This window comes from Pollicipes pollicipes, unplaced genomic scaffold (genome assembly GCF_011947565.3).
Source record: "Pollicipes pollicipes isolate AB1234 unplaced genomic scaffold, Ppol_2.1 Scaffold_3087;HRSCAF=3621_pilon_pilon_pilon, whole genome shotgun sequence".
In the NCBI taxonomy this organism is placed as follows: Eukaryota; Metazoa; Arthropoda; class Thecostraca; order Pollicipedomorpha; family Pollicipedidae; genus Pollicipes; species Pollicipes pollicipes.
In genome coordinates this window covers 30,249,899-30,390,847 of record NW_023596225.1, presented here as the reverse complement: position 1 = coordinate 30,390,847, position 140,949 = coordinate 30,249,899, and the positions used below count along the sequence as shown (strand labels likewise).

General features: G+C 57.4%; 4 protein-coding genes across 4 annotated transcripts in view; 2 read left to right on the top strand and 2 right to left on the bottom strand.

Moving 5' to 3' along the window:
• The window catches only part of LOC119090030 (fat-like cadherin-related tumor suppressor homolog), a gene marked incomplete at its 3' end in the record, with an annotated part of 36,556 nt that extends 4,211 nt beyond the window's left edge, over positions 1-32,345 (top strand). Inside the window, exons 4-33 of the mRNA XM_037212826.1 lie at positions 4,414-4,610; positions 8,273-8,491; positions 9,252-9,504; positions 9,633-9,888; positions 10,858-11,179; positions 12,360-12,593; positions 13,039-13,210; positions 14,242-14,463; positions 14,706-14,942; positions 15,748-15,945; positions 17,594-17,782; positions 20,200-20,327; positions 20,553-20,730; positions 21,279-21,487; positions 21,853-21,997; positions 22,327-22,497; positions 22,697-22,850; positions 23,241-23,410; positions 23,818-24,000; positions 24,173-24,390; positions 25,102-25,252; positions 25,584-25,757; positions 26,078-26,317; positions 26,718-26,921; positions 27,209-27,397; positions 27,877-28,091; positions 28,588-28,725; positions 30,419-30,562; positions 31,314-31,565; positions 31,881-32,345. Of these exons, the coding sequence (XP_037068721.1) occupies positions 4,414-4,610; positions 8,273-8,491; positions 9,252-9,504; positions 9,633-9,888; positions 10,858-11,179; positions 12,360-12,593; positions 13,039-13,210; positions 14,242-14,463; positions 14,706-14,942; positions 15,748-15,945; positions 17,594-17,782; positions 20,200-20,327; positions 20,553-20,730; positions 21,279-21,487; positions 21,853-21,997; positions 22,327-22,497; positions 22,697-22,850; positions 23,241-23,410; positions 23,818-24,000; positions 24,173-24,390; positions 25,102-25,252; positions 25,584-25,757; positions 26,078-26,317; positions 26,718-26,921; positions 27,209-27,397; positions 27,877-28,091; positions 28,588-28,725; positions 30,419-30,562; positions 31,314-31,565; positions 31,881-32,345 (6,227 nt within the window). The remainder of the gene's footprint in view (positions 1-4,413; positions 4,611-8,272; positions 8,492-9,251; positions 9,505-9,632; positions 9,889-10,857; positions 11,180-12,359; positions 12,594-13,038; positions 13,211-14,241; positions 14,464-14,705; positions 14,943-15,747; positions 15,946-17,593; positions 17,783-20,199; positions 20,328-20,552; positions 20,731-21,278; positions 21,488-21,852; positions 21,998-22,326; positions 22,498-22,696; positions 22,851-23,240; positions 23,411-23,817; positions 24,001-24,172; positions 24,391-25,101; positions 25,253-25,583; positions 25,758-26,077; positions 26,318-26,717; positions 26,922-27,208; positions 27,398-27,876; positions 28,092-28,587; positions 28,726-30,418; positions 30,563-31,313; positions 31,566-31,880) is intronic.
• Positions 32,346-34,358: 2,013 nt separating this feature from the next.
• Positions 34,359-40,459, top strand: LOC119114757 (fat-like cadherin-related tumor suppressor homolog). Its single transcript, XM_037238786.1, has 7 exons — positions 34,359-35,059; positions 35,347-35,514; positions 35,853-36,000; positions 36,242-36,349; positions 36,644-36,793; positions 38,476-38,782; positions 38,988-40,459. Exons 1-7 carry the CDS (start codon positions 35,024-35,026, stop codon positions 39,127-39,129), a joined length of 1,059 nt encoding a protein of 352 aa, XP_037094681.1. The 5' UTR covers positions 34,359-35,023; the 3' UTR covers positions 39,130-40,459.
• A 14,643-nt stretch (positions 40,460-55,102) lies between these two features.
• Positions 55,103-88,054, bottom strand: LOC119090028 (fat-like cadherin-related tumor suppressor homolog). Its single transcript, XM_037212825.1, has 39 exons — positions 88,049-88,054; positions 87,010-87,262; positions 86,626-86,881; positions 85,195-85,516; positions 83,783-84,016; positions 82,820-82,991; positions 80,055-80,276; positions 79,578-79,814; positions 78,457-78,654; positions 76,307-76,495; positions 73,309-73,436; positions 72,906-73,083; positions 72,148-72,356; positions 71,665-71,809; positions 71,263-71,433; positions 70,811-70,964; positions 70,152-70,321; positions 69,690-69,872; positions 69,300-69,517; positions 68,664-68,814; positions 68,159-68,332; positions 67,599-67,838; positions 67,056-67,259; positions 66,607-66,795; positions 65,599-65,813; positions 64,964-65,101; positions 64,498-64,641; positions 63,812-64,063; positions 62,990-63,494; positions 62,123-62,354; positions 61,319-61,439; positions 60,972-61,092; positions 60,127-60,758; positions 59,614-59,841; positions 59,308-59,455; positions 58,954-59,061; positions 58,077-58,226; positions 55,618-55,924; positions 55,103-55,413 (listed from the first exon to the last, which is right to left on the bottom strand). The coding sequence occupies exons 1-39, from the start codon at positions 88,052-88,054 to the stop codon at positions 55,272-55,274; spliced, it is 8,046 nt and encodes a 2,681-aa protein (XP_037068720.1). The 3' UTR covers positions 55,103-55,271.
• An 8-nt stretch (positions 88,055-88,062) lies between these two features.
• LOC119089379 (fat-like cadherin-related tumor suppressor homolog) lies at positions 88,063-136,971 on the bottom strand. Its single transcript, XM_037212048.1, has 13 exons — positions 133,534-136,971; positions 129,152-129,255; positions 127,780-127,981; positions 126,393-126,454; positions 118,710-118,874; positions 111,563-111,718; positions 102,321-102,522; positions 100,252-100,388; positions 97,724-97,965; positions 95,512-95,756; positions 90,022-90,218; positions 88,674-88,892; positions 88,063-88,153 (listed from the first exon to the last, which is right to left on the bottom strand). The coding sequence occupies exons 1-13, from the start codon at positions 136,877-136,879 to the stop codon at positions 88,115-88,117; spliced, it is 5,316 nt and encodes a 1,771-aa protein (XP_037067943.1). The 5' UTR covers positions 136,880-136,971; the 3' UTR covers positions 88,063-88,114.
• Between the last annotated feature and the right edge of the window lie 3,978 nt (positions 136,972-140,949).

The window sequence follows — 140,949 nt, the reverse complement described above, 5'->3', positions numbered from 1 at the left end:
CGAAGACCCGGCGCTCACCGTCCAGCTGCGCAACAGCCGATGGACGGCCGCCTCTTCCGCCGCGTCACTTGGCGCGCGCCGGCCTCGCGCTCCGGGACCATTTTCGACACACCTAACAGCCTGCGGCGCCAGCGATGGCGTCATGTGTTGGCTTTGCGAGTGCCACTTACCCGGCGCGACCGGCCACGGTTGACATTTTGTCACGAGGACACTAATCCGATCAGGGTCGCGCGGCGTGCTATTGGAAAATGGAGCGTTGGAAAGTTAGCGCCCGCCTCTGCTAACACATTGGCGCGCTGAACGATGGACCGATTCAATTACCCAATTGTGTGGCAGTGCCTGAAAATGAGAGTCTGGCGACATTTGAGGCATTGCAGTTTTCGGTTCGGCTTGCTTTAACTTGCCGCGGCTCAGTACGTGGTCAGGGAGACCAGTTCGGATGAACACAAACAGGCACGCGGCCTATTGGCATCGGTCTAGTCGGAGTCCTCTTTCACGCTTATGTGACTCACTAGAATGTTGCTGGCATGGAAACTTCCTTGAGTTAGAAATGTTTTGTCTTCGGTCACGGATACGCGACTAAAATTAGTAAGTGCAAAAGCGATCAGCTGGCGAAACTACTGTGGAACAGCAATCGAGTGGGCTCTCTCGAACACCTTCGATTTCTGGCGTTTCGGTCAGCACCAGGTCGGGGATTGGCGAGCTCGGGGAACAGCATGTATAGTCCACAGTTGTTGGCTCGGCGCGAACGGATGGACCGGACTCTTAAGTCATCATACTCATATCATTTTCTCAAAAAGGGTCATTTGCAGTGGGCCGTGAAGTGGCCCGGGTGCGTCACGCCAGAATGGCTGATCCCGTCGTTTTGGTTGTACTTGCAGTCCCCATGTGTGGCAGAGTGTAGCGACAGGGCCAGACCACTGGCGGAGAAGTGGACATTGGTATTCAGCCTGCCTCTTTTGCTGCTGCAGCGAGAACCGTTTTAGATGCAGTACAAGGATGCGTGCAAACCTCCGAATCCGGAAGTCTTTGGACCACTTCTGGCATTCCTGGCACATGGAGCACGTCGGCTTTTCCTCTCAGTCAAGCCCTCCTCCTTGGGGAAAAGGTCAAACAAAATCCTGTGATCGCACCGGACCCGCTATGGCGATAAGTCAGGTCAGGTCAGATCTCAGGTCCCAGAACGGGTCGAACGTTGTGGACACGTGGCCACAGGCTGTGCGCGGCAGCGTGGACCTGAGCGGTCTGATGGACAGGCCAATGGACTTGAAATTTTCCAGGAACGCGGAACGCTCCCAGGCCTCCAGTTTGGCTGGCACTGAGGGTGTCATTAATGGCGGTGGTTATGGGTTTGGGTTGGTTGCTGATGCAGTTAACGTCCTTATGCAAGTGCTCCAGCAGGTATTTGAGGAATGCCTGTTGCCAATAGCGTATGAATCGCGCCGCGAGCTTCTGGAACTGTGCCTTCAATGAGGAGGTGGTCAGCGCCCGGTCAGCCTCATCTGAGCTCTTCCACAGAGTTTGCGTCAGTGTGGCAAGTTCCTTTATGAATGCGCTCTCCATGGCGGTGATGGTTATGTTAACGTTTCTCGAGTACTCGTCCCGCAGGATGGAGTGACGCGGGATGGACACGCAGCACATGGAGACTAGTCTGGCTGAAGCTGCGCTCGCGGTTGGGGTGCTCTCCGCTTTGTAGGACGGCGAGAGCAAACCATTGCGGACACCGCCAACCGGACAGGTCCGGCGAAGTGGTAAACCAAGGAGCATCGAGGGCTGGACTGGACTAGTGAATCCGTGATGGGTGGAACACGGTGTTGGTGTTGGCTGATGGGAGAAGCTCGTAGGACTGTCTGTTTAGATGTACTGGCGGAAGTGGGCGCCGAACTGTTAAGGTATGCATGGGCGTGTTGCCCTAGTGGGAATGAGCGGTAGGATCACCGCGTGAGACTACGATCACATGAACTGGTGAGGCTGGTTGGCGGGATCAACCACTGGGATTGGACAGCGAGATGAACCCGTGAGACTTGGTGCTGGTATGAAATGGTTGGCGTAGGTGGGAGGTGCTAGCGTGGTAAGCACCGTCACCATCATCACCACCGTCATACGTACAGCTCATGCATGAGTGGTATAGCTCTTGGTTCTTTCGCATCCGGAGTTTTGATCACAAACGCATGATTAACCGGAGAACAGTGAACACTCGCGCGCACGCACACGCGTATGCGCACATTGACATCTACGCACGCACACCCACACGCGTGCACGCACACCCACGCATGCACACCCACACGGGCACATTTTCCTTGCACCTGATCTCTGACGGGTAGCGTACCCGTCCAATCCAATCCGAAAGTATTAACGCGTTCGTCTACCCTAATCTCTTCCGTATAAACCCGTGGCGTATCCGCGCGATAGGTGGTACTTCAGGGAAGCAGACATGATAGCCCGCCAGTGTGGCGGGCTGGCGTCTACCGGCGCCGTGCAAGGGGGCCGCTGGCTCTTCTGCTCTGCCTGGGCCGAAGGCGTTATCTCGGGAACCTCTTCTGTCAGTCGCCGGTAGCAAGGTTTGAGGCAGTCCATGGGTGCTGGAAGCATGGCACGTGCCTGAATGCCGATCACGGAATGGGACCGGTACTGCTGCCTTCCAGCTTGTCTCAGGAAGGGGCTGGTACTGCTGCCTTCCAGCCGATCTCGGGATGGGGCCGGTACTGCTGTCTGCCAGCCGATCCCGAGATGGGGCCGGTACTGCTGCCTTCCAGCCGATCTCGAGATGGGACCGTTACTGCTGCCTTCCCAACGATCACGAGGTGGGGCTGGTACTGTTGTCTTCCGGCTGATCTCGAGATGGGGCCGGTACTGTTGTCTCCGGCCGATCTCGAGATGGGGCCGGTACTGTTGTCTTCCGGCCGATCTCGAGATGGGGCCGGTACTGTTGTCTTCCGGCCGATCTCGAGATGGGGCCGTTACTGCTGCCTTCCCAACGATCACGAGGTGGGGCTGGTACTGTTGTCTTCCGGCCGATCTCGAGATGGGGCCGGTACTGTTGCCTTCCGGCCGATCTCGAGATGGGGCCGGTACTGTTGTCTTCCGCCCGATCTCGAGATGGGGTCGGTACTGTTGTCTTCCGGCCGATCTCGAGATGGGGCCGGTACTGTTGTCTTCCGGCCGATCTCGAGATGGGGCCCGTACTGTTGTCTTCCGACCGATCTCGAGATGGGGCCGGTACTGTTGTCTTCCGGCCGATCTCGAGATGGGGCCGGTACTGCTGTCTTCCAGCGGATCTCGAGATGGGGCTGGTACTGCTGTCTTCCAGCGGATCTCGAGATGGGGCCGGTACTGCTGTCTTCCGGCCGATCAAGAATTGGGGCTGATACTGCTGCGTTCCAGCCGCAGCGCTCGTCGGAAGCTTTATATTGATAGTTCATTAGTGAATTATTTTTGGCATAAGCGAAGGTTAGAGGAAAGACAACGGACAAATGTTCCAATGTTGACGCCAGTGCTATCGCTCATACCTTTTACGCTTTCCTCACATTTTCCTCGCATCTTTGCCAAGTAACGTACGTTGTCAACAGCCAAGAAGTGCAGCAGTTCAGTGAACCACCCCATTTCATTATTTTTCTGATTTACCTCACTTAGTGGGTGTGGTTGTCAACAGCATGTTACTGCAGAGGTGAAACCAACTTTGTTTCTCTTCATTGCGGAAATTTGGCTCGCTGTTTCTTTGGTTTATTGGCGCTCGTAAATTTTCCGCCGCCTGCGAAATTTAGCTTGCTGCCGCCTCGGTGCTGTTTTAATGCGATGCATCAATCCTGTCGTTCTCTTGTTTTTAACGGCGTCGCGTTCAGCCACCCGCCCCCAATGTGCATCAGTAAAGTGGATCTGTCGAACAAATACCGCGGCTCATCAATTCCCATCACGGCCGATGCTCATCTACAGAGCTGTGATGAAGATGAAGCGGTCCTGTTGATAGTTCATTAGAGGCAGATAATTGACCTGTGGAACTCTGACATTGCTGTAGTTCAAGGCTGCAGTGAAAGCGTCTTACTCGTTTGGCCAACAGGCGTTTACTATGATTGGTTCCAATACGTTTGCTCAACGGTAACAAAAGAAAAGAAAAACAACAATACAACTTGATTGCATACCGGAGCAATTAAGCGATCTTTTGTAGCTGTTCTCCGTGTTTTCACTGTCGGTCTTGCGGTTCGGCTTAGAGACATCGTCCTACAATGCCGCCAGCCTTGCCTGTCCCTGCTTATGTAAGCTCCATACTTAACCCATCTCAGTTTCTGCGCGTACATTATGCGTGTGTTATCCTATCGCCGTGCCAGGTTGTGCATCCCTGCCCGCCTCCGCCCTGGTCTCCGTGTGGAATGGTGCACTCCGCTAACACCTGACGTCTACGTCTATCGCCGCCAGGTAACGTGGACAACGCGTTCGCGGTGGACCCGGTGCTAGGCACCATCTCGGTGGCCACCGGGCTGGACCAGCGGCGCGCCAGCGAGTACATCCTAACGGTGCGCGCCAGCGACGCCGGCCGGCCGCCGCTGCACGGCGACGTCCACGTCAACGTGCTCGTCACGCTGCCCGACAACGCGCCGCCCCGCTTCGAGAAGGTCAGTGCGCATCGCCCCGCTTCGAGCAGGTCAGCGCTCACCGCCCCGCTTCGAGGGGGCCATGCGTACCACCCCGCTTCGAGAAGGTCAGTGCGCATCGCTCCGCTTCGAGGTCAGTGCGCACCGCCCCGCTTCGAGAAGGCCAGTGCGCACCGCCCCACTTCGAGAAGGTCAGTGCGCACCGACCCGCTTCGAGAAGGTCTGTGCGCACCGCCCCGCTTCGAGAAGGTCAGTGCGCACCGCCCCGCTTCGAGCAGGTCAGTGCGCACCGCCCCGCTTCGAGAAGCAGTGCGCACCGCCCGGCTTCGAGGTCTGTGCGCACCGCATGGCACTACGGCGGACAGCAGTTAAGGGTAGACCGCGGTTTTGTGGTCGGTGAGATGTCATGCTTGAGGAGGTATTTTGAGTTTGCCCTAGCTTTAGTAGCCGGTAATTGATTAATGTTACATGTCATCAGAGCTGGCAAAGGCTGATGATTGTGCATTTTATCAGATTTCGTGACCGAGTTAACTAAGGATTTCATTACAGCTGTGATAACTTGTGGTCGTTTTTGTGATTAGTTGCTGATAAATTCCCTCGAATTCGATCTAGGCTGTAGGCTTACCACAGATTGGAATTTTCACTTGTATGGCAAAGGTCTGCAAAAAAATCGTTTAGGTACAGCAATATGAAGGCTTACAAAATACTAGAGTTAAAAATCGCACGGTCAAGGTCTGCAAACCTTTTCTTAAGATGCTGTTTATTTCAGTGAAGTGATGTGTCACCGAACAAATTATGCATGAGTTCGTTTTGCCTAATTACATACGCTATGGAATGCTATCTCGATTTCTAGTTGACACAAATGCTACCGCAAACATCCTTTTGTTGAACGTTCTGGCGTTCTCAACCAGCTAGCTCCTAGCGAGCTCCGCACTTTTCTCGGGGTGATTAACGGTTTCTCGCTGGCCGAATGTGAAACGAACAATGAACGTCGTCACCGGGCATGAGAAGCCTTTTACGAGCCAAGTGCGGCCGACGGTCAGGCCGATTGTTAATCGATGCTCAAATTGCCGCATTACTGGCCTCTCAAGGTCTGTCAGGAGCTGCGAGCTGCGCCGCGCCCATCCCCGCCAGTCGGCCCCCTCTCACCCGGGGTGACTCCGCGCGGCTGTCGACGGCGGTGAGAGGCGCCTCGGCCCATCCCCGCCAGTCGGCCCCTCTCACCCGGGGTGACTCCACGCGGCTGTCGACGGCGGTGAGAGGCGCCGCGGCCCATCCCCGCGAGTCGTCCCCTCTCACCCGGGGGTGACTCCGTGTGGCTGTCGGCGGCGATGAGAGGTGCCGTGGCCCATCCCCGCCTGTCGGCCCCCTCTCACCCGGGGTGACTCCGCGCGGCTGTCGACGGCGGTGAGAGGCGCCTCGGCCCATCCCCGCCAGTCGGCCCCTCTCACCCGGGGTGACTCCACGCGGCTGTCGACGGCGGTGAGAGGCGCCGCGGCCCATCCCCGCGAGTCGTCCCCTCTCACCCGGGGGTGACTCCGTGTGGCTGTCGGCGGCGATAAGAGGTGCCGTGGCCCATCCCCGCCTGTCGGCCCCCTCTCACCCGGGGTGACTCTGCGCGGTCGTCGGTGGCGGTGAGAGGCGCCGTGCCCATCCCCGCTAGTCGGCCCCCTCTCACCCGGGGTGACTCTGCGCGGTCGTCGGTGGCGGTGAGAGGCGCCGCACCCATCCCCGCCAGTCGGCCCCTCTCACCCGGGGCTGACTCCGCGCGGCTGTCGGCGGCGGTGAGAGGCGCCGCACCCATCCCCGCCAGTCGGCCCCTCTCACCCGGGGTGACTCCGCGCGGCTGTCGGCGGCGGTGAGAGGTGCCGCGGCCCATCCCTACCAGTCGGCCCCTCTCACCCGGGGTGACTCTGCGCGGTCGTCGGTGGCGGTGAGAGGCGCCGCGCCTATCCCCGCCAGTCGGCCCCCTCTCACCCGGGGTGACTCTGCGCGGTCGTCGGTGGCTGTGGGAGGCGCCGCGCCCATCCCCGCTAGTCGGACCCCTCTCACCCGGGGCTGCTTTTGCGCGGTCGCGGTGGCGGCAAGGGACGAGTGTGGATCAGGAACAGTGTTTTTTTTATCGTATTCCGTCGCGAGGACCAAGTGAGAGCCAGCGCGTGCAGTGTACTCTTTGGCAGCGCAAGTGGTCCCTTGGAGAGTTGCAGTGTTCTTCCCCTGTTGGGCTCAAACAACGGGCTCACGTGGTACTGGACCGCGCTTCGAGTGGAAGGATATGCTTTCAGCTTTTTCCATGGAAATCTGTCACTTTGAGAACGGATAAAGGCATGATATGTTGCGCTGAATAGACTAATCATCTGGCTGTCGGTCATACTAATCGAAATCGGCTTGTCCGTGGCCGTGACCGAACCAGCCGTCGTGTGCGATTTCACCTGACGGATATTTCAGCATTCGCGAGGCCATACCAAAATGCGTAAGGGGAGTCTATCTTAGCAAGACTCTTGAAATAGTCGGCGATGGGCAGAGACCAGAGCTTGCTTGCAAGTAGCTACTCCAGAGTTGCTATCGTTATTTCTTTACGGCCCGCGTCGCTTGCGGCGGAGAATATTCACCACCGTACAGATGCCGCAGCTGTTGCTCAGACGCGCGCGGCGGAGCTTGTGCATATTTGGGAACTATTTGACTGTGATGTGAATATGGGAGCGACGGAAGCTCAACTGGTTTGAGCTTTCAGTCCAACCCTATCCACTGCGAATGATCAACATGGAGTAATGCAGCGAAGAAATGCAGAACAATTTCGACGTGAAACGTTAAAGAGTAACGCGCTGCTCCCGAGCATGTCCTCTTTTCGTTATTGGCTGGCTCCCTGGGAACAACCCCTATAAACTTCGATAAACTTAAATGAATGGTGGTACGCTGTTGACCTGTCGTCACTGAACATGGCTAATTTCTGACGTGTTAAATTATGTAAGGAATATTCTGACCAGATGGCTTTTGAATCCACTGGTATTCCCGGTGAAAAATACAATGGAAACCGTACGCACGCGCATAGTATGGACGCCGCGGACGGCTTCCGAAGTCAGTTTTAAAACCACGTCCGCAGTCTGCCGCCTGCTGCGCCGAGTTGGCCGTCGGGAGACAGAGCGCCGTAATCGCAGCGAGCTGAATGGCCCGCGATCTGTTCGTCTTCTGCGGCTGACATTTTTATCCGCCGGTGCCGGGCGACGGGCCTTCTGACGGGCCAGGAAGTTATCAGAAACTTCGTTTGTAAATCTAATCTTCAAGGGGGAAGTTTTTCAGCTCGAAGACTTCCCTGTTTCCGTTCGCAAGATCAATAGGCCATCTGATGCCGCATTGGCAGAGGCTGTTTTCAGCTATGGGGAACAATGCGTCGGCGTCCACGGCGCTGACTATAGGATGAAAGGAGCTCTGGCCAAGGAGAGTGGGATGAAAGGATGGCGAGGATGGAAAAAGATCCTCCAGACGAAATCCCCTGCAGGCTACATTGGACGTCATCTGCAGAGCTCATTGGCTTTGTGTGCACGGCTCAGATAGCTGCGTCGGCCACTAGCGTATCTGAAATGCCTTCTCACGTCATGGACCGTAGCCGGCCGAGTGCGGTGCTGAGGTGGAGGACTGCAGAACTCCGGGCGCTGACGTGTTGTCCGTGTCCACCGCTGCAGGCAGAGTACGGCGCTGAGGTGGAGGAGGACAGGCCTCCGGGCTCCCACGTGCTGGACGTGGTGGCCCACTGCCGGACTTCAGTGACCTACCGTCTGGTGGGAGGCAATGAGGACGGCTCGTTCCTGCTGAACCCTGGCGCCGGGGTGCTCACCGTCAGCGAGAGACTCGACTACGAGCGCCGCACCTGGTACAACCTGTCCATACAAGCCGTCAGCATGGTGAGAGTTTGCGTGACTACGAGCGCTGCACCTGGTACAACCTGTCCGTACAGGCCGTCAGCATGGTGAGAACTTCGTTGGCGGTTTTGGAATTCCAAGTCCCAACGCTCGTTGGCGCTCAGTTCACTGGACGGATAAGCGGGCGGAACTTACCAGACGTGCCAATGATGCTGTCAAGTGCGTGGGTTAGCTTTGGTGACCGACACCATACATTGATATCCTGACGACTTTTAAATGGCATTTGCTGCCCCATTTGTAGGAACATGATCTCCACACTGTCTCAAGTTGTGCTATTTCCACAAGCGGGTGAAGAACCCTAATCGTGTGCCGTTACGCAGTGGCCTCCAACGCACATCTCACTTGTGACCATCTCCTCTGTCGGATGAGGTGGCCCACACGAGCGGCATTATAACCAGAGGTCTGATCCCGTCTGACCTGTGTGCCGTCCCCTCCAGGTGGGCGAGGTGGCCCACATGAACGTCATCATACACTGACCTCTAACTGACCCCGGCTGACCTGTGTACCGTCCCCTCCACACGAGCGTCATTATACCCTGACCCCTACTGACCCCGGCTGACCTGTGTGCCGTTCCCTCCAGGTTGGTGAGGTGGCCCACGCGAACGTCATCATGCCCTGACCTCTAACTGACCCCGGCTGACCTGTGTGCCGTCCCCTCCAGGTGGGCGAGGTGGCCCACACGAGCGTCATCATACCCTGATCTCTAACTGACCCTGGCTGACCTGTGTGCCGTCCCCTCCAGGTGGGCGAGGTGGCCCACACGAGCGTCATCGTGCACGTGCTGGACGTGAACGACAACCGTCCGCGGCTGGCGCGGCCACGTTACGCCGGCCGGGTGCGCGAGTCGGCGCCGGTCGGCTCGGCCGTGCTGGCCGACGACGGCCGGCCGCTGGTGGTGGCCGCTGTGGACCTGGACGACAACAGCAACGGCCGGCTGCTGTTCAGCATCGTGGAGACGGCCGCGCGCCAGTTCCTGCAGATCGACCCCGACTCCGGTGAGAGTGGCCGGAGTGTGCCGGCGGCGCGGGGCAACTGAACACTGTCGCGGCTCATGTGCTGGTTTGGAGTCTGTGTCCGGCCTCGGGCTGTACCGGCTCCGTCCGCTAACGCGTGTGCTGCACAGGTGCTCTGAGGACGGCCGGCGCGCTGGACCACGAGAGCCGGTCCCAGCTGGAGTTCACGGTGGATGTCTGGGACCGCGGTCAGCCTCGTCTGCAGGCGGCCAGGCCGGCCCGCGTCACCGTCGCCGTGCTCGACGTCAACGATGAGCCGCCCCGCTTCGCGCACGCGCAGTACAACTTCACCGTGCTGACGCCCAGCTACGACGGCGTGGAGGTCGGCACCGTGCAGGCCTCCGACCCGGACACGCAGAACATCAGGTAACAATGCAGGCCTCCGATCCGGATATGCAGAACATCAGGTAACAGTGCAGGCCTCCGACCTGGACACGCCGCAGAACACTAGGTAACAGTGCAGGCCTCCGACCCGAACACGCAGAACATCAGGTAACAGTGCAGGCCTCCGACTCGGACACGCAGAGCATCAGGTAACAGCGCAGGCCTCCGACCTGGACACGCCGCAGAACACTAGGTAACAGGGCAGGCCTCCGACCCGGACATGCAGAGCATCAGGAAACAGTGCAGGCCTCCGACCCGGACACGCAGAGCATCAGGTAACAGTGCAGGCCTCCGACCCGGACATGCAGAGCATCAGGGAACAGTGCAGGTCTCCGACCCGGACACGCAGAGCATCAGGTAACAGTGCATGCCTCCAACAGTGCAGCCTCCTACCTGGACGCGCAGAACACCAGGTAGCAGTGCAGGCCTCCGACCCAGACACGCAGAACATGAGGTATCCGTGCAGGCCTCCAACCCAGACACGTAGAACACCAGGTAATTCATGCGATGATGCTTGGGTCTTACCGCGAAGAACGTTTGCATTGTACACGACCAGTCACCATCTTTGTGTTTTCATTGTTCAAACAGCGGAGCACGCTTTGGTTTCGGCAACGCGCTGTTTGTATACGGGGCGTGATGCTGAGCAACGAATCACAGCCTCCAAAGGTTGCTTGGCAGACTTTCTGTGCTCTCTGACCCCGCCCCGCCTCCAGCTATTCGCTTACCCTCCTCCCGCCCCAGTTACTTGCTGATCCTCTGCCCCGTTCCCAGCTCTTCGCTGGCCCTTCTCCCCGTTCCCAGCTACTCACTGACCCTCCGCCCCGTTCGCAGCTACTCGCTGACCCTCTGTCCTGTCCCCAGCTACTCGCTGACCCTCTGCCCCGTCCCCAGCTACTCGCTGACTCCTTGCCCTGTCACCAGCTGCTCACTGACCCTCTGCCCCGTCCCCAGCTACTCGCTGACGGGCGCCGACGCGGCGCTGTTCTCGCTGGCCGCCGACACGGGCTCGCTGCGCCTGCTGCGCGGTGAGACGGTGCCGCCGCTGGCCAACGTGACCGTGCACGCGTCGGACGGGCCGCACCGCGCCGCCGCCCTGGTGCTGGTGCGCAGCCGCCAGGTGGCCAGTCGTGGCCTGGTGTTCTCCAGCGACCAGTTCTACGGCACCGTGCGCGAGAACACGACTCGCGTCGACATCGTGGCCTCGCTGTCCGTGCGGGGCAACCAGCTGATGGAGCACCTCGCCTTCCGCATCCTCAACCCCTCCGAGTACTTCGTGAGTGATGGCGCGAGGTGGTGGTCGTCCGAGCATTTGGTATCACCGACGGCTTTTAGTGGGTGTTGTGTCCAGTGTGTATGTCCAGGGTGGACGGTGCTGGTCCGTATATCTCGCTGAGAGGCAATAATTCCTGATTTTGCGACACATTGTCAAAATGTGGCTTCTAACATGGACTCCGTAGGCTTATGCGGTGCGACGTAGTAGTGCTTGTAAATGCTACTGACGTTTGTGGGTCCTGAAAGGTGCTATTTGGAATCGCGATTTTCTGCTCATCTGAGCATAGAGCCGACAAGCACTGATCAGTCGCTAGTTCCAAGGCACCGAATTCCTTGTTTATAAGATGCTGGCTCTCTAGCGTCGGCTCTGAACGTTATATGACGCCTATTGTTGGGGGCGTTTCAACGGCCGACACCTGGGGTAAATGATCCAAGGGGCGTCGTTTTAAACGTCGCTGATGCCGCAAAAAAGCTTTTGAAGCCCCCGGTGTGACGTATGTATGGTGTTGGGGCAGAGCTAACTTGCATATCGGAGCAGATCACTCGCCAAGGTTTTACATTTATGTGAAGCATTGCGACGCTGTTCTGCACCGCCACCACACCAGGTTCATGGACTACTCACTGCACTGTTATGACCGCACCGTTCAGAGGCTTGCCCTGAGCATGACTTGGTTCGGAAGTGTGCGTTGACGTTTTATTAACGTTACGATCCCATTCATCCCATTAGCTTGTGCGGCCTCAGTTTTGCGCTTTGGTTGATAACGGCTTTACAGCCAACTACTGCAGAATATTAACCAGTTGAATCCTCGAACTCTGAATATGTTTTCGTAGTCGTGACGCGGGATCTGACTGACTCGCCATAGTTACCACTGGCTTTGGCGGGAAAATCCCCCGCGAATTGTACTGGCGGGTTCCATGGCTTCAAGGCCGAATTGCCCACCGTTCTGGGAGGAGCGTTTCTGAAAGGTCGAAGCGCTCCGTGGTCAGTCCATTCTGTGCCATCTGCTGTTCCAATAACGGTGGCTTTCATCTGGTCTGACAGCATATTAACGAGTCAGCCCCGCCTATACAGTTGTATGGACAGCCTTTGAGTCAGTCCATCCCACCGTGCAACAAGACGGCGGGCGCTGTTCGGAACTGTCTCTCTGTGAGTGATCCTCTTGTGACGGTGTCCCCCACAGAGCATCAGCGAGACGGCTGGCGTGGTGCGCACCACGGGTGTGGCGCTGGACCGGGAGCAGCAGGAGCAGCACGTGCTGGCCGTAGAGGTGCGCAGCGACAGGGACGGCCGGGTGGCGCACACACTGCTGCACGTGACCGTCATGGACGACAACGACAACCGGCCCGTGTTCGTCAACCAGCCGTATCACGCCGTCGTGCCCGTCGAGGCCACCGTCGGAGCTCCAGTCACCAAGGTGAGAACACTGAGCAGGGGCTGGCTGGTTGCTACTGGTCGGAGCTCCAGTCACCAAGGTGAGAACACTGAGCAGGGGCTGACTGGTGAGAACACTGAGCAGGGGCTGACTGGTGAGAACACTGAGCAGGGGCGGACTGGTCATTTCCACTCGAAGATCATTTTGGAGACGTCTGGCTACCGTGAAGGGTTTGTCCCATGCAAAGCACTTCCAATAGGCTACGATTCGCACTAGTGATGGACGTAAAGCCGTCTTAATCATGACATAATATCGTGTTTTGTGACAGGACGTTAGAAAGAACGTTGGTGATGCGACATGATATAGTCTGGCATAACATCATAATGTGAGAGGCCATGCCACGACGCGTAATGCCGTGATATGACGCGGCATTTGGCGCGTCACTCCCCGCCGTCATGCGCCACTCTGTGACGCGCCGGGGTCGCAGGTGACGGCGATCGACGCTGACCTGGGCGACAACGGCCGGGTGCACTATGACCTGCTGCGGGGCAACGGTGACCTGTTCGCGGTGGACCTGCTGAGCGGGGCTGTGACGCTGCGCCGCTCGCCGCGCGGCCTCGACACCGCCTTCAGGCTGGTCGTCACTGCCTACGACGGAGGTAGGCAGGTCACCAACGTGTGCGACAGTTCCGCTGTGCTGTTTGGAATGTGGCAATGTAAAGTGTGCTTTTCCCCGCTGAAAATGCGTTTATTTTGCCTGCATGTTTTTAGGGATATGCCATTGCTGGGATCGTCGTTTTCATTCATTTTTAAGTCCATTTTCTTACCACACAACGCAGCCACCACTCGAATGTTAGTGTTGTGGCGTCGATAGCAGCCTTGCAACAACAGCATGTGATCACATATTGCTTCACCATTAGGCTGTCTGAATGCCAAACACGTCTAGCTTTGACAAAAAAAGAATATCCATCAACCTGACGGAACTTTCTGAACGCCCTTCTGGAACTGTCTCTGGCTGGAGGAGTGGTTGAATATTTCGAGGTTAGATAAACTGGAACTTGAAAGCACAACACTATTAATGAGGTCCTTCTGCCTTTCTTGCCTCGCAGAAATTGAGTTGCAAGTCTGCTTGAGCTTTCTTCTTTACTCACATTTGCTCAATGCCGAAATTCATGCTCACATGACAGGGCTCAATGCGCTGTCGCTCTGTAGAGCTTAGCACACCACTTGATGGTGAGACAAGTCTCAGATTTGCAATAGCATTCTCATTAACGGATTATCAATGACAATCAGCATATGGCCTGTTTGTGTTGTGGTTTTTTGTGTTGTTCTAACTCGTTAGGAACCCATCTTCTATCTGTTCTTTTTTACGTGAACATTTTCAGTGCCCTTAGCCTGGGCAATTGAATCGCTGCGAACGGTTGAGTGGTGGTTCGACTTTTTATATGTACCGATGGTGACAATGCCCGAGTTTCTATAACCGACGCCCCTCCCGTGTCCACCGTCTCCGTGTCGGAAGTGCAGCTGGTGACACCGCGTGCCCTCTCCATCACAGATGTCCGTCTCTGTGACAGGCCCCCTTCTCCCCTCTCCTCGGAGGTACCGCTGGTGACGCTGTCCGTCTCTGCGACAGGATCTCCTCCCTTCTCCTCGGAGGTACCGTTGGTGACGCTGTCCGTCTCTATGACAGGCTCGCCTCCCCTCTCCTCGGAGGCGGAGGTATTGGTGACAACCGTGGACGGCAGTCAGCCCCGCTTCTCCCAGCCGCACTACTGGGCCCGCGTGGCCGAGTCGGCCGAGCGGCGCACGCCCGTGCTGACGCTGGAGGCGGACGCCCCGTCCGCCTCCAGCCTGGTGTTCCAGCTCACAGAGCCGGCCGTCGACTCCATGTTCGCCGTAGACTTCACCACCGGTGTGTATCGGGCAGGCACATGACATGGCCACCTGAAAAGGCCGGCACACACCGGCTGGTGCCTTTTGAAGTACTTTGGGTTAGTTGAGGTGTTTTGACAGAGCGTTTGTCGTAGTTCTGAAACTGTCGAGCCCATCAGGAGGATACGCGTCACCAGTGTCTGGAAAGTCACCACCCGGGGAAGTTGGCCAGACCCGTCGTGGGCAAACTGCAAGAGTATCGACTCATGCGCGATGTCCCAGGCGTTCTGTACGTGGCTGGTGAGCTGGACTACGAGACCCGGCCGCGCTACGAGCTGATGGTGTCGGCCACGGACCGGGTCACGGGGTCAGTGACCTCTGTGCCGGTCACGGTGAACGTCACGGACGTCAACGACAACGCGCCTCAGTTCGAGCGGTCGGTTTACAACGTGACGGCCAGCGAGGCGGCCCACCCCGGCCTGAAGCTGCTGCACGTGAAGGTCACGGACCGGGACCAGGGTGAGGACCACCGACGAAGGAAGTGGTCACGGTCCGGAACGAGGGTAGGAAACACCAACCGAGGGAATGGATCACGGACCGGGACCAGCGTAAGGACCACCGACCAAGGGAAGGGATCACGGAACGGGACCAGCGTAAGGACCACCGACCGGGGGAAGGGATCACGGACCGGGACCAGCGTAAGGACCACCGACCAAGGGAAGGGATTACAGACCGGAACCATGGTGAGGATCAACAACCAACGGAAGGGATCACGGACCGGAACCATGGTGAGGATCACCGACCAAGGGAAGGGATAATAAACGGGCACCAGGCTGGGGACCACAGACTTAGGGAGATCTCAGACCGGTATCAGTGTTGGGAACACGGTTTTCTTTGCTGACTCCTGATTGTCAGTTGAGGCCAAGCAGGCGCCATGTTGTGCCCGCAGATAATTTGAGTCCCGGCCGAACAGACAAAAGTAATCAGAGCTCCGGCTTCTAGTCCCAGGGGTTGTTTCCAGGCGTCTGGGCTGTGGCCCAGTTCTGAACAGATCCATCAGCGAGGGACGCGTCAAGCACCTGTCGGAAACTTGAAGAATGGAGTTCGTAATTGGAGTGAAATTATCGCTGTAATAATAAAAGAGTAATTTCAGCGTGGATTTTTGAGTTCATTCTTTCGTAGCTATGTAAGACACGCGTTATATGCAGTGTTAAGCCTGCGCTTGTTACAATTTAGTTAAGTAAGCCTAGACTGAGATGGCCTAAGAATCAAACGCATCGCGTGTGCTTGCCTGATGGTAACCGCGCCTGCGTTTGTCGTCCAGAGGACGACCAGCCGCTAAGCTTCCGTGTCCAGGAGGCGGACGGCTCGGAGAGCTTCCTGTTCCACATGACGTCCGACGGCTCCCTGGCCGTCACCAGCTACCTGGACTTCGAGCAGCGGCCGCTGCACCAGCTGGTGATGACCGTCTCCGACGACGGCTCGCCGCCGCTCACCGGCACCGCGCTGCTCACCGTCAACGGTGAGAACACGCCGCTCTCCCGACACGGGGTGACGTCACTGGCCGGCGGCGTTCGGTGCTCACCGTCAACGGTTAGAACACGCCACTGAAAAATACTTGGGTGACGCTGCGTATCGCTGACGGTTGATGCTGCTCCACCCGCCGTCAACCATTCATGACACGGTATTAAATGTTAACTGTTCATTCATGTTTTTCACTACGCATTTCATCGCCGGAAACGCGTGAAATGTTATTCATTCTTGGGCATGCTCAATAAACCAACTTCTAAAGACGACGCAGCAAAACGCATTTCGGGCATCCCTCAAATTTGTAAAGTAGGTTGCCCGGGCATTCTCAAAAAACGACATTCAGACAGTATCTTTGTGGAGTGTTGTGGATGTGGTAGGAGTAATCCTTAAAAATACTGAGGGCACTCCGGGCTTTGCTCTAAACGGGCTAGCAGCTTGTGTGGCCCCGTACACAAGAGAACAGCTTCTGCAGCGGCACAAAATTCACTGCAAACCGTAGACATATGACAGACACGGGATGATCTAAAATTTTCGCAGAACTCGCGCAAAACTCAGGACGCTTCACGCGTCAAAGTATTCCGAAGCATTCGAAGTTGTCAGGACACGCTTGGCGCTGATTGAAGAACTTCACGTGCGTTTGAAACTGCGTGCGCCAGTGGTCCGCGGTGACCCGTGGACGTCGTGCGGACCGCGCGGCCCGAAAGTTTTGTCAAAGTCGTCCACAGGACGGGCTACGACTGTCCGCTGAAACAGCCTGTCGATGGGCGAGGGCTGACGGCGGCCCGCCGCCACAACGGAGCACTGACCTCCCCATGTGGGGGCGTGTGGGCTGAAGAGGTCGGCTGTCAGTCAGACTTGTCGGTGTCAGGGGGTATTCTTGTCAGGCTGAACCGGCCATCTCTCGATGGAACGGCTTGCTGTCTGCGACGGAGACGTTCCAGTGTGAAATGAGTTTCGCACAAGTTTAGTTCGTCTTAATGAACGCGAACGCTCGTGGAACTTTAAATTAACACGCGCCTTTGAAAGAAGTGGCTGTTCTGGCTAGCGCGCTTCCATGTTGTTCTCGGATCTTTGGTTTACAGTTTCCGTTCAGGTAGCGAACTGCAACCTGTGGAAGGGTTAAGTGTCGTTCTTCCTCTGGACATCGATTGGTGCTTGTGTTCAGAACGCTGTCGCAAGGTTTGCACAGTTTTGATATATTTTAGCTCATACCCTTGCGCTTTGTGTGCTGTAAGGCTTATACATCCAAAATAGATGATCCGGAGGTCCAGGGTTAGCGTGGTAAACCCGTTTTAGATAGATCTGAAAGATAACATAACCTTAATGCACCTAACATCTTTTCCAGACCTTTATACAGCAACTTGTCATAGAAAAAGATGTACGGAATAATGGTAAAATATCAGCTGACAATTTCAGCTTTATCCGTCAATGCATGCAAACGGAAACAGGGTGGAGACCTTAACTAATGGCCGTCAGAGCCTCCACTGAAACGCCTATCCTGATCTGGACGTAACCTACGGTTTAAGCTCATCCTCTTTCCATCGCGGGTCTACGATAAAAAAATCATAAAGTTGGAGTATGTAGGAGTCGGCGCCTGTTTTTATCATTCGTTCATAGTTGTGGTCTTTGCCTGTTCACAGTGGAGGACGTGAACGACAACGTGCCGGTGTTCGACCGGGCCAGCTACGCGTGCGAGCTGACGGAGCTGCCGTCGCGAGGACAGTTTGTCACCATGGTGAAGGCGCACGACCCGGACCCCACCGACCAGCTCGTCTACCGCATCGCTGACGGCAACGACCGCCAGCTGTTCTACATCAACAGGCGCACAGGTAAATGGCAGCGACAGTACAGTCACGGGCGCACAGGTAAATGGCAGGGACAGTACAGTCACGGGCACACAGGTAAATGGCAGGGACAGCACGGTCGCAGGCACACAGGTAAATGGCGGAGACAGTACAGTCACGGGCACACAGGCAAATTGCAGGGACAGTACAGTCACGGGCGCACAGGTAAATGGCAGGGACAGTACAGTCACGGGCACACAGGTAAATGGCAGGGACAGTACAGTCACGGACACACAGGTAAATGGCAGGGACAGTACAGTCACGGGCGCACAGGTAAATGGCAGGGACAGTACAGTCACGGGCGCACAGGTAAATGGCAGGGACAGTACAGTCACGGGCACACAGGTAAATGGCAGGGACAGTACAGTCACGGACACACAGGTAAATGGCAGGGACAGTACAGTCACGGGCACACAGGTAAATGGCAGGGACAGTACAATCACGGACACACAGGTAAATGGCAGGGACAGTACAATCACGGACACACAGGTAAATGGCAGCGGCAGTACAGTCGCGGGCACACAGGTAAATGGCAGGGACAGTACGGTCGCAGGCACACAGGTAAATGGCGGAGACAGTACAGTCACGAGCACACAGGTAAATGGCAGGGACAGTACAGTCACGGGCACACAGGTAAATGGCAGGGACAGTACAGTCACGGGCACACAGGTAAATGGCAGGGACAGTACAGTCACGGACACACAGGTAAATGGCAGGGACAGTACAGTGACAGGCACACAGGTAAATGGCAGGGACAGTACAATCACGGACACACAGGTAAATGGCAGGAGGGACAGTACAGTCACGGGCGCACAGGCAGAGGCAGGCTCACTATATGGGCTGCGCTCAGGTAGGCGGCAGACTAACTATATCGACGAGTGCTCAGGAAGGCGGCAGGTTCACATTACCGGCAGGTACGCAGATAGGCAGCAGGTACTTCGTCTCCAAGTATGTCCTTACCAAACCCACGGGGTTTAGAGCAAATCCAATGAAGTGATGTCACTCAGAAGGGAATGGAGGAGTGCCGGTCGCGCAGAAGCTGGGCGCAGCATTCAAAGACGATAGGCGAGCATCCAATGCGCGGTCTGCACGGTGTCGGGCCGTGGCCGTTGTCATGCCACAATGTGAACGCCCAATACCGGCTTGTGATCCAGTTCCTTGTTTTATTATTAGGTGCGTCATTCGCGCGAACTGATGACGCTTGCTGCGTATAATTCGTTTTCATACTTGGAAATGCGGCCGTGTCAGTGGCAGAGTAGCAGAGCGATTCACTGCGAGATGAATTGTCGTTTAAATCCCGGGGAGCCCCACCAACCAATTCGACGCGCTGCCGTCCAATGGACTAATGTGCTGAGCGGTGTTCTCAGTTCAGTGGACTGGAACATTGGGCCGCTCCGAGGAAGGCTTTATTTGGCCAGGTAACCGTTGGAAGTTGTCTGGATCATTGTCTGGGTCTTCATCGGGGTCAGGCGTCTCACCGTAAAGACGCGCGCAGTGAGCAGCCTGCGGTGGTTTCCCGTGAGGGGGGGGGGGGCGGCTCCCTCTTCTGAAGCGGCCGTCGTCCCGCGCTCTGGATGGGGATCTGCCGTTTGTAGAGCTGTGGACAGGGTCACCGCGAGGACGGTGGTCTCGGTATCTTGCCGGCGCCGCTTGCCCGGCCGCGACTCGTGCACAACGCTGAGAGATACAACACGAACACCTGAACCTGTTGATCGGGGTTCAGAACTGTGTGCTAACACCTGAATACCGTGCTTTGCATAAGACGTAATAAAAGGTATGGGTGAGGCACACTTGGGTACACTTGGACAGCGCTTCCCTGGGGCTTGATGGAACCACGTGGTAAAGGGATAGCGGGCGAGTTGTGGAGCGTGCTAGACCCAGTCTGGGCCACCGTGGTGGGGCGGGGAGCAGCGGGCTGGGTTTGGCAATGACTCGAGAGTGTGCTGCTCACGGCTCTCTCAACACTGCCCTGCCTGCTGAGGGTGGCTCGTAGGTCTGGCCTCGGAGGATGTGGGTCGGTGCCGCCGCGGTGCCGACGGTGACTGAGGTGTCACGTTTGTCTCGGCGCCGCAGCTGTGACGGCTCTTCTGTATAACGCCCGAGATGAATGCCCGCTCGCCGTAATGTGGAGCACAGCTGGCTGATGGCTGCCATCAGCGTGTAAACCGTGACCCTCCTCCGTACCGGTGCCGTGTGAGGGGAATGTGACGCGTCACTCTGTGTCTTGCCGTCAGCGAGCAGACCGTGACCCTCCTCCGTACCGGTGCTGTGTGAACGTGAACTGTGTGAAGGTGAACGTGACACGTCACTCCGTGTCCTGCCGTCAGCGAGCAGACCGTGACCCTCCTCCGTACCGGTGCCGTGTGAGGGGAACGTGACGTGTCCCTCCGTGTCTCCCGCAGGCGTTATCACGGTGGCCAATATCCGGGCGTTCGACGAGTCGCCCCAGTACCAGCTGAACATAACCGCCGCCGACGGTATTCACCACACCTACGTGCCCCTGACGGTCCGACTGATGCCCGCTAACAAGGTGACTGCCGCTCAGAAGCGCCCCTGCAGCAACAGTGTATCACACGTGCAATATGATGACAGCGGTGCTGCTGGCTGGCCGAGATAATGTCGCGGGCCGTCAGTTTAGTGTGTGCCGCGGAAGGCCGGGCTTGAAGGGTCTTGCATCAAGTTGTCATCGATTGAACGCGCTGGTGTGTTTTCTCAACATAGACCCGCCACGCACTGGAATGCTCTTCCCTTCCAGCATGCGCCCGCATTTGAAAAGGTCGCCTACGAGGTGGACCTGAGTGAAGACGTGGCCAGCGGCACTCCGGTGACCCAGGTCAAGGCGTATGACCCAGACAGGGGTCCCCTGGGTCAGGTGGTGTACAGCATTCCTTCCGACCGATGGAGAGAAGTATTCAGCATCAACGCTTCAACCGGTGAGTGGCTGTCATCCTTCCGTTAGAAGGTCCTGTCACAGATTTCTGACATCGCGTCCGGTCATTTTTAGGGAATGTAGATCTCAAGAGAAATCGGACGCCTTTATCTGCATCGCAATCGTTCCGGATGTTTCCTAAAGCTCTGGGGCATGGCGGAACCCACCCCTTGCTTGGAATGGGGTTAACGGGGAGCATGACCGGAACAGGGAGTGATTGGCTACTTCCATAGGTTACGAGACAGCCCGGTGCTAAACCTTCCCGTCTGGACCGGTGCTGTGTTGTGTACAGGCGTGATCAGCAACCCTCAGCGGTTGAATCGTGAGATGGAGCCGGTGCTGGGCTGCCCGTGTGAACTGGTGCTGCGTTGTGTACAGGCGTGATCAGCACCCGTCAGCGGTTGGACCGTGAGACGGAGCCGGTGCTGAAGCTGCCCGTGGGAGCTGATGCTGTGTTGTGTACAGGTGTGATCAGCACCAGTCAGCGGCTGGACCGTGAGACGGAGCCGGTGCTGAAGCTTCCCGTGTGAACTGGTGCTGTGTTGTGTACAGGCGTGATCAGCACCCGTCAGCGACTGGACCGTGAGACGGAGCCGGTGCTGGAGCTGCCCGTGTGGGCCACGGACGGTGGTCACCGGTCGGATCACACCACAGTCAAGGTCCGGCTGTCGGACGTCAACGACAACGCGCCCCGCTTCCAGCTGGCTCAGTACCGGGCCGTCGTGGCGGCCAACCTCACGGCCGGAGACGTCGTCTGCAAGGTGAGCCTGAGCCTGTCCCCGGATGGACGGGTGTCAGCGGCCAGTGCAAGGTGAGCCTGAGCCTGTCCCCGGCTGGACCGGTGTCAGCGGCCAGTGCAAGTTGAGCATAAGCTTGTCCCCCGGCTGGATGAGTGTCAGCGGCCAGTGCAAGGCGAGCCTGAGCCTGTCCGCCGGCGCCACGTGTGGCGGCGGCCAGTGGACCGCATTGACGCTGAGGTGCTGAACCATTCGCTTACCTGCCATTGTGGTTCGCTATTCTAGTGATTGACCGACGTGAGCTCGCAATGATTACGCCTTGTGGTTGGCATCTGTGGTGGTCGGGTGTGGCTTGTTTCTTGTATTCTCATTGGTCGGCGGTCCGCCAGGTGACGGCGTACGACTCGGACGAAGGAGACAACGCCAGAATCGCGTACAGCATCTTCGAGACGGAGGTGTCGGACATCAGGAAGGCCTTGGATATCGACTCGGAGACGGGAGAGATCATTCTGATGCAGCAACCAAACCAGCTTGGTGAGCAGTTCCACCCGCCGGCTGTAGCAGTGACTAGAGCTCGATTGGGAACTTAAGTTGTCTCGACGTATGGGTAATCAAATTTGTCGGTGTATGTTCCTTGAGAACATTTAAGATGGTCCGTTGCTTCTCGGATAATTGTCCATCTAAAATGAGTTTGGTATTATGCTCAAGAGCTGTCACAGACGTTGTCCGTACTCACAGCTGAGTGGGTTGTAATGTTGCATGTTCAAGCACGCCTGCGCTGTTTTCGATCAGAAAAAGCGTTTCTCGCAAACCGGTCCTCGATGCGCGGCGCAACTGGTGACCGGTGGCGCCTCTGTTGGCAGAGAGTCCGGTATACCAGTTGTTCGTGCGGGCGACAGATGGCGGCAGTGAGCGGCTGGTGGCCGACGTCCCGGTGGACGTGGTTGTGTTGCCAGACAGCGAGGGCATGCCCGTGTTTGACCCGCTGCTGTCGGGGCCACAGGGCGTGTTTCTCACCGAGAGTGACCCAGTTGGTAAGTGATGCATGGCAGTGTGAACAAGGTGAAGCATATTAGGCATGTTTGCACAGTTCTTTCTTCCAGGTAAGCCTCTCTTGGTTGAATATTTATCACCCTCTGCAGCTGTGGCTTAAGTAGCAGGTTTGACCTCTGAATGGGGCCCGTGTCGTGACAGTGTACCTGTCCCAGTGACGTATGTCCGGTTATTCCGCAGGTACCCGCATCACGTCAGTCCGGGTCCGCGGCGGCGGTACGGTGACGTACTCGGTGGCCTCGATCCACGAGATGCCGTCAGCGGACATGTTCGAAGTGGATGCGGACGGACAGCTGGTCCTGGCCAAGAGTCTCGACCGGGAGGCCGTGGACAGGTGGGTCAAACAGCTATAGACTTCGGGTCCGGAGTATGATGTTAATGGAACTATTTGCGAGCAGTGCATGCTTCCACTTTCAGGCTTGGTAAGATTGGTAAGATTTAGCATCATCGGTGGTTATTTTGGGTTGTTGGACGTCATTCATGAGCTTTAAAAAATGGGCACACTTAGCTAATTTCCTCAATTATTTTGTCATGCTATTCGAGGCAAGCATGTTCGCGGCGAATGCCATAGCATTCACATTTGACACATCGCTTACCTTCGCGATACTTCGCGCCTGCACTCCAGTGCCCGCGCACTGGACGTTGGGTTGCAGGCATTGGCCACGATGCGTCGTGCGTTGGACGCTTCTAATGCGTTCCCTGACGCTCTGTTCCGTTGCGTCAGGTACAACATCACGATCGCAGCTCAGACCGATTCTCTACCGCCGCTGGTCGCCTACTCCCACCTGATGTTGTCTGTGATGGACGACAACGACAACGATCCCGTGTTTGACGCAGACGTGTACCGCGGTACCGTCAGAGAGGGTCTGCCGGCCGGTACCAGGGCTCTGCAGGGTACGTCAGAGGTGTGACAGGTACCGTTAGAGGTAGTCTGCCGGCCGGTACCAGAGCTCTACAGGGTACGTCAGAGGTTTACCAGGTACCGTCAGAGAGGGTCTGCCGGCCGGCACCAGGGCTCTACAGGGTACGTCAGAGGTGTACCAGGTACCGTCAGAGAGGGTCTGCCGGCCGGTACCAGGGTTCTGCAGGGTAAATCGGAAGTGTACCAGGTACCCTTAGAGGTAATCTGCCGGCCGGTACCAGGGCTCTACAGGGTACGTCAGAGGTGTGCGAGGGTATTGTCAGAGAGGGTATCGTCTTTTACCAGGTTTATCAGTTCTGTGTGGGGCCAGCTGTGTGCACCCCTTTCCATTGCATCAGTGCTGTGTGTTCGTGTGTGACCTGGCTGCGCCCGTCCCCAGTGTCGGCGGTCGACCCGGACGTGGGTGCCAACGGCCAGGTGCGCTACCAGCTGCACGCCGACTCTAGCCACCTGCACGCACTGCTGGCGGTGGACGAACGGTCTGGCTGGGTGACCACGCTGCGGCCGCTGGACCGCGAGACGACAGACACCTACCGGCTGATGGTGGTGGCCGCCGACGGAGGTAACTAGGGATACCCCACAACGCAGTCGGAACGCCACAGAGCATGCATGGAATAGGGAGTACGTTGCGGAGGCTGGTGGTGATCGTCAACTATACGATTCACTAGAGGGGGACTTGTGAGGTTGGTTTGAGACCTGTGACCTGAGTGACCTGACCCGGTGTGCCCCGCCAGGGTCGCCTCGTCGCTCGTCCACGGCCAGTCTGGTGATCTCGGTGGCCGACTACAACGACTCGCCGCCCGTGTTCGCTCAGCAGCGGTACGCGGCCGTCGTTAATGAGGACGCCCTGCCGCGCACCTCCATCATGAGCCTGACGACCGATGACGCCGACTTGCTCTCGGCGCCCGTCCACTTCTACATCACCGACGGAGACCCGCACGCCCGCTTCGAGGTCAGAGCACGCCCGTTCAGCGGTGTCAGTGGTGATACAGGCGCCCAGTGGCGTGTTAGTGGCGCTAGAGACCCGCTGCGGCGTGTTAGTGGCACACAGGCCGCCCTCTGGCGTGGTAATGGCGTTACAGACCCCCTCTGGCGTGTTAGTGGCGTTACAGACCCCTCTGGTGTGTTAGTGGCGTTACATACCCCCCTCTGGCGTGTTCATGACACTACAGATCCCCTCTGGCGTGTTAGTGGCGCTAGAGACCCGCTGCGACGTGTTAGTGGCACACAGACCCCCTCTGGCGTGTCAATGGCGTTACAGACCCCCTCTGGCGTGTATGCGCCGTCCTCAAGCTCTGACGAGCATTGTTTGAAAAACTGTTTGCGTGATACTTAGGTCACAGATCATGTGTGCTCATTGTGTCCTAATTGTGACAGGCCGCGCCAGTGCTTGGGTGATCTGAAGCTCTCCACTGGCATTTGCGTAAAGTTCCCAGTTTTTAACGGGTGGCGTCACCCGAGTTTTGACAGATGTGACTCTCCTCCCACTGAAAAACGTGCATATGATCCCTAGATGGTGACGAGCGGCGTCACCAGAGGCTTAAAAGATATGACTCCCCCACTGACGAACGTGCACATGATCTCCAGCTTGTGACGAGCGACGACACCAGAGGTTTGAAAGACGTGACTCTCCCCCACTGACGAACATGCACGTGGTCCCCAGATTGTGACGAGCGGCGCCAACAGCGGCGAGCTGTTCGTGTTAAACGCGTTGGACCGTGAGACCGTGCCCAGCTACGACCTGACGGTGACAGCCACCGACGGCTCTCTGGTGGCCACCACCCAGCTACACCTGGATGTGCTCGACGCCAACGGTCAGTCTCCTCCGCCAGCACTCGGATGTGCTGACAACGCCTCTAAAGACACTTATCCCCGGGCATAGGCTCCGTAAATATCACTGATCAAGATTGTGTTGGGTTTTTGGCATGGAGGCTCTTTGAGCTTCATGTCTAATTGTGTAACTCAACGTGCGAAGCTGGTGGTTGATGCTTGCTCCGTTGTGTTTTTAACGAAATAGGGATCAAGCTGCAGAACAGTGTGCTGGCTGTGTGGCACCGTTGTAAATGCCGTTATCCTAGTCTGGTCATGTCCGGTCACCATGTAATACAACGTGGCGGCACGTGACCACGCCGTGCGGTGTTCCAGACAACCCACCCGTGTGTGAGGAGGAGGAGTACGCGGTCACGCTGAGCGAGGCGGCCCCTCCCCACCACGTGCTGACCGTCCGGGCTCATGACCTGGACGACAGCAGGAACGGTCGGCTCCGGTACTACCTGACCGGCGCCGGCGCCGACGACTTCGCCATCGACCCGGCCCTAGGTCAGCTGACGGCCGAGCTGTTTCCGATGACGTCATTTGTACCCGGACTGGTTGAAGGAATGGCGAAGCTGTCGCTGAGGCAGTCGCTATGTGCGTTGAAGCGTCTTCTAAGTGCGTCTTGTCGTCGATGCCCTCTCACGCTTGGTTTGTCTCTTCACCATTGATATTGTCATGCTTGTCATCAGTTCATGTTCACATAAGGTATTATTGTGTGGCCCTACGTTATGACCGTCATCTGGTCTGCTTGGCTTGCGTTCTGATGTCGCACCAGGCCGCCCTGGCCTGACCTGACCTGACCTGACGCCTTGTGCCGTGGCCAGGTCACGTGCGCGTGTCCGGCTCGCTGGACCGCGAGTCCCGGCCCGTCTACCGCCTGACGGCGCACGTGCAGGACCGCGGCCGCGCCGAGTGGGAGTGCACCAGCGTGCTGACTGTCACACTGGAAGACGTCAACGACTGCGCGCCCAGCTTCGCCCCGCCCGTGCTGTCGCTGACGGTGCCCGAGGACACGGCCGTCGGCACCATCCTGGGACGGCTGGACGTCCGTGATGATGACCTGGGTCAGTACAAACGTAGACCACAACATTCTGGAACGGCTGGATGTCCGTGACGATAACATGGGGCAGTACAGACACAGACCACACTATCCTGGGACGGCTGGACGTCCTTGACGATGACCTGGGGTCAATACATACACAGACCACACCATCATGGTATGGCTTGACTGTAGTGTCATGTAGTTCTTGTGTGTTTCGGTTCAGGCCGGCCGTACTTGGTTTGATACTAGCCTGTCCCCATGCACTGGGCCTGACTTGAGTCAGGCAGACTACCCGGGGTGCCGTTCTCAGGCGTGTGCACCGATCCTAGTCCCAGTTTGACAGTAGGTACTCGGTGTGCCGTTCTCAGGCGTGTGAATCGATCTTGGCCACAGTCTGACTGTAGAGACTGTGCCGTTCCCAGGCCTGTCGGCCGAACTGGAGTACAGTCTGGTGGAGGAGGACGACGACGATGCCCGGCTGCTGCTGGACCCGAGGACGGGCGTGCTGACTCTGGGACGGCCGCTGGACCGGGAACAGCAGGCCATGTTCAACATCAGCGTGCGAGCCACGGATGGCGGCACACCCCAGCTGTCCAGCACCGCCACAGTCATACTGCTAGTGCAGGGTACGTTTGTCTGCGCTGTGAGAAAGATTACAGCCATATTGCTGGTGCAGGGTACGTCTGCCTGTGCTGTGAGCAGGGTTACAGTCATACTGCTGGTGCAGGGTATGCCTGCTTGTGTTGTGGAAAGGGTTACTGTCATGCTTCTTATGCAGGGTGCGTCTTACAGTGTTGTCAGATAAGGCTATTTTCGCATCTTTGTTTTAGCATTTGTTCGATATCGGGTGATGTGTGTGGTGGTAATTTATTGGCTCTTCGTCAAGGCTGACATTTGTTTGAAATACTCACAGACGTGAACGACAACGCGCCCGAGTTCACCAAAACGTTGTACCACGCGACGACATTGGAAAACACCACTGTTGGGACAGAGGTTCTCAAACTTCTGGCCACCTCGAGGGACTCTGGTGTCAACGCCGAGATCAGCTACAGCATCATTGGCGGCAACGAACACAACATGTTCCAGATCAACCCGAAAACAGGTGCGTGCTTGTCAGCATTCTAGGTGCCTGTGTTGTACTTCAAGGCGGGTATAGGAGCACATGGCGACACATGTGCGTTTTCTAACAGGTATTGTGTCGGTGAGGTCCCACCTGGACTTTGAGCGTACCCGGGAGTACCTAGTGACCCAGGCGTATGTTCCGACAGGTATTGTGTCGGTGAGGTCCCGGCTAGACTTTGAGCGTGCCCGGGAGTACATTGTGGCCCCGGTGTGTGTGTTCCGACAGGTATTGTGTTGGTGAGGTCCCAGCTGACTTTGAGCGAGCTGGGGAATACTTGGTGACCCCTGTGTGTGTTCCGACAGGTATTGTGTCGGTGATGTCCGAGCTGGACTTTGAGCGAGCTGGGGAGTACGTGGTGACCCCTGTGTGTGTTCCGACAGGTATTGTGTCGGTGATGTCCGAGCTGGACTTTGAGCGAGCCAGAGAGTACATGGTGACCCCTGTGTGTGTTCCGACAGGTATTGTGTCGGTGATGTCCGAGCTGGACTTTGAGCGAGCCAGAGAGTACATGGTGACAGTGGAGGCCCGGGACGGCGGCATTCCGCCGCTCAGCAACCACGCCACCGTCAACGTCACCGTGCTCGACTGCAACGACAACGCGCCGGTGTTCGGGCAGGAGGTGTACAGCGCTGTTATCCGCGAGGATGTGGCCACAGGAGAGCGCCTCCTGCAGGTATGTGAACTGCTGGGGCCACTGAAAATCTTGTGACGTCACAGAAATGTGTGTCGTTTGAAGCAGTTGATCGTTAGCTTGACTAAGGACGTGGGAGACGTTTGTGTTTATCTGTGTGTTGTGAAACGTGTGTTGCTGGATCTTTTTTCAATTCCGCTGGTTAGACATTTGCATGTGACCACCACAGTGTAGGCCAGTCCAGCAGTGTTGATGTGGTTTGCCTGCGCAGTGTCGTGCCGGGTTACCATATTCGCGCTCCCTGTCCGCTTGCCGGAGAAAAGAAAGCAGCAGCCCCTTCAGGCAACCTAGCCCGAAGTCACGTCATGAGCCATATTGTGAGCCTGCGCTCACCAGCCGACAGCCCATACTGATATCTGTCCGGCCTGCCCTGTTGAGCCGGGTGGGGGATCCGCGCTGGGAGTGCACTGTGCTGTGGCCGACACAGCGCAGCACCAGGTGCGCCGGATGTGGCCTGACCGGCACGCCGCGTCGCCAGGTGCACGCGGCTGACCTGGACTCGGGCGCCAACGCTCGGGTGCGTTACTCGGTGACCGGCGGTGACCAGCACAGCCAGTTTGCCATGGACGCCGACTCGGGCTACCTCTATGTCGCCACGCAGCTCGACAGAGAAATGGTGCGTAGGCTGGTGATACGGAGCCAAAGTAGCGAGGCCAGTTCTGATAAAATATGTTTAGCTGCAGTGGGCAACTGACGCATGAACATGACGACATTTTCTATTGTCTCATCATATGTTGCGGGTAAGTCGACCCGGTTGTATGATGTGACAATGGAAATGTGACAGTCGGACGGGTTTTGTTTGGACTTAGTCCGAATCTTTTGATTGGATGGATTTCTGCGGCCAGTGCCCACGCTAAGCGCTGGCTGTTTAATGAGCCGCCCTGACTCCACCATCCGATTGTGGGATCTTGTAGCGAAAGCTGCACGTGCCTTGATGATGATGACTTGGGCTACAGGGCGCGGCGACTACATTTTTTATTTGGCGCTCATGTTGTACGTGCCTTAATGACGAGCACGGGCGCTCTACCCTCCAACGTTACCTAACCTTTCGAATGGCCGCTGCTGCCTGTTCCATCATATTCTCGGGCAAAAGTTGAGCGCCCAAGCCACTGAAACCCACTACCAAGGGCAGATGTATCGGAAGGCAGACACTCAAACCAACTGAGCCACCGGGATGGACAAGTTATACTATAACCGAGTGCATATCGTGAAATGCTTCCTACAATACGTTAGGGCGCGCAACCGAGCGGCACATATCGGACCCGAACTGACAGCTGACGCTCACCAGTGGAAGGGCTCGACATGCATTTGAGGCTCACGCTTCAGCTGACGCTCACCAGTGGTAGGGTTTAACGTGCATTTGAGGTTTACGCCTCAGCTGACGCTCACCAGTGGAAGGGTTTAACGTGCATTTGAGGTTCACGCCTCAGCTGACGCTCACCAGTGGTAGGGTTTAACGTGCATTTGAGGTTCACGCCTCAGCTGACGCTCACCAGTGGTAGGGTTTAACGTGCATTTGAGGTTCACGCCTCAGCTGACGCTCACCAGTGGTAGGGCTCGGCATGCATTTGACATTCACGCCTCAGCTGACGCTCACCAGTGATAGGGTTTAACGTGCATTTGAGGTTTACGCCTCAGCTGACGCTCACCAGTGGAAGGGTTTAACGTGCATTTGAGTTTCACGCCTCAGCTGACGCTCACCAGTGGTAGGGTTTAACGTGCATTTGAGGTTCACGCCTCAGCTGACGCTCACCAGTGGTAGGGCTCGGCATACATTTGACATTCACGCCTCAGCTGACGCTCACCAGTGGTAGGGCTCGACATGCATTTGAGGTTCACGCCTCAGCTGACGCTCACCAGTGGTAGGGTTCGACATGCATTTGAGGTTCACGCCTCAGCTGACGCTCACCAGTGGTAGGGCTCGACATGCATTTGAGGTTCACGCCTCGGTGCTTCGCGGCTCGCTTCTCGCCCCTCGGCTCCACGGTGCCGGTATGTCCGGAGGTGTCAGGCGAATTGATCAAAGCAGCTGGGGCCGACACGTGCTCTGGTTGCAACAGACAGGGGTTGCGCCGGGCTGTGCAGAGGCTGTACAGTACCTGACACACGTTTTATCCATGGATTGTACTGCAATAGTGGTCGATGACGTTCTACACCTGAATTTCGTCAAGGGTTGTGAGCAGTTTCAATTATGTCTTGAACGTGCTCATTTCCACACGTTGCTGTCGCCTTATGCCTTATTGTTTGGGTCAGGTGTCCAGCTCATTTTCACACATTGCTGTCGCCTTACGCTTTATTGTTTGGGTCAGGTGTCCAGTTACAGTCTGGATGTGACGGCGACGGATGGTGGCGATCCCTCGCTCAGCTCCTCCGCCCAGATCAACGTCCACGTCAGCGACGCCAACGATAACCCGCCAGTCTTCTCTCAGTCTCGCTACAGCGCCATTATTCAGGTGAGGTCTGATGAAGAAGCAGTGCGGCAATATGATACAGTGCATGTGTGCCCTGCATCATTTCCCTGCTGGTGGCACTTCGACAAAACCAATCCGCTCATGTTTTATGTACATGTTCGTATTACTTTGGTGTTACCGGGAGACTAAACAAGCGGGTTGGGAGGAAAACTCAGCAGATTCTATTAGTTGCTAATCGTACTATAAGCCTCATCGATCTTTGCATACCTGGGCAGTCTCGACAACTTTCTCTGAAACGAACGCCCTTGTTTTCTTCTGGAAAGATTGACACCTTGTCCGAACTATTCCAGCCATCATCTTCTGCTGTCCAACCAGTTGACATGTTGTCTGGAGAGTTCCTTCCCCTCTCGCCTCAGGAGGATAAGCCTTCCGCTATAAGCCGCTGCTGTTCCTCCAGTTGATATGTGGTCTGGAGGGCTCCTCCCTCCCTCCCTCGCCGCAGGAGGATGGACCCCCGACTACCAGCCGCTGCTGTTCCCCCCAGTTGATATGTGGTCTGAAGAGTTCCTCCCTCCCTCCCTCGCCGCAGGAGGATAGGCCCCCGACTACCAGCCGCTGCTGTTCCCCCCAGTTGATATGTGGTCTGAAGAGTTCCTTTCTCCCCCTCTCTCTCTCTCTCTCTCTCTCTCTCTCTCTCTCTCTCTCTCTCGCCGCAGGAGGGCAAGGCTCCCGGCCACCCGCTGCTGCTGCTCTCCCCATGTTGTCTGAAGAGTTCCTCCCTCTCTGGCCGCAGGAGGATAAGCCTCCCGGCCACCCGATGCTGCTGTTCTCTGTGACGGATGCTGACGAGGATCCGAACGCCGGCCCGTTCACGTTCGAGGTGGCCGAGGGCAACGGCGGCAACTGGTTTGTGATCACGGCCGGCGGACAGTTGCGCACGGCCGCCAAGTTTGACCACCGGCTGCGCAACTCGTACAAGCTGCTGGTGCGCGTCTACGACAACGGTGATGACGTGCGCTTCTCCGAGACCTGGGTCGACGTCAAGGTCAGTGAAAGGGACGTTGGGATTTTCTAATGCAGTGATAGAGGACACCTTTGTTTTTGCACGGTCCGGCTTGAAGAACTATGTGTAAAATATTCGTAACGGCATTTGGTCATAGACGCAACATTCCCACAGCCGTACAACGTCCCGAACGATTCGTAAGCTGGAATGTCAGGGCTTTGGCCATTTTCGACAAATGGTTGAATATTCGTGTCACATACGGCACATTATCGAAGAGCTGGACAGTGGTTTGCCACTGGCCTCATAGGCAACGGAGGGCTGTGACAATCTGCTGACCGTTGACGCGCTGCGTTGCAGATAATCGAGGAGCCGCAGTACCCGCCGGTGCTGATCCCGCTGCACGTGTCGATCCAGTCGTACCAGGACAGCTTCCCGGGCGCCGTGGTGGGTCGCGTGCACGCCTCCGACCAGGACCCGTACGACCGGCTGCAGTTCGGCCTGGTGGCCGGCCAGGCCGGCCTCGAGCGCCTGTTCGAGCTGGACCCGGACGACGGCTCGCTGGTGACGCTGGCCGGCATTGACGCCGGATTGTACCGGCTGAACGTGTCCGTGACGGACGGCAAGTTCACCAGCCACACGGCCGTGACGGTGGACGTGAGCGAAATCACGGACCAGATGGCGCGTCACGCCGTCTCCGTGACGCTGGCCAGCCTCACGCCGCGGGCGTTCGTGCTGAGCTACATGAAGCCGTTCCGGCGTGCGCTGCGCAAGCAGCTGAAGGTGCGCGCCAAGGACGTGCTGATCCTGAGCGTGCAGCCGGCGGCGGCGGGCGGCGGTCGGCGGCGCAGCCGGGCCGCCCGGCCGGCGGACCTGGCCGTGCTGCTGGCCGTGCGGCGCGGCCCGGCCTGGATGGAGGCGGCCGTGGTGCGGCGCCGGCTGCTGGCCGGCCGCGCCGCCGTCAGCCGCCTGCTGGCCGTGCCGCTGCTGGCCGTCGATGAGGACGGCTGTCAGGCGACGCCCTGCCTGCACGGCAACTGCAGCGACGTGGCCGTGTTCGACGACGAGCTGGTGGTGAGCGTGGCCACGGACGTGGTCAGCTTCGTCTCGCCGCAGCACAGCCGCCAGCTCAGCTGCCAGTGCCACGTCGGCTTCGGAGGTCAGTCGGCTTGCTCGCGGCAGCACTTTTACGCTCGCATGGCCAGCTCTGCGTATTCGGCTGTGAGGTCAGCGGACGTATTTCGCACACGTTAGTTTCCAATCGCCGCACTGCTAGTTGTCGTGCATTGTGGTGCTGAATTTTAGTTGGAAATGTCAAATATTGTAGAATATGTGCAGCGGTGTTATGTGTACACGATCAGGGCAGTGAGCGCTCGCCTCTAGCTGCGGAGGTCGGTTAGCTCTCTTGCTTGCCATGATCTCGCAGATGACCTGACATCGCTCTGACGGTGACCTCGGAACCGAGCGGGTGGGCTGTGCTCTGACCTGTGCTCTGGTGGCGGCAGGCGAGCTGTGCTCGGAGCTGGTGAACGAGTGCGGCCGCTCGCCGTGCGCCGAGTACCAGACGTGCATACCGGACGCCTCAGCGGCGGGCTTCAGCTGCCGATGTCCGGAGGGTCGCACCGGCCCCCGCTGTGGCCTGCTCGCCTCCGAGTGCCGCCAGGGCCAGTGCTACACGCCGCGCGCGCCGTTCTCGCTGGACGGCGACGGGTACGCCGAGTACCGGCTGCTGGAGCCATCCGAGCGGCGCCTCACCCTGGAGCTGAGCCTGCGGACGCGGCAGCCGACCGGCACGCTCGTCTACTCGGCCGGCGGCGTCGAGTACAGCATCCTTGAGGTCAGCGTCTTGTCTGTGCTGATGGCAGCTGGGAACACTGGACGAGAGAGGGTACAGCACGTCAGAGGTAGCTGGCGTAGCTTGTTGTGCAGTCACCGCTTCTTTGTGGCCACGTGGAGAAGCTGACTCAAATATGGCAGAAGCTTTGTCATTTTGACCGTGACACCCGTCTTGGCTCTGAAAATCTCTGATGGTTCTCATCCTTTGTAAACAGCGTAGGCTTCATTGCATATTGGTTGACGTATTGTCGGTTTGATCTCCTTCCATTTGCGTGGTTGCTGTTCTGCTGTGCGTTATTTGCATGCATAATTTTGATATCATAATGGGCCTTACTCGGATTTCAGATTGTGAACGGTCAGCTTCAGTACCGTTTCGACTGCGGCAGCGGTGAGGGGCGCGTCCTGGTGCCGGACATGCAGTTCAACGATGACCGGTGGCACAACGTGCTCGTGAAGAGGTTCGGCAACAGAGCTGAGGTGCTGGTGGATGGACGCTATGGTGCACAGGTGAGGACCCCATCATTCCCGGCTCATAACTGAAGCACGCAGGCGGGCATACAGTGTGTTGTAAACCCGCCTTCTTAATGACATATCATGGGGTGTCAATGATGGCTATTGGTTGGGGCCGGCATTTCTACCAGACTTGCGGGCACTGTGTCTTGACATGTAGCGTAGCGTTTCCGTCACCCGACACACCAGCGGCGGACTGTTTGTCTGATTGCGTGCCGTGGCTGCAGGGCGCGGCGCCCGGCTTCTACGAGGTGCTGAGCGTGGCCAATGGACTGATGTTCGTGGGTGCTGTCGTGCGCCCGGCCGGCTCGGACGGCTCGCGCGAGACGGAACGCGGCTTCGCCGGCTGTCTGGACAACCTTCAGCTGGACGGCCACCGGCTGCCGCTGCACGCGCGCGACAGCAGCCGCTCGGCGCGGCTGCAGCAGACGGTGCGTCTGTCGGCCCGCTGCCGGGCCGAGCTGGCCGAGCCGGACGCCTGCGGCCACCAGCCCTGCCTGAACGGCGGCCGCTGCTCGGCGACCGCCGCCGCCGCCGGCGGCTTTAGCTGCGCATGCGCAGTCCGCTTCCTCGGCGAGCGGTGCGAGCAGGACACGGACCCGTGCGCCTCATCACCCTGCCTGCACGGCGGCGTGTGCACCAACGTGGCCGGTGACTACCGCTGCGACTGTCCGGTGCGTCTGTCGGGCCGGCGCTGCCAGTACGGCCTGCACTGCAACCCCAACCCGTGCCGCAACGGCGGCGCCTGCGAGGAGGGCGCGTTCGGACCGCTGTGCAAGTGTCGCGGTTTCACCGGGCCCCTGTGCACGGTCGACGTCAACGAGTGCCTGCAGAGTCCGTGCCGCAACGGCGCCACGTGCGTGAACGTGCCGGGCGCGTTCCGCTGCCTGTGCGCGGCCAACTGGACGGGCACGTACTGCGGCCTGACGGCGGCGGCGCCGGCCGCCCGGCTGCCCATCACGCTCGAGCACATCGTCGGCATCGTGGCGTTCGTGCTGGCGCTGTTTCTGGTGGTGCTGCTGGTGGTGTGCTGGCGCCAGTCGCGGCGCAAGCGCAGCCGCACGCCGCGCCACCCGCTGGCCGGCAACCAGGACGCCTCGAACGAGATCCTGCTGCAGAACATCAAGCCAAAAAACCAGCGCGGCGAGTACAAGCGGATGTCCAAGGTGTCCAACTTGGAGGCCAACAGCTCGGTACGTGCGCTGTCACTAGGTGTCGACGAACATCGTTGCTCGATGTGAACACTTACGTGTCGCCGGTTCACAGCCAGGCATGCCATGTGCAGACTACTTTCACGTACTCGGGTTAAACGACCGAGAGGTTTCAGGCACGTAAACACAGAGGAGAGTCAGGTGTTGAGATGTTTTCTAGCTCAGAGATGTATATCAGGTGAAATGTACGTAGGTTACGTTCGTTACATACGCTGTTCAGGCTCGACCCCATGTCCTTGTGGGCACCTGTTTTCATGTGTGTCCGGCAGGTGGCAGCGACTCTGCCGGTCCGTCCGGCGTCGTTCACCGGCGGAGCCAACAACCGGGCCTCCGAGCCGCAATACTCGACGCTCAACAACCTGGACACCATCCGCAGCTACGGGTCGGCAGCCGACGACCTGGACGGTCCACCACACAGCGCCTGCCAGTACTTGCAGGTCAGTTAGACCTTCCCGGGCCTGGACGGTCCGCCGCACAGCGCCTGGCAGTACTTGCAGGTCAGTTAGACCTTCCCCAGACCTGGACGGTCCGCCGCACAGTGCCTGCCAGTAGTTGCAGGTCAGTTGGACCTTCTCGGACCTGGACGGTCCGCCGCACAGCGCCTGCCAGTACTTGCAGGTCAGTTAGACCTTCCCCAGACCTGGACGGTCCGCCGCACAGCGCCTGTCAGCACTTGCAGGTCACTCACAGCGCCTGTTTGGCGTCCTGTTATTGTGGTGAATGTTCTCCTAGTGCGACGCGTGACCTCTGACGACCTCTCCGTTTCTGTGTTCAGAACTTCAACAAGCCCACGGCGAGTGTGGCGCCCTCTATGGCGGCCACAGCCTCCGACATGAGCGCCACCAACACTCTGGAGAAGTCCTACCGGGACATGGACAAAAACATCAAGCCCTCCTACTACGACATGCACAAGATACAGAACGGTACGCGTCTCATGGCTGTCTGCGTGGCCCGGCCTATATGTAAGCAGTGTTCGTGTCTGGATGAACCCCGATAGGCTTGGATTTGGTGGCCCGCGGGAAACCGTGACATCTATTATTTGTATCGATCATACGTTATGAGGACCTAATCTGGCGGTGATGGTGGTGGTTGGTGGCCCGCTTGGTGACCTCAGGGCTGGTGACAAACATCAGGCGTGACGCGTGCCCCCCGCTGTCTGTGCAGACCTGACGGACCCGCAGCTGGCGGCGCTGAACAGGATCCAGCTGCCGCCGCTGGACAAGCCGCGCCGTGAGGGCGGCGCCACCGCTCTCTCCTCCCCGGAAACGCCAGGTCAGCTCCCGCCGCATGACGCCTGCCAATCGGTTGCTGGCCAGCTTTAAGTTGTGAATGACATTCTCCTCACGCCGCTGAGCCTATGATCATATCTGCACCCTTCCAATGAATGGGTGCTCCTTTGTGCCAGCTTCTGGTCGTGTGTTGTGCGGGTCGTGTGGACTCATGTTTTATACTCCGTTCCCGGTCGGGTTCAGCTATCTACCCGGCATCATTTCAGACTACCAACGCCAACGTTCCTTGATGTACAACCCAATGATGTTGATGAACGTACGCCAACGTTCCTTTCAGATTACCACTGGGACTGTTCGGACTGGGTTCGCACCAGTCAGAATCCCCTGCCGAACATCACCGAGGTCACGGGGTCAGAGGTCAAGGACACGTCCAGTTACCATAGCAACGAGAGCAACGAGAGCAACACTGCTGTTCGCGCCCCTGCCAGTGAGTAAAATCGACTTTTGCGACGCCATGGTTGCGACTGAGTCTTCATATGGAGATAAATCGTCTCAGTTTGCGACATGCCTTGCATTTCGGAATGCTTTGTGAATTGGATACATACACATTGTGGATGGAGTGTGCTTTAGAGATGGGAAACTCAACGAAGCGTTTTGTAAGCTGGGGAAAAGTGCGTTATACGCTACATTCGCATGTGGGAACGCAATTAAGTCAGTCGTGCTCACATTCAGCTTCAAATACACGGTAAGGTGAGACTCCCGCGTCGTGCATTGGGCAATTTCAAATGAAACTGCTATCTTGCCGAAGTCTGAGTTTGAGGGCAGACGTGACTGGCAGAATGTTCGAAGCGTATCTGTTCGAAACTTCACGCACTTATGTTGGCTAGTTCACATGTGTGAACATTTTGTGGGCATTTTTCTTCGACGGTTCTGTGCCCCCTTCCAGGTGTCCGAAGAAGATACGAAACAGGAGTATAGACTAGGCTATAACATAATTTAGTGAATTACCTGCAACACTTTTTGGCGCTGCTGCAATCCTTACTGATGGCTACTTCGGTCGCAAGTGTCAATGCGTAGAAAATTGGGTCGGACGTTTGTGTGTCGGCAACAGCTAGCTCAAAGCGTCCTGGGCTCCTCTTTGATGTCTCAACTAACATTCCCAGCTGATTGTTCGATGTATCAGATCACGAGATCACGAGACAGCGAGTCCGGGAACACGTGGCCGGACATTTACTTGCAACACGACATAACTGGCAGCTTTTTCTGCTATGGTCCGATTTTGTTCACTGACACTCAGATATAAGTCCGTGCCCCCCCCCCCCCCCCCCCCCCCCCCAAGTACTGAGAGCTGGGTGGAACAGCGGCCAGACAGCGTGGTTGTTTGAGGAGAGGCCGCAGCCGCTGCTGAGTGGTGCATAGAAACGGGACTGGGGCTTTCAAGTAAGGTGTTTTTTGTGCTAGCTTGTCTGCTTCTGCGAAGCCTATGAGCACATTATATTTGGTTGCTGATCAAGACGATGGCTTGATTCAGTTTTCACCTTATTCCTAACGCCGCTTAAACCAATGAAGTTGATAGACCGTACGTTCAGTTTGCTGCTTTGAGTCGGAATTGTTTTGCCAACGGAACAGATTTTGTTGTCTTCGGTTGTCGGTTTCGGTTACGGGCCCATACAGCCTGTTGATCCCACCCCCAATACCGTTCTTATGCTCGAGCACTACCTCCATAGCAGTGCACCACACTTACGCTGCAATTTGCACGAGAGTATACCTGTGATCAGTTTATGAACGAGATTTTGCCGATGATGAATATCCCCGGTATCGTAGCCAAATGAAAATAACCGATTGTTGCAATGTTCGCTAGTTTGCGTATGTCGTACCATGATCTCAAATTGACGTTTCGTGAATGCGTTTAGTCCTATTGGGTTCAAGCATCGCTCAAAATTGAACATACTTTATATTACATCACGTCTATGTATGCCAACCAAAAAGAATTATCCACAATGAGTTGGCAATTCATCATATCCGTTTATGAATTTGGACCACCTTTACCTAACGTTCTGTTAAAAACCGCTAGTTTTGAAATTAACGAAACGCAACTGAAAACTGTAACTTCCGCCCCAATCTGGAGCATGCAACGCGTGCAGCTTCATGACGTCCTGTGCTGCGCAGGCGTGGCCATGGCGGACGACGACGACGTGCTGGAGACGCTGAACGAGGACCAGACGTCCGACTACGTGGGCGAGGGCGACGGCGACGACATCACCTCGGACCTGGACACGCTGCCCGAGCCGACCGACTTCGACCGCATTCTGTCGGCTCACGGCATCGAGCTGGGCGGCTCGGCGTCCGAGCTGTCGTCGGTGGCCGGCGGCGACCTGGCCTACGGCCTGGCGGCGCACCCCAACCTGTACCTGCCGGCGCACAGCGGCGCCGACACGGACGGCGAGGCGGACGGTCTGCTGCACCGGCTGGACAGGTGAGCCACCCTGTGACGGGGCTCACTGGGAACGCCGGCGGCACGTTCAGCTGGGCACCGGGATGAAAGTCAGCGTCGTCTTGGAGCTGAGCAATGAAGTTGGCACTAGTCGCTATGACCAACCTGTACTTCAAACAACACAGCGTGACGTGATGTACTCAGAAGTCAGCTACGGCCCTGACCGTCCGTGTCCCGTGCCGCGCAGGTACCGGTACCCGGCGCGCAACCGTCTGCCGCTGCAGCTGGGTACGTACGCCGAGCTGGAGTCGCTGACGGCCGGCAGTCAGAGCGAGGACGGCGGCCAGCTGTGTGACATCGAGTCGGACGACGCCAGCTCGCGCATCTGACGGCGCCCGGCCGGCCGGAGCTGGGCCGCGATCTCAGAGGCCGGGCCGGCCGACGGCCGACGGCGCGCGGTGGGACGGGCGGCGCCGGGCCCGCCGGCCGGCCGGGCCAGCTCGGAGGAGACACTCGCGCTCAGGTCGGCCGGGGTGAGGCTGGCCCGCCGGCCCAGCGGCCGGCACATTCCGACGGCGGCCCTCCTGACGGCGGCCACCTGAGTGCTGGGAGTCCCCGGGCAGCGTAACTCCTCGAGAGACAGTCCTTTGAGGACCGTCCTCGGAGTTGCACCGCGATGCGTCGGGCGCCGTGAGATGGGCTTCCGACTGTGTGGTGCTCCGATCCTCAGCCGTGATCGACACACCCCGTCGTTCGCGGCTGTGGCTGGACGGAGCCGCGGCTGACGGGTCCTCGTGAGAACGCCGTGCAGCCTGCAGACAGCTCCGCTGTCGTGTGTTGTGCGTTTTCCGATGGTGGCTGCGCGGGCGTCCGGCCTGGAGCCACGTCAGCGCAGGCTGCCGCGTAACGAGCTTTAGTTTGATTTGACCTTAGCCGAGATTATGCGATGGAGCAGTCCCAGTCATGCACTGCCATTGTAGCAGTTTAATTTCGTCCGCATGGGTGGCGCTTGCTGCGTGAAGTATTGGCCAAACTCCGCTGAGATTCCAGTACAAAGTGCATGAATGGTGCTACTTTGTACCCATTTTTACTTAACGACTGCTCGGAACAGCGTCGGATCGGGCGTCAGCTCTGTGTTTTGTTATTGACTGGTGGCCTCGCTTCCGGGGGACCACATTTAGTTTAGCGTTCATGACATGTAATCTGTTAGTGCTCTCTCGCTGCTTTTGGTTCACTAATTTCTGCCCCGCGTTGGCACTTCGCCAGCGCGAGTGGGCTTGCTCCCAGTGCCGCCAGCAACTCCCGTGTTCTGTACCCGGTGGCGAGTGCATGCATTGCCGTTACCGCGGAGCAGCCGCACGCGTACTGCACGCCTCTTTTCGTGTGCCGCGCATGCTGTGACGTCACGCGCCGATCGCCGCTCGGCTGCGGATCATGCATGGACGACTCGCCTGCTTCTGGACCCACCGGGCGTAGGCTCGTCTGGCTGCGACCCGGAAGGAGACGGCCGCCCGCGATCTGCGTCAGGAGAGCCGTGTCTGACTGATGTGTCCGTGCGTGCTGCTCGGAGCGACTGCTGGTGGTATTTGTGTTTAAATGCGCCGCTGCGGTGAGAGCGGACAGGTCCGCCGGGCTTTTGTGACCACGTGCCATAACTGTGATACATTCTGTACATACTGCATTCTATGCCTACCGGTTTTTTGTACATAAATGTTTTGTATGGAGTGGTGTCTCATTTATTCAGTTCGACGAAGGTTAAACTTTTTGCGTCGTCCAATGTCCGAAAGCGAATCCAATCGAGCTACATCTCAAGGTGATGCACTCAATGCAGGTTCATACGTAACGAGAAACACGTCCAAACAAGACAGCCGTTCCCTGTCCAGTTTTGAGCACTCCTAACGCTCCTGTCTTTTATGTGGGTCTCAAGGAGTCTTTTCAAGGAGGCGGGGAGATTTTTCAAACATAATGGGAAAGCTAATCCTACCTCGGTGAGATACAGGCAACGCCATGTAGCCTCAGCAGTTGAGTGCGTTGTGAAGCCCCAATGACACACGAGGCCAACTGTCAGTATCTGACTGTATAAGTTCACGATTGCCGAGCTCTCCATTCGGCGTCCACGCTCGAAAGTAACATATGGTCGTCGGCGTCTCATACATTTTCCATCTCTCTCGCGGCAGGGGCGGATCCAGGAAGTTTGATTGGGGCGCATTTTTATCGAGGGGCGCCATGAGATCCAGCTGATGACCGACCGCCGCCGCGCACGGTTATCGCTCCCAGTGGTGTAACCTTCACCTGACCTCATGGTGCATGACACGTTGCTGCGCGAGTAAAGCGGCCCGGCAGGGCATTGGAGCAAATGGGCTGAAAGATGTCGGCAAAGGTCGATAGGCAGCTGTGTATGACTTGTCAAGTGTCATGACGATGTCAAGTCAATGGAGGTCATGTCAAGACGATGTCAAGTCAAGTCATGTCATGTCAAGTCACTCCATGTCAAGACGATGGAGAACTCCAGCGAAGCCGGCAAGCGCCGGCGGCTCTCGGACGGGCAGTCTCCAGCCCAGTCCCAGTCATCGCTCTCAGAGGTGACCCGCGTCAGCTCAGAGACGTGCGTTGGGAGGAGTTCTCCATCTGAAGTCACAGATGGGGTTATCGGGGATCTGAGACTTGACGAAAAAAGCATTGGGGGCCCTGACATTCCTCATTGAGCCAGAGCTTGGGAGACATCATAGAATAATAGAGCAGGAACGACACACAGAACGAAATGGAGACATGGAGTCGCTCAAAAATAAAATACTAGGAAATCGGAAATCGGGAACACTCTGATGTTCTCCGGTCCAGCCGTCCCTCGTAAACGGGGACTCGCCCGGGCTGATCGAGGGCGGCGCCAGGGACTCGTCCAGGGTAGGCCACCCTGCCTCCCGCGGTCCCCGCAAGCCAGGACTGATCAAGGGCGGCGCCAGGGACTCGTCCAGGGTAGGCCACCCTGCCCCCCGCGGTCCCCGCAAGCCAGGACTGATCGAGGGCGGCGCCAGGGACTCGTCCAGGGTCGGCTGCCCTGCTTCCCGTGGTCCCCGCCAGCCCGGGTTGGCTGCGAGCGGAGCCAGAGCCTCAACCGGAGTGGGCAGGTACCGATCGGCCGGCGGCGGAAGACTCCAGCTGGCCGCCGCTGGGCGCCGCTGAACCGCCGTCTTCCACCAGTGGCCGACCGGAAGACATCGAAGCAGTGGTGATCAACTTGATCAGGGAAAACTTAGCGATCGAAGTGAGGAGGGGTGACACTGATCCCGCTCACCGGACGTCGGGCGGCAACGCGATCGTCTACCGCTTCATCAGCGGCGACCCACCATCGCTGAAGCAGCAAATCAACGATCAACGAGTCTTCCGTGGGGGAGCAGGCCAGAAATCGTCTGTCCGTTAAGGAGCTGTTAACACAGAGAAGACAACAGACATTTTGCTAGATTGTGAAGAATATTGCAATATATATATATATATATATATATATATATATATATATATATATATATACGTTATTCAGCTAGGAGGAGATGTTTATTTTTAAAGGAGCAAAAACTTGGTGTAGAAGTAAGGCGGAACTTAAAGCTTGTTTGTATTGTTCTCATTTAATCCCCAGTACGCATCAGCTTAATTTGTAATCTGCGTGAGTCTTCACTTGAAATTAGGGTTCAAAACATTATGCTTGCGAGTTGGAAGAGTAGCAGTTTATCCGCGATGTGCACGGTCCTTGATGTAGAATTGGTAAACAAAACTGACGTGTATTGCAACTCGCGCAGGATCACCGGTCGGTTCATTTCGGTACTAACACGAGTCTGTACGGAAAATTGGAGTCCTCATTGATCTACTTTTTTATTCGATGCGTAGCTGCTTACTTGCGGTGGATTTCCACCGCGTTTTTATGTCAATGCGGTGGAAAAATTGCCTGACATTGCGACTCGTTCCGTACCACCGGTCAGCTTATTAAGAGATCAGACCTTTACGAAGAACTGGAAACAGAAAAGACTGACTTCGTCATTCGACACGTAACACGACACAAGCAAGGGGTAGAGTTTTTCACACTCAGGGACACTCAGACCTCAGATGTATTAACGAACTGACACCTACGCATGCACATCACCACCGGGGCACCACGCACTCTGTTATAGATCTGGCCTTGACAATACCACGCGTAACACCACTCTTTACGCACAATGTTTAACTGGACCTGCGTTTTAGTGACCACTACCCAATCCACATAACTTTAGAGGTCCTATCAGGGCAAAAGGCCTCAATTCTCTTCCACGATAGACTGTTTGCAGAGCGGGCTGGGCATCTTTCCAAAATCATATAGACGAGGCACACTCCCCAGGCTTAACTTCAGACCTCCCTACATTTCTAAACAAGATTTTAGCCTCAGCGCACCAGTTCGTTCCCCCCACTCATCGTCTACCTGGGCATAACCATGCGCCTTGGTGGAATGATAAGTGTCAGCACGCAGTAGCACTGGGACGCCGCGCTATGCGTGCCTTTCGTAGTTGCATTTGCATAGCTTATGGAAAGGAGTTTCGCGTAGCTAAACATCAAGCCGATATAATCCTTAAAGCGTAAAACAGAAAAATTTGGGGGCAGTTTTCGAATGCGTTCAACCGCTTTACCCCGCTATCTAAATTATGGTCACTGGTTGGATGTTTCACAAACAAGCGCACACCATATCATAAAACCGCGCACCTTGTAATCAGCAATCAACACTACAGCATCCCATTCGAAGTCGCCACAAAATTTGCCGCACGCGTCGCCCTTGTATCACCGTCCGAACAGTATTCCCAATAGGTCACTAAGACACTCAACGGCACATTGCTCGCACTCAACTTCACGTCTGTTAATACTGAGACATTCGACGTACTATTCACAGCTTATGAATTAGACCTTGCAATCAGTAAGTGTGGAAACACTTCTGTTGGTCCAGACCCGTCAGCCTACGCTTTCTCTAAAAATCTCACTAGGTCTGGACTCACCAATCTTCTTTTGGCTTTTAATTATGCGTGGGTTAACGGATTCTTCCCTCCCTCCTGGCGCTCTAGCACACTTGCCCTATACTTAAGTATTCTAAGCCTCCCTCTGACCCTTCGAGCTATCGCCCTATCATTTACTTTACTATCATTTACTAACTGTGCTTCTAAAATATCCGAAGGAATGGTCATCGAACGTATCAGGATGTTCCTAGAGTCAAATTACCTTCTTTTACTTTTCAGAACGGCTTTCGTCCCGGCCGCTCCACGGCGGACACCTTGGTCCACATTACAGATTCCACTCAGCTCGGATTTCAGGCTAAATCAAATACGGTGACACTATTCGTGGGTTTAAAGGACGCTTTCGACAGGGCAAACACAAGTGCCCTCCTGATTAAACTGCATAAAATCGGAGTTCGCGGCCGAATTGCAGCTTTCATTAAAAACTTCCCAACTGATAGGACGTTTTCTGTGCGTTGCGGAAATGCCTATTCTTCTCCGACGGCGCAGGATCACGGTCCTCCTCAGGGCAGTGTTTTATCTCCAACCTTCTTCCTTGTAATGATAAATAATGTCTTAATAACATTCATTATATTTCTCAACATTTTCCGCAATTCTCTGGACACGAACGACCTGGTTGTTGGGATATGCATGCCGATGTCGAACACGCCCTGCATTATATACAGTTAGCTTTAAATCTAATTCTGCGTGGTGTACACGGCGGGAACTGCATATGCTCACCGTGAAGCCAGCTGTAATTATCTTCTCTGGCCAAAATAATGTTAAACATCCCACCGCCTGAATCTTAAGGGTGAAATAATCCCTCTAGTTCACAGTTTTAAATACCTTGGAATAACATGAGATCGTCGTCTTACTTTCAGTACTTATTTTGCTGACATTCAGCAACGCTGCGCTAAACGACTGAACATAATGAAATGCATAGCAGGACGGGGGTTGGGCGCCGACAGACGCACTCTACTCTGCCTCTAAACCTCCATGATACGCTCGATCTTGGACTATAATGGCTTACTTTTTTATGATATTCCGTCCAAAAAAGTCGAAACCCTGGAGACCATCCAGAACGCAGCCCTCCACACAGTGAATGCTGCACTTCGCACCTCCCCGGTCCTAAATCTGCTCGCGGACACGACTGTCCTCTTCTTATCACACCAACAAAACTCACAGCTTCTCAGATCTTACGCACGCGCCACAGTGTTCGTTGGTAACCCCACATACAACACCCTCGCACATCTCTGCCCAAACCATACACTTACCAACGCGGAGCTCAAACATCCAACCATCAGCATTCGCGTTATTCGAGCGCAACGAGCGCTTCATCTCCCGGACATCCCCTGCAGCCTAACTCCCAGTCCCCGGCCGTTTTGGGGTGGCCCTATTCCTAACGTCATCTTTTTGTTTCAGAACAAAAAAGAAAGTATCAGAAACTGAAGTGCACGCAATGTTCGCTGGGTTCAAAGGAGAACATGACCAGCACACCTTTATTTACAATGACGGCTGCCTTTGCGATGGCCGCACAGGAGCTGCCTTCGTACATCATGATTACGACAAATCAAACCGCCTGTCAACTTACAACACTGTGTACACGGCTGAATTAACAGCAATCCTAGCCGCCCTGCTCCATATCAAGTAAGGTGACATACAAAAGGCATTTATATGCACGGACTCATTCTCTCATTCGTTGTTACAAGCTCTCATCACTCTTCATAATTCATACCAACCAATTCTAAACGGCATACGACGAGCACTGCTCCCTTCTGCAACAAACTCACGTAATATTTTCCAGAATACCAATTTCTACCAGAATAGAAATATGTGAAAAATGTGTGTACATGCAAACGAATACAACTGAACAGGCATCAGGCATCACGCATCAGTCATACATGCAAACGATGTCAAGTAAACAGGCATCGTGCGTCACGCGTCAGGCATCACCCATACATGTAAACGATTTCGTTCGTTTCGTTTACATGTATGGGTGTGTGTACACGAAGCGTGCACGAAGCAAGTGGTTTTAAGCACGACATGACAAGAATCGGAGAGAGCCTGCTCTGTCAACGAACTCAAAAGTGACAGAGTCGGGATAAAGCAGCTATTTCGTTCGTCCTCTATTGCTGTCAAGAAAAAATCATTAAAATGAAAGCTTCACCGATATATTTCCGATTCCATAACCTCGTCCAGCACTCTTCACATTCCGTTCCATCCCATTTTAAATGACATGCGTCGAATTCGGCTCCCTTTCTCAATGAACTTAAGTCATATTTCCCTGGATTCCGGACAAGCCAATATTCATGGAAGCAACACCGCTGACGAGGAAGTAAAACAAAGTCTTGTGTTACCGGAAAGAAATCATCTTCCTTTTCCCGTTTCCGATATTCTTGCAGCCATCAATTTACACTTTCGCGTCTTTCCGAAACCTGATTGGGATCAACGCGCTCAATACCTTCACCCAATCAAACCCATACTACAGTACTAGCCGACAATCAATTAAGACAATCGCCTCGAGAAAGTGCTGCTTGCCAGACTTCACATCGGTCGCGCTTAAATCACCAACTGCCACCGATTCAAGAGCACTTGCCCTCCACTACGTCATCGTTGCAACACCTCATCCACAACAAATCACTTCCTCCTCGTGTGTCTGGTAAATCAACGATCAAGACAACTGCTCATTAACTACGCCAACGCTAATCGTATTCCATTCAACCTCCATTTTCTCCTCGGTGATTCTTATCCTGATTTGCTCGTTCTCCTTTGTGAGTGTTTACACAGTACAGGATTCGATATTTTCATTTAAATAAAGTTGTTTTCTACATAATTCGGCAAAGATTGCAAGTTTTTCCCCCACTGGCTAGTAGACCTGGTTTTTCTCAGTTAAGACTTTCCAGGACTCAATAACATCACACAGCATTACAGGGTCGTGCCGGGCAGCTGAGCCCGGGACTGATCTCCCCGTTGCTGCGATGAGGCGGCCCGGCATCCATCCATCGCACAGGTCGCCGACAAGTCAGCTGAGCCAAGGCCACCATTATCACGGACACCATACACAGGACTCGCGGCACTTAAGAAGTCTGGTGGAACGACCGGCGAGGAGGCTCACTTGGCGTTCAGGCGTATGAAATGCGTGATGTGTCGTGATGAAATAGATATACCTATGGCTGCGTTCTGCTTTACTTGCTAAGATCTTGCTCGACAAAAATGAGCCAGGTTAACGTAACATCACTTCAAAATACCCTCTCCCTTGCTTTGCACTGGACATCATAAGCTGGTTTAACGTAATTCTTGCCTGGCCTTATGCTGGAAGTAAATTAATTCCCTCTCCCTCGCAAGTGTCTTGAGGTCTGTCGAGAGAAAGTAGGCATTGCATTGGCGCACAAGGAAGAGACGTAACGATGGTTCTTTGCGACCCACATCTTTATCAATATAGTTTTGGAACAAATAATTGTAATTGGTCCCTATATTGGAATAAAAAAGCAGTTATATATAATACAAGTTACATATTATATCATAAAATATATGTAAAATAATGTATGAAATATATACAATATATAAAAAGTATATAATACAAATGAACGAATAATTTTAATAAAAATGTAATTGGTCCGTCCCGGTGGCCCAGTTGGTTAGAGCGCCTGCATTCCGATCCACCCACCCGTGGCGGGATGGGTTCGAGTCGCTTTAGGGCGCTCGCTATTTGCCCTTGGCAGGTATGGCCTGCGGCCGGTGGCAGCGGTCGCGCTAAAGGCCAGTTGACGTCAGAGGGCAGGACGGACCGTGCCGAGCATTGCGGCACGTAAGGCTTTCGCCACTAAATTCTGTCGTTGCCTGGAATTGCGCGATCGGATGGTGGGGGTCAGGGCTGACACAACAAGCACTGCTTAGCGTGGGCGCTGGTCCCAGAAATCCATCCATTCAAAGGGTTTGGACCAAATTTTTAAAAACGTACATCGAGATTACTTATTCATCAGTGGTTTAATATAATGCATCGCATAGAGGTCAAAAGGCTGACTCTTAAATAAATGTGTCACGTATGCTGGACAGTGAATTTATTTATTTTGTTTTCCCTCAAGCTCTGCAAGGGCCCGACAATCACTTACATTCCACCGTTGTAGATTCTTCAGGAACTGCTGGCAGTTGGGCTGATGATGATTCCATGTGTATCTTTGGCGCGTAAAACTTATGAGTTTAGGACGGTTGATAATAAATCTGTACGAAGTCTTTTTTGATAGACGTTCCACTGAAACCTCTTAAATTCTGTCTCGTTCTAATTGCATACATTTGCATACATGGCCCCCCGTAGGATGTCTAACGAAGCAGTTAAAAAAAGATGAAATGTTGTTGGTATTCGGCACGGCAACCGGTCTCTAACAGGTAAAGACTTCGTTGCCCTGTAAGCGCTGTGAGCAACTTCATTATTTGCGTGTCTCCATTCCATTGTTTTGATAACTTTGCTATCGAGCAAATGATGGGGCTTCAGGCACTGAGTGAATACGACATGAATTTGTACGGGTTCTTCGCCGTGCAGCTGATTCAGCATGGGCTTCCGAGCCAGCGATTTGGTACTGCTTAGCTTTGGGGATGGTTTCAGTGCATGAGTCGGACTGATCTGAGGAGCTGCCCCAAGGAGCTTTAATCGTGAATTTCATGACTGCCGTAGGCTCCCTCGTTTGTTACTTACGACACAGTAATATTCAAGAGAACTACCTGATCAAGGCGGTTATATTCAAGGGTGATATGATTCAGATAATGAATGACAATCAAAATGGCGCGTGACAGTCAGGAAAGTTTTGAGATGGAGTCCCTAGGACTTTTTGTGGGCCAATGCAATACCTTCTTTTTTCCTCCGCGGACCTAGTCACTTCCGAGAGGGGACAATTACTTCCGCCTTAAGGACAGGCAGGAATTATGTTCAACCGGCTTATGCTGTCCGGTGCAAAGCAAGGGAGAGGCTGTTTTGAAATTACATTACGTGAATCTGGTGGCAGTGGGTGATTTTAGTGTGACCGGTGAGAAGTCTGGCGAGCAGCACTTTCTTAAGGCGATTGTCTTGATTGATTGTCGGCTAGCGCTAGTATGGGTTTAATTGGGTAAAGATATTGGGCGCATTGAGCCCAATGAGATTTCGGAAGATACGCAAATGTAAATTAATGACTGCAAGAATATCGTAAACGGGAAAAGGAAGATGATTTTGTTCCGGTAACACAAGACTTTGTCTCACTTCCTCGTCAGCGGTATTGCTTCCATGAATATCGGCGTGTCCGGGTATCCAGAGAAATATTACTTGAGTTCACTGAGAAAGTGAGCAGAGTTCGACGCATGCCGTTTAAAATTGGATGGGACGGAATATAAAGAGTGCTGGACGAGGTTATGGAATCGGAAATATATCGGTGAAGCTTTCATTTTAGTGATATTTTCTTGACAGCAAAAGAGGACGGACGAAATAGCCTGTTTTATCCCGACTATTTCACTTTTGAGTTCGTTGACAGAGCAGGCCCTCTCTGCATCCTGTCATGTCGTGCTTAAAACCACTTGCTTCGTGCGCGCTTTGTGTACACACAACCATACATGTAAACGAAACGAACGAAATCGTTTACATGTATGGATGATGCCTGACGCGTGATGCGCGGCGCCTGTTTACTTGACATCGTTTGCATGTATGAATGATGCGTGATGCCTGATGCCTGTTGACTTGAATTCGTTTGCATGCGCACGTATTTTTGACGCATTTCTTTTCTATCATTTCTATTTCTTCCAGTATTTGTATTGCTCTGGTAAGATATGCACGGTGTCGTAGTAAGGACCGTCAATTGCTCCTTGTTTAATCCCATGAGTGTTGATGACGCATAAAACCTGTGGCTCGCTGTTTCAAAAAAAACCTGAAAAATCGAGTGGGATCGGCAGGCAATTCTGAATTTGCTATTTATCTTCGTTTTGATCAAGGAATGTAGCTGGAATACCAGTCGAACTATCTCTCCATTCTTCATCTAGTTGTTCTACAAGGAACAAGGCTATTAATACTGTGTGCCCTGAAATACGACACTTGGCCGAATGTTTAACGATTCTACTCCCCCCCCCCCCCCTCGACCCTGCGTGCACTGGAGGGAACTAGACAGACGAAATTGTGGGGCCAATGTTGAGTAGGTATGAGTAGGTAAGGAAGGATAACTGCATCATGAATGACTGTGAGAATGGGAAGGAATGCATGGAGCATATTGCAAGAGCTTAACTTGTAGGAACCAGTGGGAGGAATGGCAACTCATCTTAGGGGAGGGATGGACGAATTATTATTATATGTAATTACTTTAAAGTCAGCCTATATTAAAACCGGAGACATCAGATTATACTGAAGCCGAAGACATACAGGGCGTGAGTAGCTGAGATACTCTACAGGGCGTATCGTGGCCCAAGCCGTGTCAGGCTGGTGTAGCCGGGAGAGAACCATTCCACGAACTCCTTCCAAAATCATTGTTCTCCTAATCTAAAGCTCAGCTTACATCCTGACCAGTGAATTTGCCTATGCGTCTCGCATGGAATTCGCCAGCCTATGCATAGCTCTGGAGCATTTCCAGCAGCGTTGTATTTCAGTAGCATTTTCGCTCTTAAACACGCGTCCAGGTGGCCGGTTGAGCACCCTTTGCTAGTGTGACGGCCAATTTGACCCCTTAAGATCTCAGAAACTAAGATAGCTAGAAACACTAAATTCACAGGGTGTATTGGTCTGTACGTAAACTCACTTAGGTCAAAGTTTAATGTTCCTAAACCATGATCTTGAGGTCAAATAAGAACAAACAAGGGCAAACTTCAGACTGCTTTCCAAAGTGCCTCAAACCCTGTATACCTGTTCTAAGCAAAAGATCACTGGTGCTCATTTAAGGTCAGTGACCTTTTTGGCTTAACAGAGATCATATTAAGCAAAATCATATGAGACTGCTTCAAGTTTTGCACGTGAATAAGCGACAAAACTTACGCTTGACAGTATGTTTCTAAAAACGAAATGTTGACCTGGGTCATTTAAGGTCAGTGACCTATCCTGACCCTTTAGAAGTCTATGGAAGATGTATGGTGCGGCTCCTATTGTCAATATATTCGAAATAAGTACCAAAAAACTAGTCCACACAGCAAGCTCTAGAGTAATAAAATAGGTTCGTTTTGCCTTAAGTCGACCTTCATACCTTTCTCTAGCTAAATTCAGTTTGTTCATTAATTATATGTAAGTTTGTAACTCTGTTCATTCAATCACTTGGTTGCCTAAGAAACTATCTCAGAGATGTATGCCTTTGTCCAACACTTCGCTATTGCACAACATTGAACGTTTCTCTTGGAATCATTTTCGGTAAATCCAAGGTCTGACTTTGCCGTAGGTCAGCGATCTTGTGAGGCAAATCTAAATTTTTGATACCAAACGATCTGCTTTTCAATCATCTACAGCTATGCAAAATTTGGCGCGGCTACACCGCGCTGTTCGGAAACCATTTTGGAAAAACTTTCGGGGGTCAAATTGACCCCCACCCGACCGCGTGTTAAACTGGTCGCCGGTTGATCGCCACCCAGCGTTCGGACCCCGCAGGGGCACTTGCTTCGGCCGGTGTAGAAGACTAAGGCCCCTTGGATTCCAGCTCCGGTGGCGGATGGAAAGCGCAAGCTGTTGATCTCAGGCCCTAGCGATCCTGCCCGTGCGTGAGCTTCAGCTCCTTGTCTCGACCGCTGCCCCCTCATCGCCTGCATTCTCGCATCCCGCGCTCCTACCACTCCTCATCCTTGCTGAATTGGGGTCGCCGTGCCCAGTCGCCTGCGTCCCCGGGTTGATCGGATACTGGTGGCGGAGGGGGGGGGGGGGGGGTTAAGGGTGCAGACGGGCAGGATATCCGGGGGCACAAGCGGCCGTAGGGCTCCATTTTGTTCTGGCGGCTTGTCGTCTGCGTGTCCGAGAAATTTATTTAGAGATTTGTTTTGCCACAAGTTTCGATTTCGCTGAAAGCGGGTCAGGTGATCAATCATTGCACGAGAACATCAGACCTGACGTTTATTTTGTGGTGTCACGTGACGTTAAAGGTCTAACTTGAGGTGAAAGATAGAGAACTCCGCGTCGCCCAAGCATTATCCAGCCGAGTTCGGCTTTTTAAGTATGAGAACGATCTAGTTCATGCACTGAAGACGAATGTTGATCCTTAATAAATCCTAAAGCGGTCCGGTGGCTGTTTCCAGGCGACGTACTTTGCCTGCGACGCCTCGGTCGCGAGTGGGGCGTCGTACTGCGAGAGTACCCTTGTGAAATCTGTTGTCTAGTTCATCCAGTCACTGGTTTCTACCGGGAGCTCCCGAAAAAAACAGACGAATTTATTTATCAGCCTTATTCTTCGGAAAAACCAGAAGAATGGAAATCTATAGTTGGGTTGATATTTCGGCAACATGTCTTTATTGAAACAAAAGCAGCAGTGGGCTTTTGACTTCTTAGAAGTGGGCCTCTGACTTCTGCTTTTGTTTCGATAAAGGCATGTTGCCGAAATATCAACCAAACTATATCTCCATTTTCCTAGTTTTTCCGAAGAATAAAGCTAATACTTCTCTCTTATCTATGTGAATAATGTTCCTCGCTAATGCATTACGCATCTTACGTTATTTAAGGAATAGCGATCTGCATAGGAAACGACACAATGCACGCGGCTTTTTTTGGAAGCCATCTCGATGCAAGTGTGTTTCATGACTATGTTTTCGTCCACTGTAACTGCGCTATTGCCTCTCGAGAGTTGTTAAGGTGGGACATGGCAGAAGCACCAATCATCTTCACGATTCACAGGAAAGCGGCACTTTAAGACACAGCAGGTCAAACCAGAGGCACTATCAGGGAAGTCTCGCTGCCATGTGCAGAAGTTTATCGCAAATGGCAGCCCTACAAACAACCCTGACTGGTAGCCAAAAGAACTCAGACTGACATTGTAAAAGCGAGGCGAGATAGGTCTTGTTGCGCAGCCTCCACGAATCCATCCGTCGGCCCGGGCAGGAGCAGGCTGCGGCGAGGCCACTGCGTTGAAGTAAATGAGACAAGAACTCAATCTGTTCCCAAGCAGTGACCATATGTGAAGCCCCCACCAGTCAACTACAAAGCGCTTATGTTTTGGTGTCTGGCTTCCACGCCCGTGCGAACCTAACCCATGTACCAATAACTAATGTTCAATAATTTAGTTTTGAGACCAGGCGTACGCTAATTTATACGGTAGAGTCAACAGCCAAAATTGTCGTTTGGTCGTGCTGAAGTAGACAATGAGATTCAAGAAGTATCACTGAACAGTGAAAAGTACGCCTCTCAGGTCGAGGCGGCATTGCCCCTTCTGGTCTCGGGAAAACAAGGGGCTGCAGCAACCCAAACGGCAAAACAGTATTTGGCGGTCCTTAACCAGCTCTGAGCCTCTGAAAAAGGTCTGTGATGAAGACATGCTACGCCGGGGTTTCAGCAGGATTGGCGACGCATGCAACAAAGATCAGATGCTGGCCCAGAGCGATTTGGACGCAAAGTGATTCCACTGAAAGAGCAAAACAACCGGTCTGAACATCCCTCGATTTGAGTTCCTCAGATGTCTCTGTGGGGAGGGGAGGATCTTGGAAGTCACAGATGTACCTTCAGAGCCTGACAACCATCCTGGACTTACAAAAGCGTATAAGGTCATCCAGCCAGAGACGTGCCAAGCTGTGATTGCGGCAGCAAAGGACCAGTCGGGGGGCACAGTGCCTTGGGCGAGATGGGAAATCACGCAGAGCACGTGCTGAGCTGGCCTAGCCAAGAGCCGCGTGGGCAAACCAGTGGTCAGGTACAAAATAGTATCTGTTGTCTAGTGCAGTTTACATTAATGCATATGTCATACTGCAATGCAAGCAAATGCCTGAAATATGAACGACTTGAATCCGTCCACTTTTCCTGGAACGCCCTGTCTTGTTGCGCGAATGTGGACAGGACTGGCCTATAAGGTGAACCAAGCACGGTCTTTAAAAGAAAACCGGACATGGGTGTTGTCGCTTAAAAATACCCGGACCTGCCTTCAGCCACACTTTGTTACTTGTTCCGTTCCTGTTCTTGCGCCTTAGCCAACGCTTCCGATCCCAATTTTAAATGAGTATAAACGACGCTTTGATGCAAAATATTTATATACAAAAATTGTCAGGTATACAATGTGCTATGTACAGTATGTATCACAGCTATGGCACATGGTAGCAACGTCAACTCGGTAACCATTCCGATGGAGCGATTGCGGTACATCAAGTAAAGCGTGCTGCAGCAGCTAGTCCGATGGGATCTTGACGACCCCACGGCGGACGACCTGCAGAAGATTCGGGGAGAGTCCGCATCGCCAGGAGAAAAGCCCGCGTCAGGAGACCGGTGCCACCACACTGCAGTCCCCGCCCACGGCAGGCGGCGGCGTCCGGCGGTCTCGCAGGGCCAGCGCATCACCACTGAGGTCTGAGATCTGGAGAATGGCAGCGGCGCCGAAGACGAGCGGCGACCGCACAGCGGCCGCAGCGAGCAGCGGAAACAAGGGGCCGCTGGGCCGGCACAGCGCCGAGCGCTCTCAAAACGCGCCCGCGCGACAAAACCTGCACCGAGTGCGGCGAACACAACACCGGCCAGGCCGGTGGTTAGTAAGTCAAGGAAGTGAAAAGCCCAAAACACGGGCACATGATCTCGGTACAAATCCAAGCGAGTGTCGCGAAATAATAATAAAAAACACATTGTACTGGAGGACATGCAAGGGATGGGGAGCGCGTGCGAGCATGACATCGGGCTGCTAGCTGCTGGGTCGTGCACTCTGGGTCAGGGTCATGTCAAAGTAAAGCTCGTTACACGGTAGTCGGCACGGACCAGGTTCCGCACGGCGCCCCACGCAGCCACCGTCAGCGCACCACACTCATAGGGCGGGGGCCAGATGCCGCTCGCTTCACATGGCTCACACGAGGACCAGTCGGTGACAGCACCGGCCAGCCGGGCCCGCGTGTCGAACACGGCAGCGGCCCGACCGCGGCGCGGTCCGCAACGCGTCCCATGATGTGCCGCACGATATCATCACAACGCGACCGGCAGGCCGCGTCTCCGGGGAGCTGCCCTGAACTTCTCACCAGACGGCCGCTATGCCGCGGAGCTGCGGCCCTCGCAAGGGGCTCCGTCAGCCAAGCAGCCAGAGAAGGGTCGCGGTGCGGCGGCCTGGACACCAGGACAGATCGCAGTCAAGAGCTGCCTCCACAGCCGCCAATCGTCCACAGGCTCACAAGCTCGACACAGACTCAGGCCACGCCGCCGTGGTCCGTAGCACTCAGGCGGCCGCCGTCAGGAGGGCCGCCGTCGGAATGTGCCGGCCGCTGGGCCGGCGGGCCAGCCTCAGCCCGGCCGACCTGAGCGCGAGTGTCTCCTCCGAGCTGGCCCGGCCGGCCGGCGGGCCCGGCGCTGCCCGTCTCACCGCGCGCCGTCGGCCGTCGGCCGGCCCGGCCTCTGAGATCGCGGCCCAGCTCCGGCCGGCCGGGCGCCGTCAGATGCGCGAGCTGGCGTCGTCCGACTCGATGTCACACAGCTGGCCGCCGTCCTCGCTCTGACTGCCGGCCGTCAGCGACTCCAGCTCGGCGTACGTACCCAGCTGTAGCGGCATACGGTTGCGCGCCGGGTACCGGTACCTGCGCGGCAGGGGACACGGACGGTCAGGGCCGTAGCGGACTTCTGAGTACATCACGTCACGCTGTGTTGCTTGAAGAGCGGGATCGTCATAGCGGCTGTTGCCAATGTCATTGCTCAGCTCCAAGACGACGCTGACTTTCATCCCGGTGCTCAGCTGAACGTGCCGCCGGCGTTCCCAGTGAGCCCGTCACAGGGTGGCTCACCTGTCCAGCCGGTGCAGCAGACCGTCCGCCTCGCCGTCCGTGTCGGCGCCGCTGTGCGCCGGCAGGTACAGGTTGGGGTGCGCCGCCAGGCCGTAGGCCAGGTCGCCGCCGGCCACCGACGACAGCTCGGACGCCGAGCCGCCCAGCTCGATGCCGTGAGCCGACAGAATGCGGTCGAAGTCGGTCGGCTCGGGCAGCGTGTCCAGGTCCGAGGTGATGTCGTCGCCGTCGCCCTCGCCCACGTAGTCGGACGTCTGGTCCTCGTTCAGCGTCTCCAGCACGTCGTCGTCGTCCGCCATGGCCACGCCTGCGCAGCACAGGCCGTCATGAAGCTGCACGCCAGCCCGGACGGCACAGTGCTGATCTCTCCAACCAGCCAGATCAGTTCCCTGTCGTCCGCCAGCTCGGACGACAGAGAACGGATCTCTCCTACGACCTGCGAGCCCGGGACAGGCTGGAAGGTTTAGCAAATATCAGTCAAAGCACAAATGGCAAATGACGTACCGGCGACGTAAGTTCCGTTAGCCTTAATAATTGACCCGTTTGGTAGGAATTAGACACTGAAAAACCGCAAGAAGTACACAGTTATCACGGCGCGATTCAATCCGATCAAGAGGTGTTGGTCACACAATCCAGCCAAAAAGATGTAATTCGTGGCTAAGCGTATCGCAAATCTCTAATTTAGCTGTGCTCTGCGACACCGCCGCACGTAGCCAAACCCAGTTCCAACTCAGAAATAAAAAGGCCAAACCCAGTTCCAACTCAGAAACAAAAAGGCCAAGCCCAGTTCCAACTCAGAAATACAAAGGCTTACTGGACTTCAGTGAAAGCTTCATTTTCAGCCGTCGCGTACCACGCCCAGATAGCTGGGCATTCAGTGAAAGCCTCATTTTCAGCCGCCGCATACCACACCCAGATAAGTAAACGTCCTTGGCATGTGCTTTACAACACTGAACAACCCGGCAGTGCAGTGCAATGTCATCCTCGCGCTGTCACTCCCCGTAGCTGGAAGAAATGACACGGGACCGGCGACCATTTGTAGCAGGGGAAAACAAACCAGAAACCAGCTGCTTTAACCACAATTGTCAGCCGCCTGGAACCTGGTAATGTTTGGTTGCTGTTACTTAAAAAAGGCTTCATAGCAAAACACAAAGCGAGAAGAAATTAGGCAGTGATAACCCGCCAGGGATATAGCAAGTTAAAGGCCCAGCATTGTGTTCTTTCAGGAGTATTTGCTCCGCTGTTTTCGCCAGTGCTTAACTTCTAGCCCGAACTTCAATACCGGTCCGTTTTTCCAAGGTGATGACGTCATGATCGTGCAACCCCACCAAGCAAGACTGCAGTAAGCAATAAGCATATGTCATTGCCAGCAACACAATGAAATGCCAGAAGCAGCCAACCAGAGAAAAGCCAAAGCCTTTCCCAGCCCCGCTGAGGCCTTACTTTGACATCCACGCTCCAAGGACAGGCGAAGGACAACAGGCGGGGTATCTCAACAATATACAAGGCTTATGGTCTTGGGTTATATCGAGCTCCAATAAAATGCGCAATATCCGCTATCTGCGACACGTACCCTGATCTACCACACGCACATCCAACTGTAGTAGGTAGCATCTGCACGAGGAAGCACGGGAATTCGAGGAGCATGTAACTGTGACGTTTGCAGGGGCCACCTCCGAACATCAGCGCAACTTTCTTCCAGTTATATCAAGCTTATTTTAATGACAAAATCCCGCAATGACATTAGGAACTGTGTGGAGCTGGTTGCCCTTAGGAACATAAACAGTGACCAGTATGCAGAGCTTCTACGTGGCATAGGAACAGGGAGGGCGTTTTGTCGCGACGCTCCAGCAGCCTACACCCTCGTCTCATAGCGCCTTCGGGCACCTGGAACGAAGGACTGGCACATCCAAACCACATACAAACCTTGAATCGGGGGCATATCGAAAGATAGGGGATCTAGAGGTCACAAACCTATAGATCATGTCTACAGTATGCGCTACAAGCAATCGACTGTTCCCCAGATTGTTATTTACGTCAGAAAATTCATGAACTGGTGGTGATTATGCGCGATGGGAGAAACTACGGCACAAAGGGGTGTATGATTCCAAACGCCGAACGTTGGCAGCTACTCAGGCATACCACAGCTACCACAAAACCACTCAAAACAATGATCAGTTAGCGCATGGAGCAAATATAACTACAGAAGGCTTAAAACCGTTTCTCGCACAAGTAATATTAATGAGTCTGGCGACACGCCAAGGAACAGTTTGTGACGCTGATGTGATGCTGATGATGTGATGATCACATCACAACCACATCCCCCTCCCCCCCCCCCCCCCAGACACCAGCGGACAGCAGGAGCCCTCCGTGCTTCGAAAGGCCACACGGCGCGGCTGGCCACCAGGGCCGCCACACTCAGCTGTGCTACTGACGCCATAACAGTCGACCTCACTCACCAGCAGGGGCGCGGACGGCCGTGTTGCTCTCGTTGCTCTCGTTACTATGGTAACTGGACGTGTCCTTGACCTCTGACCCGGTGACCTCGGTGATGTTCGGCAGGGGATTCTGACTGGTGCGGGCCCAGTCCGAACAGTCCCAGTGGTAGTCTGAAAGGAACGGCGGCGTACACTGGCGAACATTGGCGAGTGGGAGAATGCGTGGCTGTGGTGAACAACTAATAATTTCTATAACACATGAAAAACGTGCTTAATTGCGAGAAGCGTACTGTACTCACACCGCAATCACTTGTTATGCCTTAACCCGCGATTACTGAATGAGTACGAACGTCCCACCGGGAGGGCGCGAGCGTCCCACAAGGAGGGCGCGAGCGTCCCACCAAGAGGGCGTGAGTGTCCCACCGGGAGGGCGTGAGCGTAGCACCGAGAGGGCGTCAGCGTCCCACCGGGAGGGCGTGAGCGTCCCACAAGGAGGGCGCGAGCGTCCCACCAAGAGGGCGTGAGTGTCCCACCGGGAGGGCGCGAGCGTAGCACCGAGAGGGCGTCAGCGTCCCACCGGGAGGACGTGAGCGTCCCACCGGGAAGGAGCGAGTATCCTACCGAGGGGGCGTGAGCGTGCCACTGGGAGGGAACGGGCGTCCCACCGGAAAGGCGTGAACGTCCCATTGGGAGGACGTGAGCGTCCCACAAGAGGGCGTGAACGTCCCATCGGGAGGACGTGAGCATCCAACTGTCCACCAGGAGGGCATGAACGTCTCACCGAGAAGGCGTGGGCGTCCCACCGGGAGGGCGTGAGCATCCCACTGTCCACCGGGAGGGCATGAGCGTCCCACCCAGAGGGCGTGAGCGTCCCACCCGGAGTGCGTGAGCGTCCCACCTGGCACCTCCGGCGTCGGCACGGCGGTGGCGCCGCCCTCACGGCGCGGCTTGTCCAGCGGCGGCAGCTGGATCCTGTTCAGTGCCGCCAGCTGCGGGTCCGTCAGGTCTGCACAGACAGCGGGGCACGCGTCACGCCCAACCCAGCTCTGGCATCCGAAAGAAATCTGTGTGGAAACACACCGGGCACACGACGCTGTGCACAGACCAATGCTATTAACACAATGCACTGCCATTGCTTGGCTTTTCCGTGCTGGCAGAAAATGACAGCTCTCGCAACAACAACGTGAGAACTACAACCTAGACGCCAATGCCGAATGCGAAAAAAAACACAAGGAGGACAGGAGATGCGTACCGTTCTGTATCTTGTGCATGTCGTAGTAGGAGGGCTTGATGTTTTTGTCTATGTCCCGGTAGGACTTCTCCAGAGTGTTGGTGGCGCTCATGTCCGAGGCTGTGGCCGCCATAGAGGGCGCCACGCTCGCCGTGGGCTTGTTGAAGTTCTGTGCGCAAGAAACAGGAAGGTCGTCACAGGTCACGCGTCAAACTAGGGGAACATTCACCGCAACAGTAGGACGCTAGACATGCGCGGTGAGTGACCTGCAACTATTGGCAGGCGCTGTGCGGTGGATCGTCCAGGTCTGGGGAACGTCTAACTGACCTGCAAGTACTGGCAGCCACTGTGCAGCGGATCGCCCAGGCCCGGGAAGGTGTAACTGACCTGCAAGTACTGGCAGGCGCTGTGTGGTGGACCGTCCAGGTCGTCGGCTGCCGACCCGTAGCTGCGGATGGTGTCCAGGTTGTTGAGCGTCGAGTATTGCGGCTCGGAGGCCCGGTTGTTGGCTCCGCCGGTGAACGACGCCGGACGGACCGGCAGAGTCGCTGCCACCTGCCGGACACACATGAAAACAGGTGCCCACATGGACATGGGGTCGAGCCTGAACAGCGTATGTAACGAACGCAACCTTCGTACATTTCACCTGATGTACATCTCTGAGCTAGAAAATATCTTGACACCTGACTCTCCTGTGTTCACGTGCCTGAAGTCTCTTGGTCGTTTAACACGGGTACGTGAAAGTAGTCTGCACATGGCATGCCTGGCTGTGAACCGGCGACACGTAAGTGTTCACATCGAGCAACGATGTTCGTCGACACCTAGTGACAGCGCACGTACCGAGCTGTTGGCCTCCAAGTTGGACACCTTGGACATCCGCTTGTACTCGCCGCGCTGGTTTTTTGGCTTGATGTTCTGCAGCAGGATCTCGTTCGAGGCGTCCTGGTTGCCGGCCAGCGGGTGGCGCGGCGTGCGGCTGCGCTTGCGCCGCGACTGGCGCCAGCACACCACCAGCAGCACCACCAGGAACAGCGCCAGCACGAACGCCACGATGCCGACGATGTGCTCGAGCGTGATGGGCAGCCGGGCGGCCGGCGCCGCCGCCGTCAGGCCGCAGTACGTGCCCGTCCAGTTGGCCGCGCACAGGCAGCGGAACGCGCCCGGCACGTTCACGCACGTGGCGCCGTTGCGGCACGGACTCTGCAGACACTCGTTGACGTCGACCGTGCACAGGGGCCCGGTGAAACCGCGACACTTGCACAGCGGTCCGAACGCGCCCTCCTCGCAGGCGCCGCCGTTGCGGCACGGGTTGGGGTTGCAGTGCAGGCCGTACTGGCAGCGCCGGCCCGACAGACGCACCGGACAGTCGCAGCGGTAGTCACCGGCCACGTTGGTACACACGCCGCCGTGGAGGCAGGGTGACGAGGCGCACGGGTCCGTGTCCTGTTCGCACCGCTCGCCGAGGAAGCGGACTGCGCATGCGCAGCTAAAGCCGCCGGCGGCGGCGGCGGTCGCCGAGCAGCGGCCGCCGTTCAGGCAGGGCTGGTGGCCGCAGGCGTCCGGCTCGGCCAGCTCGGCCCGGCAGCGGGCCGACAGACGCACCGTCTGCTGCAGCCGCGCCGAGCGGCTGCTGTCGCGCGCGTGCAGCGGCAGCCGGTGGCCGTCCAGCTGAAGGTTGTCCAGACAGCCGGCGAAGCCGCGTTGCGTCTCGCGCGAGCCGTCCGAGCCGGCCGGCCGCACGACGGCGCCCACGAACAGCAGTCCATTGGCCACGCTCAGCACCTCGTAGAAGCCGGGCGCCGCGCCCTGCAGCCACGGCACGCAATCAGACAAACAGTCCGCCGCTGGTGTGTCGGGTAACGGAAACGCTACGTTACATGTCAGCATACAGCGCCCACAAGTCTGCGAGAAGTGACGGCCCCAACCAATAGTCATCATTGACACCGCAGGATATGTCTTTAAGAAGGCGGGTTTACAACACGCTGTATGCCCGCCTGCATCTTTCAAAGCCCGGGAATAATGAGCTTCTCACCTGTGCACCATAGCGTCCATCCACCAGCACTTCGGCTCTGTTGCCGAATCTCTTGACAACCACGTTGTGCCACCGGTCATCGTTGAACTGCATGTCCGGTACCAGGACGCGCCCCTCGCCGCTGCCGCAGTCGAAACGGTACTGAAGCTGACCGTTCACAATCTGAAATCCGAAAAGGCCCATCACGATATCATAATCATGCACCCAAATAACGCACAGCAGAAATGCAAACACGCAAATGGAAGGAGATCACACCGACATTACGTCAAACAATATTCAATGGAACTTCCGCTGTTTACAGTGAACAACTATCAAATATCTGCAGAGCCAAGACGGGTGTCACGGCCAAAATGACAAAGCTTCAGCCATGTTTGAGTCAGCTTCTCCACGTGGCCACAACGCGGCGGTGACTGCACAACACGATGTGTGTGTATGTGTCATTGGGGCTTCACGACGCACTCAGCTGCTGAGGCTATATGGCGTCGCCTGCCTCTCACCCTGGCAGGAACCGCGGCCACCGCAGGGAATCGAGCCCCGTACCTCTGGTTTTCCTGACGCGCAGCGGTAGTGTAGCGGTTAACGCAGATGCGTTAACCACTACACTACCGGAACCTTCACAACATGCTATACCAGCTACCCCTGACGTGCTGTGCCCTATCTCGTGCAGTGTCTCCAGCTGTCATCAGCACAGACAAGACGCTGACCTCAAGGATGCTGTACTCGACGCCGCCGGCCGAGTAGACGAGCGTGCCGGTCGGCTGCCGCGTCCGCAGGCTCAGCTCCAGGGTGAGGCGCCGCTCGGACGGCTCCAGCAGCCGGTACTCGGCGTACCCGTCGCCATCCAGCGAGAACGGCGCGCGCGGCGTGTAGCACTGGCCCTGGCGGCACTCGGAGGCGAGCAGGCCACAGCGGGGGCCCGTGCGACCCTCCGGACACCGGCAGCTGAAGCCCGCCGCCGAGGCGTCCGGAACGCACGTCTGGTACTCGGCGCACGGCGAGCGGCCGCACTCGTTCACCAGCTCCGAGCACAGCTCGCCTGCCGCCACCAGAGCACAGGTCAGAACACAGCCCACCGGCTGGGTTCCGAGGTCACAGAGAGAGGAATGTCAGGTCATCTGTAAGATCATGGCAGGCAAGAGAGCTAATCGACCCCGAACTAGAGGCGAGTGCTCATTGTCTTAATCGTGTACACGTAACACCGCTGCACATATTCTACAGCATTCGACATTTCCCACAAAAATTCAGCACCACAATGCACTACAACTAGCGGTACGGCGATTGGAAACTAACGTGTGCGAAATACGTCTGCTGAGCTCACAGCCGGCTAAGCAGAGCTGGCCATGCGAGCACACCAGTGCTGCCGCGAGCAAGCCGACTGACCTCCGAAGCCGACGTGGCACTGGCAGCTGAGCTGGCGGCTGTGCTGCGGCGAGACGAAGCTGACCACGTCCGTGGCCACGCTCACCACCAGCTCGTCGTCGAACACGGCCACGTCGCTGCAGTTGCCGTGCAGGCAGGGCGTCGCCTGGCAGCCGTCCTCGTCGACGGCCAGCAGCGGCACGGCCAGCAGGCGGCTGACGGCGGCGCGGCCGGCCAGAAGCCGGCGCCGCACCACGGCCGCCTCCATCCAGGCCGGGCCGCGCCGCACGGCCAGCAGCACGGCCAGGTCCGCCGGCCGGGCGGCCCGGCTGCGCCGCCGGCCGCCCGCCGCCGCCGGCTGCACGCTCAGAATCAGCACGTCCTTAGCGCGCACCTTCAGCTGCTTGCGCAGCGCGCGCCGGAACGGCTTCATGTAGCTCAGCACGAACGCTCGCGGCGTGAGGCTGGCCAGCGTCACGGAGACGGCGTGACGCGCCATCTGGTCCGTGATTTCGCTCACATCCACCGTCACGGCCGTGTGGCTGGTGAACTTGCCGTCCGTCACGGACACGTTCAGCCGGTACAATCCGGCGTCAATGCCGGCCAGCGTCACCAGCGAGCCGTCGTCCGGGTCCAGCTCGAACAGGCGCTCGAGGCCGGCCTGGCCGGCCACCAGGCCGAACTGCAGCCGGTCGTACGGGTCCTGGTCGGAGGCGTGCACGCGACCCACCACGGCGCCCGGGAAGCTGTCCTGGTACGACTGGATCGACACGTGCAGCGGGATCAGCACCGGCGGGTACTGCGGCTCCTCGATTATCTGCAACGCAGCACGTCAACGGTCAGCAGATTGTCACAGCCCTCCGTTGCCTATGAGGCCAGTGGCAAACCACTGCCCAGCTCCTCGATAATGTGCCGTACATGACACGAATAGCCAACCATTTGTCGGAAAATGGCTAAACCCCTTGCATTCCAGCTCATGAACGGTTCAGGATGTTGCACATGGCTGTAGAAATGGTGCGTCTATGGCCAAATGCGTTACGAACATCTGCTACGTAATTCTTCAAGCCCAACAGTGCATAAACAAAGATCCTCCCCAACACTGCATTAGAACATCCTGATGTTGCCTTGACTGACCTTGACGTCGACCCAGGTCTCGGAGAAGCGCACGTCATCACCGTTGTCGTAGACGCGCACCAGCAGCTTGTACGAGTTGCGCAGCCGGTGGTCAAACTTGGCGGCCGTGCGCAGCTGGCCGCCGGCCGTGATCACAAACCAGTTGCCGCCGTTGCCCTCGGCCACCTCGAACGTGAACGGACCGGCGTTCGGATCCTCATCAGCATCCGTCACAGAGAACAGCAGCAGCGGGTGGCCGGGAGGCTTGTCCTCCTGCGGCGAGAAAGGGAGGAGCTCTTCAGACAAGATGTCAGCTGGTGGAATATGGCAGCTCGTGGCTGGTCGGCTTATCTCCAGCGGAGAGTGTAGGAAAGACCAACTGAGAAAACGATGGTGGCTGGTGGCCGGCAGTTAAGCCTGAAGTAACCCAATGACATCCCAAGCCAGCCAGGTGGCTTCAACTGATGACAGGAGCAAGGCGGACGGCTCCGACTATCTGTCAACAACAGAGGACGGATCACAGCCGCGACCGGTCGCGGCACACACGCCGGGCCTATGACCGGCTGCTGGGACCCCAGACGCACAACAGGGAACATCACAGCAGTTTGCGCACAAATGTCTTTCGCTTTGACCCTGAACCACTTGGGGTAATCTACTCTGGTTCGTTCCCCAGCCATGCGCCGGCGGGTGACCCAAGCGTTGCCGACCTGCACGACGGCGCTGTACTCGGTCTCGGAGAAGACTGGCGGGTTGTCGTTGGCGTCGCTGACGTGGACGTTGATCTGGGCGGAGGAGCTGAGCGAGGGATCGCCACCATCCGTCGCCGTCACCTCCAGACTGTAGCTGGACACCTGGCCCAAACAATAAGGCGTAAGCCGGCAGTGAGGTGTTACCATGAGCACATTCAGGGCGCGTTCTAAGCTAGCAAAACCACCGCGCGACGTGGTTTATCTTTGCAGACGCAGTCATCGACTTGGCCATTGCAGTTTTTGCATCACATACCATCTGATTCAGTGCCAAAGCAAATTGCCGATGTGCAACAGCACATTTGCGATTACGGTAAACACACGTCTCGTGATTCTGACAAACACAATTAATGCCCCCGCCGAATTCAGACACATTAAAATTCAAATTGGCCTCACTGCCTTGGCTCCAAACCACCAGCCTACGCACCATTTCCCTGTCGAGCTGCGTGGCGACATAGAGGTAGCCCGAGTCGGTGTCCATGGCAAACTGGCTGTGCTGGTCACCGCCGGTCACCGAGTAACGCACCCGAGCGTTGGCGCCCGAGTCCAGGTCAGCCGCGTGCACCTGGCGACGCGGCGTGCCGGTCAGGTCACAGCCGGCGCATCTCGTGCTGCGCTGTGTCGGCCACAGCACAGTGCTCTCCCAGCGCGGCTCCCCCACCCGTCCCAACAGGGCAGGTCGGGCAGATATCAGTATGGGCTCTCGGCTGGTAAGCGCAGGCTCACAATATGGCTCATGACGTGACTTCGGGCTCGGTTGTCTGGAGGCGCTGCTACTCTATTTTCTCCGGCAAGCGGCCAGGGCGCACGAATACGGTAACCCGGCACGATACTGCACCGGCAGACCACGTCAACACCTCCGGACAGGTCTACACTGTGGTGGTCACATGCAAATGTCTAACCAGCAGAACTGAAAAAGATCCAGCAACACACGTTCAACAGAACACACAAATAAACATAAGCGTCTCCCATATGCTTAGTACACCTCACAGCCAGCTGCTCCAGGCAGCAAACATTTCTGTGACGTCACAAGATTTTCAGCGGCACCAGCAGTGCACATACCTGCAGGAGGCGCTCTCCTGTGGCCACGTCCTCGCGGATAACGGCGCTGTACACCTCCTGCCCGAACACCGGCGCGTTGTCGTTGCAGTCGAGCACGGTGACGTTGACGGTGGCGTGGTTGCTGAGCGGCGGAATGCCGCCGTCCCGGGCCTCCACCGTCACCATGTACTCTCCGGCTCGCTCAAAGTCCAGCTCGGACATCACCGACACAATACCTGTCGGAACACACACAGGGGTCACCATGTACTCTCCGGCTCGCTCAAAGTCCAGCTCGGACATCACCGACACAATACCTGTCGGAACACACACAGGGGTCACCATGTACTCTCCGGCTCGCTCAAAGTCCAGCTCGGACATCACCGACACAATACCTGTCGGAACACACACAGGGGTCACCATGTACTCTCCGGCTCGCTCAAAGTCCAGCTCGGACATCACCGACACAATACCTGTCGGAACACACACAGGGGTCACCATGTACTCTCCGGCTCGCTCAAAGTCCAGCTCGGACATCACCGACACAATACCTGTCGCGGAACACACACAGGGGTCACTAGGTACTCCCGGGTACGCTCAAAGTCCAGCTGGGACCTCACCGACACAATACCTGTCGGAACACACACAGGGGTCACCATGTACTCTCCGGCTCGCTCAAAGTCCAGCTCGGACATCACCGACACAATACCTGTCGGAACACATACAGGGGTCACGATGTACTCTCCGGCTCGCTCAAAGTCCAGCTCGGACATCACCGACACAATACCTGTCGGAACACACACAGGGGTCACCATGTATTCCCCAGCTTGCTCAGAGTCCAGCTGGGACATCACCGACACAATACCTGTCGGAACACACACAGGGGTCACCATGTACTCTCCGGCTCGCTCAAAGTCCAGCTGGGACATCAGTGACACAATACCTGTCGGAACGCACACACAGATGTCGTCACGTACTCCTATACCCGCTTGAACTACAACACAGGCACCTAGAATGCTGACAAGCACGCACCTGTTTTCGGGTTGATCTGGAACATGTTGTGTTCGTTGCCGCCAATGATGCTGTAGCTGATCTCGGCATTGACACCAGAGTCCCTCGAGGTGGCCAGAAGTTTGAGAACCTCTGTCCCAATAGTGGTGTTTTCCAATGCCGTCGCGTGGTACAACGTTTTGGTGAACTCGGGCGCGTTGTCGTTCACGTCTGTGAACAGTCCAAACAAGTGTCGGCCTTGACGAAAAGCCTAAAAATAGTAACATACATACATCATCTGATATCGAACAATAGCTAAAACAAAGATGCGAAAATAGTCGTACCTCACAACACTGTAAGACATTTCCTGCACCCGCGGCGAATGTAACCCAGCTCACAACACAGGCAGACGCACCCTGTACCAGCAGTATGGCTGTGGCGGTGCTGCGGTGCAGCGAATGTAACCCTGATCACAGCACAGGCAGACGTACCCTGCACCAACAGTATGACTGTGGCGGTGCTGGACAGCTGGGGTGTGCCGCCATCCGTGGCTCGCACGCTGATGTTGAACATGGCCTGCTGTTCCCGGTCCAGCGGCCGTCCCAGAGTCAGCACGCCCGTCCTCGGGTCCAGCAGCAGCCGGGCATCGTCGTCGTCCTCCTCCACCAGACTGTACTCCAGCTCGGCCGACAGGCCTGGGAACGGCACAGTCTCTACAGTCAGACTGTGGCCAGGATCGGTGCACACGCCTGAGAACGGCACACTGAGTACCTACAGTCAGTCTGTGGCCAAGATCGGTACACACGCCTGAGAACAGCACCCGGGGTAGTCTGCCTGATTAAAGTCAAGCAGAGTGCATGGGGACAGGCTAGTATCAAACCAAGTACGGCCGGCCTGAACCGAAACACACAAGAACAACATGAGACTACAGTCCAGCCATACCATGATGGTGTGGTCTGTGTATGTACTGACCCCAGGTCATCGTCAAGGACGTCCAGCCGTCCCAGGATGGTGTGGTCTACGTTTGTACTGACCCAGGTCATCATCACGGACGTCCAGCCGTCCCAGGATGGTGCCGACGGCCGTGTCCTCGGGCACCGTCAGCGACAGCACGGGCAGGACGAAGCTGGGCGCGCAGTCGTTGACGTCTTCCAGTGTGACCGTCAGCACGCTGGTGCACTCCCACTCGGCGCGGCCGCGGTCCTGCACGTGCGCCGTCAGGCGGTAGACGGGCCGGGCCTCTCGGTCCAGCGAGCCCGACACGCGCACGTGACCTGGCCATGGCACAAGGCGTCAGGTCAGGTCAGGTCAGGTCAGGGCGGCCTGGTGCGACATCAGAACGCACGCCAAGCAGACCAGACGACGGTCATAACGTAGGGCCACACAATAATACCTCATGTGAACATGAACTGATGGCCAGCATGGCAGTATCAATGGTGAAGAGACAAACCAAGCGTGAGAGGGCATCGACGACAAGACGCACTTAGAAGACGCTTCAACGCACATAGCGACTGCCTCAGCGATAGCTTCGCCATTCCTTCAACCAGTCCGGGTACAAATGACGTCATCGGAAACAGCTCGGCCGTCAGCTGACCTAGGGCCGGGTCGATGGCGAAGTCGTCGGCGCCGCCGCCGGTCAGGTAGTACCGGAGCCGACCGTTCCTGCTGTCGTCCAGGTCATGAGCCCGGACGGTCAGCACGTGGTGGGGAGGGGCCGCCTCGCTCAGCGTGACCGCGTACCCCTCCTCCTCACACACGGGTGGGTTGTCTGGAACACCGCACGGCGTGGTCACGTGCCGCCACGTTGTATCACATGAGGACGGGACATGACCAGACTAGGATAACGGCATTTATAACGGTGCCACACAGCCAGCACACTGTTCTGCAGCTTGATCCCTATTTCGTTAAAAACACAACGGAGCAAGCATCAACCACCAGCTTCGCACGTTGAGTTACACAATTAGACATGAAGCTCAAAGAGCCTCCATGCCAAAAACCCAACACAATCTCAATCGGTGATATTTACCCAGCCTATGCCCGGGGATAAGTGTCTTTAGAGGCGTTGTCAGCACATCTGAGTGCTGACGGAGGAGACTGACCGTTGGCGTCGAGCACATCCAGGTGTAGCCGGGTGGTGGCCACCAGAGAGCCGTCGGTGGCTGTCACCGTCAGGTCGTAGCTGGGCACGGTCTCACGGTCCAACGCGTTTAACACGAACAGCTCGCCGCTGTTGGCGCCGCTCGTCACAATCTGGGGACCATGTGCACGTTCGTCAGTGGGGGAGAGTCACATCTCTGGTGACGCCGCTCGTCACAATCTAGGGGCTTTGTGCAATACCAGCGGAGAGCTTCATATCACCCAGGCGTAGCCCGTCACAATTAGAACACAAGGACCACACGTTGCCGGGATCTTACTACCACGCGAGCAGTTGTTGAACACTGTTAGTCACAGCTTAAAGAGGGTGCGCACACGCCAGTGAGGTGTCCATAACGCGGCAAACACACCGCAGCGGGTCTCTAGCGTCACTAACACGCCAGAGGGAGTCTGCAACGCCACTAACACGCCAGAGAGGGTCTGTAATACCACTAACACGCCGGAGGGGGGTATGCACCACCACTAACACGCCAGAGGGGTCTGTAATGCCACTAACACGCCAGAGGGGGGTCTGTAACGCCACCAGCACGCCACTGGGCGCCTGTACCACCACTGACACCGCTGAGCGGGCGTGCTCTGACCTCGAAGCGGGCGTGGGGGTCTCCGTCGGTGATGTAGAAGTGGACGGGCGCCGAGAGCAGGTCGGCGTCATCGGTCGTCAGGCTCATGATGGAGGTGCGCGGCAGGGCGTCCTCATTAACGACGGCCGCGTACCGCTGCTGAGCGAACACGGGCGGCGAGTCGTTGTCGTCGGCCACCGAGATCACCAGACTGGCCGTGGCCGAGCGACGAGGTGAGCCTGGCGGGGCACACCGGGTCAGGTCACTCAGGTCACAGGTCTCAAACCAACCTCACAAGTCCCCCTCTAGTGAATCGTATAGTTGACGATCACCACCAGCCTCCGCAACGCACTCCCCGTTCCATGCATGCTCTGTGGCGTTCCGACTGCATTGTGCGGTATCCCTAGTTACCTCCGTCGGCGGCCACCACCGTCAGCCGGTAGGTGTCTGTCGTCTCGCGGTCCAGCGGCCGCAGCGTGGTCACCCAGCCAGACCGTTCGTCCACCGCCAGCAGTGCGTGCAGGTGGCTAGAGTCGGCGTGCAGCTGGTAGCGCACCTGGCCGTTAGCACCCACGTCCGGGTCGACCGCCGACACTGGGGACGGGCGCAGCCAGGTCACACACGAGCACACAACACTGATGCAATGGAGAGGGGGGCACACAGCTAGCCCCACACAGAACTGATAAACCTGGTAAAAGACGGTACCCTCTCTAACAATACCCCCGTACATCTCTGACGTACCCTGCAGAGTTATGGTACCGGCCGGCAGACCCTCTCCAACGGTACCGCGGTACACGTCTGATGTACCTTGCAAAGCCCTGGTACCGGCCGGCAGACTACCTCTAACGGTACCGCGGTACACCTCTGACGTACCCTGCAGAGCTCTGGTACCGGCCGGCAGACCCTCTCTGACGGTACCCCGGTACACGTCTGCGTCAAACACGGGGTCGTTGTCGTTGTCGTCCATCACAGACAACATCAGGTGGGAGTAGGCGACCAGCGGTGGCAGAGACTCGGTCTGAGCTGCGATCGTGATGTTGTACCTGACGCAACGGAACAGAACATCAGGCACGGCAATGCAGCGCGGTTTACACACACAATAAGGGAGTGCTGATGGTGTAATGATTAATGCGCCTGTGTTAACCACTGCGCGTCTGGGAAACCAGAGGTGGAAGGTTTCCTTCCCCGCAGTGACCTCCTTTCAGGACAGGATGAGAGGCGGGCGACACCATTTACTCCGGGCAGGTGAAAGCGCCGTAAGGCTACAATGGCGACGAAGTTTGTGACACACTTTAACTGTGAATGGATATTGTCCCAGTTATGTACAGCCTCGCATAAAACGAAGTCGAGTGAAACTGCGGGCAATAGAGCAATGTACTGTTTTAATGCGCCGGTGATATCGCACAGAACAAGGAACCGAAATGTGATAACATATATTATCAAGTCAGTGAGAACATGCGCAAGAGCCGAGGCCACACAAAGCTGCAACAACGCCATTCCCTGGACCCGAAGTCTGCAGCTGCTTGACCAACCTATCCACGGCCTCCCGGTCGAGACTCTTGGCCAGGACCAGCTGTCCGTCCGCATCCACTTCGAACATGTCCGCTGACGGCATCTCGTGGATCGAGGCCACCGAGTACGTCACCGTACCGCCGCCGCGGACCCGGACTGACGTGATGCGGGTACCTGCGGAATAACCGGACATACGTCACTGGGACAGGCACACTGTTACAAGGCCCCCATTCAAAGGTCAAACTTGCTACTTTAGCCACAGCTGAAGAGGGTGATAAATATTCAAGCAAGGCAGGCTTGCCTAGAAGAAAACATGTATTCAAACACGTCTAATATGCCTGCTGTATTCAGGCAGGCTTGCATTACTCACCCATCGGGTTACTCCGAGTGAGAAGCACGCCCTGTGGTCCCGACAGTAACAGGTGAAACACAGGCATCGTATTGCTGTCTGCATGGGGTCTCGGTTACTCACCAACTGGGTCACTCTCGGTGAGAAACACGCCCTGTGGCCCCGACAGCAGCGGGTCAAACACGGGCATGCCCTCGCTGTCTGGCAACACGACCACGTCCACTGGGACGTCGGCCACCAGCCGCTCACTGCCGCCATCTGTCGCTCGCACGAACAACTGGTACACCGGACTCTCTGCCAACAGAGGCGCCACCGGTCACCAGCTACGCCGCGCAACGAGGACCGGTTAGCGAGAAATGCTTTTTGTCTGATCGAAGACAGCGCAGGCGTGCTTAAACATGCAACATTCCAACCCACTCAGCTAAGTATGGACAACGTCCGCGACAGTTCTTGAGTAAAACACGAAAAGACAGTTCCCAACCAAAGCTCTAGCTGCGGCTTCAACCAGCAGGTGAACCGGCTCACCCAGCTGAGTTGGTCGCTGCATCAGAATGATCTCTCCCGTCTCCGAATCGATATCCAAGGCCTTCCTGATGTCCGACACCTCCGTCTCGAAGATGCTGTACGTGAGCCTGGCGTTATCTCCTTCGTCCGAGTCGTACGCCGTCACCTGGCGGACCGCCGACCAATGAAAATACAAGAAACAAGTCACACCCGACCACCACGGTCGCAAAATACATGGTCATAGTGAGCTTCTTGGCCATGGCGGTGGCGAGCGACATGGTACCCGTGAGGTCATTGGCCGATCGCTAGCCACACGAGCCACAGGTGACGGAACGGTCCAACACCTCAGTGTCAGCACGGTCCACCGCCGCCGACACACGTCCAGCCGGGGACAAGCTCAGACTCACCTTATACTGGGCGTCGACACACGTCCAGCCGGGGGACAGGCTCATGCTCACCTTGTACCGGTAGCTGACATTCAGCCGGCGGCAGGCTCATACTCACCTTGCAGACGACGTCTCCGGCCGTGAGGTTGGCCGCCACGACGGCCCGGTACTGAGCCAGCTGGAAGCGGGGCGCGTTGTCGTTGACGTCCGACAGCCGGACCTTGACTGTGGTGTGATCAGACCGGTGACCACCGTCCGTGGCCCACACGGGCAGCTCCAGCACCGGCACCGTCTCACGGTCCAGTCGCTGACGGGTGCTGATCACGCCTGTACGCAACACAGCACCAGTTCACACGGGCAGCTCCAGCACCGGCTCCGTCTCACGGTCCAGTGGCTGACGGGTGCTGATCACACCTGTACACAACACAGCACCAGTTTACACGGGCAGCTCCAGCACCGGCTCCGTCTCACGGTCCAGCCGCTGACGGGTGCTGATCACTCCTGTACACAACACAGCACCAGTTCACACGGGCAGCTCCAGCACCGGCTCCATCTCACGGTCAAGCCACTGAGGGGTGCTGATCACGCCTGTACATAACACAGCACCAGTCCAGACGGGAAGCTTCAGCACCGGGCTGTCTCGCAACCTATGGAAGTAGCCAATTACTCCTTATTCCGGTCGTGCTCTCCGTTAACCCCATTCCGAGCAGCGGGTGGGTTCCGCCATGCCCCAGAGCTTTCGAAAATATCCGGAACGATTGCAATGCAAATAAAGGTGTTCGATTCCTCTTGAGAACTACATTCCCTAAAAATGACCAGACGTGATATCGGAAATCTGTGACAGGACCTTCTAACGGAAGGATGACAGCCACTCACCGGTTGAAGCGTTGATGCTGAATACTTCTCTCCATCGATCGGAGGGAATGCTGTACACCACCTGACCCAGGGGACCCCTGTCTGGGTCATACGCCTTGACCTGGGTCACCGGAGTGCCGCTGGCCACGTCTTCACTCAGGTCCACCTCGTAGGCGACCTTTTCGAATGCGGGCGCATGCTGGAAGGGAAGAGCATTCCAGTGCGTGGCGGGTCTATGTTGAGACAACACGCCAGCGCGTTCAATCGATGACAACTTGATGCAAGACCCTTCAAGCCCGGCCTTCCAAGGCACACACTAAACTGACGGCCCGCGACATTATCTCGGCCAGCCAGCAGCACCGCTGTCATCATATTGCACGTGTGATACACTGTTGTTGCAGGGGCGCTTCTGAGCGGCAGTCACCTTGTTAGCGGGCATCAGTCGGACCGTCAGGGGCACGTAGGTGTGGTGAATACCGTCGGCGGCGGTTATGTTCAGCTGGTACTGGGGCGACTCATCGAACGCCCGGATATTGGCCACCGTGATGACGCCTGCGGGAGGCACAGAGTGACGCGTCACATTCCCCTCACACGGCACCGGTACGGAGGAGGGTCACGGTCCGCACGATGATGGCAGGACACAGAGTGACGCGTCACGTTCCCCTCACACGGCACCGGTACGGAGGAGGGTCACGGTCTGCACGCTGATGACAGCCATCAGCCAGCTGTGGTCCGCATTACGGCGAGCGGGCATTCATCTCGGGCGTTATACGGAGGAGCCGTCACAGCCGCGGCGCCGAGACAAACGTGACGCGTCAGTCACCGTCGACACCGCGGCGGCACCGACCCACATCCTCCGAGGCCCGACCTGCGAGCCACCCTCAGCAGGCAGGGCAGTGTTGAGAGAGCCGTGAGCAGCGCACTCTCGAGTCATTGCCAAACCCAGCCCGCTGCTCCCCGCCCCACCACGGTGGTACAGACTGGGTCCAGCACGCTTCATAACTCGCCCAATATCCCTTTGCCACACGGTTCCTTCAAGTCGTAAGAAAGCATCGTCCAAGTTTATGGATCCTCGCCCATGTATTTTAACCTGTCTTACCGAAAGTGTTGTACCGTTTTCAGAACGTGTTAGCACACAGTTCTGAGCTTCGACCGACAGTGTCCAGCGGTCGTATTGCTGTATCGGCATCGGCATGCCTCAAGAGATTGAGTCCAGCACGGATCACCGCCGCTCACCGTAACTGGTTTTGTACAGAATAATATCATGTGGCTGTGATAAGACGGCCGACGTGCAATCAGGCAAATACACCAACGGAGGTGCAGGGTGCGCCAGGGTGCACCAGGGAGGTACGGGTGCAGCGTTTACTCGCATCTGACTCCGTGGATACTGCGTCGATGATGATGATGATTTGGGCTTTGGGGCGCACCGACTACGCTGGTCATATGGCGCGTGGATAATGCGTCAATCAACTTCCAGCAGTTACGTGGATGAGTGAACCCATCCACGGAGCCACCCAATGCGCCATCGCACTGGACTGAGAACACCGCTGCAGCCATTACTCCACCGGACGGCATCGTGTCGAGTTCGATGGAGGTGCTCTCGGGGAATTCAGCGCAATTAATCAAACGACGAACCGCTCTACCATTCTGTCATTGACGCGGCTGCGTTTGAAGCTCTGAAACCGAGCTGCCCCTCCCGCTCTGAACACCACAGGGGTTTGTGTCTACCTCACTAGGCCGCACGGAAAGCGACACTCAGTGACATGCGAAGAGAGCTAGAGTCTCTGGACTTGCACGCGACAGAGCACCAGCCAAGGAGGAAATCTCAGGCGGTGCAGGTACCGCTGACTCGTAACAAGATAATTAAATTAATCGCCGCCGTCACCGCCAGCTAATATGAGCGAATGACACACCTAATACTAATACAAGGTACTGCGCCACAAGCCGGCATTGGGCGTTCACATTGTGGGATGAGACCGGTCACGGCCCGACACTGTGCAGACCGCGCCTTGGATCCTCGCCTACCGTCTTTGAATGCTGCGCCCAGCTTCTCCGCGACCGACACTGTTCCATTCCCTCCTGAGTGACATCGCTTCATTGGATTTGCTCTAAACCCCGTGAGTTTGCTAGGGCCAGACTTGGAGACGGAGTACCTGTCGCCTATCTGCGTACCTGCCGGTAATGTGAACCTGCCGCCTTCTCGGACAGCCACCGGTGCTGTGAACCTAACGCCTTCCTGAACACTGGTCGATATAGTGAGTCTGCCGCCTACCTGAGCGCAGCCCATATAGTGAGCCTGCCTCTGCCTGTGCGCCCGTGACTGTACTGTCCCTGCCATTTACCAGTGTGCCCGTGACTGTACTGTCCCTGCCATTTACCTGTGCGCCTGTCACTGTACTGTCCCTGCCAGTTACCTGTGCACCCGTGACTGTACTGTCGCAGCCATTTACTTGTGCGAACGTGACTGTACTGTCCCTGCCATTTACCAGTGTGCTCGTGACTGTACTGTCGCAGCCATTTACCTGTGCGAACGTGACTGTACTGTCGCAGCCATTTACCTGTGCGCCCGTGACTGTACTGTCCCTGCCATTTACCAGTGTGCTCGTGACTGTACTGTCGCAGCCATTTACCTGTGCGAACGTGACTGTACTGTCCCTGCCATTTACCAGTGTGCCCGTGACTGTACTGTCCCTGCCATTTACCTGTGCGCCTGTCACTGTACTGTCCCTGCCAGTTACCTGTGCACCCGTGACTGTACTGTCGCAGCCATTTACTTGTGCGAACGTGACTGTACTGTCCCTGCCATTTACCAGTGTGCTCGTGACTGTACTGTCGCAGCCATTTACCTGTGCGAACGTGACTGTACTGTCGCAGCCATTTACCTGTGCGCCCGTGACTGTACTGTCCCTGCCATTTACCATTGTGCTCGTGACTGTACTGTCGCAGCCATTTACCTGTGCGAACGTGACTGTACTGTCGCGGCCATTTACCTGTGCGCCCGTGACTGTACTGTCCCTGCCATTTACCAGTGTGCTCGTGATTGTACTGTCCCTGCCATTTACCTGTGCGCCTGTCACTGTACTGTCCCTGCCAGTTACCTGTGCACCCGTAACTGTACTGTCGCAGCCATTTACCTGTGCGAACGTGACTGTACTGTCCCTGCCAGTTACCTGTGCGCCCGTGGCTATACTGTCCCTGTCACTTACCAGTGCGCTCGTGACTGCACTGTCCCTGCCACTAACCTGTGCGCCCGTGGCTATACTGTCCCTGCCATTTACCTGTGCGCCCGTGGCTATACTGTCCCTGTCATCCACCTGTGCGCTCGTGACTGTACTGTCCCTGCCACTAACCTGTGCGCCCGTGACTGTGCTGTCCCTGCCATTTACCTGTGCGCCCGTGACTGTACTGTCCCTGCCATTTACCTGTGCGCCTGTTGATGTAGAACAGCTGGCGGTCGTTGCCGTCAGCGATGCGGTAGACGAGCTGGTCGGTGGGGTCCGGGTCGTGCGCCTTCACCATGGTGACAAACTGCCCCCGAGACGGCAGCTCCGTCAGCTCGCACGCGTAGCTGGCCCGGTCGAACACCGGCACGTTGTCGTTCACGTCCTCCACTGTCAACAGGCAGACACCAGGACGTCCGGGTAAGCCACTGAAGTTCATGTAACAACAATACAGGCGGGACGATGAATGTGTCATTTGATTCCAGCAACAGCCGCATGGTGGACATGCTCAACACCGAAGAAACACGCGGGTCACCCACGCGTCAGCGTATCCCCAGGTGCTCTCGGTTTCTAGCAGCGCCGTTGGTCGTGGACAGTCTGTTCCAGAGCGGGGCCGGTCAGTGCGTGAATGGGCTGTGTAACGTGTGCATGGGACAAATGAGACCGATCTCAGATCGCTATCACCCCCGCACGGGCGATGGGCTGCGGATCACCGGTGCTCTGGTAGACAAAAGCAAAACGGCTTGGCATTTGGACATTACAGCGCCCCCATTGTGGCCGCCTAGCGCCCAATATATAGCTCCTATCGCGATGAGAGGTAAAGTCAAGCAGACTTCGCCAATGCGACGGCTCTGTCGCAGGTGGCATGTGACGTGTGGCGTGTGGCATGTGGCGTGTGGCATGTGGCGTGTGGCGTGTGGCGTGTGGCGTGGGGCATGTGGCGTGTGGCATGTGGCGTGTGGCGTGTGGCGCGTGGCGCGTGGCGCGTGGCGGGTGGCGTGTGGTGCGTGGCGAGTGGCGCGTGGTGCGTAGTGCATAGTGCATGGTGCGTGGCGCGTGGCGGGTGGCGGGTGGCGGGTGGCCACGGGGACCGCTATGGAGCTATCAAGGGCTAGCCGGCGCACACCCCCAAGCCACTGCTCACAAACCACGTGTGACGACCTGCGCATGGTCCGCGCCTCGGGACGTCATTGCATCCGCCGTGACATATTCAATATGGTCAGGGGCACCAGGTGTGCCACTATTCCGCCGGGGCCGACCTGAGCCGGAGGATTTTTGTCCGGCCGCTGGTCCAGCCCGGCCTGCTGCTTCCGACGAGAGAAGTTCGCCGAGCCCGGCCGTCTAACTTTGTCAGTCAGCCGTCGCGAGACACAGGTCCGGCAGCGCGTCATTCTGGCTACTCTGACTATCGACTGATTCCGTGAAGTGGCGTCGGGAACAAAACTAGGTCCCAGACCAGTCAGCAGCCCACTATGGCCATCGGAGATTCATTCTTCGAGCCGGACCTCCGCGCAGAAGTCCACTCTGACGGCCCATCAACCATCCGGATCTCGCGGACGTGCGCGATCGCGAGGTTCACTACAACCGGCTCACTTCGGCCAACAGTCACATCCAGTGTCTCGCCCTCGCGAATGTTCTGACGCACGCTGTTCGGCGTATTACACGGGCATCTTCAACGCGGCCTGTAGCCAGGGCAAGACTAACCAGCGTTTTGTCGAGCCGACAGTAACCTATCAATTAAAGACCAACAGCACAGCACGGAACAACAGTGTACAGACCGCTAAGACTTCGATCCAACTGATCTTGACTTACGCGCTTCACGCTCAGATGAAGTAATTTACAACTATCGTGTCTCGGACATGAGCACTGTGGGACCCGCCGCCGGCCGGTTGAAGATAAACCCCTAATGACCAGTACCACGAAACCTACTAATGATGATCACCGCCTTAAAACCAACTGTCGACGACGAACGCAGCGCCACCGACCAACAGTTGGTCGGTGGCAGCTGCGTTCGGCGCCCTCGACAGTTACTGTCGACCTTGGCTTCAGCTACTACAAAAAGACGACGGTGGACGCAGTGTTTTGCAACAATGAGGTGGTTGATGCATCCCAAGAATGAAGACTTGTACGGAGTTCCGCGACGTTAACAGCGAGACAATGCCCAGAGAGCACTGCCACTGTGCGCCGCACTAACAGCTGCTGGCGGCGAAGACGACAGCTCGCACCGAACGCTGCCGGCCCGTGACGTCACCCCGTGTCGGGAGAGCGGCGTGTTCTCACCGTTGACGGTGAGCACCGAACGCCGCCGGCCAGTGACGTCACCCCGTGTCGGGAGAGCGGCGTGTTCTCACCGTTGACGGTGAGCAGCGCGGTGCCAGTGAGCGGCGGCGAGCCGTCGTCGGAGACGGTCATCACCAGCTGGTGCAGCGGCCGCTGCTCGAAGTCCAGGTAGCTGGTGACGGCCAGGGAGCCGTCGGACGTCATGTGGAACAGGAAGCTCTCCGAGCCGTCCGCCTCCTGGACACGGAAGCTTAGCGGCTGGTCGTCCTCTGGACGACAAACACAGGCGCGGTTAGCATTAGGCAAGCACACGCGGCATCGTCAAAGCACATATATACGCGCGTGGGCAGCACAAGACACAGCACGAGGTGTCTTTCTGGAGTTCAGCATTTAGAAACACGGGTTGCCAGACACAGTTAAGAGGTGCGGACGTAACACCATAAAACACAGCTCCTGCTAATGACGTACACTCACGACGAAAGGCACGCTTTTATCATCACCACTCATCTTGGCCAACGCTTCACATCCAATCAGAAACACCCTTTGGCAGGAGCCCAGTCTTGTTTGACACATTGTCCGTTGGACGGAGCCGCCGTTCAGGGCCGGGCCGCCGCCCAGCCACCCGAGACTGATCGATTGTGTCCAGACACCGAACCCCTGATTACATTGCCCGCCCAGCGACGGAGGCTTCTTATTCACCAGCACATTCTGACCGACCTATTGGACTACCGAGCTTCAGCAATGTAGATTAAGAACAGCACGTGGGAGCGTAATGAGTTCGAAACTACCTGCAAGGTTCAGTCATTAATTTAAATGGAGTATTCTTTTCAAATATTTGGTATGGCAGGCCTGTACGGCTCAGCCATTTACAAGAATGGAGCTGTTGAATGAAACATTTGGGTTGACAGGTCTCGCAGCAGTTCCTGTCCGCTTTCCTACGGTCCCGCAAATAATCTATGCGACAAAGATACGAAAACAATGTGAGCAAACCTTCCATTGGTTGCTGGTCCCCACCCCTAACACAGTCCAAGATCCCTTCCCTTAATCGGTGGTCCCCACACTGGTCCCGGTCCAAGACCATTCCCTATGTCGGTGGTCCTCACCCTGGTCCCGATCCGTGATCCCTTCCCTTGGTCAGTGGTCCTCATCCCTATCGCAGTCCGTGATCCCTTCCCTGGTCAGTGGTCCTCACCCTGGTCCCGGTCCGTGACCTTCACGCGCAGCAGCTTCAGGCCGGGGTGGGCCGCCTCGCTGGCCGTCACGTTGTAAACCGACCGCTCGAACTGAGGCGCGTTGTCGTTGACGTCCGTGACGTTCACCGTGACCGGCACAGAGGTCATTGACCCCGTGACCCGGTCCGTGGCCGACACCGTCAGCTTGTAGCGCGGCCGGGTCTCGTAGTCCAGCTCACCAGCCACGTACAGAACGCCTGCGGCATCGCGCATGAGTCGATACTCTTGCAGTTTGCCCAGGACGGGTTTGGCCAACTTCCCCGGGTGGTGACTTTCCAGACACTGATGACGCGTATCCTCCTGATGGGCTCGACAGTTTCGGAACTACGACAAACGCTCTGTCACAACACCTCAACTAACCCAAAGTACTTCAAAAGGCACCAGCGGCGTGTGCCGGCCTTTTCAGGTGGCCATGTATGTGCCTGTCCGATACACACCGGTGGTGAAGTCTACGTCGAACATGGAGTCGACGGCCGGCTCTGTGAGCTGGAACACCAGGCTGGAGGCGGACGGGGCGGCCGCCTCCAGCGTCAGCACGGGCGTGCGCCGCTCGGCCGACTCGGCCACGTGGGCCCAGTAGTGCGGCTGGGAGAAGCGGGGCTGACTGCCGTCCACGGTTGTCACCAGTACCTCCGCCTCCGAGGAGAGGGGAGGGGAGCCTGCCACAGAGACGGACACACAGTGTTACCAGCGGTATCTCCGAGGGGAGGGGAGGGGAGCCTGCCACAGAGACGGACAGTGTTACCAGCGGTACCTCCAAGGAGAGAGGACGAGAGCCTGCCACAGAGATAGACACACATCGTCAACAGCGGTACCTATGGGGAGAGGGGAGGGGCGTGGTACCTGTCACAGAGATGGACATACAGTGTCATCAGCGGTACCTCCGAGGAGAGGGAAGAAGAGCATGTCGCAGAGACGGACACACAGTGTCACCAGCGATATCTCCGAGGAGAGGGGAGGGGACGGGGGCCTGTCACAGAGACGGACACACAGTGTCACCAGCGGTACCTCCAAGGAGATGGGGGGGGGGGGGAGAGCATGTCGCAGAGACGGACAGCGTTACCAGCGGCACCTCCGAGGAGAGGGAAGGAGAGCCTGTCACAGAGACGGACACAGTGTCACCAGCACCTCCGCCTCCGAGGAGAGGGGAGGAAAGCTTGTCGAAAGAACAACCACCGTCACAACCGGAGCTCTGTATGTCATACCGCATCAAGAAGTCGTGGAGCCGAGCTAAAGGTTGCACAATTTAGCCTCAATTTACACCATCTAACCTGAATCAAATCAGCAGAGAATAACCTTCCCAGCGCTGAGTTCTGGATGGCCATGGCGGCTCAGCCTGGCATCTGCCCTGCTTCTACCACGCAGCAGAACGCACCGAACGACAATCCGCCACATCGACTGTGTTCTCAATGTGTTTTACGGGCGTCGGACACGCGCACTGGCCCATGCTGTAACCGCGCATCGGTCGACGGCTCCTATCTGCTGAATGCGTCATACTTGTCGACAGCTACCGCCGCTGCACACGGGAAAGGTTTTCTTCGTTCAGCCCCCGTATGGTCATGCTGGGCATTCTTTCTGAGCTGAGGAGCCCTAGGAACTATGGCTGCATGTTTGAATGCTTAGCACGCAACCTCTGCATCATATTTGTAGACGTTTGAAGGTATGTTTCATGTTTGAAGATACTGAAACGAACATCAGATATGATACAACACGGTCACTTAGAACTATTGGTACACTTCTAAACAGATATGACTACTCACCACAGCACAAGTTCTGATTAGTAAATATGTTCCTCGATACGTCATTGTTTGATGACATTATCATACCTCGCACAACACTGACTGAGAGCCAATTGACGGCCGCTATATCTGAAAATCGTGCTCCCGAACGCTACATATGAATGGCTGGACCGTTATAGTTTTCTTGGCATTGATCACCACATGACATATGGAATGGCATAATTTGAATGACGTTCTTATGACATCATGGATACCTGTAACCTCGAAATACTCTCCCCGAAAGTGGAGGGTATTTCAAGGTCTCCACTTTCTTTTCTTCCATTTGAAATATTCTCCCCGTAATCGCGGGCGTGTAGCTCAGGAACTAGGTTTTAGATTAGATTTAGGTCTTCAAAAGGGCAGGGCTGTGAAATGCACCTAATGACCTCTCAGGATGGCTAGTTCAGTGCAAAGCCTCATAGAAATGCGGAACGCTCTCTTTAGCCGTGATCTAACCACTGAAGCTTTCTCGCCTGTCTTATCATTTCAGACAATGTCAGCGTACAGTTGGATTTGACGCATGCCTGACATGGCGACGAGCAAAGCATCTTGGATCACAATTGAGCACCCTGTGGACTGTATGATATGTAAGACTATTTCTCACAGCGTCGCCTGATATGACGCTTTGCTCGATACGCGTCAGCCGCTCGTAAAACCCGCCGGCGTAAACGGACCACACGCCGCAAGCGTAGAGTACAAGCCACTCGAAACAAACGTTGAGTCGGCACAAGGCGACTACAATGGCGCACGGGGGTCGATAAGCAGTCAGACTGAAATATTGGGGCACGTCAGTGGTTCAGCAGCAGCCGGGATACGGGTGGCGCGTTTGTCGACTCCGATAAATCAAAGCCGGCTAATGCAGTCCCCATCCAGTGACAAATGGCAGCGCTTTCCAGCCAAGGCAGCTGGGATTCCCCATGAATCAATCAGCGCCGCAAACGGCGCACACAATCAGATGACGACCGAGCTGAATATTGAATAGGTCCGACCATCAACTTCAGTCTGCGACACAGTGGCACGGCTAAAGACATCACATTTGTACTGAAGCATGTCCATGTGATTCGCTCTTTTGAGCGCAAAATTCGTATTTCAGCAACGATTGCAAATGTTACGTAGAACAAGAGCATCAACTAAAAAATATCAAAATAGGCTCATAATACATGGGATTCACCCTAAGCTTGCATGCTTGCCCTTCGACCTGAGACTCACTTCCTACCTAAACCAACCTCTATTGCCTCTAACGCTGAACTAGACTGCTGGCCCAGCCTAGTAAGACGGCGAAGGCGCCACTGAATCTAATTGTAAAACAATGGCCCATATCACGGCACGTGTAGCTAAGCCAGCCAACCACAACATACCATTGTGCCGCACACCCCGCCACGGGCGCAGCGGCCGAACAAGGATGCCATCCCGTCACCACCCACCTCCATCGTAAGCAGTGACGACCAGCCTGAAGGCGGTGTCGAGGCCGCGCGGCGAGCGGCGCAGCGTCACAGCCCCGCTCAGCAGGTCCACCGCGAACAGGTCACCGTTACCCCGCAGCAGGTCATAGTGTACCCGGCCGTTGTCGCCCAGGTCAGCGTCGATCGCCGTCACCTGCGACCCCGGCGCGTCACAGAGTGGCGCACGACGGCGGGGAGTGACGCGCCAAATGTCGCGTCATATCACGGCATCGCGCGTAACGGCATGCTATTTACGGGTGACATTATTACATTTGCATTGCATTAAGCCCGCCCCTCATCAGTGTTCTCACGCTGGTGGCCGGAGTTCTGACCAGTAGTAACAGGCCAGCCCGTGCTCACTGCTCTCCCCTTGGTGACCGGAACTCCAACCAGTAGTAACCAACCAGCCCCTGTTCAGTGTTCTCACCTTGGTGACCGGAGTTCCGAATAGTAGTAACCAGCCAGTCCCTGCTCAGTGTTCTCACATTGATGACCGGAGCCCCGACCAGTAGGAACCAGGCAGTCCCTGCTCAGTGTTCTCCTCTTGGTGACCGGATCTTCGACCAGTAGCAACAAGCCAGCCCCTGCTCAGTGTTCTCACCTTGGTGACCGGAGCTTCGACCAGTAATAACAGGCCAGCCTCACTCAGTGTTCTCACCTTGGTGACCGGAGCTTCGACCAGTAATAACAGGCCAGCCTCACTCAGTGTTCTCACCTTGGTGACCGGAGCTTCGACCAGTAATAACAGGCCAGCCTCACTCAGTGTTCTAACCTTGGTGACCGGAGCTCCGACCGGTAGTAACCAGCCAGCCCCTGCTCCGTGTTCTCACCTTGGTGACTGGGGCTCCGACCAGTAGTAACCAGACAGCTCCTGCTCAGTGTTCTCACCTTGGTGACTGGAGCTCCGACCAGTAGAAACCAGCCAGCCCCACTCAGTGTTCTCACCTTGGTGACCGGAGCTCCGACGGTGGCCTCGACGGGCACGACGGCGTGATACGGCTGGTTGACGAACACGGGCCGGTTGTCGTTGTCGTCCATGACGGTCACGTGCAGCAGCGTGTGCGCCACCCGGCCGTCCCTGTCGCTGCGCACCTCTACGGCCAGCACGTGCTGCTCCTGCTGCTCCCGGTCCAGCGCCACACCCGTGGTGCGCACCACGCCAGCCGTCTCGCTGATGCTCTGTGGGGGACACCGTCACAAGAGGATCACTCACAGAGAGACAGTTCCGAACAGCGCCCGCCGTCTTGTTACACGGTGGGATGGACTGGTTCAAAGGCTGTCCATACAACTGTATAGGCGGAGCTGACTCGTTAATATGCTATCAGACTAGATGAAAGCCACCGTTATTGGAAAAGCAGATGGCACAGAATGGACTGACCACGGAGCGCTTCGACCCATCAGAAACGCTCCTCCCAGAACGGCGGACAATTTGACCTTGAAGCCATGGAACCCGCCAGTACAATTCGCGGGAGATTTTCCCGCCAAAGCCAGTGGTAACTATGGCGAGTCAGTCAGATTCCGCGTCACGACTACGAAAACATATTCAGCGTTCGAGGATTCAGCTGGTTAATATTCTGCAGTAGCCGGCTGTAAAGCCGTTATCAACCAAAGTGCAAAACTGAGGCCGCACAGGCTAATGGGATGAATGGGATCGTAACGATAATAAAACGTCGACACACAGTTCCCAACCAAGTCATGCTCAGGGCAGGTCACTGAACGGTGCGGGCATAAGAGTGCAGTGAGGAGTCTATGAGCCCGGTGTGGTGGCGGTGCGGAACAGCGTCGTAATGCTTCACATAAATGTAAAACCTTGGCGAATGATCTGCTCGGATGTGCAAGTTAGCTCTGTCCAAACACCACCCATACCTCACACCGGGCGCTTCAAGAGTTGTTTTGCGGCATCAGCGACGTTTAAAACGGCGCCCCTTGGATCATTTACCCCAGTTGTCCGGCGTCGAAAAGCCCCCGACAATAGGCATCATATAATGTTCAGAGGCAACGCTAGAGAGCCAGCATCTTATAGACAAGGACTTCGTTACCCCGGAACGAACGACTAATCAGTGCTTGTCGGCTTTATGCTCAGATGAGCAGAAACTTGATTCCAAAAAGCACCTTCCAGAACCCACAAACGTCGACAGCATTTACAAGCGCTACTACGTCGCACCGCATAAGCCTACAGGGTCGATGTTAGTAGCCACGTTTTGCCAATGTGTCGCAAGGCCAGGAGACATCGCCTCTCAGCGAGATATACGGACCAGCAGCGTCCACCCTGGACATACACACTGGACACGACACCCACTAAAAGCCGTCGGTTATACCAAATGCTCGGACCACCACCACCTCGCGCCATCACTCACGAAGTACTCGGAGGGGTTGAGGATGCGGAAGGCGAGGTGCTCCATCAGCTGGTTGCCCCGCACGGACAGCGAGGCCACGATGTCGACGCGAGTCGTGTTCTCGCGCACGGTGCCGTAGAACTGGTCGCTGGAGAACACCAGGCCACGACTGGCCACCTGGCGGCTGCGCACCAGCACCAGGGCGGCGGCGCGGTGCGGCCCGTCCGACGCGTGCACGGTCACGTTGGCCAGCGGCGGCACCGTCTCACCGCGCAGCAGGCGCAGCGAGCCCGTGTCGGCGGCCAGCGAGAACAGCGCCGCGTCGGCGCCCGTCAGCGAGTAGCTGAGGACGGGGCAGAGGGTCAGCGAGCAGCTGGTGACAGGGCAAGGAGTCAGCGAGTAGCTGGGGACGGGGCAGAGGGTCAGCGAGCAGCTGGTGGCAGGGCAAGGAGTTAGCGAGTAGTTGGGGACGGGACAGAGGGTCAGCGAGTAGCTGGGAACGAGGAAGAGGGCCAGCGAGTAGCTGGAAACAGGGAGGAGCCAGTGGGTGCCTGGGACTGTTGGCTGTTGACAGGCAGAGGGAAGCTGGGGACACGACGAGGCGTCCAAAAAATGGCCAGGGAGTGACAGAGCGTTAACCGCACCCTGAGCTGGGAGATGCACGAACACTTCTCACCGGCGGTGCCCTTTCTTATTCAGTAGTATGAGAGGGGGTCCAGATATCCCACCCCCAACTTTGAGAAGAAAATGGGCTAAGTCGGTCGTTCGTTGGCGTAGTTTTTGGGGTAGGCGCCGTCCGTCTTTACTGACCAGTCCCACAACTAATTTTACGAAACCACGCCACCGCTTGTCGCTCAAATTGAAGAAACGATTCTCAGACAATGACAGAGTGCATGACAGCAACGCATTCATTACGTTGTGCAAAACAGCTTTTGGAGACCGATTTGTTGTCCAGCAGCAGGTCCCGTACGGGATCAGCGAGTCGTTATTTTGTTGTTCATTGGTGTTTTCGGGCGCGTCCACTGCAGTGGTCATTTTGCGCCCAAGGATCAGCGAGTCGCTGAAGCCACGAAACCAAATCGTGCTCGCCCGTTCAACAACGAAAACACGAATTCGGAGGCTGGTTGTGTACGATGCAAACGTTCTCAGCGCCCAGACTCGAGCACGATCGCACCGATTACCAGGATCAGAGGCCTACGCTGTTACCTGATGTTCTGCGTGTCCGGATTAGAGGCCTGCACTGTTACCTGATGTTCTGCGTGTCCGGGTCGGAGGCCTGCACTGTTACCTGATGTTCTGCGTGTCCGGACCAGAGGCCTGCGCTGTTACCTGATGCTCTGCGTGTCCGGGTCGGAGGCCTGCACTGTTACCTGGTGTTCTGCGTGTCCGGGTCGGAGGCCTGCACTGTTACCTGATGTTCTGCGTGTCCGGGTCGGAGGCCTGCATTGTTACCTGATGTTCTGCGTGTCCGGGTCGGAGGCCTGCACGGTGCCGACCTCCACGCCGTCGTAGCTGGGCGTCAGCACGGTGAAGTTGTACTGCGCGTGCGCGAAACGGGGCGGCTCATCGTTGACATCGAGCACGGCGACGGTGACGCGGGCCGGCCTGGCCGCCTGCAGACGGGGCTGACCGCGGTCCCAGACGTCCACCGTGAACTCCAGCTGGGACCGGCTCTCGTGGTCCAGCGCGCCGGCGGTCCTCAGGGCACCTGTGCAGCACACGCGTTAGCGGACGGAGTCGGTACAGCCCGAGGCCGGACACAGACTCCAAACCAGCACATGAGCCGCGACAGTGTTCAGTTGCCTCGCGCCGCCGGCACACTCCGGCCACTCTCACCGGAGTCGGGGTCGATCTGCAGGAACTGGCGGGCGGCCGTCTCCACGATGCTGAACAGCAGCCGGCCGTTGCTGTTGTCGTCCAGGTCAACAGCGGCCACCACCAGCGGCCGGCCGTCGTCGGCCAGCACGGCCGAGCCGACCGGCGCCGACTCGCGCACCCGGCCGGCGTAACGTGGCCGCGCCAGCCGCGGACGGTTGTCGTTCACGTCCAGCACGTGCACGATGATGCTCGTGTGGGCCACCTCGCCCACCTGAAGGGGACGGTACACAGGTCAGCCAGGGTCAGTTAGAGATCAGGGTATGATGACGCTCGTGTGGGCGACCTCACCCACCTGGAGGAGACGGCACACAGGTCAGCCGGGGTCAGTCAGAGGTCAGGGCATGATGACGTTCGTGTGGGCCACCTCACCCACGTGGAGGGAACGGTACACAGGTCAGCCGGGTTCAGTTAGAGGTCAGGGTATGATGACGCTCGTGTGGAGGGAACGGTACACAGGTCAGCCGGGTTCAGTTAGAGGTCAGGGTATAATGACGCTCGTGTGGAGGGAACGGTACACAGGTCAGCCGGGGTCAGTTAGAGGTCAGGGTATAATGACGCTCGTGTGGAGGGGACGGTACACAGGTCAGCCGGGTTCAGTTAGAGGTCAGGGTATGATGACGCTCGTGTGGAGGGGACGGTACACAGGTCAGCTGGGGTCAGTCAGAGGTCAGGGTATGATGACGCTCGTGTGGAGGGGACGGTACACAGGTCAGACGGGATCAGTTAGAGGTCAGGGTATAATGACGCTCGTGTGGAGGGGACGGTACACAGGTCAGCTGGGGTCAGTCAGAGGTCAGGGTATAATGACGCTCGTGTGGAGGGGACGGTACACAGGTCAGACGGGATCAGTTAGAGGTCAGGGTATGATGACGCTCGTGTGGAGGGGACGGTACACAGGTCAGCTGGGGTCAGTCAGAGGTCAGGGTATAATGACGCTCGTGTGGAGGGGACGGTACACAGGTCAGCCGGGGTCAGTTAGAGGTTATGGTATGATGACGTTCATGTGGGCCACCTCGCCCACCTGGAGGGGACGGTGCACAGGTCAGCCGGGGTCAGTTAGAGGTTATGGTATGATGACGTTCATGTGGGCCACCTCGCCCACCTGGAGGGGACGGCACACAGGTCAGACGGGATCAGACCTCTGGTTATAATGCCGCTCGTGTGGGCCATCTCATCCGACAGAGGAGATGGTCACAAGTGAGATGTGCGCTGGAGGCCACTGCTTACCGGCACATGATTAGGGTTTTTCACCCGTTTGTGGAGATAACACAGCTTGAGTCAGTGTGGAAATGATGTTCCTACACATGGGGCAGCAAATGCCATTTAAAAGTGATCGGGATATCAATGTATGACGTCGGTCGACATAACTAGCCCCCGCACTTGACAATAACGTTGGCACGTCTGGGAACTTCCGTCAGCTTATCCTTGCAGGGAGCTTAGTGCCAACGAGCGTTGGGACTTGGAATTCCGAAACCGCCAACGAAGTTCTCGCCATGCTGACGGCCTGTACGGACAGGTTGTACCAGGTGCGGCGCTCGTAGTCACGCGAACTCTCACCATGCTGACGGCCTGTACGGACAGGTTGTACCAGGTGCAGCGCTCGTAGTCACGCGAACTCTCACCATGCTGACGGCTTGTATGGACAGGTTGTACCAGGTGCGGCGCTCGTAGTCGAGTCTCTCGCTGACGGTGAGCACCCCGGCGCCAGGGTTCAGCAGGAACGAGCCGTCCTCATTGCCTCCCACCAGACGGTAGGTCACTGAAGTCCGACAGTGGGCCACCACGTCCAGCACGTGGGAGCCCGGAGGCCTGTCCTCCTCCACCTCAGCGCCGTACTCTGCCTGCAGCGGTGGACACGGACAACACGTCAGTACCCGGGGTCCCCTGGTCCACCTCAGATCCGCACTTTGCCGGTAACAGTACAGACATCCACAGCAAGCGCATCCCTGAATGGTTCTCTCGCTTCGATTCAGCCTCCACTCGTTAAGGCAATTTCCATTGCTAATACGGCATTAACACAATACCTCCGGCCCTTTGCGCAGATGCATCACTGCACATATCGTCGCTCAGAGCTTTCCGTTCTATTCTTGCGAGCAAAAGTCCGGAAGCCCCCACAGGCAATTTTTCAGGTACAGCCCGCTGTTATGACAGGCTATTATGTTTCAAAGAGCTCGTCGTTAGTCCATAACAAAGCGAAATGTGACATTTTGCCTTAGAAATACTCTTTTCGCAACGCTTTTAGACACGGTTTCAAACTCTTCAGCTAATGGAATAATCAAGCCACGCTGCAGAAAAACATCTCTTATAAGGAAGCAGGCGCGCAAGAGAACGGGCTCGGTATTTTTCTGCCCGCCGTGCGTGTTGTTTGCCGCATATTGACTCTCTTTATGGTTTCCGGGAACGTAATGGGCGAGGCAGGGCTCACCAATCCTCCTCCATAACTTGCGCACATCAATGCCGTTGTCAGTCACGACGACTGCGGGTCACCTTTCATTGCTGTGATGGGAGCGCGCTTATCAATTCGATAGATAAAAAATTGGACCGAAGACCTATGCCGCTCGCAGGTGAAGCAGTCAATCAAATGTAACAGATGTACTTCCCAGTCATGTGCCAAGCGTCGACAGTACATTCCCTTTACGAAGCCGAAGACCGTCAAAAGCTGCTTCAGTTCGCACAGTCATTTGCCCCTCCCCTCCCCCCCCCCCCCCCCCGGCTGACCGGACCGCGGAACGATCCACGCTGAGCCCAGCCCTGTGAAGCACACTTTCCGTTGCAGCGGCGGCAGTGCGCACTGACTTTTTCGAAGCGGGGCGGTGCGCACTGACCTTCTCGAATCGGGGCAGTGCGCACTGACTTTCTCGAAGCGGGTCGGCGCGCACTGACCTTCTCGAAGCGGGTCGGCGCGCACTGACCTTCTCGAAGCGGGGCGGTGCGCACTGATCTGCCCGAAGCGGGGCGGTGAGCACTGACCTTCTCGAAGCGGGGCGGCGCGTTGTCGGGCAGCGTGACGAGTACGTTGACGTGGACGTCGCCGTGCAGCGGCGGCCGGCCGGCGTCGCTGGCGCGCACCGTTAGGATGTACTCGCTGGCGCGCCGCTGGTCCAGCCCGATGGCCACCGAGATGGTACCCAGCACCGAGTCCACCGCGAACGCGTTGTCCACGTTACCTGGCGGCGGCGGAGGCGGACGTCAGGTGGCTGTGTTAATCAGCAGCAGAGGGGGAGCAGGGCTTTACAGCGGACAACTCGGCGAGATTCAGACAGTTGAGGATGCCACGGACGCTTGCTGGAGCTTGCTGCTTGCAAGTGTGGAGGGTTTCACATCATGTACGCTGCAGCATACGCGCACAGACTCCACATGAGGACACCACCAGTCATGACACAAAACGCCTGAAGGCCGGCATCCGGGTCAAACAACAGGCCACGGCAATCGATGTCCCCGTGGCTTCACAAGGGGCCGCGCCCGACCGGGAAGTCGCCGTCTGGTCTGCACCGTCATCCACTATGCAACTGCTCCATTTAAAGGTCGCCCACCACCAAGTGATGACATTTGGGTTGTCATAACTAAGTTAGAAATTCGGTTTACTACCATCAGACAAGATTCGGTCGACAGTGGCATGAGGAACGTCAGGGACGTGTGGGAACGGCCTTGGCTGAGGCCGCGCAGCGACAACGGCAATGTCATCAACCGTACGCCGTACCATGCACTAAATATAACATGCCCCAAACGTCATTCTGCATTAACAAATGCCGTACCAACCACGGCATCTATGGATCAAAAGAGCTAGTACCATTTGTGCTTAACAGTGTGTATGCGTGTAGGTGTGTGTTAAAGTCGTATGCATTATCATTATAAGCATCCCATGCATTTATTTTCTTTGCAATATTTCCCACATTTCTTGCCAAGCCAGCAGCTGATTCGTGTCCGCTGCGACAGCCCCTGGCGGGGAGGCCGTGCGGCCGAGGCCGGGCCGGGCCGGCGTCGTCGGTCGTGTTTTGCCGCCGCCCTCCAAATTGAAGGACTGCGCCGCCTGACCTCGCCGCGGCCGCGCCAGATTGGATTCTGTTTCGGCGCCGCGTCAATGCCAGATGGCCGGGCGCCGAAATGCCGCCGGCGATTTGATGAGGCGGCGGCGCGTCACGGCGGCTTACGGCCGCGACCGCCTGATGAGGCCGCAGACCGTGGGTCCCGCGGGTCGGCCCGACGGGGACGGCCCGCCCGGCCAGGCCCGGTCCGCCGCCGCCGCCGCCGCCGCCGCCGCCGCCGCCAGCTCACCGCCGCGCCACGGCGCGACTCAGCCGCACGCGGCGGCCATGGATCAGTGCCGACTTTGTGTAGTAGGGTGCCGCCGCCGCCACAAGGCCTCCAAAGCTGAGCTTAGGGGAGGGGGCATAACTTTGTTTAGTGCTGGGCGGAGAGAGGAAGTTCAACAGTCAGCTTCATCCGAAACAGGACTGATGTACGGCCAGACATAAAACCCGAGGTCATCCGGGCACAGCTGACGCTGAAATAGCAATGGGGTTCGCGGCACAGCGCATTGTCTTATTCCCATATTGCATGGATCCGGCGCAAACCAAAATGACACGATTTATCATCCGAGCAAATGGACAGCCATGTTCTTCGATGAATCCTGCCAAGCACGCTCGATCCAGCAAACGGGACCTACCCAACAGAGCGACAGTGGGCGCGAGTCACAGAACGTACCCAGGGTTTGGTCCAAATGACACGGAAAGGTCAGCTGGCATCCTCCGTATCATGATTTAAATCGAACCACCCATCGACACAAAGGTGGTCCTACTTGACCAAGGCTATCTGATCCACTTCTTTTGATACAGCACCAGGCTCTCGGAACGCGATCAAATGGAATGCGATCTACGATAAAATCACCACAGGGAGTTTTTTAGAGATCACATGCTAGAACATGGGTCCAAATAGGCGTGAGCCGCTAACACCGAGCTCCAACTGTCCGAGCAATGGACAGCAAGGCACCCTGTTCCCTGCACGCGGCACTGCAGTACTGAGCCCGTGCCCGTCACTGTTCTGGAGGCTGGTCGATCCATCACATCAGCCAACCTTAGTGTCTCACACACGCCCATCCTGACAGAGAAATCCGCGCTCATCACCCGCCAACAAATGGTGGCCAAAGTGCCATGTCAAGGGAGTGTTCAAACTTGAGGCCTACCATACCAATCGACTGAGGATGGACGAAGTCTCGGGAACAATCACCGAAGTCGAACGACCGGCATCCATAAAAAACAACCCAGGGCGGGCCAGCGAGCAGTCAACGATGCGGCGCAATATACTGCGTCTCCTTCCTTTCGGCGCAAACAGAAGTCCCACGGGCCCCTGGTGCAGAAGTTACTGCACGTAAAGCAGCCAGCCGGCTGCCGAAAACAAAACAATTAGCCAAACGAACTGCTGCTGGGTAAAAAAGGATCGTTCAGCGACGCAAACCCGGCCGTCGTTGTCATGCCCGAGCTGGCCCCGCCGTCCTCTGGTCCAGGAACTGCCTCGGGGGTATTTCGAGGTCACGGGTGCCGCCGGGGGCTGGCTCAGGGGTGTCTCTAGGCCACGGGTGCCACCGGGGGCTAGTTCAGGGGTGTCTCTAGGCCACGGGTGCCGCCGGGGGCTGAATTGCGGGCGTCTCTAGGCCACGGGTGCCGCCGCGGGCTGGCTCGGGGGTGTTTCAAGGTTACGGGTGCCGCCGGGGGCAGGCTCAGGGGTGTTGCGAGGTTGCAGGTGCCGCCGGGGGCTGGCTCGCGAGTGTTGCGAGGTCACGAGTGCCGCCGGGGGCTGGCTCAGGGGCGTTGCGTGGCCGTGGGTGCCGCTGGGAGCTGGCTCAGGGGTGTCTCGAGGCCACGGGTGCCGCCGGGGGCTGGCTCGGGGGTGTTTCGAGGCCACGGGTGCCGCCGGGGGCTGGCTCAGGGGCGTTGCGTGGTCGCGGGTGCCGCCGGGAGCTGGCTCAGGGGTGTCTCGAGGCCACGGGTGCCGCCGGGGGCTGGCTCGGGGGTGTTTCGAGGCCACGGGTGCCGCCGGGGGCTGGCTCAGGGGTGTTGCGAGGTTGCAGGTGCCGCCGAGGGCTGGCTCGCGAGTGTTGCGAGGTCACGAGTGCCGCCGGGGGCTGGCTCAGGGGCGTTGCGTGGTCGCGGGTGCCGCCGGGAGCTGGCTCAGGGGTGTCTCGAGGCCACGGGTGCCGCCGGGGGCTGGCTCAGGGGTGTCTCGAGGCCACGGGTGCCGCCGGGAGCTGGCTCAGGGGTGTCTCGAGGCCACGGGTGCCGCCGGGGGCTGGCTCGGGGGTGTTTCGAGGCCACGGGTGCCGCCGGGGGCTGGCTCGGGGGTGTTTCGAGGCCACGGGTGCCGCCGGGAGCTGGCTCAGGGGTGTCTCTAGGCCACGGGTGCAGCCGGGGGCTGGCTCGGGGGTGTTTCGAGGCCACGGGTGCCGCCGGGGGCAGGCTCAGGGGTGTTGCGAGGTTGCAGGTGCCGCCGGGGGCTGGCTCGCGAGTGTTGCGAGGTCACGAGTGCCGCCGGGGGCTGGCTCAGGGGCGTTGCGTGGTCGCGGGTGCCGCCGGGAGCTGGCTCAGGGGTGTCTCGAGGCCACGAGTGCCGCCGGGGGCTGGCTCGGGGTTGTTTCGAGGCCACGGGTGCCGCCGGGGGCCATCCACGGACACCAGCGGATCGATGGCCGACTCACGCAGGGGCCGCACGGCTTCCGGGCGGCGTCGGGGAGGCACGCCACCCGGCCGCCGGCGAACGGGTTCTTCGCCAGCCCACAGCGATGCCGGGCGGCGGGCTGAGGCTGGGCAGACCGGCCTCAGCGGGCGGAGCGGCGACCCGCCGGCGGCCCTGTCACGACCAGACGCGGCGCTGCTGGCCGTCACCGCTATCCCGGGTCAGTGTAGCCAGAACGCCAGTGCACGTCGCGGATGTGACGTCGCTGCAGTGTCAGCGGGCGTGTCGAAACTTTGCCTAGCACACAAACTCACGGAGACAGCGCCGATGAACCCCGCCTGCGGACCTATCCCATGAGCATCCCGCATCCCAAGCCCGCGACTAGTGACTGACCGCCGTCAGTCGCGCCCGATACATCGGCGGTGAGATCGAATGTACCGTTGACCTACCCGCACTCCACTCGAGTGCGGCTTTAACCAGCGGTCTTTGTCAGCCCGGCGTCCTGCACGCCCGACCTGTCGCCGCAAACAGCTGGCCGTAACGAGCGGCCGCCACCGCCGCCGCACCTGCCCACTCCGCTCATCAAATCAGCCGCGCCGGACGAACAGCGGCCAGGCGGACCCCATCCACTCTCCGCCGGCTCACGGCCGTCAGCAGCCCAGCAGGCGCCGGCCGGCCGGGCCGGCGGCGGAGCCCAAGCCGGCCGTAAAGCGGCGAGCGCGGCGTGAGCGGCGGCTGTCCGCCGCACAACGAGCCAGTCACGCCGCCGCAACGGCCCCGACCGAGGCGGCGCCGCCGCTCGTCCGGGTCAGTCTGCAGCTCGTCCCACCCTCTTCCCGGCTCGTCCTCGCTCGCCAGGGACTCGTCCTTGCTCGTGCCATCGGATAGCCGTTTAACGGCCTCGCACGGCGCTGCCTGGCCAGGTGTCGACGTCCCGGCCCGTCAGGGGCTCCTCTGGGCCCCTCTGGAACTCGTGTGTGGCACATCTGCAGCTCGTCTGGGGCTTGTTTGGGCCTCGTCTAGGACTCGTCTGCGCTCGTCTGGGGGCTCCTCTTGGGCTCGACCAGGCCTCGTCTGCGGCTCGACGCGACCTCGTCTGGGGCCCGTCTGGAGCTCGTCTAGGGCTCGTGCTGTTGGGCCCGTCTGGGGCCTGACTGGAGCTCATCTAGGGCTCGTGCTGTTGAGCTGTGTGTTCGGCGCCCGGCCACCGTTGCGGTCGTTTCATCACGCCACGTGCTCCATCAAAGAGAGACGCGGAGTGGATGTGGACCGACCCGGCGCCACGAGGCTCGGCTCGAGCACACCTGGCCGGGACGAGGTCCGTCGCGAGCCGGCCTGGACGGTAGTGGCCAGAGCACTTCTGGGGACTACGGTTGTGACAATGTCGACCGGGCGTGAACAATGTCGGCGTGGACCAAGCGCCCGGCTTTGTGCGAAATGAAGTCACGAGAGATTTCGCCAAAAAGATTTGCAATCCTGAGAACTCGAAAGCACACCTATAGCTCCCATGCAAACTGTATGAACCAATGCGAAAAGGATAAACACGGCCCGTCTCACCGTACAGATAACGCAGCGCCCGGCTACATCTGACGGTACAGAACACGAAACAGGGGCAGGGCATATGTCTGACATTACAGAGGTGGTACACCTTACAATATGGAATGCATGAACGGACATATTTGACGGTCTGAAGTGGGTGACCATGGCATACCTGACAGTGCGGAGGTGTCGTGCCTGACAGCATGGTGTAGATGACCACAACAGACGTGACGTCACATCGGGGTGGCCTACCTGACAGTATGGAGTAGGTGATGCGGGCGTTCTGGCCATGGTCGCGGTCGGTGGCCAGCACGGTGACCACTTGCCAGCCGACCGGCGCCGTCTCGTGCACCTGGCCCACCACCAGGTCGCTGAGGAACTGCGGACGGTGGTCGTTCTCGTCCCGCACGTGCACCAGCAGGCGGGCGTAGTCGCGGCGCGCCGGCGTGCCCTGGTCCCGCACCGACACCGTCAGCACGTGCTCGTGCTCCGTCTCCCTGCGGCCGAACGGGGGAGAACGTGTTAGCCGCTGTCTAGGCAGACGAGCGGCGAGAGGACGAACTGAGGAGGCGGCTGTGTTGCCGGCTGTCCTGTCCGACCGGCAGCGAGAGGACAGAGGAGGAGGCGGATGTGCCACCAGGAGTTCAGTTGTCCGCAAACGGTGATGGAAAGTGGCACATCATGGGCAAATATGAAAATTGGGCGTCCCGTTGGAAGATCGGACAACTAGAGAAGACATATACGATACAGCCGTCAAACATTAACGAACAATACAGTACGAGATCTGCTGATGACAAAGACACAGCCTGAGACGAGCCAGTAACGGAGACATTGTCCGGATTGCCAAATGACGCTCGGAAACGAGACGAAAACAGCGCCTCGTCCGACCTGACCACGTGAGCTGAGTGGCGCCGCCAGTCCGCGTCAGCTGATAAAGCGAGCCAAGCCCCGACCTCGACACATCGACAGACCGGGCCTGTTATAGCCGCCTATCTGGCGGGACCCGTCCTTCCAGGGCAATCACGCCTAATGTCACGGTCTCTCGCCGAGCCCCGTGTGGGTACGAGCGCCGGCCGGCGCGGCCGATGCTCGCGGGGGGCCAGACGGCGGGCCAGACGGCGCGCCGCCCACTCTCATGTGCTCCAGACGCTCACGTCGTGCCGCGCACGCGCCAGCCCGCCGGCCTCGACTGGCCTTTTGCGTGTCGATGAGCAGACTGATAATTAGCGTTCACAGTCGCATCGACCACTCGGGCCGCCCTGTCATAGCCGACTCAAATTGACCGGGGCCACGGCCTCTGCCGGTGACGTCCGGCACCAGGTCGATACCGAGGCGTCCCGTCACCACTCACGCTGTGGCTTTGGTACACGGAGCGACGGCACCTCCTGCCCCAAGCCGGCTTTACGTCGATGCTGGTTTAATTTTGTGGGGTTGGGTACATCGACGTCTGAGTTTATGCAACGCCAATGCTCAGTCTGCACCGTACACTCCAGTTTTCAGCTAATGTCACCACCGCGGACCGCTGGTTACTGCATTGCTACAACGGCAGCGATGCGCAGCGCGGACATGCCATTCGGTGCGGACGGCGCACAGCCCCGCCCAACTACGTCAGCGTCAGCCGGTCATACGGCCAGGCCCTCCCTTGTGGGCTGAGAACTGGCATGGCGACAGTGACAGCGGCGACCAGGCGGGACTTTGGAAATCAGGCCGCGTGCGGCCGAGAGGCCTGCAGAACACACATGGAGCAGCCCGCGTCAGAGCCTGCCCCGGGCGACACCAAGCGCCGCCCAGGGCCTCGTCCCGCGGCCCTGGATCTCGGCCACCGGCGGCACCGGTCGGGCACGCGACAGAGCCGGCCTCAGGCAAAATCAAGCCCCGTCCAGGGTCTCGTCCCGCGCCCTGGACCCCAGCCAACGGCGGCATCGGTCAGGGGTCAGCACTCACCACCTGAGCACGACACATCATAGAGGAACAGAGACTGAGCGACGGAGTATGTGGACAGCACGCACGCACGCACACACACACGCACGCACGCACGCACGCACGCACGCACGCACGCACGCACGCACGCACGCACGCACGCACGCACGCACACGCGCGCGCCGCGGGCGGGCAGCAAACCGTTAGACTGATCAATAAATCTTCCGAAATGTTCTTTTGATCTCGCGGATCAAGCGCTGACATTCTGGGCTGCGTCTGTTGAGAACAGTTCGATCCGCAATCTGGAGAAGCTGGCACCTGCTGGCTTCTCGATCCACTTAATCCGAGGGATCGAAAGAACATCTCGAAAGGCAACAAACAACGAAAGCGCTGCTATTTCTAACGGCTCATGTTCATTAAACAATCTGCTTCCGAAATGAACCAAACAGCCAACTGAACTAACAGCCTAACTGACCAAATAGATGAATCTAACTGCCCAATCTCCAGGCGATGGTGACCTGACTGACCCAATCGATCACCTCACCTGTCCAGTCGTCCGGCCACGGTGACCTGGCCGGTCATGGGGTCGATGCTGAACAGACGGAGAGAGCGGTCGCTCTGCGCCGCCTCCAGTCCGTAGTAGAGCAGCGCCTCGCCGTCCGGGTCGGCGGCGCTCACTGTCAATAGCCGGTCACCCGGCTCGGCCGCCTCCGACACGTTCACGGCGTACAGGGCGCGCTCGAACGCCGGATCCCGGTCGTTCACGTCTAGCACTGTGATCCGCAGCTGGCGGCGGACATGGTGAACACACCGTGAGACACGCACTGAGACTGTGATCCGCAGCTGGCGGCGGACGAGCAGGCATGACAAAGACATCGTGAGACGTGCACAACATCGGGACGCATAACACAGGCCCTAGAATACTGAATGGAATCGTGTTACAGTTTTAGTCAATTTTAACACAGTGTGGGACGGCACACAGTGCACGGCTGGGCGATCACCAAACGTCCATCGTTAACATGATGCCACGGGAGGGGGCCAGTGACGCCAGCAGTGGTAGGCTCGACACCGGCCAACTCAGGGCAATATAGGAGTGCCTGAGCAGCGGTGCGCAATGATCCCTTGCCGATGGGGGGGGGGGGGGCAGAGATCAAGCAGCGTGTCGCCGGCCGGCCGCTCGACAGAGAAAGACCAATAAGAAGACGAATACGCCCTTCCTTGGTCCGGACGGCCTGCAGCAAGGGACCGGGTCATTTGCTAAGAGCGGAGTGGGCGGGAGCTCCGGAATCTCGCGGAGTCAGCCGCACCGGCAAACAATCCACCCCGACAGAAATACCCGAGTCCGCGGCGCCCGCCCCGCGGGACGCGAACACAGTCGTTCATCACGCCCTGTAGCAGGCAAGAGACCTCTTTGTGGCGTCGACATTTGAGAACGACCGGTGTTGCGGCGAAATGAGCCCCCGTCCGTCAGCAGATGCGGACACCAGCCAGCGGTTCGCACCCGCGCGGAGACCACTGCCGTCTCGTGGAGCACCGCCAACAAGGCTGAATCAACTGACGACAGTTGTTCTCATAATTTGTTCTCCCAAGCTACCTCTCCCCCCCCCCCCCCCCGTGCACTTTTGTGGACAAGTACTTGACACAGCTGGCGGTGCGCGACGCTCGTTGGAAATATGTGACGTCAGGAGCACACGCCCTGTCAGCCGTCTTGTACAGACGGCATTGCAATCACCGGAGGGAAAGATTACTGCCCTGGTGACTTCAATGGAAACATGTATCTCGCGTAACGTTTACGAAGACCGGGCAGACCAACAACACCGTCGCACCAGTCGTCGGCAACAGCAGGAGCCCAACACAGCCGCAGCCATGCCGACAGCGCACGCCAAACGGGACGCGGCGGAGCAGCTCGCTTCGAGGAAGGCTTCAGAACAGTGGCACACGCGCCCACAACCTCCGCATTGCCAACAGGCTCTGGTCGGCGCCGGATGTTGGCGCAGATGACCCTTCGAACACAAACTTCCGACAAGGCAATTAATGACCACGCCAGTCGGTCATTACGGCCCACCGCCGACCGTGCCGGCTCTAACGGCGCGTTATTCCTTCCCCGAGGGCCCACAAAACGCGCGTCGCACGCTGTCGCCGGACCCAGCACGGGCGTCGATACCTGAGCAGGCGGTGGCCGAGGGCCGACTGCTGGAGACAGCCGGCGGCTCGCGGCCGCCCGCACCCGGACAACCCGCGCCCTCAGATGGAAGCCCATTCGCGGCGTACCGGCCGCACTCTGGCGGCGGTGGTGAGGGAGCGCCCGGAGCAGCGCGGAGAGGTGTAGACTGCGACGGAGGTGGACTGCGCTGGCGGCGGTGGTGAGGGAGCGCCCGGAGCAGCGCGGAGAGGTGTAGACTGCGACGGAGGTGGACTGCGCTGGCGGCGGTGGTGAGGGAGAGCCCGGAGCAGCGCGGAGAGGTGTAGACTGCGACGGAGGTGGACTGCGCTGGCGGCGGTGGTGAGGGAGAGCCCGGAGCAGCGCGGAGAGGTGTAGACTGCGACGGAGGTGGACTGCGCTGGCGGCGGTGGTGAGGGAGCGCCCGGAGCAGCGCGGAGAGGTGTAGACTGCGACGGAGGTGGACTGCGCTGGCGGCGGTGGTGAGGGAGCGCCCGGAGCAGCGCGGAGACGTGTAGACTGCGACGGAGGTGGACTGCGCTGGCGGCGGTGGTGAGGGAGCGCCCGGAGCTGCGCGGAGAGGTGTAGACTGCGACGGAGGTGGACTGCGCTGGCGGCGGTGGTGAGGGAGCGCCCGGAGCAGCGCGGAGACGTGTAGACTGCGACGGAGGTGGACTGCGCTGGCGGCGGTGGTGAGGGAGCGCCCGGAGCAGCGCGGAGACGTGTAGACTGCGACGGAGGTGGACTGCGCTGGCGGCGGTGGTGAGGGAGCGCCCGGAGCAGCGCGGAGAGGTGTAGACTGCGACGGAGGTGGACTGCGCTGGCGGCGGTGGTGAGGGAGCGCCCGGAGCTGCGCGGAGAGGTGTAGACTGCGACGGAGGTGTTCGGGCTGTGGTCCTCGCGGCACTTACCGGCGTGAAGACCACGTGGTGTCCGTCCGTGGCGGAGACGTTCAGCGTGTACTCGGCCGTGGTCTCCCAGTCCAGCGGGCGGGCGATCACGATGCCGCCCTGGCTGTTGACGCTGAAGCTGCCTCCGGTGTTGCCGCCTGCGGCAGAAATGTCTTTAACCCCACCGGGAAAGGAATACCACATGCACCGCGATTGGGCGTACATCACCGGCCTGGGATCAATCCCGTGACATGGGAGCAGTTCCCCGATACAGACGTAACAAATGGTCATCAGTTATTCTCTCCTGCCAGCATGTCGGAGAATGCCCAGTCCCTGGGCAGAATAAATGTGTGGACCCATTCCCGAATCACAGGGAATGCCACCACCTGCTCGTGATGCACATCGAATGCTCTAAAACTGACCTAACGTGCCGAAGTGCACACCGCAGCCATTTGACTGGTAATGCTATAATAGTCCATGCATGTCAGTCATGCAAGCTATAACCGCGGGCCATTTTCAGTCCTGGTCGTTAAAATCGTCCGAGAGATGCAGAAAAGGCTGCTTAAGAATATGAAAACAACTTTCTCGTATAGCATCTCTACCCATTTTGTGGGGATTTAAGAATGGGCGCAAATCTGTTGTTATGCTTCTGTCGGAATCATGACCGATTTGGACCGGGAACGGACACACGGCGGAATACAGACGAACCCGCCCGTTAATATGGATCGACAGGCACACGCATTTCAAGGCGGACTTATTACCATGGCACATTTAGCTATCGCGTGTAAAGAACACCTCGGTTACCGCGGTGCCTAAAACACAATGCCGCAGGCATTGCGTTTTGTAACGGCACTCGAGCACCGATTCTGCATTCGAGTCACGTAGTTCCATCTATAGCCAGGACGATTGCAAGTCTGAATCCACAGCGGCCGTATTTTAGTCAGCATTGCCCCGCGCACGCCTCGGTGAGCAATGAACATAATCGGCTCGAACTGAACGCCACTCACCCTGTCCATTGCACGACTCACTGGCCGCTCGATCATAACGCGTGTACCGGCAGCGCACATCTCAAGACCGGACCGCGCCTCAGCAGACCAATCCATTACGCAGCAGCGGGAGCGCGCCACTCGGCAGCATCGGCTCCGCCGCAGCCCTTCGGCACAGCTGCACTCCGGCCGAACGCGTGATGGGAGCGCGGTGCAATGGTCCTCGCCGGCGCCGGCACGGACTTCGCTCAAACTGGGGCGAGCGCTGCTCCGCGTCCAGACGCCATCAGGCTAATACGGCCGGCACTCGCGGCGCGACAGCCTTTACTCTCGATAGATTACCCGTGGGAAGAGGGGGAGGGTGGGGCAACCGGGCGTGACGAGTCAAAGGCAGGTGGCAGAAATAAGGAACCTCGCCGCACAAAAGAAAAAATTACATACGCTAAACGCTACACCGGTCCGGCAAGCCACGAAGCGAAGCGCGTATGTCAGAACGCACTCACCGGATCGACCGAAAACTTGGCGTGGTTGGGGACTGGAGGGCCATCGTTTGAATTATTCCGCGAGGGTCAGACACTTGCAGCTGCTCATAAACTCCGGGTGCTTCGAACGATTTGGCTGACCTTTGCAGGCGGCACAAATACGCCCCTCGGCAGGGTACTGGCCGGGCGCGACATGGCCACGGGTCCTGCATATTTCAGTCCAGTGTTCGGAACTTCGCCGCCGGCTGACATATTCTCCGGCGGCATGCGGCCTCAGTTTTGTTTGCTGCCATTTTCCGTTCGCATCGGACGTGAGGCCGGCCCGGCGTGCTTCGGCGTACCATAAGCACGCCAATGGCTCGTAGGTGCAACACTCCAGGGCATGTGTCTGCATACCATGCATCATTGTGAATCATCACGCACATCCCTCCAATGCCTCAGTCCAACCTTCGTGCATGTACACGGATTGCGGCACGGAAAGAGGTAAGTGCATGTATACACGGAGTCCGGTCCCTCCCCCTCGCGAGCAATACTGGAGAGCAGCGTGGCGTTGGCGGTGGCTGGCATGACGTATTGAGAGAGGACACGCAGGAGACCACGGCCCAAAAGTTCTGACCCTCACCTGCAATACTGAAGAGCAGCGTGGCGTTGGCAGTGGCCAGGATGACGAGGTGACCGACCGGGTCCGTCTCGAACACCTGGACGGCCCGTTCAGGCAGGTCCACCCGGGGCGGGTGGGGCGGCGGCGGCCCCTCCTCCAGCACGGTGAGCAGCACCCGCGCCACCGACGAGCGCACCGGCTTGCCGCCGTCCGTCGCCCGCACCTGGACACAGAAAAGGCGCTCAGCGTGAGCAACTGGCCACAATGCGCCGCCGTCATCTGGCGACAACGGGAGAGCTCGGTGGTAACAGCACAGCTGTCCACTGCCCTGACCTGGGTGGGGCAATGGCCGAGCTTCGATGCTGCCCAGACTGTGGTCTGTCGCCTTGACGCGCAAACAGCGCAGCCAAACACTATGACTGTGCCAACAACCGTCTGCTGTCCCTGCTTGCGGACAGCGGGGGCTTCAGCGGTAACCACGCCACCGTATGTCGCCGAAACAGGGGAACAATGGGATGACGCTGAGTGAACGATCACTGTCAATTACCGTTGCATGCGGTGACAATAGATACATGTTTAACAGTGCTTCTGGACGAAGTCTCCACATTGAAACAACAAGAGACCTCACTGCCGACACGTTTATCACTTTCAACTGGGACAGCAGGTCCTCACTGCTAACATGCACTCGGGTAGGGGTCAACACTTCACCCCCCGGGTTTTTTTCTGCAATAACATCCGAACGCCGCGGCGCAGCCGAACCAAAGATCAAGGTCAAAACCAAACCGCATTGTTACTGGAAAACTTGCTTTGAGAGGTACTTGTGGCGCTCCTTTCGAATTCCTGGACCACAACGTCAAAATAACTTTTTTTATTTTGACTTCATGAAAGTCAACGGAGTCAATGACCTGAAATGGACTCAACCTTTTTTAATTTTAGCAGCATCCCGTCTATAGTTGTATTTGGTGCCGATTGTAAATTCAAACATCTAAACAATCCCGAAGGGGTTTTGTCATTTCAATTTCGTAAGGTCAAGCAAGAACGATGACTTAAGCATCAATCACATTTGCTTATACGTGATATCTAGATTAAAGCTGGTTACATAAGGACATAGAAAGGAACTTCAGGTGCCTATCAAGAGTTTGACCTTGCTTGACACGAATGTCACAACCTAGAAACTTCAAAGTTTGGCACAAGTGAGTTCACATAGAGCCGTACTTGCCCCGTGAATATGACGTATCCAACTCCTGGTTTTTGAGATCTTAGAGCAGGCAAGTTGACCCCACCCCCATCCCAGCGAGGCGCATTTAACCGGCCGCCCAGGCGCGTATCAACAGCAGTCGAAACGAACGGCTTTGGCCTACAACAAATTAAAGAAAAAAACACAGGACGCCAGTGATTTTTATCGTGACGAAGCCAACATGAGTGACGTTATCGCTCTTCATGCATGCATTCATGGAGCAGACGTCTCCAGACACCTGCCAGACAGCGAGTAAACCTCCGAATTCCTCAGAGGGTCCTTCGTTCGACAGTAAGCTGTGGCGAGCCACACGAGAAAGGCTTTCTGTGTGCTTGTCTGGAGATATGGACAAATGACCGGGATAGCATCTCAGCTGCGCGGCTCTTCCCACTAGGAGCACTTAGCAGAGTGTTTCGGGTGCTCAGCGGTCTCGGTGGCTACTCGATACAGAAGAGCCATTACCCCCACCCGTCTGGCCCTCCCGAGAACATCGGCGCGTTGGCGAGGCTCCGCACGAGGGGGTCTCCGACCGGCCGGCCGGCCTTTCCCGGGCATTGCTGTGGCGGGTGCCGGTCGCGGCCGCTGCCATCGCCGATGACAAGCGAGCGCGGGGTACGGTCCGCGCCGGTCTACGCCGGTCCACACCGGTCTGCGCCGGTCTGCGCCGGTCCGCGCCGGTCCACACAGTTCGCACGGTCCCCTCGGTCCGCGCGGTCCTCGCCGGTCTACGCCGGTCCGCGGCACGCGCCGGTCTGCGCGAGACGGGACCGGTCCGCTCGGGACCAGCATCCCCACCGGCGTCAGTGGCCTCTCTGTCGGTGGCGCCGGTCAGCGTCAGCGCCGCCCTGCACTGCTACCCTATCAGTCCGCTCGCCAGCTGCATAACACATGACAGCGGCGTCCGCTACAAGCGCACGATCGGACCCCACGATCGGACCCCGTTGGCCTGGTTGTCGCGTCCGGGGCACTGCGCACCTGTAGCGCTGCCTATATACCCTGTTTGCGCGGCATCTGCCCTTGTGCGGCCAAAACCACGGTCCGGCACGATGGCGGCCGCCAGGCACGGCACCTTAACACAGGCCGAGTAAGGCAGAAGGGGACTGGCGGTCGTTGGGGTGTCGGCGAAACTGAACATAACCAGGCACACCAGCGGAGGAAGTGGCGTCCGCGCAGCCCGGCGCCGTTCTCACGAGGCGCCTTAACCAGCGTAGTGGCTTCACTGCAGTCGAAAAAGCCCACACACTGAGCGAAAAACAGCATGCCATTAAGCAAGCAGACCATGCATAGCAACAGTACAGACGAGCTTTAACACTGAGCCGATTCCAGTGGGCCGGTACAACACAGCTGAGTCGGCATCCCAGGGCAACACCCCCGCGTCGGGAGGTCAGCGCTCACCGAGACGAGTACCCCGAACCCCAGCCAGGCCAAGGTCAAGGCCATGAGAGGCAATCGCGAGGCGCACGGGTCCCCAGGCCTTTGCCTCCACGACTCGCCCCAACTGTCCCCTGCTTCTTACGAGCCTCCAAGGCCTCTGCTTCCACGACTCGCCCCAACTGTCCCCTGGCCTCGTACGAACCTCCAGTGGCTCTGCTTCCACGACCCGTTCCAACTGTTCCTGACCTCGCACGAGCCTCCAGGGCCTCTGCTTCCACGACCCACCCTAGCTGCCCCTAGCCTCGCCCCTGCCCAAAGTACTTTTACAAAACAGAAAAGTTCTAGAAAGAAACGCATCCACAAAGCTTGAAAGGCCGACCCTCCGTGCTAGGGAAGTTTACCTCTTTCGTAGTAAATGTCACTGTCACGACGGTTTGGATAAACAAATAATATTGGCCTCCTATACATTCCTGCGACAAGATGTTGAGACCAAAAATGGCAGTCACCGCATCACGCATGAACGGACCGCATTACTGTTTTGAGCATCAGCGTCGGTCGGGCCTGGACAGGTACATTCTTCGCCGCTACAGAACGCAGACCAGCCACAATTCACCGAGCAAGTGAAGTTCATATATGGAGTTTTCGTTCAGTGCTCGCTTTCACTTGCATTCAGAAAACAAGCGAGTTTACCAGGCATAATGCGAAAGTTTTCCTTTTTGATTATGTTGCCAAAACACGTCTCGTGCATTGCATCGAAATGAAAAACTGCTCCACTCAGGACCATTTCGACAACGACGCATCAGTCAACGTAAAGTCACCTTCATCCGTAAATTGCTGTTGCGAGTTGCCAAGGCCCAGCACGTCCTTTCGACCACCGCGTCCTTCCTTCCTTAACAGCGCAGCCGCGTCCAGCCGCGGCGGCCGGGCCGCTCCACCGAAATTCGAAAGATCAATAGCTGCCCATAACGTGCCGTCCCACTGACACACACGGACGGACCTGGACGAGGCCGCGACAACCGAGCAACACCCGAGACGGCGGGGCGCCGCCGTCGCTCACGCAAGGCCGCCGGCAGCATTATGTGGGGCTTCCTCGCGTGATGCCTTGAAATTACAGTCGGGCGCAGGTCAGCCAGCCTCCATAATCCAACCGGTGATGAAGGCAGAATGGGCCAGCAGTAAGCAAACTGTGGCCAGCGAAGCACACTGCCAGTACGCTGGAGCTTAGTAAATTCAAATAAATTATTGGATATGGTGGAAAATCGGTGGACATAGTAACTAAAACGATGCAATACTCTGTGGGGGAATTAACAATAGCACGTTAGCTGGAATACAAATTCCTTCCCGTCAACGTAGAAAGCGTCGGGTACAGCTCACATCAGTGTTCAGCTCCTCACACGATTCACTATATGAAATGAAGCGTGCACTTGGAGTACATACAGATACCGAGCCGTCGCTATCTACGCCGCTCTTCATTTGGCAACACACAAACGTTTTCGCTGGCAGCTCATTGCCGCCACCTCTCAACACACGTCATATTGCTGAGCTTTGCGGGGTCCACCACTGGCGTTCGTCGATGGTGGGAGTTAATCATTCATTTATGCATTAGATTGCGTTGGTCTTCCGGTCCAAGTTGAATGAGCGTGACCAACTCGACACTCTGTCACACTCGCTATCTGTGACGTACCCCAGATTCTGCAGATATCGTTTGGCTAACGATTACAGCTCGGGAAATAGGTCATATCTGTCCACAATGGGCCGCATTTGCATGGAAATTGGCGCCAAATTCGCCGTCCAAGGTGAGCAGCAGCCCAGCGGGCAGAAGCCGGAGCCGCCAGTTCAGTCGCGGCATGCACGAATTCGGCCGTTCAGGCACCAATTCTCATTCCAGGGCCGTTTCAGGTTTAACGACGCGCCTGCAGCCGCTGGAAAGGTTGCGATCGAGCCGGCAGCGCGGAGCCGACGCCATCACGACACGGTCTGGACGCGACACCCACGGGCGGGGGGCCCGCTGACACGTGAGGCGCCGAGCCGACGCCATCACGAGACGGTCTGGACGCGGCACCCACGGGCGGGGGCCCCGTTGACAAGTGAGGCGCGAAGCCGGCGCCATCACGACACGGTCTGGACGCGACACCCACGGGCGGGGGGCCCGCTGACACGTGAGGCGCCGAGCCGACGCCATCACGAGACGGTCTGGACGCGGCACCCACGGGCGGGGGCCCCGTTGACACGTGAGGCGCCGAGCCGACGCCATCACAAGACGGTCTGGACGCGGCACCCACGGGCGGGGGCCCCACTGACACGTGAGGCGCCGAGCCGACGCCATCACCAGACGGTCTGGACGCGGCGCCCACGGACGGGAGCCGGCGCCATCACGGCACGGCCTGGGCGCTACACTCACAGACAGGGGCCCCACTGACATCGCAGGACGGTCTGAACGCTACACCCACGGACAGGAGCCCTGCTGGCATCGTGGGACGGTCTGTACGCTACACCCACGGACAGGAGCCCTGCTGACATCGCAGGACGATCTGGACGCCACACCCACGGACAGGGGCCCCGCTGACATCGCAGGACGGTCTGTACGCTACACCCACGGACAGGGGTCCCACAGACATCGCAGGACGGTCTGGACGCTACACCCACGGACAGGAGCCCTGCTGGCATCGCGGGACGGTCTGTACGCTACACCCACGGATAGGGTCCCACTGACATCGCAGGACGGCCTGGACGCTACACCCACGGACAGGGCCCCACTAACATCGCAGGACGGTCTGGACGCTACACCCACGGACAGGAGCCCTGCTGACATCGCAGGACGATCTGGACGCCACACCCACGGACAGGAGCCCTGCTGACATCGCAGGACGATCTGGACGCTACACCCACGGACAGGGCCCCACAGACATCGCAGGACGGTCTGGACGCTACACCCACGGACAGGGCGCCCCTGACATCGCAGGACGGTCTGGACGCTACACCCACGGATAGGGCCCCACTGACATCGCAGGACGGTCTGGACGCTTCACCCACGGACAGGGCCCCGCTGACGCGAGGGAGGCGTCAGGCGCCGCTCCGACCTCAGCGCCTGGCGCCCATTACCGAGTGCGGTGAGCTGGCACTCGTGCAGGGTGCTGCTCTGCTGATAATGACGGATAGTTGCTCAATGTTTAGAGTGATCGTCCCTATAGGGCATTTCGTCAGCGTGATGTTTTATCAGCCATCACCAAGCAATAAATATCCTCCAAAGAGTCTCGTGAGCAGTTTGGCTACTCGGCGAGCTTCACGCTGGTTGCCTTTCTGTACCGGCCTTCACTGGGCGCGTCTCCTTGTTCCCCAGCGACGGTGCACGAAAAGTCGGCGAAAGGTCGGGTCTGGTCGGCACGGCACGCTACGGCAAAGGTCACCTGTCGCGAGCCAACCCATGCCGGCACTCGAGGCACACACGTACAGCAGCAATTGCCTTCTCACTTTTCCTGTGCTGTCACTGCCATGCTCTAACCCTGTTCCTTGCGGGCAGTCGTCGTGCGGGAACACCTACTTACGATGTGTGCGGTGACCACATCGCCGCTGCTTCCGTCACAGCGCCCCGGCACCAAGGCCCTCCTGCCTCACACGTCAATATCGAACAATCTCCGAAGGTTGAAACGCCGAGGCCTCAATCGCCACGTGCCCACGAGCGACGGCGTGTATCATTGACAGATGCATGAAACAGTTACGCCCTCAACGCGGCGGCAAGCACTCGTTACTGCGGCGGGTTGGTGACGGGTTGGCGTCCCGGTTCGATTCAAGCCCGGCTACAATGTGCCGCCAATTGCTCAACTCCAAATTCTTTTGTCAGAGCCATATCCAAATCCCGACGTCGCTGCCGACGTTACAGCCGAGATGGCGATCATATGCGAACACCACAGTCGTTTCAACGCGACAGACGAGACCTGAACACGTCGTCCATCAAAATAAAAGGGATGCAACAAACCAGTCGCATCACTTGCTCTTCTCAACCCCAGGTGCCGTACATCTAAAGCATAGCAGACCGCGTGATTCTCATGGAAATAAGTGAGACGTTTACATTTTGACAATGAACGATGTCCGTCCCGGTTCATTTGCCATCCAAGCGCTGCTCATCACTCTTCACGTGGAGTCGGGAACGTACTTAGTGGGAATGTTTCATTCACCACTTACGGTTATCAGAAAAAGGACAGCAGATGATTGCACTGCGTACGCTGGACATAATTACGCCACCGGTGTCTGACAACAATTGCTGAAGTTTGGAAGCATCACAATTTTGCGAAAGAAAAGATGCACTGTTGCGTCGTAAAGGTCATGGCGCCACACCCCGCTAACCGGCGGCCGGTGGCGGCGGTTGGCGGGGTCATAGGCCTTGGTTGTCCGCCGGGCCGTCAGCCGACAGCGCTGTCAATCCTGACCACGCGGCGGCGCAGCTCTGTTCAGCTGCGGGGCTCCCGTCCCCCCTCGCCACCCACCTCCCACACTTTAAAAAGGAAGTTAGGCAAATCAGGGGATAAAACCGTTCGTCGGCTCATTTTGGCGGTGCGTTTCGCCATTGGTTTCACTGCTTGACCCCCCAGCCCCGCCCACTACTAATTTCGCGGAACTACGTCGACGTGATCACGCGACACTCCTCACGTCATCCGGTGTGGAACAATGTGGTAAATAAGCTGCATGCAAGCCAAGGAGCTGGAAAATTTTACGCTTAGATACCGTTATGGTCGTCGACATTTGTGTGCTACAATCCGGCCACTCAGTCAGAAAACCACACAAATGTGAACATTTCATTGAAAAGCCTGACAAAGCAAACTCAACACGTCATGTGCATGATATCAAGGAAGAAGGTCTTTAGCTTCCGATGTTTCGGCATTACCAGCTTTTTTAAGGAGCCATCCTTTAATGTACCAGGGCATACCGAAAGCAGATAATTCGCTATTTCAGCGACCAACAAGGCAGGCATCTTTTCAAGAACACCGGGCACAAGACAACAGTCATCGCTCCAGTTCAAGAATGTTTGTTCATCGCACATGATTTTCACATCCACAAGAAAAAACAGTACAGCCGTCTTAAACAATCAAACTGTCTTGTGGGTGTCCTCACCCTTATCAACCCGCCAATTCATTCGTCCAAAACGGAGGTCGCTCACCCGACTACCGCACGGACCCGACCCATCAGCCGGACGGCCATAAACGCCAGTCCGCAGCGTGATTCGGAGCACTTCAAGTGCGTCGGGTTAGCTCGGTGGAACATTGTGAGCGTATAGATATTAACTAGCATAAATAATTCACAACTGAGCCAGGGGCATGCCGTGGCTGCCATGTGACGACAGATCGTTGGCGCCGAGTGATGAAGTCAGGGCGTCCCAGCCAACTCAGCTATTGATCAGGCAGGTTGGGCCACACTGCACCAGGGCTGGCAGTAACCGACTGAAACGTAAACTGCCGGCCGGTTTTTGCCAGTTCAGAGCAGTTCGCAGGAACTACTGGTGGCAAAAAATGGCAGAAACTGTCAAAAAAAAATCAAGCATGGCAAAGCATGTGCCAAGCGTGGAACAACACAGCAGTATAACAAATTACATGTTGAGCATTACCGTTGGAATGTCATTACCATGAATTACCATGGAATCTACATTGATGATAGCGAGATTAGGAATTGCCTGAAAAATTGCGCCTTTCAAAATAGTACAAAAAGATCCAGTGAGCTGACATGCCAGATGACGAGAAACCCAGCAGTTGTGTCTTCCTGATACTATGATACTGATGCTACTGGCTAAATCTGGGCTCCAAGAAAATCAACACACTTCAAAGTCGGTGCCAACGAATTGTATCGTCCATGATGCATGACTACCATGACGGGGCACTGGTGTCCATCTAGGTTGCACTTTTCCCGTCCGACGTGAAATATGTGGTCATGAAAGGATCAGTTAAGTTGTTATAAATGGTCTTTTTTACAGAGTTCCTAAATTTGCATCCCTAGAACGCTCACAATATTTCCTTTTAGTTTTCGTTCTTGTCCACAACAATTTGAAAAACACCCTGAGCCATCTAATATTGACAATTGCAGTGGGGTGCGTACGCCCATATGCTGACAAAGCATAATTCTGAGCATCTTACGACTGACATGTAATCCATCCGTTGCAGCCTCATGAAACAGGGGTCAGCCATGGAAGTCAGCCATGCATCAGAGCGCGTGTTCTCACAAGGAACTCAATATACCTGGCCTTTGGTAAGAATATGAAACCTTAACACACTATAATAGCGCAGACCAAACACGTAGTTTGAACTAGCTCGTGGGGTTCTATGTTTTTGCCAGCTGATGACGGTTATAATCAACAAAAATCAGTAAAACGGAAAGAAGCAGAATCTAGCTTCACCGGCCTGAAGTGCCAATCCTGCTTTGTATTGGTGTTCGCAAACACCGTAACTATGTGGACCCGCAATGGCGCAACTACTGTGGACACCAATGCATGCAAGACGCAAACACCTGTCCAATCAACGAAAATGTCATGCCCGCATATTGAATATGGCTTCACCGGACGCCGCCCGCGCGGTCGATGCTCGCGCGGTGCCGCTCGTAGATCAAACCGCACACTGCGCAGCGCAACGCCCCTGCAGGTGCCGGCCACTAGCCGTCCATAACTCACGGTCAGCTGGTGTTTGCCGGCGGCGATGGGCGCCCCGTCCGTCGGCAGCCGCAGCTGGCCCAGCCGCGGCTCGATGGTCAGACGCAGGCCGTCCGTCGACACGATCGAGTAGCGCAGCTCGGAGTTCACACCGGCGTCCTCGTCGTGCGCAATCACCTGCCCGGGTACCAACTACGTCAGCGGCAGGGTAACAGCTACGTCAGTGACAGGATAACAGTCACGTCAGCGGCAGGGTAGCAGTCACGTCAGCGGCAGGGTAACAGTCACGTCAGCGGCAGGGTAACAGTCACATCAGCGGCAGGGGAACGGTCACGTCTGCGGCAGGGTGACAGTCACGTCAGCGGCAGGGTAACAGTCACATCAGCGGCAGGGGAACGGTCACGTCAGCGGCAGGGTAACAGTCACGTCAGCGGCAGGGTAACAGTCACGTCAGCGGCAGGGTAACAGTCACGTCAGCGGCAGGGTAACAGTCACGTCAGCGGCAGGGTAACAGTCACATCAGCGGCAGGGGAACGGTCACGTCTGCGGCAGGGTGACAGTCACGTCAGCGGCAGGGTAACAGTCACGTCAGCGGCAGGGTAACAGTCACGTCAGCGGCAGGGTAACAGTCACATCAGCGGCAGGGGAACGGTCACGTCAGCGGCAGGGTAACAGTCACGTCAGCGGTAGGCTAAATGACTGCCACCTTAGTAAAAGAGAACCAGGTTTAGATGCCAACCGGGGCAACAAGGTGTGTGACGTCATTAGCAGTCCCAGCGGCTGGAGCTTGGTGATAAGACCACCGGCAGGGCAGCAGGAGTGACACATCAGCGACAGGACAGCGGGACCGGACGGTAGTCAGGGTAACGGCATATGACGCCAGCCAGGACACCAAGAGTGACACATCAGCGACAGGACAGCGGGACCGGACGAGTCAGGGTACCCGCACGTGACGCCAGCCGGGGCACCAGGAGTGACACATCAGCGACAGGACACCGGGACCGGACGGTAGTCAGGGTAACGGCATATGACGCCAGCCAGGGCACCAAGAGTGACACATCAGTGACAGGACAGCGGGACCGGACGACAGTCAGGGTACCCGCACGTGACGCCAGCCGGGGCACCAGGAGTGACACATCAGCGACAGGACACCGGGACCGGACGGTAGTCAGGGTACCCGCACGTGACGCCAGCCAGGGCACCAAGAGTGACACATCAGCGACAGGACAGCGGGACCGGACGGTAGTCAGGGTAACGACATGTGACGCCAGCCAGGGCACCAAGAGTGACGCATCAGCGACAGGACAGCGGGACCGGACGACAGTCAGGGTACCCGCACGTGACGCCAGCCGGGGCACCAGGAGTGACACATCAGCGACAGGACAGCGGGACCGGACGGTAGTCAGGGTAACGGCATATGACGCCAGCCAGGGCACCAAGAGTGACGCATCAGCGACAGGACAGCGGGACCGGACGGTAGTCAGGGTAACGACATGTGGCGCCAGCCAGGGCACCAAGAGTGACGCATCAGCGACAGGACAGCGGGACCGGACGGTAGTCAGGGTGACCGCATGTGACACCAGCCAGGGCAGCAGGAGTGACACATCAGCGACAGGACAGCGGGACCGGACGATAGTCGGGGTACCGGCATGGGACGCCAGCCAGGGCAGCGGCGGGTAAGAAATGGCGCAAGCGGACGCTGTGTGGACGCTTTCGCTGGAGATTACGTCGATACCTGTGGTCAGTCAGTGATCCCATACAAGCAACCGTGCATGGGAAGCGCGAGTCACATAGGTGGGAACACCATTCAGGAGCTTCACAGATGAAGGTTGGTGTAAAGATTGCAATGGGTGGAGATCGCTGAAGTCACCTTGATAAATACTTGACCTCACTTCGCTAACAGTGCCCTACACCTCAACAGCTCCAGTGCAGTCCGCTAGCAACCTGCCCCAACGGCCGCGGACCCGCTCTCTGGAGTCCGGCCTCGGCACCGCCAACACCGGAGTCCAGAGACGAGCCACTTCGAGCCCTTGGCCAGCCCGAGGCTCGACGTAAAGACGAGTCACTGTCGCATGAAAACGAGGACATGTGTGCCGAGAGTCCGCCAGATTTGGGGAGAAGCGAGCTTTGCTTCGCCAATACAGCACGCACCGGCACTGACGGACCACCTCGGCAGGCTCCTGTGCAAAGACTTCACGTAAGATACCGCTACGGGATCGCAGGTATTGGTAAGGCGAGACCTGCCCGCCATCCGTCAAAGTAGGACTCGGCACACTGAAGCAACAGACGCCTCATGGACCACGGCGTGCCATGGTTGGCGCTCAACGGACTTCGCGGTTCGTCCTCGTTGGCAGTCTAGGGGCATTGGCCACCGCGGTTGGTGCGCTGGTTTTCCCAGCTGTCTCCACGCTAGAGCTACCACAGGATCCAATGTATGCGATGCGATGCGATGCGATGGGACCAACAGCTGCGCCAAGCCGTTCGTCAACGGATCCAGCGTTGATGAAAATGCATTACGACAGCATTGGACGAATTCCTTCCATATATATATATATATATATATATATATATATATATATATATATATATATATATATATATATAGAAACACGGTGCATATGTCTCCCACCAGTCATTCAGGAATTTCCCTAATGTACAGGAGCTGTCGTTTTTGGTGGAGAGGCGCGGCAACGCCAAAGAGTTGAGTTCAGCTCTGCGCGGCCCATGGAGTTAGCTATGTCACACGTAACGCAATTCCGGTCACGAGTCAAACCGCGACCATCGTTTCTTTTCAGGGGTTAATACTGTCATCCACGGTCCTCATACCACAGCCAATAAAGCCCGGTAGGCCTAGGAAGGTGCTTAGGCCCATATTATTAGTACCTAAATGTAGGGCGAAGCCAGCAGATAGCGAAGTCCCCAGGTGTCGTGAGACAAGCTTGTTACAATAACCACGCAAGGGTGCCTAAATGAAGGCAATTTCACCCTACAGTTACGGACATGCATGCAAATATCGGAGGGTTGCGTGATACGTTTCACCCTTATTTTCAGAATGTCCCACGTTCCGACGAACCACGAGCCACGACGGACTGAACCACGGGCCACGGGCCATGATTCACGTACTTTGACTTCAAGTCTTATTCCATTTGAGTCCAAATCTCTAACGAAAGTGGCATGAACGAAGACAATCGAAAGGCAAATCATGCGCGAGCAAAACTTTCAACCCAGAAAATAGACTGACAAAGCCCGTTACGCGTTTACGCGCTTGCTGCTCATTTCCTAAAAAAGTCGCAACACACCCAAGATAATTGTTCCATCCTCGCGGTACAGGAATTTCACCATCAACATACACACAATTGTTGATGTTCCATTTCCACACTGCACCATCATTTCTAGTATTCCTCGCACATTTCATCTTTTCGACATGCTTCACCACCCCCGCTCTGTGGCACCACTCGCTAAGCACACGCCTTCAGACACCCCTCTCATAACTGCCGTCGGTGGATTTCAGGTCACTCCTCTCGTGGCAGTGCCAACGCGCCCAGGTGCAGCTCCCCCTCCCCCCCCCCCCCCAACTCGGCAGGTCATATTCCGCACGCACTGGCCGCGGAGGCACGTGCTGGCGGCCGGCCAGCGGCCGCCGCCGCCGAGAACCATTGCCGTCAGTACTCATTTGTTGACGGACGGCCGGCTGCGGATCAGTGACATCACGCCGGCCACGGCAGCCAATCAGCGACAATGGAGACGGGATGACGGGCGACGGGATATTGGCCGTCCGCAGGCTGCTAAGGCATGTTGAGGGAGCATGCAACAGGACAGTCAGCAGCTGACCAGCGACGGGCAACAGGATACCAGTTGACCAGGAACGGATAACAAGACAGCAGCTGACCAGGGACGGGAACAGTACAGCAGCTGATCAGGGACGGGTACCAGGACAGTCACAAAATAATACCAATTTTGACCACAGGTACATGCGGCTGTGATGACTTGCCCGAGTTGCAATGACAGATCCCCGGATCATTCCTGCCAGCGGTTTCTGCGACACGGACATTGAAACATGACCGGCGCCAGACACAGCGCTGACAGGTATTCATCGCGGCAAACGAGGGCATGTCGGTAACACCACCCGCGCGGCCGGCAGCGCTGACCCAGATCCAGCCGAGCGCGCTCCACACGCGCACCACCTGTGCGTGGGTGTGTGTGTGTGTGCTGGCCGGGTGCCGCAAGCTGTGCGTGTCCCGCTGATAAGACTGCGGACCGCGGCGACAGCTCGTCACCGACAGCGGCTCTCTGCACCACGCCGCCGGCCTCCGGCTGCGTGCTGACGCTGGCACCGTTTCGCGTGCCGAGTGAGCCCCCAGGAGGGGGGGGGGGGGGGGGTCTGTTTGCAGTGGGTGACGCAACGGCCGCACTAAAACTCGGGCCGTAAAACGGCGGAAGGAAGGACTGACTTTACGCGGAATATGAAGGGCTTCGTTTGGTCAAGGGCCGGAAACGCACACATTATGCAAAATAAGCCATGTGATGCTTAGCTTCATTTCCGGCGTGTTTTGAGGATAATAACGACATTAAAGTAAAAAATCATTTGGTGTAAAATGATTCAATATCACCCAAATAGTCTAAAATGCAGCAGGTAACAGGAAATGCTTCATCAACGGGGAATGGGGAAAAGTAATCTAATCTATTTTACAAAGTAAAAACTGGATCCTTACATTTACCGTCTTACGTCTTACCGCACCTTTAGCGTCATCTGCAGTGTCTAGTCCTGGCCTTGGATTGTGTAAAGCAGCAAGTATAGCAGAAACAAGGCTGAGGACCGAGCAGCATCGTCTCACCGATCGGACGTACTAATGATACAAATATCGCCAGTCAGTCCGGAATGGCATAACACTGACAAAGTCGGAGAAATGTGCGACTCCCGTTCGGTTGCCATATATACGCCTAATGAGTTTCTAGCCGAAAAGGAGACAATTGACCGATTATACCCCTGAGTGGGCAGGCTGTAGGAAATTTCACGATTGAAAAACGGATGCACCCAAATACAAAAATCAACTCCAACGCAAAGAAACTCACGCTGGATATACTGTTCAAAATTCATTTCTTTAAAAGTTTGTTATCACTTTAAAAATCGGGACATGGGCGACTTGCCATCAACTGCATGTTACGGCTACAAGGAAGCGCAACGGAGGTCTACGTTGTATCAGCGAACTTAAGACCACCAGAATGAAGAGTGAGCATGTAGAGCAGCTACAGACGCTACGCTTTTGTACCAATGAAAACTGTGCGCGACTCTGCGGCAAAAAGGAGCAACTTAGCACCGCAATAAGAGTACTGCGACATCGTCGAGCCTTTGAAACTTTCCATTCGTAACTGGAAATAAAGTTGTAAACGCTCACATTCAATGACATGAGCTGTGACGGAGCTACTTGAGATATAGCCCATAGCAATCGTTACGTAATAACTCGGCAAATGCCGAAGTCACGAAATCGTACCTAAAACTGTAACCAAATGCAGCGGAAGCAGAAAACGCATCAGGTTAAATTCGCCTTTAAAGAGAGCCAGTCGGAAGCTTACATATTCATCATGTTCCAAGACTATTGTATTGCAATAGCCGTCTTTACGAAGCATTGCAATATAGAGCCTTAAAAACTTCTTTTTCCAAATCTTAACAGCGTTTATTTGCTAACTACACACCTCTTACATGCGATATTCGGTAATAAATGTTCCGCAGAAATGTACAAACTTGTTTGAAAAGACACATAACTTGATAAAACTGCCGTTAGCAGGCTATGAGTAAGATCATGTTTTTATGGACAACTATAATGTCAGATATCTTCCCACTGAAACTTTTCCAAGCGTTAAACCAAACCCTTACAGCTTGCTATGATCTTTCTGGACAACAATGAACCAGATCAGCAAAACGTAACTTCAACATATCCTCTCCCTCGCTTTGCACCCGACAGCGTAAGCAGGTTTAACGTAATTCCTGTCTGGTCTTAAGCCGGAAGTAACTGTCCCCCTCGCAAGTGACTAGGTCCGTTGAGGGGAAAAAAGGAGTCCTTGTGTTGGCCCAGAAAAAAACGCATCATCTCTGTTCATAGACATGCAGTAATGAGAGGCTACTTACAGTGCTTACATAGCTTGCTTATAGTACTTGCAGAACTTACAGGGCTTGCATACCTTAACATGATCCAAGATGAACGATCCTTGAATGAAATGATCCTCAGACCCCGCCTTGCTCCACACAACACCGATGCAAACATTAATGGGGAAGCCAGCAGCCAACATCCCCGACCGATTTCACGTTGCTCCTTGCCAACCCTTGTGTTTTCCTAGAATTTGGGTGAACTAAAGACATGGACTGAAACAAATGTCTATAAAGAGCCTCGTTTAATATGCAACCTTATTCTTAGTTGGAGACACGTGGTTTACTTATTGCACGTTACTGGAACTGCATGAAACAGTCCTTGTCCTTCTCAATCAATTTCCTCGTCAGAGAGTTAAGTATATACCAAAACTTCACCGAAACATTTTAAAACTTTTTAAAACTTTTCAGTGCATTAATCCATCGTGACAACGGCTAATATGTCCTAGAAAGTCTCCAGAGGCAGCAGCACTAGATTAAGTTTCTCCGCACCAACTTTGTACCGATCAATAAGGGAGGCATTAAAGCCACGACAAAATACATTAATTGAGCTCCAGCGGCAATACACTGGAGAGGATAACGTCTGACTGGAAACCCCTAAAAGTGCGCGGGCTTCATCACACAGCGAGAAAACATTCCCATGTGGCGACTGACACAGCCCCAAAAACCTGACCATGACACGTTGGCAGTCATTTTCCGACGGTTCAGAGACCAAACCTACTCAAGTGGCTTGCGCTGGAGAGAGCGACAGTGAAACACGCACGAAACCCCAGCGGTATTGCAACACCGGGTCAGGTGACGTCCAGGGTTATTCGGATCCTACGGCAATCGCTAGTGTTATGAGCGGTACCCCGGATACACTCCATGACTGAATGCTCACTGATACGGTAAAATCGCAACGGCGATCCGCCAGTAGAGTGCCAAGCCTGCGTCTCACACACTCACACACCACACACCCCCATCTTACACACTCACACACCCCCGTCAGCGGCACCCCTGACCTATCAATGGGCGAGACCTGACCTGGAAGATGGAGGCGTTGGGTCGACTGAGCGCCGGTCCCAGCGGCACCTGGACCCGGTAGAGCCGCTCAGAGAACACCGGCGGTGAGTCGTTCTCGTCTAGCACGGTGACCATGACCCGGGCCGTGGAGGTCAGGGCCGGTGCTCCCCAGTCCGACACCGTCACCTGTCGGACCAGAGGACAGTGTCAGAGGGGTCATGACCTGGGCCGTGGAGGTCAGGGCCGGTAGTCCCCAGTCAACATCATTACCTGTCGGACCAGAGGACAGTGTCAGAGGGGTCATGACCTGGGCCGTGGAGGTCAGGGCCGGTGCTCCCCAGTCCGACACCGTCACCTGTCGAACCAGAGGACAGTGTCAGAGGGGTCATGACCCGAGCCGTGGAGGTCAGGGCCGGTACTCCCCAGTCCGACAACGTCACCTGTCGAACCAGAGGACAGTGTCAGAGGGGTCATGACCCGAGCCGTGGAGGTCAGGGCCGGTACTCCCCAGTCCGACACCGTCACCTGTTGAACCAGAGGACAGTGTCAGAGGGGTCATAACCCGAGCCGTGGAGGTCAGGGCCGGTACTCCCCAGTCCGACACCGTCACCTGTCGGACCAGAGGGCAGTGTCAGAGGGGACGTGACCCGGGCCGTGGAGGTCAGCGCCGGTACTCGCCAGTCCGATACTGTCTAAGCTGACGAACACTGTTAAGCTCAAATAAACTAACGGACTGACTGTTCTGAACACTGTTAAAGAGTGACAAACGCACCGTTCACATGCACACAGCTGGTCACTGAGTCAGACACCGTGCACCCAGCACCACACCATAATTAGCCGCATCAGACAGGCGTCACGTGTTTGGGGATACTCGCATTTCAACCGAAATCCAATGTGTTATGACGTAGGACAAGATCCAGACAGCGAGCACCCGTCATGTTATCGTGGTGATTACCACAGACTGGCGACCACCAACCGTGGGGAAATGGTGACTTCATCCCTCATGAGTGTGCGCAACAGGAAAAATGGAGCGTCCGTCGCAATTACCACCATAAAGCATGGCAGTTGGCTTAGGTCACCCATCGTAGAAAGAGCTTATAAGGATCACAACGTCATTATTCACCGCGCGCCTCCACGAAAACTGGAGAGGACACGTCTTCATCAGCTGATAGCATCGCAGTAGTTTCGGTCACGACAGCGGCCAGCGGCGTCGGCCGCCGAGACCGGCGGACTAGGCAACGAAACGAATGTGCGAGGAGAGTGGATCGTGGTGGACGTCTCCAAACTCCGCGCCCATGTTTTGAAGAACTTTCCATAATACGGGGCAGGTTGAGTATTCTACTTGTATGTGCCACTGCAAATACCAGCAAATATATAATTCAGCGAAAAAAACGGACAACACCATGCATTATCGCGCGATCAGACAAGGACTGGTATCCGAGCAAATGACGCAAGCAACTCTAGATATCGGTGAATAACAAGCAAAATGAGTGTTGTAATTACTCATAAAACACGATAAGGTGAGAACAATGGATGGCAGCACGACAAGGACTATCTGTATTCAAAGCTGTCTGAAAAAAATGATTGGAAACATTACACCATAACCGCCCATGGACACGGGATATTATTCACGGTTCACAGATTCCTGATCTATAAAAAATGAGCGTTCTAGAAGCGAACACGGAACTGTGCCGCGAAATAAAAGACATGTACAGGGCGCATTTCAGTAAGTTTTGAAACTCATCCTGGTTTAATAGGGAGCTTGAATACAATGCGATACAGGAAATGCCCTCTGAATCCTTCCAACATCTCGATACGCTTAAATGTCCGAGACGCAATTATATCGAGTAAATATTCTTTGCTCTGCCAAGACCAGCACTCAAGACACCGGATTCCGGCCGGAGCGAGGAGGCAGATTCACCAGCGACGATTCACCGGCTGGTGCCTCATGCCTCGCCGGGTGGCTGAGCGCCGATGTGGCGCGAGCTCCAACTAACGCCTTCCGGTCCCAGACCAGCCCCCGCGCCAGCGTGTCATCGCCGAACCAGCCCCCGCACTAGTGTCATCCCCGGGCCAGCCCCGGCACCAGCGTATCATCCGGACCAGCCCCGGCACCAGCGTGTCATCCCCGGACCAGCCCCCGCACCAGCATGTCACCGCGGACCGGCCCCCGCACCGGCGTGTCACCCCCGGACCAGCCCCCGCACCAGCGTGTCATCCCCGGACCAGCCCCCGCACCAGCGTGTTACCCCCGGACCAGCCCCCGCACCAGCGTGTCATCCCCGGACCGGCCCCCGCACCAGCGTGTCACTCCGGACCAGCCCCACACCAGCGTGTCACCGAGACACGTCACGAGGAGCAGCGCCCAGCCCGGATCCGACACCGTCCGCCTCTAATGTGCCGCTCGCACGTGACCGCCGGCCCCGGGTGCAATGTCGCCGCCAGGGCACGTCGCGGCCAGCTGGCGTGACCGGCTTCATCAGCGCTCATGAGCTGGCGCCGCTGGGTTCCGGGTCACCGGCGGCCGGCAGACGGCGGCGCTCGCACCGGCCGCCGACCGACGCGCGGCGCGGTGCGGAAGCGCCGTGTCCAGGCGGCGGCTGGTCGCTGCGGTCCGGAGCTCTGCTCACACACGACGGCTGTGATCGCGCGCGTTAGCCTGCGTCGAGATCCTGTCCTTCGAAACATGTCCTTCCCACCTTCAAAACATGCGTCAATGGGAGTCCGCCGTGCCGTGCGCCCAGACGAAGGACAGACGCCAGCACATCACACCCGCGGCTGGCGGGGCAGCGCCGCGGCGTTCAACGTGATGCATCATCCGACGACGCGGCTCTCCGCCCACATGCAGACCCTGTGCGCGCGACACGACCCCGCGCGAACGGGACCGGACCTCCGCAGCCGTGGCCGGTGCGGCGCCGGCAGCCGGTGCAGCCTCCACGCCACACTTTCACCCCGCATGATTTACATACGTGGCCACCGCTAACTGATCCGGCGAAATGAAGGCGAGCCGTCGTGCATTAGCCGGCGCGGGCGCCGCCTCGGCCGGGGACGGCCGAGAGCTCCGCTGAATGGTCCGTATTCATCTCCACTGGTTTGGGATCCGTTTACCATTTCGGTCGGATGGGCCGCGAGACGCCGCGGAATGAATGTACCCGGCGCCGCGGCGGTGGCAATGCCTACAGAGGACGAACAAAGCCTCACAGAATGAGCGCAGCTAATGACTTGAGCTGCCGTGGCGAGAGGGTTTGCAGCCGGCCAGCCCATGCAAGCGCCCGCCCAACACCGCAGGATAGCATCGGCGTGATCTAGCATCCCTCGTTGCCGGCCTGCCTGCACACGCCCTGCAGCTGGCCAGCTGTGGAGCGATACGGTCCGCCTCACCCCCATAACATTTATCTCGCAGCGGTCTTCCGATATCTTATTTAAATACCGGCACCGCGGAACAAATGGCCTGATAGCGTGTCCAGCTTTCCAGCGCGTACCGACCACGGCATCGGGGCGTCCGATGATGACGCCCCCCCCCCCCCCGAACCGCACCCCAACCTCTCAGACACCTGCTGCTTCGCCACCGCCAGCCCGGCGCGTGTGGCGCCCGAGCCCATGAGCGGAGGCTCGCCTCTGACCCGGCAGCAGCGGCCAGGCCATCGCGGTCCGGCTGCTGACAGCCGGGGACGTCTGGGCCCGCGCCCGGCCCCGATAGTGTCGGACCGCGCCGCCGCCGCCGCTGCCGACGCCGCTGCCGCCGCCGCCGCTGCTGCCACCGTCGCCGCCGTCACATCAGATAACGCAGCCGGCCGCGAATACATCACTGTTCGACGTCTCGCCGGTCTGCCCTGCGTCCACTGTTCAGGCACGATCAAATCACAGACGGGCTGCGGCCGCCAGCAAACCAAGGCATGTCAGCTCGCTTGAGGAACAAACCGTACAAAATAGGAAAACCAGTCCTGATCAGATCAACAGCAGCCATAATGTGGCACATTTTTTTCTGAATGTTGGAGCAAATCGCTAGGTGGCACGCGTATGCCAAGGTTTGGTCATTCAGAGCCAGTATGCCAGGAACGTAGTGAAATGCGAGCGAGAAATGCGTCACAGTTCCCTGCGTCCCATTCGACTTTCACATTTATCTGGGAGTTGACCCATTGTCACTCTAACAGCTTCCATCGGACGGGCCGCAAGATCCAAAACTACTTTACTGATGTTAACATGTCAATTTTACATCCATTCCAACTATGCGTCGCGTTGAGCCTGATGAAATAGCCGTTTCGTGTCATTTGATTAAAACCCGGCGATACTTTCCGAAGTACAACATCACTAGACGATCTAAGCCCGTTGACTAAGAGTGTGGAAGATCCGGGCTCAAGCCCTCTTAATATCCGACTTATCTGCGCGAAACAGATGCAGCATTACACCGCGCTGTCAACGCAGAAGTAAAACGTTTCCTTTCAAAGCTTGGGATCAGCCAGAAGCCACCACACCGGCTGATTCACAGGGGCAAATCGTACCCACAATTCCATTAGCATCGAACTACCCGCTTTTTTAAACGCTTGATCCCGGGGTTGAAAGGGAATAGGTGTGTTTAAATTTCCAAACATGCCATACAACGAGCCGGCATGTTACCCACAACATGTACGAACAGCATCGCCAAATTGGGAGAGGACCTCTATCCGTAGGAATACAGCCAGCAAGCTGGCCAATCTGAGGGCATTACGCAACCACCACAACGCCGGACGCAAACAGTCGAGAAAAAACCCATCGTCACAGCGAAAGAAACATTCCGCGTGGTGTACAGCTTTCTCGAGCACCGTAAATCCCTGCGCCGAAATAAACCTGTCCCGTAGCACCAGGCGCCCAGACAGCGGGCTGACACAGATGGAGCGCACCTGACAGCCGTCCACACGCGGGACGGCGAGCCGGCCGGACCGACGGCACCATAAAACGCGCCGGCCGCGCTCGATGACATGTTCGGTCCGGCAGCACGTGAACGGCCTTGATCGGGGGCGAGGTGCGGTGCCCGCCGCGGTCGGCCGGCGGCGTCAGCTGACTGGCTGTTGCGCTTCCCAGTAGTGGCCATCGGGCGGGGCCTGAGACGGTGCGCCCTACAGGGCCTGCCGGTCGGCTGGAGACGGTCGTATCGACCACGGACGGCCCGCTGCACCGTTGACGGGTGGCATAGCCCTCACGCCAGTAATGTTTGGGCAACGACCTGAGCTGAGCCTCTCATGCTGGCAGTCCTTCACTGGCATAGTAAAACCAAATCGCTCTATAGTATTAACTGAGCCAATGAGCTTTTTTCATAGAATCGTTCACTTGTCCTACTGCAGTTTATGCATTAGTATGATATAAAAATGGCATCAGTTACTTTTTCTGCGGAAGCTAAAATACTGTAGAAAAACAAAATATATGTATTGGTTTTGCCGTGGGCTAGTGCCTTCTTGATCAGCTCGCATTCCGAAGGTAACAAAAACCTGAGTCGGCCTCATAAACATGCCACGATAATCGAGCATTCGATTGCTGAAAATTAAGCGAAAAAGTCACCAGATCAGACGATTCAATAGTCCACAAAAACGCGATTATATCAATAAAATCACAAAAAATAGAGACTACCTTCTAGTGAATCCAATCATCACAAATAAATGACGCCGATCCGTCGAGCCCCGCCGGCCCCCCTGACCGCGTCGCCACCATCAGCCGCCACCCGGTGATCATCCGGTGCCGGCAGACGGTCGACCGCGGCTCTATTGGGGCGGGCCTTCCCCATTTCGCGGCCCATTGAGCCGAAAACGGTGGCGGCGGCCATGCAACGGAGCCTGATTGGGCGGCGCCGGCAGCGGTGCGTCGCCGGTGTGCGGGCCGCCGCACCGCCCTGGGGCGGCACCTGTCTCAGCCATGAGCCGCCGCACCGGCCTGGGGCGGCACCTACCTCTGCCACAAGCCGCCGCACCGGCCTGGGGCGGCACCTGTCTCATCCACGAGCCGCCGCACCGACCTGGTGCGGCACCTGCCTCTGCCACAAGCCGCCGCACCGGCCTGGGGCGGCACCTGTCTCATCCACGAGCCGCCGCACCGACCTGGTGCGGCGCCTGCCTCAGCCACAAGCCGTCGCACCGGCCTGCGGCGGCACCTGCCTCAGCCACGAGCCGCCGCACCGGCCTGGGGCGGCACCTGCCTCAGCCACAAGCCGTCGCACCGGCCTGCGGCGGCACCTGCCTCAGCCACGGGCCGCCGCATCGACCTGGGGCGGCGCCTGCCTCAGCCACGAGCCGCCGCACCGACCTGGCAATCTCTCGCCGCCGCACAGGTTCCATCGCCCGGGAGTAGTCTCGGGACGATCACGACTCGGCTCGAGCTCCGGCCTCCGCGGCCGCGCACTGCCCATACGTGAAGCCCAGGCAGACCAGTCCTGCCAAAACTGGCTATCGCACGCAAATCCGTAACGGTATCGAGCCGTTTGGTCCACCAGAACAAAGCAGAAGCTGCCAACAGACATTTTCGTTGCAGCCGCATGTTGACACTGCCCTTCCCCGTCATCCCATTTCACGGGTTGGTTTGCATCCCTGTGAACCATGACAAAGTGCCGCCCATGTCCGCGTACCTGTCTGTGGGTTAGACCTGCCCTCATCTACCATCAGCGAGCTACAGTCACCCGACCGCCCAGCTCTTCCGCGCAGCTGAGCCCCCTGCTGACGGCCACCGTTGAATGGCGCTCCCGAGCCGGCGTCTCCAGGTCAGGGCTGCACAGCCGGACCTGTCCGAGCCTGACGCAGCAGCCCGCCAGCGCGATAGCTCCGTGGGAGCGGAGCAGACCGCAGCCGGGGACAGGGCCGGGGCCGGGGCCGGGCGCAGAGTCCGGCCGCGCCTCTCGCCTCCAGCCCGGGGACGCCGCCGGCCGGGGTCACGGTCAGCGGCGCCGCGCTGGCCGACGCCGGCGCCCCAACCGTTGACGTCACCGAGTCAACAGCGGCTTACTGCCGCGCGCCGACCGCTCCCGGCCAACGACGATCGGCCGATGAGGCGCCGAGCAATTCGTGACCGAGGCCGGGGAGCGGCGCGCGTCCGGCCGGGACCGGATCCACCGATCGGCCCGGCAGACCCGCGTCGCCGCCGGGGTTTAATTCACTACATGGCCTGTGCGCGCCGAGGTTCAAGCCGAGGGTGGGTGGGCGGCCAGTGTCCACACGTGGCTGGCCTACCAGCCAGGCGGGCCAAAGCGGCCTCGCGCCGGGGGGTGTACGCTTTGGACACCGCAAGCCTCGCTCTGGACACTACACCCTTCGCTCCGGGCACCTCACGCCTCGCTCTCGACACCACATACCTCGCTCTGAACATGACACACCTCGCTCTGAACACCGCATTCCTCGCTCTGGACACCACACGCCTTGCTCTGGACACCGCACATCTCGTCCTGGACACTGTAAGCACGCTCTGGACACTACACGCCTCGCTCTGGACACCACACACTTCGCTCTGAATACCACACGCCTCGCTCTGGGCACTACACACCTTGCTCTGGACACCGCACATCTCGCTCTGGGTACAACACGACTCGCTCTGGACACCACATGCCTCGCTCTAAACACCACACGCCTTGCTCTGGACACCGCACATCTCGCTCTGGACGCCGCACGCCTCGCTCTGAAAACCGTACGCCTCGCTCTGACCACCACTCGCCCCGTCACTGCAGCGAAGCAGGCGGGCCGCACCCACCTCGAGCGTGAAGGCGTCGCGGGTCTCACGGTCCAGCACGCGCTCGGTGGTGGTGATCACGCCTGGGGGCAGGGGGGGGGCGCGGGTCAGACCGTCCGCGCTCAGGCGACCGGCGCTCGGGGAGACAGAACAGCGCCGCGCCAGCCGCCGGCACAGACGCACGATTCGCGCCAGCTGCAGCAGATACGGCCGCTGGACTTCGACGCTGTGACAGGCGGGACCCTGAGGTGCAGATCGGCCTCGAACCTCGTCCGTCCCAATCTGTCAACGCATGCAACAATCCAGCTGTCAACCCCGCCCAGCACGTATGAGCCCCCACAGAATGCGACGTGCACGCAGTGGGTAGGCCTGCCGCGTGAGGCGGCCTCCCTCACATCCACCGCGTGCCGTGTTATCTGCCCCCGGTCTGCTCGGCTCAACGTGCATAAGCGAACATGACGAGCAGCCTTTCAATAGCGCTGTGCACAACGCTCAAGAAAAAGTCGCAACAATCGCCTTTCAAACGCCCAGGCATGCCCGCCAGCATCGCACGAGTAACGGTCAACGAGCTGCCGATGGTATGAGCTCAACTGGAATTTCCAGCGCGATTCGACTGCCGCCTTTCACAATAGGCCCTTCATGATCCGTTTTATCCAATTCAATAGACTGAAGCCGATTCTGGCAGGGCTGTTTTCGGCTTTGTTCCCAGTGCTATGATTCGTTTTAGCGTGCCTTCCAGTATACGGGGCACTCTCCGTCCAGCACCACTTTCACAAACAAGCTTGCAAAAATACCCATTGCTTGCTCTTCATGAATCATATGATCGAGCACCGGCCCCACAGACGACCCGTCGGGAGCCCGACCGTCAACAAGACCAGAGCAGGGTTCCTGCGCGGAGGACGCCAGCTGGCGAAGGACTCCCACGGCAGTCGCGGTATTGTACCATCACTTACCGCTCTCCTTAATCTCATAGCCCTGAATGGTCATTACTGGCCAAAATAGAACAGAGCTGAACCAACCCACACCCAACCAGACGAATCCTGTACGTGCTTTCTGTCTGGAATATTCCCGTTTCTCGGAGCCTGGTAGTGTTCCCACCCCGTCAGACTTCAAGAAGCGCCCTCAGCTGAATCTGGGTTCAGTGTAGACCACCCACTTGCGTTCAGGCCCACTGTAGTGGCACCGTCTCAACTTGCACGAGAGTCCAGCTGCGGTGTGCTCACCTGTGTACTGGCCCAGCTAAAGTGTGCTCACCTGTGTCCGGGTCCGGCTGCAGCATGCTCACCTGTGCCAGGGTCCGGCTCAGTATGCTCAGCTGTGTCCTGGCCCAGCCGCGGTGTGCTCACCTGTGTCCGGGTCGGGCTTCAGTGTGCTCACCTGTGCCCGGGTCCGGCTACAGTGTGCTCACCTGTGTCCGGGTCCATGCTGAAGAGACTCTGCGGGTTACCGCCGGCTATGCGGTAGCGCAGTGGGCCGGCCCCGTCCCGGTCTGAGGCCGTGACCCTGGTGACCCGCGTGCCCGGGGCGGAGTTCTCCAACACCTCGGCCCGGTACACCGGCTCAGACGTCAGCGGGTAGTTGTCGTTCTCGTCCTCCACCTCTATGTAGACCTGAACAAACACAGAACACTCGAGTCAGATGGTAGCTGTCGTTCTCGTCCTCAGCCTCTATGCACACCTGCACAAACACGGAACACTTGTGCCAGCAGGTAGTTGTCGTTCTCGTCCTCAACCTCCGTGTAGACCTGCACAAATACAAAACACTTCTGCCAGCAGGTAGCTGTCGTTCTCGTCCTCAACCTCTTTATAGAACTGCACGAACACAAAACACTCGAGTCAGCAGGTAGCTGTCGTTCTCACCCTCAACCTCTATGTAGACATGCACAAACACAAAACACTTGTGCCAGCAGGTAGCTGTCGTTCCCGTCCCCAACCTCTATGTAGACCTGCACAAACACAGAACACTTGTGCCGGCAGGTAGCTGTCAGTCCATTCCACTATGTGCACTCATATGCAGACATGGGACTTGCGCTGGCAGGGCAGGCAGTCCAAACTCTACCGCGCCTCCATGATAGACAAGCACGCACACAAAACAGCAGCCGCTTATAGCTCCAGCTGGGCTTTTCCACCGTTTGACCTCTGTGCAGACCTGTCCCGTACGAGCAGCCGTGTCATGAGCAGCCGTGTCAAACGGAGCCGGAGTTGACAAGATCCCAGCCACGGAGACCGCCGACCCGAGCTGGGCCGCCATTACAAACTTTTCTCATAACGCGGACCCGCACCCGGCCATTATAATCTCCACCAACTGCGTTCACGCGTTAAATAGCCCGCCGGCCGGCCACCGCCGACGGCAGAGGCCAAAGGTAGACGGTTAAACCAACCACCAAGCTGATAACAACGGAGATTGCGTGGGCTCTGATGGGTGCTGGGGACAATGCGGGCTCCGCAGGGTAATGGGCTGGTTTTTCCGTCATTACACACTACAGTGCCGCACAGATACTGCGGGCGGAGCAATCCCTGTTTCAGAGGCCCCATGGCAGCCGTTCACAAGAGCACTCGGCACATGAGGTTGGACGGTCCACGCATCTCCAGTCGGAGATTGCGTGGGCTCTGATGGGTGCTGGGGACAATGTCAGTCCCGCAGGGTAATGGGCTGGTTTTGACGTCATTACACACTACAGTACCGTACAGATACTGCGGGCGGAGCAGCCCCCGCCTCAGAAGCCCAATGGCAGCCGTCCGTAAGAGCAGACGGCACGTGAGGTCAGACGGTCCACGCACCTCCAGTCGCGCCGACAGCGGGACGGCGCCGGAGTCCTTGGCGTACACGGTCAGCCAGTAGCTGGACTGGGTCTCCCGGTCCAGCACGTCCCTCGTGTAGATGCCTGTCGGGAGAGAAACAGACGTGACGCTGCTGTTTTCCGGTGCAGCGGAGCAGCGTCCTTCGCCGGACTCAGCCACTATCAACACATGCCGCACCCAAACGTCAACAAACCGCATTTTACGAGCCCAGTCACTGGCCAATGCGCGCAAAGGGGCCTCACAATCATGCGATCATTTGTCAAGACTTCCGGCCTCCCATGGCTTATCACGATATCGGCCCAGGCCTCTAAAACGCCGCTGCGATCGCTCAGCGTGCTGTTGCACGCGGGTCGTAGCCTCTAGTCTGCGGCACCATCTTCATGTTCAACTCTAACACCAGCAACACATGCGCCCAGCTTCGGCCTACAACGCAACATCGCACGTTACTACATTGTCTAGCCTCAACAACACAACACCGGCAACGGCTCCAATGCAACACCACAAAACGGGGCGCAATCTCCAACACGCGATATGTGCGGCAATGGCCGGCGTTACGGCTGGACCAGCTGGGCCGCCCTGCCGCGGCCGCCACCGGTCGGGCGGCCCTCCCAGGCCGCCTGCAGCAGCAGCGGCGCACGCGTGCCCGATCCATCAGCGGCCGCGTGCAGACGCCGGGATCCGCCCAGTCACCGCGGCGCGCCGGCCGCGCCGGCCACGCCGGCCCGCACACGCTCCCTCACCGCACTGGCTAGGCCACCACCACCGCTCAGAGGAACGGCCGTGCCCCACCCACCGAGACGGCAGCTCCAACCCCCGCGCCCGGCCCTTCGCTGGAGCGGAGACAAGCGGCAGACGCGTGCGGCCTGGCCACCGGCTAGCATGTCTCAGCCGGCTCTCTCCGCTTCGCCGGTGCAGCTTTGAAGCGGCCGTGTCGATGACACTTAGAAACAGCGCTGCCCGCCCTCGGGACACTTCTTCTGGGAAATGAGCTGTACGGCTTAGAGTCCGAGCCCCACGCTTGCTCCATCATTAGCACGAGATGCAGCTCACACGTGAACTCGCCCGGTGCATCCGCGCGCGCCGAGCCCCCCAGCGCACAACAGCTCTGAATAACTTATGCCGCTGGATGGGCGCCCGCGCCTCGCGGGCCAAAAAGCGCGCCAGCGGTAGCGAGCGGGGATCGAAGAGGCGTCCGCCAGCACGTGTCACGGCACGGGAAAAAGCGCGCCAAGTGAACAGGACGCTTGCAATGAATGCCGCCGTCGCGCGCAAAGTGGCCGTCCATTAGCTTGGACAGAGGCGCGAGGCGCCAGCCGGCAGCGGCGGTGCCGGTCCGGTGCCGTCAGGCCAGTCAGCCACTCAGCTGCTGAGTCACCGCCGGGCCCGGCGCCGCGCGGCGGCCCTCCCCGCCGGCGCCGGCACCACGCAGGGCGCGCCGGCACCGGCGGCCACGGCAGACGTCTTGTTACCGGCCCGGGCGGACCGGACGCTGTTACCGCGGTCCGATCGGGTAGAAGGGCGATGGCGCACGGACGCGACGCGAGTCGCGGCCGAAGACGTCAGAGAAACGGCCGATAGACCGGCAATATTTACTCAAATGTCGCAAAGGGAGTCAGAACAGGTACGGTGCGTGGGGCGCACCCAGAGGCCACTTAAAATGGTTTCGTTGATGACCCTCAGGTGCATAAGCCGTGTGGATAACGCCCGCTAAACGAGGCAAAACACGCCTGCGCAATTGCCACAAAGCTCTCCTCCTCAGAGATCGCACAGCCCTCATCCACAATGAGCACAAGCCTATGCAGATACGCGAGTCGCTCTGACAATACGCACATCTTTGAGGGGCCCGGATGTGTCCCACCCGGTAATTAATGGCGACGTGACGACAGGTCAGGTCAGCAAGAGGTGGCGCCATTCGACAATATCTTCGACTGAAAACGATCCCTGACGTGATGAAGATTCAACTGTGTGGGTAAATTTACGCCTAAAACAGGGCCCACTCCACAACACGGCCAAGGACTGTCGAATGGGAATGCATCGGAGAGACGCAGCTTACGGTCACCAGAAAGGCAAGAGGGCAACTGCTAATATCAGCTAGTGACATCCATGACTGCAAACATTAGGCCTGCTGACATCTCCTGGCGCCCAGTACAGCCTCCAAACGTGCCGACAATTGACCGATCTATGTGACCACGGGACCGGGAGATGACGCGCAAGCGGCGTGGCCTCGGCGTCGGTCTCGGCCCGGCACCCTGCGTCCGCCGGGTCAGAGGACCGGAGCGGCATCGACGCCGCTCGGCCAGGTCACGGCAGGTCATCTGCCAGAGAAATGACCAGTCACGGCACCGGATGTCACTTCTCTGGAGCGCGGATGTCTGACGACCATTCGTTGGCAACTCCAGAACGGCTCTGCCGCCTGGTGATTTTTTTGTGAGCGGCGGCACTCGGTTGTCCAAGGAACAGAGACGGGAGAGAAGAGTCGGTTGTCGGTGAAATAGGAGCCGGTTGTCGGTGGGACAAAGATGGGAGAGAGGAGCCGGTTGTCGGTGGAACAGAGACAGAAGAGAGGAGTCGTTTGTCCGTGGGACAGAAATGGAGGGAGGCACGGAGAAGGCACGAGGTAATACAGAAGCCGTAGCACCGATCTTGTGAGACGCAAAATAAAAAGCCGGGTAAATGTTTTCCGTTACGTATTCAGCATTCCCTTTTTCCATGTTTGCTTTGACTTCGGCGCAATTATGACATCGCTGAATCCGAAAGGTGACAGAAGACAGAAGTCTTTACGTGTCACTCTTCTGTGAACCCCCTTCTGTGAAAGGCAATCAACATATCTAACATCACTGGCTCCGATGCTTCGTTAGAAATGCTGAATTTTATAGGCGACAACTTTCCAACGGCTTTGAACTGTACAGCCTCACGCTCACTTCTGGGCGTGACTGCCTAACGGCCCTCCCGCGTGCCGCAGCCGGCCGTGAGCTGCGGCCGCCGACGGCGCGATATTGTGTGGACGAACCCGGGACGAGCGGCCATATCCGGCCGTAGCAGTTGACACTCGGGTCCGACGGCGGCCGGCGGCAGCCGCGCCGCACACCGGTCGCCAGTGAACGCCGCTTCACGGCAGGACGCGACAGAGGCATAGGCGCGGAACCCCCCACATGGCGAGCGCACTGCCAAACGGGGTTATGAACAGCTAGTGTGGACGATCGACACGCCCCCTGCCACGACCTGCGACACAATCACGATCAGAAAAAAAGACCAAGGGAATGGTGCAGAGGCAGCCCACTCGTTTCAAAGGCGGTGCTGCACAGATGGCAACATAAGCACAGGTCTGCACCGACGCAAGCGAAGTTAACAGAAAAAGAGACACATGATATGTTCCTAAGCTGGAAAAGCCGGCCTTGAAAAATACGAAGCGTCGGTCAAACACAAATTCTTAGCAGGAATTCAGACCTGTCATGCTTGCACCAAGAAATGGCAACGCTGTTCAGAACAGAAGCAAGAACGCACTGCGAAAGCGAAAAACCGCCCGCGGCCATTCGCCGCAACACGGACTCGAAGGCCCGCTGGGTTTTTGCGCAGGGCCGCGCATTCGCTGACACAGGGGATTAGTTAGGTGGCAAAAACACAACGAGGTGTAGCGTTTCACGGCGGCACGCCGCCTGAGGCCGCATTTCAGCCGTCCATCAGAGCCGCCGGCGCTGACCGGGCCGACCTCTGACCAGGTTCAGAGGTCGGCCAGTGCGGACTCAATCCCCCCCCCTCTCCGCGTCGCTCCATGGTGGATGTTTAAAGGGTATCTAGTTATCTCTTGTATCCAATGACCGTCAAGTCGTGAGGATTGAGGAGAAGCAGCGTGGATTCGGGCGCCAACTCGCGCGTTCCTTCCAGCTCTGACTCTGGCTGCGAACAATAAGTTCCAGCCCACACCGAATCTAAATCACCAAAATACGGGCCGAGTTAGGAATAGACCCGATGGAGTCAACTCCCGTTAAGACAGTTTGGAAGATAGCACGTTTTATGGGTTTCACTGACGCCTATTGGGACCTTTATTTCGATAAGAGCGGCATGGCACTACGTCGTTCGGTACACATGTGAGCTGTATGACTGAGAACATAGCCGGCATCATTTATGGACTACACCGGAGCCAAGCAAGAATCTGGTCAGATTCATCTGTCATGGTATTGATGAAAACCCATTCAACCGCCTCCCTTTTCAATTCACTTCCCGTTGCGGTGTTTGTCTCCGTTCAATCGCTGGCATATCTTAGTGGAAGCCAGTGATAATCCATGAACCGCTATGATCTGCTTACCAACACAGGGCATGCTTCGCCCACAGAGCAGTGTCCATTGCTGCCCGCCGCTCACCTGTTTCGTTGATGGAGAAGTGTCCGACGCCGCTGCCGCCGCGGATCGAGTAGGTCAGGTCGGAGTTGGGGCCGGCCGGGTCGGCGTCGGTGGCGCGCACGGCCAGCACGAACGTGCCCGACGGCCGGCCCTCCAGCACAGAGCCGCGCACCGCCACGGCGCCGCCGAACGACGGCGCAAAGTAGTTCTCGTTGACATCCACCACCTGGACGACCAGGTAGGCGACAGCCGATAGCGGCGGCGAGCCGTCGTCGCGCGCCTCCACCGTCACGTTGTAGATCTGGCGCTGCTCGAAGTCGAGCGGCTCCAGCAGGCGGACGGCACCAGACCTGCGGTCCACACCGAACCGGCCGTGGCCGCCGGCCGTCACCTGGTACGAGACGGGCTCGGCAGCGCCCGGCCGGTCCGGGTCCACGGCGTCCAGCGTCACCAGCACGGCGCCCACCGGCAGGTCCTCGCTGGCGCGCACCTGGTACAGCGGCCGCGAGAAGCGCGGCGCGTTGTCGTTCACGTCCAGCACGTCCACGTGCACGACGGCGTGCGAGACGAGTGGCCGCGAGGCCGAGCCGTCGCGGGCGGCCACGCGCAGCCGGTAGCTGCTCTGGCGCTCGCGGTCCAGCGCACGCACCTGGCTCACCAGGCCGGTGTGCTGGTCCACGGCGAAGTCGGCCGTGTCCGTCAACAGCTTGAACGAGACGCGCCCGTTGGCTCCCTCGTCCGGGTCCGAGGCGTTCAGGCGCACCACCGGCTGGCCGGCCGGCCGCGTCTCCGGGTAGAAGAACGTGAACGACGAGCGCTCAAGGCGCGGCGCGTTGTCGTTAACATCCAGCACGTGCACGACGAGCATGAGGCTGGCGCAGAGCTGCGGCCGGCCGCGGTCGCACGCCGTCACGTTCAGCCGGTAGAGGGCGGTGCGCTCGCGGTCCAGCCGGCAGGCCACGCTTACGTTACCGCCGTCCATGTCGATGCTGAACGCCGAGTCGTCGTCGCCGTCGGCGATGGCGAACACCAGCAGGCCGTTGAAGCCGAGGTCCTTGTCGTGGCCGATGACGGTGGTGAGGTGGGCGCCGAGCGGCGCCGCCTCGCTCACCTCCAGCTCGCCGGCCGGCTCGGCAGACAGCTGCGGTCGGTGGTAGTTGGTGCCGTACCGGCTGGACGACACCACCGTGAACGGGTCGCGCGGCCGGTTGTTCTGCTCGGCCGTGGCCAGCAGCCGGCGGTAGCGGCCGGCCACGCCCGTGTCCTTGCACTCAAGCCGCACGCTGGCGCCGCCGAGCGGCCGCTCGCCGCTGCCCACCAGCTGCAGCCGCAACCGCGTCTCGTCCGAGAAGTGCTGGCCGTCGTTGGCCATCACGCCTAGCCGCCGCTCGTCGCTGGCCAGGTCAGCCAGGTCGCAGTTGACCCGCAGCGAGCCCAGCCGCTCGTCCAGCCGGAAGCAGCCGTCCTCGTTGCCCGACACCAGCCGGTAGCTGACCACGGCGCCCTCGTCGAAGTCGATGGCTGACAGCACCATGATCTCGGTGCCGACGGCGGCGCGCCGCGACAGCCGGCCGTGGCAGTCGACCTTTTCGAACTGCGGCCGGTTGTCGTTGACGTTGCGCAGGCGCACCGTCACCGTCGTCTCCGTCTGCCAGCGGTACGGCTTGCCCCAATCGGAGACGCGCACGCGCAGCACGTACTGGCGCCGCTGCGTCTCGTAGTCGAGCATCTCCGAAGTGGTGATGGTGCCGTCAAAGTGGTTGATGACGAACGGCACCGGCTCCGTGTTGGCGATCGAGTACGAGAGGAAGGCGTTCTCGCTCTGGTCGGCGTCCTCGGCCGTCACGCGCGTCACGTAGTGCTCGGCCGGCTCGTTCTCGTCCACGGCTGCCTGCGTGTTGGGCGTGCCGAAGCGCGGCGCGTTGTCGTTCTCGTCGAGCACGGTGACGGTGACACGGGCTGAGCCCTGGCGCTGCCGGCCGCCGTGGCCTTGGTCCAGCGCCGACACCGTCAGCGCGTAGAACGCCTTCGTCTCGGCGTCCAGCGGCCGCGCCAGCCACAGCAGGCCGGTGGCGGCGTTGATGGCGAACTCGCCGCCCTCGTTGCCGGCCGCTATGGCGTAGCGCACCTGGGCGTTGACGCCATGGTCAGAGTCGCTGGCGCGCAGCCGCACCAGGGCCGTGTGCGCCAGCGCCGTCTCGCGCACCGTCACGTCGTACACCTCGCGCGTGAACGCCGGCGCGTGGTCGTTGAAGTCCATCACGCGCACGCGCACCGACAGGAATGAAGAGCGCGGTGGCGTACCGCGGTCGGTGGCGTTCAGCGTCAGGTTGAAGCCGTAGGGCGCGCTCTCGCGGTCCAGCGGGTCGGCCACGCCCACCAGGAACTCGCCGGCGGTCGTGCCGGACAGCACGCGGAACCGCCGCTCCGGGTCGCCGTCCACGATGCGCACGCCCGCCACCTGGCCGTGCACGCCCTCGTCGCGGTCGATGACGTGCACGATGGCGTATACGTCCATGCTGGAGTGTTCAACCACCTCGGCCAGGTGCGTCACGTGCATCACCGGGTCAAACAGGTTGACGGGCCGCACGCGCACGCGCAGCCGTGCCAGGCCCGGCACGTCCATGTCGTTGAGGCCGCGGTCACGAGCCACGGCCGTCAGCTGGAACTCGGGCCGCTGCCGGTGGCTGAGCCGGCGCGCCAGCGTCACGCGGCCAGAGCTGGGCTCGATGGCGAAGTGCGGCTCCGACTCCAGCAGGCTGTAGTACACCTGGCCGTTGATGCCCTCGTCGGCGTCGTCGGCATGCAGCTGCGTCACCAGGCCGTGCACCGGCAGGTCCTCGGCCACCTCCACGTCGTACTCGGCCGCGTCGAACCACGGGTTCAGGTCGTTCCTGTCCAGCACGCGCACGCGCACCTCGGCGAAGGCCGGCGACCGGCCGTAGCGGCGTCGGCCGCGCTCCACCGCGCGCACCTTCAGGCGAAACTCGGCCTGCCGCTCGCGGTTCAGCACGTCCGCGTGCCCGGTGCGTGTGCGCACGCGCAGGAAGCAGAAGTCACCGACCGTCTGCTGCTGCGCCTTGAAGAAGCCGTCCGGGTCGCCGCCGACGATCTTGTAGCGGATGTCGGCGCCGGCCAGCTCGGGCCGCAGCCGGACACCCATCGGGCCGGCGCTCACCACGTACTCCTTGCCCACGTTGTTCTCGTAGATGGAGGCGTTGTAGAGGGCGCTGGTAAAGCTGAACCGTGGCTCCGGCCTGCCGCTGGCGGCGGCGGCCAGACCGGACGTCAGCAGACACAGGGCGGCCGGCAGCAGCAGGGGCGCCAGCCGGAGGCGCCGCCGCCGGGCGCCAGACGAGGGCGCCATGTCGCCGACAGCCGGCGGTCACTCTGCACTGCCTGCGGCACACGAGGGCGGAGCGTGAGCGTGCGGTACCAGCCGTGCCCCTCGACAGTCCTTCCGACACGGCGTTCGCACGCCGACTGAGCGGCCTGGCGACGGAGCCGCGCGGCCGGCCGGCCGGCCAGGCAGGGGGCGCGGCCGGCGGCCGGCGCCGAACCCGCGTACGCCGCCGCCGCCGCCACCACGCACCGGCATGCCACGGCTCACACCAGAGCTGGTGTCAATCGTGTGCACATGTCTGGGACGTGTGAGCATTCGGCGACGAAAGCCCACGCGGCACAAGCAGGTTGTCGCACAAAATTGAGAGATCGGATTCTGAAGCGAGGCGACAGTCGTTACACACGGGCGGTTGAAAGTTGATATGGAAACACGACCGTACTCAAAACATAACATCACAAATAAACTCACGGCAACTTAATTCTCGACTGAAGCGACGAACCGGCACACATTTACGGCGTTACATTGTGGTAGCAACTCTGAATGCTTAGAATCAGGGAAGATTATGGCATAAACCGCACGTTCGCACGGATCCACCAGAGGCGCGTCGAAACCTTTTCGGCTAGCACAGCAGCTCCAAGCTCGATTTTCAAACAACTTTACGACCATGGTATCTTGTTTGGTTTGCTGCTCCACAGTAAACAACCAGATGGTCATGTGTCGTAGCCTCCGCATGATCGACGTGAGTCACAATGCCCGTACCGTGCGGTCACTGGACACGGACCGCGCTATCGTCAGCTCACCACATATTTGGCCCGATAACATCACACCACTGACGTCACCAGATCCAGCATGCCATCCCGCACACGTCCCGGTCTGTTCATGGTCATGACGACACGCTGCCAGCTCGCTCGACCGCCAGCCTCGGGCCGCCATGAGTCGATAAAAGCGCGCTCACAATATGATATAATTGAATCCATCTGCTTAAACCTCTGGCTTCCAGCTCGTCAGCCGCCCACATAGCCTCCATTAACGGTTTCCTTTTTACAAAATTTAAAAGGCCGTGCAAAACCATCGCCGGGCTTTTTGTCATGGCAGCAATGGCACCAGTCGCGGCGTCCAACAGTATTGAGAACGAAAGGAACGAATATGGATGGGCGTGCACAAAAAGCTTGAAAGCGTCCAGAGGCGACGCTGTTAAAGTTTCCGTCCAATTTCTTTCGAATAGACCTGCACTTGCTTTTAAGCCAGTGACGCCTTCCACGAGTTTAGGTCGTTTGCGCTTCGACGCCTCCAAATTGGACACCGCGGGTGGTAGACGGCTGCCGGGAGGAACCACGGCCGGTAGCTTAACTTCCTATCGGACAAATCTCGACTTATCCCCGGAACGGAGGTTTGGACACGACGACTGGTAAACAGCTTCACCACGCAACGACGACTGGTAAACAGGTCGGCCACGCGCCGCATGTGTCGGGGCTCCATTGCGAACTTTTGATGTGGCGTTACGCAGTCGAGCGCAACGAAGACAATGCAGCGCCGTGCGGGCGAACCTGGCAGTCTGGTATTCTTCTCAGGGCAAGTCAACAGAACAAACTGGTTTAGTCAGGTGATTTGCCCATGTTTCAGCGTCGTCAAATAAATGTCTACAAATCAGAGCGAGAGCGAGGACAGAGACAGAGACAGAGACAGAGACAGAGACAGAGACAGAGGACGGAGAGAGAGAGAGAGAGGAGAGAGAGATGAGAGAGAGAGAGAGAGAGAGAGAGAGATGAGAGAGAGAGGAGAGGGAGAGAGAGAAGCAGACAGACAGACAGACAGACAGACAGACAGACAGACAGACAGACAGACAGACAGACAGACAGACAGACGGAGAGGGAGGGAGAAAAGAGAGATTCCCTCCACGAGCATCTCATTTAGTAGCGTGATTTGTCTGCTTATCGAATTATTAGCCGTTTTCACGACGGATTACGTCTCAAGCTTTTATGACTTTAAATACACTTCGGATTTTTTAGCCACACTCCTTTTTTGACGATTTACCGCCAAAAAAGTCTCGCAGGTTTTTAAGAACATGTCTGGAAAGATGCGCAATTTCACAGAACCACAGGAAGCTGGCTATAAGCAAGACTATGCTTTTAAGGACAGCTTCGATGACAGATCTCTTCCCACCAACACTTTTCGAAGCTTATTAAAAATATTCGGCTGCACCGCCGGCGCAGAGGCGACAAAACAAAATCCTTGATTCTTGTAGCTTCCGTTTACTAAATATGCAGCACTTAGGGAGCCCACTTGCGGTATTTACAGTTTGCTTACAATACTTACAGAGCTTGCAGGGATTGCATGACTTAATATGATCGCAGATGAGTCGTCCTTGAGTGAAATGATCCTCAAAGCTCGCCTCGCTCCACACAGCAGCGATGTAAACAATGGAGCAGCCGGCTTCCATCAACCTTCACCGATGCATACTGCTGATTGCCAGGCCTAGTGTTCCCCTACAGTTTGGCTGCACTTAAGGCCTGTGGTGGAGAAAATGGCTGTGAAGGTTCTCGTTTAGCTTAACAAACTTACTCGTATTTGCACACATGTGTTTGCGTACTGCATGTTAATCGAACTGCATAAAAGCAATGGCTTCCTTGGCGGAGCGTTTAGCACATACAACTCCAGAAAAACAAACATATTTAGACCTTTAAAAGCTTTTCCTGCATTAATCCACCGTGAAAACGGCTATCATCACACACTGCTGCTTCTAAGTCTCCGAGTGAAATTTGGATCGCAAAGATTATTGTCGATCACTAACTAGATTGACCTGAAAGTCAATATCTCAACACATTGTGCACCACTGCCGGGAGCTGTCGGTCCCATTCACCTTTTCATTCCACAGTGGCATTTCACACATTTGAGCGGTAACAGTAAATTAAACAGATCATAACAGGATGGCGACCTCGCTGACTTTACACCACTCTGATCTGCCTAATGGTTACTTGTTTCTTTTCTGTTGACTTCAAGCCCAATGCACTCATTCGGTCAGCGCCACATACTTACGGAGACGTGGTGCCGTAGTCTCAGAAAAGTCAACAGGGGTCACGGATCTAAGCGGCGGTTGAAATTTAGGTTGTGTTCAAGTACCTTTTGACACTTTGCTGTTTACTGGTGTTTGCGGGCGCGCCGACTGCGGTGGTCACTGGGCGCCTATATTTTCTGGCAACATCTGCCGCTGCTGCCCGTCAAGAGCGAACCGAACGGGTGGGCAGACGCTTCGTTCCAAGCAAATAACCGATGATGCCGATGGGCAATGTGATTGTGCGACAAACACTCCTGGTTGGTGCAAGTTCCGTATATGCAGTCCTTGTAACAAAGCAGTTAAACAGCTCCACAAACAGATAAGCTAGAGGTACTGTTTTAACAATACTCGGTAAAGCAGGGAAACTAGTATTACACCAGATAAGAGCTCGACTCCGACATTAGACATAAAAATGACCTGAGTAAATCTTGTTAAGCTTAGGAAGAGATATCGAATGTCTCTCGTCTCATCTCGTCTCGTCTCGTTTAGCTCTGTTTAGCTCGTCTCTCTAGTCCATTCCAATCCGAAGGAACCAGGGGCGGGACATGTTGATATCCCCTCCTCCACCTCCACCTCCCACCCCCAACCCCGCAACCCCCACCACCGATCAGGGCTAAGTTGGCGCGGACCACCGTCCGTGCGATGGTCAGCATGCACATAAATAAGAAATCAGTTCACAGCAGGACTTGCGTAACCAAAGCCATGTAGATTTGGCGGATTAAACACCAGTTGAAGAAAACCCAAGCGGCAGCGATCCTGAACGCCATCCAACCTACGCATTTGTGCACCGCAGCGCCAAACCGTACCGTCTTATCTTGAATGTGCCTTAAAGAGCCCGACCGCCTCCTACTTGGTGTTGGACCACCAGTTGCACCACACCTGACGCGTCTATTTCCTCTCCGGACCTACGAATAGGCCGTTCCACCGCGAGCGCCCGCCGATCGCGTCCCATTAGCGGAGGCTGTGAAGCGTCCTCGGCGGCGCGGGCGGGACGTCAGCTGTAATCAGCGCGCCACGTGGCAGTCAGGGAGGCGAGCCT

Bases quoted from the DNA above. Each gene is read 5' to 3' on its own strand.
- LOC119090028 (XM_037212825.1), bottom strand. The intron at 80,277-82,819 runs GTGGGTGGTGAC...TCTCTGTGGCAG, and splicing joins CGTCACTGCTTACGATGGAG to GCTCCCCTCCCCTCTCCTCG. The intron at 59,062-59,307 runs GTACGCATCTCC...CTGTCTGTGCAG, and splicing joins CATGCACAAGATACAGAACG to ACCTGACGGACCCGCAGCTG.
- LOC119089379 (XM_037212048.1), bottom strand. From the start codon at position 136,879: ATGGCGCCCTCGTCTGGCGCCCGGCGGCGGCGCCTCCGGCTGGCGCCC. The intron at 102,523-111,562 runs GTGAGTTATGGA...TTCTGTGTCCAG, and splicing joins CCGGCAAACACCAGCTGACC to GTGCGGGCGACGGACGGCGG. The intron at 90,219-95,511 runs GTAGGCCACCCC...CGCCGCCGCCAG, and splicing joins CACCTACTCCATACTGTCAG to GTAACGTGGACAACGCGTTC.
- LOC119114757 (XM_037238786.1), top strand. From the start codon at position 35,024: ATGTCCAAGGTGTCCAACTTGGAGGCCAACAGCTCG. The intron at 36,350-36,643 runs GTCAGCTCCCGC...CGTTCCTTTCAG, and splicing joins CTCCTCCCCGGAAACGCCAG to ATTACCACTGGGACTGTTCG. The intron at 38,783-38,987 runs GTGAGCCACCCT...CGTGCCGCGCAG, and splicing joins CTGCTGCACCGGCTGGACAG to GTACCGGTACCCGGCGCGCA.